The 144179-nt window shown below is 41.2% G+C and overlaps 2 protein-coding genes and 1 non-coding gene across 7 annotated transcripts in view; 2 read left to right on the top strand and 1 right to left on the bottom strand.

The window, feature by feature from the left end:
• Positions 1-60169: 60169 nt before the first annotated feature.
• Nup160 (nucleoporin 160) lies at positions 60170-115171 on the top strand. 3 transcript variants are annotated; one of them, XM_048428300.3, is made up of 36 exons: positions 60171-60321; positions 60573-60684; positions 65269-65479; positions 66447-66669; positions 68014-68092; positions 68895-69009; positions 70138-70296; positions 72665-72742; positions 73353-73450; positions 74478-74562; positions 77521-77589; positions 79610-79693; positions 79900-80070; positions 81436-81535; positions 81800-81965; positions 82660-82787; positions 83278-83438; positions 83802-83935; positions 85145-85215; positions 87735-87894; positions 88176-88245; positions 90181-90279; positions 93012-93131; positions 96589-96684; positions 96775-96869; positions 96965-97061; positions 97153-97258; positions 101496-101656; positions 102818-102878; positions 104104-104214; positions 104359-104482; positions 106025-106126; positions 108281-108422; positions 111010-111135; positions 112031-112135; positions 114226-115171. In XM_048428300.3, the coding sequence occupies exons 1-36, from the start codon at positions 60222-60224 to the stop codon at positions 114313-114315; spliced, it is 4209 nt and encodes a 1402-aa protein (XP_048284257.3). In that variant the 5' UTR covers positions 60171-60221; the 3' UTR covers positions 114316-115171. The 3 variants fall into 3 exon arrangements, with proteins under 3 accessions (XP_085552642.2, XP_048284257.3, XP_085552643.2); XM_085696516.2 differs by lacking the exon at positions 93012-93131 and having other exon boundaries at positions 60170-60321; XM_085696517.2 differs by lacking the exons at positions 60171-60321; positions 60573-60684; positions 65269-65479; ... (9 more) ...; positions 79900-80070; positions 81436-81535 and having other exon boundaries at positions 81852-81981.
• LOC125396508 (U6 spliceosomal RNA) lies at positions 109562-109668 on the bottom strand. Its single transcript, XR_007230820.1, has one exon. It is a non-coding gene; the product is annotated as a U6 spliceosomal RNA (small nuclear RNA).
• Positions 115172-126102: 10931 nt separating the features above from the next.
• Fnbp4 (formin binding protein 4) overlaps positions 126103-144179 on the top strand; it is a 34834-nt gene continuing 16757 nt past the window's right edge. For 2 of the 3 annotated variants that reach the window (XR_015004112.2, XR_015004113.2), the window contains exons 1-9: positions 126103-126371; positions 127403-127495; positions 129996-130132; positions 130288-130474; positions 131758-131905; positions 131996-132116; positions 135789-136130; positions 138046-138256; positions 143378-143499. Coding sequence is in view for 1 of the 3 variants with exons in the window: in XM_048428386.3 (XP_048284343.1) it covers positions 126155-126371; positions 127403-127495; positions 129996-130132; positions 130288-130474; positions 131758-131905; positions 131996-132116; positions 135789-136130; positions 138046-138256; positions 143378-143499 (1578 nt within the window). In the remaining 2 variants the exon portion in view is untranslated. The remainder of the gene's footprint in view (positions 126372-127402; positions 127496-129995; positions 130133-130287; positions 130475-131757; positions 131906-131995; positions 132117-135788; positions 136131-138045; positions 138257-143377; positions 143500-144179) is intronic. The other variant, XM_048428386.3, reaches the window with a different exon arrangement.

The following is a 144179-nucleotide window of genomic DNA, read 5'->3' as shown; positions in this document are numbered from 1 at the left end:
AGGACACTGTCAGTAGGACAAAAAGGCTGCCTTCTGACTGGGAGAAGATCTTCACCAACCCCTCATCAGACAAAGGTCTGATCTCCAAAATATACAAAGAACTCAAGAAACTAGGCACTAAAACTCTAATTAACCCAATTAAAAAATGGGGTACTGAACTTAACAGAGAATTCACAACAGATGAACTTCGAATGGCCAGAAGACACGTAAGGTCATGCTCAACCTCCTTAGCGATCAGGGAAATGCAAATCAAAACCACTTTGAGATACCATCTTACACCTGTCAGAATAGCTAAAGTCAAAAACACCAATGATAGCCTATGCTGGAGAGGATGTGGGGTGAGGAGAACACTCATCCATTGTTGGTGGGAATGCAAACTCGTGCAGCCACTGTGGAAATCAGTGTGGCGGTTTCTCAGGAAACTGGGAGTCAACCTCCCTCAGGACCCAGCAATACCACTCTTGGGAATATACCCTAAAGATTCCCTAACATACTACAAAAGCATTTGTTCAACTATGTTCATAGCTGCACTATTTGTAATAGCCAGAACATGGAAACAACCTAGGTGCCCCTCAATAGAAGAATGGTTAAAAAAGGTGTGGAACATATATACATTAGAGTTTTACTCGGCGGTTAAAAACAATGACATCTTGAATTTTGCATGCAAATGGATGGAAATAGAAAACGCTTTAATGAGTGAGGTAAGCCAGACCCAAAAAGAGGAACACGGTATGTATTCACTCATAAGTGGATTCTAACCATAATTAAAGGTCTTTGAGCCTATTATTCGTGATCCTAGAGAAGCTAAATAAGAAGATGAACCTGATGAAGATTATTTAGCTATCCACCAGGAGATCCTTCGTCTGGCGAAGGACGGCTATGCAGTCGGAGGCCCACATTGGAGCAACGGATTGAGCCCCCCCGAGGTCCGGAGGGGGAGCGGAAGGAGGAGGAACATGAAAGACGAAATCAGTACTGCGAGGGATGCTATCACCCACTGATACAAGGGAACGGATCTGATGAGAATTTACCAGGGCCAGTCGGACTGGGACTGAACGAGGACGTGATCTAGCCAGATTCTCGGAATTTGGCCGGATTCTCTGACTGTGGCTGGCCCGGGGTCTTTCTGAAAAGCCATTGACTATGACACTGGGACCTGTTTCCTCTGCATATGCTGGATTTTGGGGATCCAGTCTGTTTGGACGCTCGCCTTCCTGGACCTGGAGGGAGGGGGAGGGAGCTGGAGCTTCCCACAGGGCAGGAAACCCTGACTGCCCTGGGGAACGGAGGGGAAGGAGGGGGGGAGTGGGGGGAGTGGGAGGGTGTTGGGAGGGGGGCGGAAATGGAAACTTTTATAATTTAATAAAATTTACTAAAAAAAAAAAAATTTCATCTCTTTCTTCTTATTTACAGCACTTATTTTAAAACACTTTCATTGCATTATAATCACGTATAATATGATAATTTGCACATTAATTATGCAAACACGTTAATTATGCAAAAACGTAAGTCACAAACACCCATTTTTATCTTTTAAATTAAATTAATAAATTTTTTTTAAAAAATCATTGATTTGGAGCACTAAGTCATTTCTCCAGCCCCAGAGCTCAAAAATTTAGACAATAGTTGGGTGATGGTGGCACACACCTTTAATCCCAGCACTCAGGAGGCAGAGGCAGGTGGATCTCTGTGAGTTCAAAGCCAGCGTGATCTACAGAATAAGTTCCAGGACAGCCAGGTCTACACAAAGAAACCCTGTCTTGAGAAATCAAACAAACAAAAATATTAGACAATAGAAAGTGAATGATATACATAGGCAGTTTGTTAATAATCACGACAGTTCCAGGTGCAGGGCCAACCACTTCCTTCTGCTCTCTGTCATCAGTCCTGGTAACATCCCTGTGAGGTGAGCATGTATATTATCTCCATTTTATGAATGATAAAACTGAAACTTGAAGAATTCTGCCCAAGGCCACCATAGGAAGCAAATGAACACAGTCAACTGAGGTCAAATCCCTGCTTTATCCCTCCTTACCTCCAGTTAAAGGAACAGGACAGACAGAACCCATGGCTTATTGCATTGGGTATTGTCTGTGTGGCCATCCTCTCAGGCCTGCCTTAGTCACTGAGGACACAGCAGTGACCCCCAACCATGTCTCCACAGTAAAGAAGTAATCAAGTAAATAAATAAAGGAGACCACCAAGAAGTTGTAAAACAGTGTGTCGTGCTGGGTGCTGACAGCACTAGAGAGGTCTCTCTGAGGGATGACGTCTGGGCACTTAGCTAAATGACAGGAAACTTATTGGAAGCTGGACAGTAACATCCATAGAACAAACACCCAAACACAAGCAGAACTGGGTGAACCATAGACCAGAAGGGCTCAGTGGCAGCTGGGAAGCAGAAGAAAGCAGTGAGGGTGTGGACAGAGCCAGCCAGCTGTTCCTGCCTTAGCCTCAGGAATAGCTCTGCTGCCTCCACTGTGGGAAAGAAATGAAAACCTAGAAGGCCACCCAGGTAGCTCCTGACCAATCCTCCATCTACACCCTGACCACCCTGGAAGCGACTGCTCTTTCATCTTATCTTAATTAAAGTGTTGACGTTTGATGTCCCCAACTTCCTCCCACTGATACTGTGGTAGAGTCGGTCAGGTCATCAAGCCTCAGCCCTCCCTCTCCAAGTGCCCCAAGTCCCTCAGAGTGGTGCCCAAAGACAGGTTGATGGTCTGCAAAGATCCCAGTGTGTCTGCTCCCCACAAATCCCTGACTTTATCTTCTCTCCCTGACCTCCAACAGACACTGGCCTCCTTACTTCCCCAGCACTGAGAAGATGTAGATAGGTAGTCCTTAGCGCTCCTTGGCCTAACTAGCTAGTTGGTGAAGCTCCAGGTCAGTGAGAGACATGGTCGATAAAAAGACAGATACTACCTGAAGAATAGGACTAAGCATGGTTTCACACACCTGTTAGTCCCAGAACTCAGGAGGCAGGGGCAAGCAGATTTCTGTGAGTTCAAGGCCAGCACTGCCTACAGAGCAAGTTCCTGTACAGCCAGGCTACACAGAGAAACCCTGTCTCAAAAAAACAATAAAACAAGACTTACGATTGACTTCTCACCTCCCGTTCCAACCATACGTGTGCACATGCATCATTCTTTCTTTTAAATCTCCCTCTCTTTCCTTCCTTTTAACAGGATCTCACAAAGGAGTCCTAGCTCGAGGCTGGCCTCCAACCCACACACCTCTGCCCCAACACACCCAACTGCTGCGATTAAAGATGTGTACCACTATCCCCAGAAAAACATATTTTTCTTTAAACTTGTATTTCTAAAATATTAATGGATTCTCATGTAATTATCATAAAATTATATAATAGGCATTTCATACCCTTTTTTCAAAGAAAGACTGTGATGTATTTTATGCCTAACAGCACATGTCAGTTTGGAGTGCCCTCTGCTTCATATCTCTGAAGGATAGGGTGTGGGGTATAAGGAGCCCACACAGGGTCCATGGGCCCTGATGGAGGGATTGGTACCAAAACTCACAGCGGCAGCAGCAGCTCCAAGAAATGTGCCTCACTGCCTCCATCGCTAGTCTACATTGTCTTTGTGTGACTCCCTGAGGTGCTGGGGCTTCCTATTTCTTGAAAGTCTTTCCAGCACTGCTGGGTTTTCTGTGCTTAGGCAGGCCTCTGAACCCATTAGGCAAGTGAGTGTCTGCCTTCAGCCTCTTCCACCAAAGGGAAGAATTTGGGAGGCCAGCATCCTCCCTCCCAGCAGCCCCCAGGAATAGAATGTACTCAGTGAGTTCCTCTTCTCCAGAGAGAAAAAAAAATCCACACTCCATCCCAATCAACCCTCAGAGAGGGTAGGATCAAGCTGGAATTTTTGTTCAGTATTCTTTCCAGGAAGAAAAAACACTTCTAGAACAATGTTGGCTTCCTTCTCTTATAAGTTAAGGCAGCTGACTGGTTGGTTCCCAGGGTAAAGTTATTTGAATTCAGTTTGATTACTCATGAAGTAGTCTCTGAACATTCTGCCATCTGGTCTTGTTTAACATGTGCTTCTTGGTTCAGGCTTAGCCTGGGCCACCCCATCTTTAAGACTTGCCCAGTTCCTTTATCGCCTTCCCTGAAACCCCACAACTTCATTTTTATCTTTTCCTCCACCCCATCAGGCTCCATGGTGGTTTTTGATGATTTCCCTTTTGTTTAATCCTTCTAGTAAAATGGGACCCAAAATAGAAAATAAGACAGTGTCGACTTGAACATCACTTCTTGATGAAAGACAGATTCCCAACCAACATACTTAGGTTTCTAGTCAGGTGGTTCCTACACGGAGCCTTGAGACACTTCATGCATCTGAAGCACACAGCTGAGAGCTATGAAGAACAATGGTCGCTGCCCCTTCAGTTGAGCTGACACCACCATAGGCACCTACAGGACACAGTTTTTGAAGGCTGTGGGTCACTTGGAGGAAAGGAGAACTCTGAGTCCAGTCAGCTTGAGTCATATGTACCGAGGCCTCTAGACCACCCTGAGGATGCGCTTCTGAGGTCTGTCTTCAGGCAGTATGAAGGGCATGCCTGATGGAGGTCAGTGTAAAAAATGTTCACTTTTTTGTAGAAACAAAGAGAGTGGGTTGTGGGAGAGGAAGAGAGAATGCCTTTAAACAGCCTTGCCCCTAGAAAACTAAGGGCTGTGTATTAGGCAACCAACTAATAGGGGACAGAGTCTGAACTATCTTTAAACGACACAAAGCCATAGCAGGTGTGGTGCTGCCTGCCTTTTTTCTTAGCACTAGGGAGACAGGCAAGTGACTTTCTATGACTTCGAAGCTAGCCTGATCTACATAGGAAACTCCTGGACAGCCAAGGATACATAGTGAGACCCTGTCTCAAACAAACGGTAAATAAAATAAAATTCAAATGACTGAGTTTGTTTTGCCTCTTCTGGTACCGTCCCTCCACCCCACAAGGACAGCTTGGTCATTCCAAGAGATGACATGGCACCCCATATTCCACGACATGACCTCTACGTTTATCACTCTCTCAAATGCCTTGTTCGTTTACTTAGATTCTGCACCCCTGAAAAGACAGGACTAGAGGTGTCACTGTTGTGTCTCCAGTGTTAGCATAAAATGGGCATTGAATGCCCACCGCCAAATTTGCTGAATGTTAGTATGACCAAATGTACACAATCTGCTCTCAGAGGGACTGTTTAAAACTAGCTTTTGCTTTTAATTATATACAAATGTGTGCAAGTGCAGGCACACATGGGTATGTAAATGTGAATGTAAGTGCCGCTGTAAGAACCTAACTCTGGTCCTTTCAGAGGTTCTTAAATGAGAATGTGAGGTGGAACCTGACATGCTTGACTACATAAACTCTGGCACATTCGTGCACTCAGGATACTAAGCACATCTATAAAGACAGAACTCCTTGTGAAGCAATATAGGATGGCCCCCGGGATACAGTGGCTGGGGAGCGAGGTACAGAATAGGGCTGAGGCCACTGCCACTGCCCTAAAAGGATGAGGGAGAATACAGAAGAGGGAAGATGCACTCATATCTACTTTTACACAAACTATTTCTGCCGGGAGACAAACAAACAAACAAAAACTAGTTATTCTGAGTTCTTCCAGGATGGGAAGGAAGTTATTTAGGAATAAGGAAGAGGTCTTTTGTTTAAGACTATGTTGATTTTTTAAGATAATCACATCAACAATTCCTAATCACATCGACAACTCCTTATGAATATATTTTATTGAAGAAGTTGGCAAACGTAGTGGAGTTTCCACTGCGGCCTACAGGAAGTGTCAGCCAGTAACCCCTCCCATTCTCCTGCAGTCACCACCCTGGGTCACAGCTCTTCTCCAGGCCTTGGTCCTTCCTTCACGGATGAAGGCTGAGCTTGGTACCAGCTGCCTCTTTTGCTGAAAGTGTGTGTAAAGAACAGGTAAACAGTAGCCTGTGGTGGCAACAGAAACTCCCTCTATGCCAATGTGTCCTATAAACAGAACGAGAGAATATCATCATGTTTACCTTGTAGAGAGTTTTACAAAACAACTTCCCTGCTCCCTCCAACTACTAGATAAAATAAATTTGGCTCTGCTCTGCTCAATTGACTTCACTGGAAACCATAGCGCTTAAAGGAAATGTCTGAGAAAGTGGCAGCATTCTCCTCTGCGCCTGGTGTGCCTTGACTGTCTGCAAGAAGTATCCACCCGATACTGAAGGGAAGGATACCTCTGGGGAAGCTGCAGTGTCCGCAACAGTGCAGGGGTAGCTCAGGAATCTGAATAAATCTCCTGGCTGTGTGACCCAGGCAGGGGTGTGACCAAGACAAGGGTGTGACCCAGTCATTGAGGAGCTTTTGCACTTGGCTGAGTGCTCTGTTGTCTTGAAACTGTTGCTGACTTTTAAAAGGGGGGGCTCACACATTCATGTTGTATTGGGCTTTGAAAATTATGCGTTCAGCTGGGCAGTGGTGGCACATGCCTTTAATCCAAGCACTCTGGGAGGCAGAGGCAGGTGGATCTCTGAGTTTGAGACCAGCCTGATCTACAAGAGCTAGTTCCAGGATAGGCTCCAAAGCGACAGAGAAACACTGTCTCGAAAAGCCAAAAAAAAGAAAAAAAGAAAAAAGAAAAAGGAAAGAAAGAAAAAGAAAAGTAAAAGAAAATTATGCTTTCAGTACTCTAGGAATACTCCCAAATATTTTTGCCCACTACATGTCAATTAATTCATTGGTGGGAAAATCTGTAGAGCTTTCTCTTCACCATTCAGTGTCCAGTGTTTCTTATTTACTTGTGTTAGAGAGAGATGTGTGTGTGGTGGAGTACCACAGAGCAGATAGGGGTCAGAGGACAATTTCCAGGAGTTGGTTCTCTCCTTCTCCATGGGTTCTTGAACTCAAACTCAGGTTGCAGGTTAGTGTGGCAAGAGCCTTTACACATCGAGTCATCTCAGCCCCAAATTCAGTATTTCTGAATTTATCAGATTCAGATCCTTTCCCATGAAAAATGTTTTAGAAGAATTTAAAGGCTCAGACACTTGCACCTTTAGCCATATGCAAGCAGGTCACAGCTGAAGTTTAGAGGCCCGAGAATCTGGGACACAATCAGACACATATACCACTGTAGAGGATGGAAAAGACGGACATCAACTGCCCCTTCACCCCAGGCAGGCCCTTTTAGGGTTGGAAAGGGAGCTAAGCCGGTTGCTGGTCCTTGGGCTAAGATCGTCCTCTCTACCTAGAATGACTGAGTCACAGGTTGGAAGAAGTCTTCTAAAAAAGACATAGAAATGATGACTTTAATTTTGCAAATGTTTGTTCTTTCACTCGAGGAGATATTTATGGAGGGTTGAGGATGCAGTCATTAGGTGTAGAGTGCTTGCCTCGCATTCACGAAGCCCTGGGCCCAGGCACTAGCACCACATAAACTGGATTTATGAGCACACACATATCTGTAATCCCAGTGCTTGAGAGATGGAAGTAGAAGGATCTAAAGTTCAAAGTTATCTTCAGTTATATAACAAATGCAAGACCATCCTGGACTATATAAAGCTCAGTTTCAATTTTTTTACATTGATTTTATTAAGTTATACATTTTTCGCTGCTCCCCTCCCTTTCTCTCCCCTCCCTTTCTACCCTCTCCCATGGTCCCCATGCTCACAATTTACTCAGGAGATCTTGTCTTTTTCTACTTCCCATGTAGAGTAGATCCATGAATATCTCTCTTAGGGCCCTCATTGTTGTCTATGTTCTCTGTGATTGCAAATTGTAGGCTGGCGATGTGGGATTCCCCTCTGTATGCTGTGAATAGCACTCGTGAATAAAGAAACTGCCTTGGCCTGTTGATAGGGCAGAACTTAGGTAGGCAGGGAAAACTAAACTGAATGATGGGAGAAAGGAGGCAGAGTCAGGGAGAAGCTGACCAGAGACAGATGCTGGGAACTTTACCTGGTAAGCTACTGCCACGTGGCAATACAAAGATTAATGGAAATGGGTTAAATTAAGATGTAAGAGTTAGCTAATAAGTTAGAGCTAATGGGCCAAACAATTATTTAAATAATATGGTTTCTGTGTGATTATTTCGGGATTAAGCAAATGAGAACTAACTAACAAGCAGTCTCCTTACAATAGGCTGGTTTTCTTTGCTCTATGTCTAAAAGCCACTTATGAATGAGTACATATGATATTTGTCTTTCTGAGTCTGCATTATTTCACTCAATGTGATGCCTTCTAGATCCATCCATTTGCCCGTAAATTTCAAGATGTTAATTTTTCCCGCTGTGTAGTACTCCATTGTATAACTGTACAACATTTTCCTTATCCATTCTTTGGTCGAGGAGCATTTCGGTTGTTTCCAGGTTCAATTTTTTCCTTTTTCTTTTCTTTTTTCTTTTTCTTTTTATGAAGAGCTATGTATAGTATGTACACCTGTCGTCCCAACTGTTTGGGAGGCCAAAGTCACATGAAGTTTGAGCCACAGTTTGAAGTGTGGGTCACAGCAAAACCCCACAATGAATAAAAGAAACAGAATACAAGTGGAATTTGAAAGTACTGAGATACAGTAGAAAAATGGTTTTTCACCTTTGTAAAATGAGTAGAACGATGGGCTAGTCAATGAGCAAATGTACAAACATATGATAAATGTGAATTTTGGCAACTGTCATGGAGGGAACACAAAGACCACCAAGAAAGAGTAAGTGGCGGTCCAGAGAGGTGGCTCAGGGGTGAAAGTTCTTGCCAACTCAAATGTCAATTAATTCTTTGGTGGTGAAAAAGTTATGGGGTATTCTTTTCACGTTCACAATTTCAATGTTTCTTTGTGGGGGGTAAGCACTTGGTGTGGTAGGTATATGTGCTTGGGTGTCTTTGTTAGGATTTCTATTGCTGTGAAGAAACACCATGACCAAGACAATTCTGATAACATAAAACATTTAATTGAGTGGCTTACAGTTTCAGAGGTTCAGTCCCTTATTATCATGGTGGGACATTGCAGTGTTCGGGCAAACATGGTGCCAGAGAAGGAACTAAGAATTCTACATTTTGGTCTGTAGGCAACAGGAAGTCAACAGAATGTCTACCTGTGTGAAGCTTGAACCAAGGAGACCTCAAAGCCCACCCCACAGTGACACTCTTCCTCCAAAAAGGCCATACCCACTCCACCAAAGCACACCTTATAATAGTGTCAGTCATTCATTTGAGCTTATGGGGGCCAATTACAGACACACACAGTGTGACTGTACCACAGTGAAGATGTATATGAGTGTGTGATGTGCAAGGGGGCCGTTGCCACAAAGCGTGTGTAGGTCAGAGGATAACTTTCAGGACAATTGGCTCTCCCCTTCCATGCATGCATATACACACACACACACTCATGCATGCATGCACATGTGTGTGCACACATAGAATAAAATAAAAAGACTAACTAGGAGTGAAGTGATGAACTTCTAACTTGAAGAGATGATAGGAAGCTTTCTTTGATAATGTGTCCTTCTTCAGTCCAAACTTGAGCCATAAACAGAAAGAGATATATGAAGAATGAAGAAGAGTTGCCAGCTAGAATGATCGCCTAGGGAAGAACATCAGCATATTTCAGTGTACAGGAATGAGCTTGTTTGTAAACTGACTAGCGACTACTACTGGAGCAGCATGCAGTGAGAAGGCTGTGCCAGGGAGGTGGGCAGGGCTAGACCCACACTGGGGACTGTGGAGTCCATTCCAGATGTGCCCAGCGGCCTTTAAAGAGCTGTAAGAGGGTGACCATGACATCAGATGTGTATATGAGAAAGTTATCAACAGCTGTGCATACATTCTGGGATGCAGGGGGTAAAACTCCAGAGAGTGACTAAGAAGTTACTGAGTTAGGTAAAAGAAGATAGTCTCAGGTGGGTGGTAGCGTGGGAATGGGCCAAAATGGAACTGTGCTTTATAAGAGAACAGACAGGATTTGACAACACAGTGTGTGTGTTGGGGGTGGAGGTGGAGGGGACCAAATGGCTGCAGGTGATGTCTGTGTAATTTTAAACAATATAAAAAGATATGTTTTAGAGGTACAGACAAATCATGTGACTCATTCTAAAGGTTAACATAATGTAACTGTTTCACAGTGGATATTATTTCCACCACACACTAGAAGAGGAAGGGAAGGCTCTGTCCAAAGGTCCCTGGGGAGGACAGCATGATCAGCAAAGAGCAGAGCCTCGTTTCCTGCTCCCTCTTTCCCATGGGTCTTTTGCTAGGCTGAGAATCCAAGACAGATTCTCCTTGAGTGATGTGGAGTCATCAGTGATATCTGTTCTTCATCCTGATCACAGGGTCCTCAGTTTACCACCTAGGATGCCACTGCTCTGTATAATAACAAGATTTATTCATTTATGGACAAGATATCATGTGACCCAGACCAGCCTCCAACTCCCTTCATAGTCAAAGATAACCTTGAACCCTTCATCCTCCTGCCTCCACCTCTCAAGTGCTGGGGTTACAGGCATGTGCCTCCATGCTCAGATCTTTGCCTGGTAGCCAACTGAGCCACATCCTAGGCTGTAGTGGTGGGAGCGGCGGGCTGCGGCCCGGCTCCCAGCTAGCTTTACCCAAAATAATTACACGGAAACTGTATTCATTTTAAACACTGCTTGGCCCATTAGTTTCAGCCTCTTATTGGCTAACTCTCACATCTTGATTAACCCATTTCTAATAATCTGTGTAGCACCACGAGGTGGTGGCTTACCGGAAAGGATCTTAACTTGCGTCCTTCTTGGAGAGGAGAGCTATAGCGTCTAACTCATTACCCTTCTTCCCAGCATTCTGTTCTGTCTTCCCTGCCTACTTATGTTCTGACCTATCAGGCCAAGAAGTTTTCTTTATTAATTAACCAATGAAACAACAGATAGATAGAAGACCCACCTATATCACTAGGCCCTCAGGTTTAGGATGCTAACCTTTCTCAGGAGTAGTAAGTCCATGTGCCTCACGAGATTCGGAGTCAGGGTGTCCTGCACCAGTGGGCTCTCCACTCATCCAGCACTCAGCTCACACAGCACTTTCACATCCATTGCCTCATTTGAATCTCTCAATAACCTTTGAGACCAAAGACAGAGATTATCATGAGTTCCATTTCACAAAGTAGGTTCAGAGAGGTTAGGTGATTTACCCCAGTTGCATAGCAATAAAGGGGATCTGTAGCTAAATCAGGAATCTAGTGTCAAAATCAAGGCACTTTCTAGTAGATGACATTGCTCCATGGTAGCTATTGCCCATGTTCTGAAAAAGCTGCTTTCTTTTATATTGTGCAATATACAGGCACAGCCTGTGACATTGACAGGAAGCCACGGTCTTTTACAGAGTTGCCAGGCCCCAAAAAAGTTCCACCCCGTTTCTTTGTCACAAGGAAAAAGAAAAACAAGAGGCTTTGAAAAGAAGGGCATTTGGGGCAGTATTGGAACAGAACTCAAATCTCTTTCTTCTTCTTTTTTTTTTTACAAAAATATAGTTTTTTACAAAAAAGCATGCAAAGCTTTAAACAAAACAAAACAAATTGCAGCACATTCTGTCATTTTTTAAAACGACAATCACAGAAACAAGATACTGATATTTACAGTGTCTCACTGTGAACTTCCAACAGAACTGGACACTCATCATCCACAGCGTGATACTCATGGACATAAGCTCCTGGACTCATCATTCGCGGAGTGATACCCATTGTCATAAGCTCCCGGAATAACAGCTTGCACACATAAGGCATTTGCACCAAAGAAATCTGGGTTTTGTTTCAGCAGCCCCTGCATTCAAATGTATGAGTTCTAGTGTTAGCAATTGCCATTATTCCACAGAGATTACAAACATGAACCTGATATGGATCTGATGCCTCAAACAACCTTTCTCTTCAAAACGGCGCTGCACCATGGGCAATCTGACAATCTCGTTCCATTTCTCAAAAACGCAGGCCACACCATCAGGAGATCTACCCTCCATGGGCTATCTGTTAAGGATCTGAATAGGTCCCCTGACATGAGAATGAATTTTGTCATCCACCATTGTTACAAGGAGCAAGTCACTTGTTTGTCCCGGCCGCCAGGCTAGCTTACACCTGAAATAACCACACAGAAACTATATTAATTAAAACACTTCTTGGCCATTAGCTTTAACTTCTTATTGGCTAACTCTTACATATTAATTTAACCCATCTCCATTAATCTGTGTATCGCCATGTGGCAGTGACTTACCGGAGATGTTAACCAGCATCTATTTCCAGCGGAGGATCCATGGCTTCTCTGACTCTGCCCTTCTTCCTCCCAGTATTCAGTTCTGTTTTCTCCACCTACCTAAGTTCTGCCCTATCAAGTAGGCCAAGGCAGTTTCTTTATTCATTAACCAATGAAAGCAACACACAAACAGAAGGAACTCCTACACCACACCATGTGTGCTGCAGGAAGATTTACAGCTAGTAATTCAAACTCTAGTAGTAAGTGGGGCCAATAAAAATCTGTGACGTAATTTTTCAATTAGTGAATCCATTGTAGAGGATCTCATTTCCTCTGAGATGGTAGCCATAATCAGATAAAAGATTAGAAATCTTCTGCACATTGAAAGCATCATTAAATGGAGTGGAATCACCAATTTCACCCTTGTTAGCCAAGACCTTCCCTTGGAGACATTCAATCAAGGTACCAATGGTCATCTAAGAAGGGATAGCATGGAGGTTTATGATGATATCAGGAGTGAAGCCTTCACAGGTGAAAGGCTTGTTCTCTTGTCTATACTGAATACCACAAGTGCCTTTCTGACCATGTCGGCTAGAGAATTTGTCTCCAATCTGTGGAATTCTAATGGGGCATACCCTTATTTTCTAAAATCAGGGTATGCTCCAAATCTCTTTCTGCTTCACTCAAGGCCTCGCGAGTTCTGTCCTCCTCCATACTAAAAGATTAGCCCTTGCGTGAGTCAAGCTTTGTGAAATGGGAATAACCAAAATGTACCATGACAAGCTCAATAGAGGCCTGAGTCTCAGTAGTTTACACTGGTTCCAAGAAAAACCATGAACTGAGACCACCCAGGCACCACCCAGAAACAGACCATCCAAAGGAAATTCCTAATGTTCCAACCACTATAGACAGGATCACCTGCCAGCACACACCCATTGCTTTTCACCAGGACATCCTTAGGCAAATGGAAGCCAATCAGGAGTCTTGAACCTTAAAAATCCCTTACCCACACCTTTGCTACTATAAAAACCCAACTCTAACTGAGCTCAGGGCTCTCTGGTTATTCCAATATGTTGGACACATGGAGAGTCCGAGTTTGCAAACTTGTGTAGAATAAAGGCTTGTTGCTTTTATGTACAGGACTCAGTCTCCTGATTGGTTTTGGGGGGACTCTGTGATTTGGACATAACAATATTAACTACAGCTTTATGCTGTGACTTTCCATCCTAGATGATTAATTTGTAATGGTAAAACAGCACCCAAGGGACAGTAGCAGGCCACTGCAGGTGGTTTAGGACAGGGGCCGGTGGGAGAACACAGCCAGCCATCAGGGACAGCTGGTTCCACCACCCAAGGCCTCTGTAGGTCCCAGGCGGGTGGGAGGTGGCAGGTGAGAGACTGGTCCCATGAGGAGCTGCAGCAGGTGAGAGACAGAGATGGATAGGCATGCCATGCAGAAAAACTGGGTATTTACTTAGTGGGTTATTGAAGGGAAAGGGGAGAAGGGAGAAGAAGACAGAAGCAGAGTGAGAGAGAGAAAGAGAAACAGAGAGAGTGGAGGTGGAGAAGAGGAGAGGAGACCCTAACCACCTCTTCCAAAGAGAGAGAGAGCAGGCTGGAGCAGAAGGAAGATCCACTTGTCACAGCAAAAGTGGGGGAGTGGGTGGGACTTGTCTCTTAAAGGGATAGGACAGACAATTACATAATTTAAAACAGTAGAATATGAAGAAAGAAGATGCTTAAAATCTGTCTGTTACCCAGCATCACGGTGGCCCATACCTTTAATCTCAGGCAGAAGTAGGAAGACCTTAAAGGGTTATTACGAATTTCTCTAGTGGTTTAGAGCTGGGGATTTACGCTAAACAGACTACATTCTCACTCTCATTCTATTAAATACTGGTCATGTGACTCTTGGTTACATACTTCACTTCTTTCATGTGTGAGTGTGCGTGTGTGTGTGTGCACATGCATATATGTACTCACATGTATATGGAGGCTACGGGAGACAGCCACAATTTTTTTCTTTTTCTTTTCTTTTCTTTCTTTCTTTCTTTTTTTTTTTTTTTTTTGAGATACGGTCTCTCATTGGCCTGAGGCTTATCCAATAGGCCAGGCTGGCTAGCCAGAAAGCTTCAGGCCTATCTAGTTCTACCTTCCTAGTGCTGGGTTATAAGCACACACCTGTCTTTCGTTATTGTTGTTGTTGTTGATATGTGTCCTAGGGATCAAACTAAGGTCTCCTATATGCAAAGGAAGTACTTCACTGACTGAGTTGTCTCCCACTTCTGTGTATCTCAAGTTCTTCACCTGAAAAGCCCAGGCTAATAGCGTGTCTTTCGTGACTTAACCACAGAAATTAAATGAAGTAATGACTATAAAATTGCTAGCACATAATAAGCACATCATAAAATCTCAATAAACTTCAACTCTTAATGATTATGGGTGTGAAATTAGAGTGACTAAGTTTTGTTTACAAACACCAACTCTCCTCCACCTCATGCTGGCTGAGAACATGTTTCCTATTGTCTGGAGTACACACCTAGCCTGAGAGCACACAAAACAGAATCAAAGGCCTGTGCCTTAGGCCTGACACACCCTGTGAGTCCTTTATCATTGTTCATTCTCAGCTTTCCCATATTAACCTACATGTAGACAAGGCTACATGGGCTCTAGTTTACTGTTGGCTCCTGTTGTGTGGTATTTGTCCACTGTGTGAAGATGTGTTGCTGTGATTGATGCAATAAAAGGCTTAATGGTCAATAGATAGGCAAGAAAAAATAGGTGTAACTATCAGGGAGAGAAAGGAAAAGGAGGAGAAATCAAGGCTCAGAGAAAACACCCACGAGATATGGAAGGAGCTGGACATACAGAATGAAATAAAGGTGAAAAGCCACATGGTAGACTGTAGGTCAACATAAATGGGGTTAATTTAAGTTATAAGTGCTAATTAGCTTATTAATTAGAAAGACGAGCTTTCGTAATTAATAAGAAGTCTCTGGGGCTGGAGAGATGGCTCAGTGGTTAAGAGCATTGCCTGCTCTTCCAAAGGTCCTGAGTTCAATTCCCGGCAACCACATGGTGGCTCACAACCATCTGTAATGAGGTCTGGTGCCCTCTTCTGGCCTGCAGACATACACACATACAGAATATTGTATACATAATAAATAAATAAATATTTTTTAAAAAAAAGGAAGTCTCCATGTCTTTATTTGGGAACTGACTGGTGGGACAGAAAAAAACCTCATTACAGGTTCAAACAAGCTGAAATTCTCTCTTCCAAAGAGAAAGAGGAAGAGAAAAAGAAAGAGAAAGAGAAAGGCTGGAGCAGAAGGAAGATCCACTTGCCACAGCGAAGGGGAGGAGTGGGCAGAGCTTGTCTCTTAAAATCTGTCTGGAAGTCTGACTGTATTTTACAGTTCCTAGGTAACGTATGATGGCTCATGCCTATAATCTCAGTACTTAGGAGAACGGGGCAGAAGGCTCATGAGTTTTAGGCCAACCTGAGTCATATAGTAAGACTCTGTCTCCAAAACAAGAACTGGAACATAGCTGAATTGGTAGAGAGACTTAGTATGTAGTAGGCTCTGAGATTTATCCTGGTTCTGCCGAAACTGGGTATGGTAGTACACGTCTGTAATGCCAGCACTTGGGAAGATGAGTCATCAGGAGTTCAAGGTCATCTTTAGTCATGTTGGGAGTTCAAGGCCAGTGTGGGCTAGAGACCTTACTTGAAAGAAAATGTATAAAGGAAGGAAGAAGGGAGGGAGGGAAAGAAAGAGAAAGGAAGAGGGAGGGAAATGGAAGGAGGGAGGGAGAGAGGGTTTCCCTGACCAAAGGAAGCAGAAACTTCAATGCCTAGATGTAAACATAAATGTTTATTAAGGTCCGAGGAGGAGGATAAACATCTAACACTGGTGTTAGAGGGAGGCAAATCTTCCCCAAACAAACCTCCCTATAGATTGGTCCACTAGTCCCAGGACCTCCCTATCGTCTGGGCTGTACCCTCCTCTAGGAACCCATGTCTCCATTCCCCAGGTAGAGACTCACCCTCTCTGTTGCTCTAGTGCTTGCATCCCACTTGACTTGCATTGTGAACCCAGGCACTGTGGCAAAGAGCCTTCCCAAGGCTGAGTGGTCCCTAACTCTCAACAACAACAAGGAGACACTCACTCGCTATTGAGTTTAAAACCTGCACTTCTCAAAAGCTAGCAAGGCAATGAGTCATTCATTTTCACTTTCGCCTTTGGGTTCACAGGTACAGATGTGTCATTCGTCTCATGTTGAGGATGAAGCCTGTCTCTGAGCAAGTTCAACAAGCATTCTGCCCAGTGAGCTACATCTCCACACCTAAACTGGGAAGCTACAAATGAAGATCTGTACCAAGCACTCCAGTGGTGTCCTTTGGCAATTAGTGTCCAGCACATAGGGAGGCTAGAAGACCTCCTTTAATGCAGCATCACTCTGAACACTGAGCAAGCCACTTATGACCCCTGTCTCCCCTTTTCTCTGTTATAAAGAGAAGACATGAACGTAATGGAAGGAGGGAGTTGACTCTTCATATATGATATTCCCTAGACTGCAAAACACTGTTCAAGAGCTGGACAGAAGTCTAAAGCACTTCCCAAGCAAGATCCTGAATTCAAGCTTGTCCTTGCTACAAACCAAGTTGTAGCATGCATGATCTACCCTCAGCATGGCCCTGAGTTCTGCTAAGTAGGGAGGGTGGGTGATCTTAGTATCCTGTCTTTCTCCAGACCCCTGAGTTCATGAAGTGCAGACTAGAAAGAGAGGAGCAGAGCCATGAATTTGTCACCCTTTTATCTGAAGTAAGGCCATGAAAACTCAAACTGAAGAAGTGAGTCCTTGGGGGCCACACAGAAAGTACGCAACCCCAGGGCTCTGCTTTTATATTGTAAAAACTAATGGGTCCTCGGATTAACAAAAACAAGACAAAACAATAAAAAACAAACAACTTTTGGCCAGATCTACCATGGTAGATCAGAAGACCCCTCTCAGCCATGAAGAGGGCAGGAATGACTTGTCAAAACTAAACTTCCCTTTGGCAACCCTAATCCCTCCACAGCCAAACACACCTCCAATGTGTTTTCTCAGGCCCTCTGAGACAAAGGGCCCACCTGGCCTGGCCTTCTTGTTTCTTGCTCTACATCAGACACAGTTCACTTTTTATCAGTTTTACTTACAAAAACCTCTTTAGTTGCCCAACAAGAAAACCAGGCCAGAGTTATTTGAAGGTCAGGCTGGGACTAGTTTGAAGTGAAAACACAGTGGATGTGTGGGACCTCCGGCCACATGGAGACAGGGCAGGCAGGCCTGGCTTCTAAATGAGCCTAATTTTGATTGGATAGCTCTGGATAGAATATTTAACCTTCTGAACCTCATTTTCTCATATGCAAAGTAGAGATGCTCCCATTTGCCTCGTGGGGTGTGGGGAGTACACACACATCAGTAGCTCCAGGCCTGGAAGAAGGAATGTTGGTGATGTTTGTTTCCTGATGCTCAGTGTGTGGTGCTGTGTTAGATAGGAGTTAGAGATTCCTCTTTAGCTGGAGGTGAGCTGTGCTGCTACCATCATAGTTCATGATCTGGGGGAGGAGACACAGAGCTTCACCAGATATAGCTAATCCTATCTCTGACTGAAAATTTAATTTCCTAGCCGATGTATGGTAAGCTTAATGCCTTTACTGCACCATGAGACTGGTTTTGGAGGTTTCCTAGGAATTGTAAAATACTGTATTAGTATTTTATGCAATCAAATCCTCTTGCAACCTTGGGCAAGTCATTAAGCCGCTCTGAGCACCCCAGTTAGGCTTCCAGTAGTAAGCAGATGGTACACTCAAGCTTCCTAATTTGATCACAGGGCACACATAGGGCTTCTTACAAAGTGCACACACAAAAAAAGAGAGTTAAGTATCTCAGGATTTGGTGCCAAACTCCATGCTGACCTCAGGCCTTGAGAGAATAAAGGTGCAGCAGTGACTTCAGCAGAGATGTCACTGTGTAGAGTAGGACACCATGCAAGAGCTGTGGTCTTCAGAGCAGAGACACAGCCTGTCCCAGGTGTCATAGCAGGGAGGGAGTTGAGCAAATAATAGCCTTACTTCACTCTCCTCCTGCCTCTCATCTTCTTGGGCAGGGACCTTGGCCTAGCCTATTGGCACAGCTCACACAAGCCAGCCTCCCAGGACAGTGCAGGGTGGGAAGGGTAGAGAGCAGGTCTGAATAGGCAACTGACAGGTGTCCAACATTCCAGCCTTTTATATGCTTCACAACTAAAGGACGATGTTTGCCAAACAGATGTCTCTCTCGCTCTTGCAGATTCTCAGCACATTTTCCAAGTGTCATATGAGAGACAAAGGTAAGACTCTAGAAGGAAATCCCAGACCTCTGTTGGGGAGATTTTTAGCCTTTCTGATTAATCTGGAGCAAGGAGGTCCTGTACTTGAGAGGTGGGAGGATTTCTTGAGACCAGGAGTTTGAGACAAGCATGGGCAACATAGAGAGACCCCACTTCAAAAAACAAAAGGAAGTATAACTGGAAGTTTCTCTCCTGCCCATCAATTCCCAAATAATCACTCTGGGGCTTAATATTAATTTCAAATGTTTGACCAATGGCTCAGGGTTATTACTAGCTAGCCTTTACATTTAAATTGACCTATTTCTATTAATCTGTATATCATCATATGACCCGTGACTTACTGGTGGTACTCTGGCATATTATTCCTTAGGTGGCTGGATGACATCTCTCTGACTATACCCTTCTTCTCCCTGTATTTCTGCTTGACTTTCCCACCTGGTTCTATTCTGTCAGGCTATTGACAAAATCAGTTTCTTTATTAACCAATGATAATAAAACATATTCACAGCATACAGAAGGACATTCCACATCAAGGAAGTGGGGCAGAGGGAAAGAATATCCTATTCTACCTGCCCCAAATTTAAACTAGATTTTAGTATAGGACTCAAAGCTGTAGGCAAACCAGCCACAAGAGGAGTAATTCTGTGGTTTATCATATTTTAGTATTTTTCTCTTTTAATCAAAGTAAGTCAGGTGTATGACTCAAATGCTAAACAGATGTCTTTCTCATTGACTCCTGGAAAGCAACGTAGAGATCCCTGTAGGCCTTATCTTTAGAGATAATAAGCTTCATCCAAGAAGACTCTAGAGCAATCTAATTCTTTCTTGTGTCTTTTAGTTGACAGTCCATGTGGCTCCCAGGGGAGAAATCAAAGAGCTGAGTAATCCTGGACAGACGGGAGCTGTGTCCTATGACTGGGTGACACAAATAATATGCTTAGGAGAGAATGATGAGCAAGCTTCCCAGGTGCCTCAGCACCGTAGGCACATGACAGTGTCCCCTGCACAGCCGTGGTGTTTTGTCTGTAGCCTTAACACTTGCCTTAGCACATTAGTCATCCATGTGCTCACCCAGCTCTGGACACATCAATTACAGTGTTTCACACACACAGTGCCCTTGCTGAAGAGCACTTCCTTTCTTCAGCAGTAGAGTTTGGGTGCAATTTGTCCACTAATGGGTCACACACTTGGTCCTTCATGCAATGATCTTGAAGTAGTTGGGAGCATTAACAGGTTGAGCCTGGTATGAGCTCATTAGATCATTGGGAGCATTGTTCTCAGAAGAGCTTAAAGCTGGTCTAAAATAAGACAGTTCTCATAAAAACAGCTAATCTTAAAAAGAAGATGTCTGACTGCTGAGTTTCCCTGGCTTCCTGACTTACTGTATGACTTCCTGAGTGCTCCCACCACACCCTCTGGAATGAGTGGAGCTACAAAGACCTCGAAAGAACCAGTGCCATGCTGTTTGAACTTTCAACCTCCAAAACAGTAAAATGAATCTTTTTTTCTTCGTAAACACTCAGGCTCAGTTATTTTGTCATAGCAACAGAAAATAGATTATTCCCAACTGCTATGTGTATGAGGAAGTACTTAAATTCCAAAGCAAATCAGCATCATGAAAAACTGTGTATTAGTTATGAGCATGTCATAAAAATACAAAGTAGGAAGAATCTGCTTGTCAATAAGTCTAGAACCAGATGAACCTATGTATCAGACAGTATCTAGAAGATTGATGGGCATAGAGTCGACATGACAACTGGATGTATAACCAAAATAGTACCTGTGGAAAGGCAGCTGCCCCCAAGCAAGAAGCAAATAAGAAAAGAAGAAGGGAATTTAAAACATAGCTTTTATTTCTTGTTTTCAATCCATTTCCATGTGTTTTACCTTTAATTATTTACCTTGTATTTGTTACTCACTGGCAGGTTTTTCCCCCGTGAGATTGACAGATGAGAACTACAGTTCTAGGAAAAAGCTATGGCCTCCTTCTCTGTAGAGGGGAATGGGAACTACAGCTCTGGGAAGAAGCTATGGCCTCCCTCTCTGTGGGGTGGGGGAACGGGGATGGGACAGGGACTGTGTCTCAGAAAGGGGAAGTGGGGCAGGGAAATAGCCCCCAGGTTAAAAACACTTGCAGAGGTTTCAGACTCAGTTCCCAGCTCCCACATGGTGGCTCATAACCATGCAAAATCCCAGGGAATCCGATGCCACCCTCTGACCTCTTCAGATGCCAAACACCTAGCACGTGGTACACATACATAGGTAAAGACAAACACTCACATACATAAAATTAAGATAAATAAACCTAAAAACATTTTTAAAGAAAGGAAAGTGAGTTCAGTGTAGTGACACAGGCCTTTAATTCCAGCTGCTGGGAGGTAGAAGCAAGAAGAGGAAGAGGTCAGAATTACCCTTAAGTACATGAGGCTGGCTTATAGCCTGCCCCAGCTACATGCAACCCTGCCCCAACCCCCAGAAGGGAGAAGTGAGTGACTTATCCAGAATCACACAACTTTTTTAAAAATAGTAGAAAATCTCAACAGACTGATAGGTATCACATCACCCTTTCGAAGACATATTGTAGGACTCTAAATTCACCATGCCGTTTGCTGAGGTGTACCGGCTGTACTCAACACCACAGTCTTCAAAGTGTTAAAATGCTGGATCCTTACAATGCACCTCGGTATGCCTTTTGGCTGGGATTCAGCTAAGTAGCAGAACGTCTGCCTGGCATGGTTGAGGCAAAGAGATCTTTTACTTCTTGTCAGTGTCCCTGCTCATATTTTGCACTTACCCTTTGGGGTTATAAACTATTGGCCCAGAAGAGCTACCCAAGAACTTGAGTTGGTGTACATCCAGCCTTGCCTTCAGTGTGGGCTTCAGTAAATGACAAGGGCTTCCTCTAAAATTCTGAGTCCAGACTGTGGCTCCAGCTCAATTGGTAGCATGCTGGCTAGACAGGCCCTCTGATACTCAGCACTGCACAATATAGACACTGGGGAGCATGCCTTAATCCAACTACTTGAAAAGTGGAGGAGGCAGGAAGATTAGAAGTTCAAGGTCATACTAGGCTACATAGAAAAACTGAGGCCAGTCCAGGATACATAAAACCCTTCTTTTGTTTGGTTGGGTTTATTTTTTGTTTCTTTGTTTGTTTGTTGTTTGTTTTGTTTTGTTTTTTGAGACAGGTTTCTCTGTAGCTTTAAAGCCTGTCCTGGAACTTGCTCTGTAGACCAGGCTGGCCTTGAACTCACAGAGATCTGCCTGTCTCTGCCTCGCAAGGGCGCAAGTGCGCCAACACCACCTGGCCTGGCTTTTTTTTTTACAGCTTTATTTTAATTGTGTGAATGTTTTGCCTTTCTGTATGTCTGTTTGCCACATGCGTACCTCTGAAGGTCAGAAGAAGGCATCAGGTCCTCTGGTACAGGAGTCACGGGTGAGCCACTGTGTGGGTTCTGGGAAATCTGGGTCCTCTGCAGGAGCTCCATCTCATAGCCGCTGACCCATCTCTCCAGCCCCTCAGTTTTTTTTTAAAAAAAAATTGTGTTATATATTTTTCTCTGCTTCCCTTCTTCCCTCCCCTCTCCCCTTCTACTCTCTCTCCACACTTCCAATTTACCCAGGAGATCTTGTCTTTTTCTACTTCCCATGTAGATTAGATCCATGTAAGTCTCTCTTCGGGTCCTCTTTGTTATCTAGGTTCTCTAGGATTGTGGATTGTAGGCTGGTTTTCTTTGCTGTGTGTCTAAAAGCCTTTTATGAGTGAGTACATAGTATAATATTATAATCAGCATTTCTATTTTTTTTTTTTACACAGAGTCTTACTATGTAACTCTGGCTGGCCTGGAATGCAATATGTAGATCAGGCTGGCCTTTGAACTCAGATGTCTGCCTGCTTTTACCTCCCAAATGCTGGGATTACAGGCATACACCAACACACCTGTTTTTACCCTAGTCCTCATGCATGCTAAGCAAGCATTCTATCAACTGGGTTATATCTCCAACCCTATCATTTTTGCAAGTAAAATTTTGTTGGAACATAGCCACACTTGTTCATTTACATATTGTCTCTAGCTATTTTCGTAAAACAACAGCAAAGCTGAGTAACTCTGATAGATACCCAAAACCTATATCCTTTCTGGTCATTCATATTTTAAAATTGTTAACTTCAAGTCTATATAAACTTGGCATGCCTTCTTGATTGCTGTCTTTAGCAGGGGTAATAGGTCAATCTGAGATCAAGATCAGGGTTCAATCTGGGGCCATCAAACAGTGCAGTTCCAAAAGTTGTACCATGCCTAAGGCTTTTCTCCATCCTCTTGACTTCCAAGATTGTCATATGTCCCCACCTCTTTCATTAGGACTTAGAGACAAGCTCCAGAAGAGCATATGACTTCGTAGCCGGAAGAGGAAAGAATGCATAAACAAGGGCAGGATTTGTGAGAAACTGCCCTCGCTGACCCCATCCTGTATCTGTACCCTGTATGTGACATCTAACTCAAAAGGAGGCTGTTACAGCCCTATTCTCTCTGGAAACCAGAGATTTTCTTTTTATTTTGACTTTGTTTTGTTTTGTTTTTTTGATTTTCGAGACAGGGTTTCTTTATGTAGCCCTGACTGTCCTGGAACTCGTTCTGTAGACCAGGCTGGCCTCAAAGTCAGAGAGATCTGCCTGCCTCCAGAGAACTGGGATTAAAGGCATGTGCTACCACTACTCAGCACCAAAGAGATTTTTAGTAATACTGGGCCTGAATTTGAAACAAGCTCTTGCTCCTTTGTAGTCCCACAGGAAGATCAGGCAATACCCACATTTGAGTGTTGGAACAACCGGGTTTCTAATCACACCGTGCATGCTCTTCTGCCCACTCAGGCTGGATACTCACTTAGTACTCCTGCTCAATTTATAATATAAAGTATAATTTGTGTCCTGCTTGGTTCCATCAATGTGAGCAGAAGTCAGGTGTGAGGCCTCTAAGCAGATTGAGAGCCAGTGTATGGCTGGACTGCGGGTGCCCTTCCCCACTGCCATGAGGTCAGTGGCCCTCTGATAGGGGCTACTCCATCCCGAGGCTGTGTTCCTTAGTGACAACCCCCATGCTCTGCCTGGAAGCCTTGGCTCCAATTCTTTCAACACACTCATTGGAGTGGATCCTAAGCACTCTCTCTGTCTGCCGTCCACCCCTCTCTCATTTACTGCTCACAGTCCTGGAGTATGGAAAGTCCCTAACTGAAGTGTCAGCAGACCTAGAGTCTGCTCAGTCTTCTGTTCAAGATGACATTTTCTCATGGCACCTTTTCGCGTGGAAAGGCAGAGCCGCAATCTTCCACACCCTTCATAAGGTCACAAATTCCATTCATGAAAGACAAAGCTCTGACTTAGTCACTTCTCCAAAGGCTTCGTTTTAAAATAATAATCATTATCATCATCATCATCATCATCATCATCATCAATGAGTTCCACTATATTAACTTGACAGAATCCCAATATTCAAAACATTATAAAGTCACATTTCAACTCTCCTGATGAAAATAGTCTCCTTTTAAGTGTAACTATTTTAGGGGCTGGAGAGATTGTTAAGAGCACTGACTGCTCTTCCAGAGGTTGTGAGTTCAATTCCCAGCAACCACATGTTGGCTCACAACCATCTGTAATAAGATCTGGTGCCCTCTTCTGGCATGTGGACATACATGGAGGCAGAGTGTTGTACACATAATAAATAAATAAACCTTCTTTTAAAAAGTAACTATTTTTGGTATTGGCATAAGAACAAACAGTAGGACCAATGGAACCGAATAGAAGACCCGGACATCAATCCACACATCCTCGAACACCTGATCTTTGATTTAAAAAAAAAAATCAAGTGGAAAAAAGAAAGCATGTTTAACAAGTGCTGCTGGCATAACTGGATATCAACATGTAGAAGAATGAAAATAGACCCATATCTATCACCATACACAAAACTCAAGTCCAAATGGATCAAAGACCTCAACATAAAGCCAGCCACACTGAACTTCATAGAAGAGAAAGTGGGAAGTACACTTAAATGCATTGGAACAGGGAACCACTTCCTAAATAGAACCTCAGCAGCACAGATACTGAGAGAAACAATTAATAAATGGGACCTCCTGAAACTGAAAACCTTCTGTAAAGCAAAGGACACGGTCAACAAGACAAAACGACAGCCTACAGAATGGGAAAAGATCTTCACTAACCCCACATCAGATAGAGGTCTGATCTCCAAAATATACAAAGAACTCAAGAAATTAGGCACCAAAAGATCACATAATCCAATAAAAAAGTGGAGTACAGACCTAAACAGAGAACTCTCAACAGAGGAATCTAAAATGGCTGAAAGACACTTAAGGTAATGTTCAACATCCTTAACCATCAGAGAAATGCAAATCAAAACAACTCTGAGATTTCATCTTACACCTGTAAGAATGGCCAAAATCAAAAACACTGATGACAACTTATGCTGGAGAGGTTGTGGGGAAAAGGGAACACTTCTGCCTGGAGTGCAAGCTGGTACAACCCCTTCGGATGTCAGTGTGGTGATTTCTCAGAAAATTAGAAAACAACCTTCCTCAAGACCTAGTAATACCACTTTTGGGTATATATCCAAAGGATGCTCAATCTTGCCACAAGGACATGTGCTCAACTATGTTCATAGCAGCTTTGTTTGTCATAGCCAGAACCTGGAAACAACCTAAATGCCCCTCGACCAAAGAATGGATAAGGAAAATGTGGTACACTTAACACAATGGAGTACTACACAGCAGAAAAAAAAATAACGACATCTTGAGTTTTGCAAGAAAATGGATGGATCTAGAAAACATTATTTTGAGCGAGGTAGCCCAGACACAGAAAGACAATTATCACATGTACTCACTGATAGGTGGTTTTTAAACGTAAAGCAAAGAAAGCCAGCCTACAAACCACAATCCCAGAGAACTTAGACAACAATGAGGACACTAAGAGAGACTTACATAGATCTAATCTACATGGGAAGTAGCAAATAGAAAAAGACAAGATCTCCAGAGTAAATTGGAAGCATGGGGACCTTGGGGGAGGATTGAAATGGGGAAGGAAGAGGCAGTGAGGGGAGCAGAGAAAAATGTAGAGCTCAATAAATATCAATAAAAATAAATAAAGATTTAAATGAACACCCAGAAAAAAGTAACTATTTTAAATGTAATATTCCACAACTTGTATAATGCTTTTTTTAGAACTTCTTCATATTTTCATTTGTCTAGGATACACAAAAGAGGACTAGCAAACTGGCTCATCTATATCAAGCCCGGCACCCACAAAATGGACAGAGAAAATCAGTTCCTACATGTTGTTCTCTGATCTTCATGTTTGCTGTGGCAGACACATACACTAAATAAGTAAAAATATAATTTAATTTAAACAAAACCAGAAGAATCCCAAACTTCCTCTGACTTCCAAAAGCCCTGCTGTCTCAGTCAGATTCATCTGACCAATCAAATAGGTACGGCTCTGTCCTGACCACATCCCCAAGCTGACATAACTGGGTGTGACTTACTTCCTACAACCTTGTTCCACGCTATTGGTACACTTCAGAGGTTAATGGGGAGTCTCTGCTATCATTATGAAGGTCATCCCCTCCCCCCATCTCCCTCTTGGAAGAAAGTTTCAGACATGGAGCAACCTGAGAACACCAGGTATGCAGACATGCAGGTAAAACACCCATACACATAAAATAAAAGTAAATTAAAAATATTTTTTAAACACAAAGGAATTATAAAATAAATAAATAATATATAATTGATTATTTTTTTGTCTGCTGATAATAGGTTTCTCCACTGAGGCAGTAAACCAGATCAAGTCAAGTTGAAAAAGTTAAAGAACAGATTTAGCTGGGCAGCGGTGGCACACACTAGAGGCAGGCAGTATATCAGCTTTTACCTTGTGTATGCCTGGTGCCTTCAAAGTTCAGAAGAAGTCAGATGCCCTAAAGGTGGAGTTATGGATGATTGTGAACAGCCATGTGAGCACTGGAACTGAACCCAGGCCCTCCACAAGAGCAATAGAGCTATTAACCACTAAGCCATCTCCCCAGCCCCAGCTAATTGATAGTACATAATCACACATTTATTATAAGATACATATTATATAATTATGCATTACTTATTTGTAATAATTAGTATACTATTATTTGATATGACAGCGCTCTGTCACTGAACTGCATCACAGCCCTTATTTATATGTATGTAATTACCTGAATTAGCAATGATTTCTGAACTGCACCTCCCATTTCTGATGCTAGAGGTAGAAGTTACTGTACCTTTACACGAGCAGAAGCCCAGGGCCAGGTTCCCTCTGTGCTTCAGGCTGGCCTGTGGCAGTTTTCCCAGCTCAGACTCTGCAGTGCTGCGATGGCATGCTTATATAAACACTATTCATCTAATAAAGTTCAGAGATGAGAAAAGTTTCCTATTCAATATAGCAAACACTGTACAATCACCCACCCTTTATCAAAAGCACTAAACTGCTTTAATTCGGGTAGAGGGTGTTTGAGACAGGGTATCTCTATGTAGTCTCAGCTATCCTGGAACTTAGTATGTTGACTAGGCTGGCCTCAAATGCAGTGATCCTCTTGCCTCTGCCTCCCAAGAGCTGGGATGAAAGGCATGTGCCTTCACTCCCAGCCTCAAACTGCTTTTCTGGAATAGATGCCCAGATTTTTCCCACACTGTTATGAAGCCAGGCACAAACTGAGCCAGCAATAGCCTACCTGGAGCCATTGTTGTATTAGAAAAAGCATCCTTCTTTCTAATCATTAGAGGATATAATTAAAGACTTGCTGAGTCAGGTTGGGGTTTAGCCCCGTATACAACCATACTTACCCAACACACTTCTCTTTGTCCTGGGAACAACCTGTTCAATACTGGGTGTCAGTCCAGAGTGCATGAAAGAAAATATTAATCAGGTACAATTTCTAGCCATGAATAACTTAGCCAGACAAGGGAGGAAATACACAAAATGTAGATGGTATCACTTAAACATATATGATAAAGGTATGTTTCAGTGTTATAGGAAAGAAAGCATGAGAATGGGGTGTAATCAAATAGGAGGGAAGAGAACACCTTGAATCAGAAAGGGACAAGGAACCTGTGTCACTACCCACTGCTTCCTAAACCTTACAGGCTCATTAGAACCATTTGGGAGAACCAGAAAAATAACAGTCTCCTGTCCTTCATACTTCCATCAGGGGAGTCTGAGGTGGGCCTAGAAGTCTGTATGATAAGTTCATTGTGATGATCAGAGCTCGACTCAACAGAGCCCACTTTCTCTTGGTGAAATAGCCGTGCTCCGTGCTTTCTCCCTAGGATTAAAAGGACATGAAAGTCATGGTCACCAGAGCTGGCTGTGCTGGTGAACTTCCAAAAGACAAAAGCCTCCAGAGGCCTAAGATGGCAGACACAGCGAGGTGTAGCAGGCCAGGTGGAACAGGTGGGCGGCCTGGCCAGGGGAGTGAACTGAGAAGAGGAATCCTGATAACGAACCCTCAGAGCAAATCAGTCTGGTGTCTGTGATGTCCACATCCATGAAAGGACTTTTCCTGACTTCCTTTCTCTTTATTTACTTATGACTTTTTATTTGAGTGAATTAGGTAATGGGTTACAGTACTAAAAGGGGAATTCTAACATTTAGGCTTGTACAAAATGCATGAATGCGTGTACATGCAGCAGAGAGACCTACTGATTGTTCCCATCCATGAACGTGAACTGCAAGCCAACCAAACTGAAAGCCTTCTTTTGAATAGGTTAATAAAACCAACAAGGATAATTCAGAGAGAGAGAGAGAGAGAGAGAGAGAGAGAGAGAGGACACAAATTACTATCATCAGAAATGAAAGATAAGACATCATTACAGATCATCATTGATATTAAAGGGGTAATAAAATATTACAGGGCAGGTGGTACTCTAGCTATCCTGCCTGCTGCACCCTAGTGGTGTACTCCATAAATTATGAAATGAGAAAAGAAAGAGAGAAGAAAGAAAAGAAAGGTAGAGAGAGAAGAGAGAATAGAAAGAAGGAGAGAATGGTGAAGTAGGAGGATCTTGAGTTCCAAACTCCCCTAGAGGGGCTGAAGAGGTGATTCAGGGGTTAAGAGCACTTGTTGCTCTTGTAAAGACTTGGGTTCAGTTCCCAGGACCCATATGGTGGCTCACAACCATCCATAACTCCAACTCCAAGGGATATGACCTCTGAGGGTACACATACATGGTGTACATACATACAGGTCAAATATTCATGCATAAAATTTAGAAAGAAATCTTTTTGTGTGGGTTCAAGATAAAGATAAGAAAAGAAAAGCAGCTAAGCCACTAGAGAGCTCTTACATCTATGAAATCTTCAGACTGAAAAGAGAGAGCAAGTTCCTGTCTCATATTGCCTTATATTCCTCTCTAGTGCTGGGATTAAAGGTGTGCACCATCATCACCCAGCCTCTATGGCTAACTAGTGTGGCTGCTGGGGTTAAAGGTATGTGCATACAGACTGCCTGGTCTGTATGGATAACTATTGTGGTAGCTTTGCACTGTGATCTTTGGGCAAGCTTTATTTATTAAAACACAAATAAATATCACTATATTTCCCTTTTTTGTCTAAAATAAAAAGAAGACTATAACTAATATAAGAAAAACTATATACAATAAGTACAATAACTATATACAATACATACAGACAATAAGCACATCAACAATGTCTAGTCCATTTGCATTTGACAAATTCAGAGAAAATATTTCATTATCTATGGGTGACTGTCCAGGAAGTCAGCTGTTTCTGTCCTTTCTCACATTTTTTGGAAGTCACTTGCTTGCCCTTCCTGCTTACTCAGTTAATATTTCCTTCTTGGGTCTCTGAGGGAGTTAAAGACTAGATAGTTATAGCTTTCCTTGTTTACAAGACTCAGAAAAGAAATTCACTAAAGAAGTGTAAAATGTATAAGGTTGAGAAAATAAATCTGTTTTTGAAAAGCATGGACTACATTACCTTTAAAAAAAAGACTTCAGGGGTACCAATGTAAACAGCAATGTGGGGTTTCTGGTGGTGGTGGTGGTGGCCTGGTTTTTGGTTTTGGTTTTGGTTTTGGTTTTGGTTTTGGTTTTTGGAGACAGTGTTTCTCTGTGTAGCCCTGGTTGTACTGGAACCTGATTTGGAGACCAGGCTGGCCTCAAACTCACAGAGATCTGCCTGTATCTGCCTCCTGAGTACTTGGATTAAAGGTGTGTACCACCATACGTGGCTGGCAATGTGGGCTTTTAACATTTATTTATTTGTGTGTGTGTGAGTGTGTATGTGAGTGTGTGTGTGTGTGTGTTCGTGTGTGTGTGTGTGTGTGTGTGTGTGTGTGTTCGTGTGGGGGGGGCCTCCCTGGCCCAGCAGTGTGTTTTCATTTTCAGATGAAACACTTGAAAATATGTTTGTTCATTGCTGATATATAAATGCCTGACTTCCAAACATTAGCCTTGTATTCTTGCTATCATCACTTACTTAAGGATAGTCATATAGTTATTCTAACTCTCTTCTGCTAAGTGTTGTCTTCACATACACACCCCTTACTATTTGTCTGTCTGTCTGATTTGTTGTATTTGAGACAGGGTCTCATGTTGCCCAGACTGGTCTTGAACTTACTAGGTAGTCAAGAATGACCTCAACTCCTGAATCTCCCACCTCTACCTCCCAAGTGTTGGGATGCTGAACCTGAGCCACAGCATCCAGCAGAACAAAGTTTCCTAACTGGGGTTCATGGACTCTGTCAAGCACTCAAGTCTTCAAGAGGTGTACACACCTCTTAAAACTGTGTTACACTTGTGGGTGTGAGAAGATTATCTGCTTCATTAAAGCTCACAGAGATCCCCAGTGAAAACAGGTTTAAAAATAATTAATTTATTCCTTATCCAAAATAGGGCTGTTTTTAGATTCATCCCCTGATCAGGGAGAAAAGAAAGGAATGAGGCTGTTCCTAGCAGGAAATAATAATAACAGTAATACCTCAGTAATTATTTTTTCCTCTGTGTTGATTGAGACCAAGATCTGGCTTTGGTGAAAGAAAAAGAAAGGAAGGGAGGAAGGGAGGGAGGAAGGGAAGGGGGGAGGGAGGGAGGGAGAGAGGAGGAGACAGACAGAGACAGAGAGAGAGAGAGAGAGAGAGAGAGAGAGAGAGAGAGAGAGAGAGAGAGAGAGATCTAATGAATTGAACTGGGACTGAGAGGATGCATCTGTTTCCTGAGTCGGCCAGATCAAATGGGTATGTAGCAGGAACTGCCTGAGCTGAGCTGATCCCCTAGTTCAGAGAAAGATGACGGATCAGGCTCAAAAAAGTGGAGCAGACCAGGCAAGAGCAGAAACATGTGCTGCATTTGAAGTGATGCCAACAGGTTCTGTTATATTTTCCTCATTTCTTTTCAGTACAGGAAATATAAGCCAGAGTCTTACACACATGAGATTCTACCACTGGGCTACAATGATAGTGGATTTGGAGGGAGATTTCAGGGTCTTGCTGTATATATAGCCCAATCTGGCCTAAACTCATGATGCCCCTGCCTCAGGTTTCCAAGTACTATGATTATGGCCATTTGGGCTCTTCTCTTTTTAATAGTGGTGTTGTTTGAAACAGGGGACCATTATGTAGCCCATGCTAGCCTCAAGGTCACAGAGATCCTTCTACCTCTGCCTCCTGAGTCTTGGGATTAATGGCTTCTTCAGTTTTTTTAATGGGGTAGTGGTAACCATGAGCATGCATCACGCCTCTCTTTCTGCCATGACAGCCCAGGGGATCTAACTCAGTCAGGCTTAGCAGTAGACACCTTTACCTGCTCAGCAATCAGCCATTGGCCTCCTACATGAGTTTGTTTGTTTCTATGTCTGTGTGCAGTTATGTGCACATGTGTGCAGGTCCTCTGAGACCAGAGGTGGCATCAGATCCCTGGAGCTGAAGTTAGAGATGGCTGTGAGCACTAAACTGAAGTATGCTGAGCCATCCCATTTCCCATTACATTCCCATCTCTTTTTTATAATAAAAGGGTGGGAGAATAGGCACCACAAGTTAAAGGAATTGGGGTGTCAGATTAATGTAATGATCTGTTCTGTCTCTTTAAGAGACAAGCCACATCCACTCTCTCACTCTCCTCTTCTCCCCTTCTCCCTTCCCCCTCCATAACCCCTGAATAAATATTCAACCTCACTCTGCATGGTGTGCCTATCCATGTCTCTGTCTCTTACCTGCCGACGCATGTCTCCCTGCCCTGCACCAGCCACTGCTCGGGGACCTGCAGTCATCCCTGCCTGGGACTGGCTGCTCTTGGGGTCCACTGCCTGTCACCATATGGCCCACTGCCACTGCTTGGGGACCTGCAGCATTTCTGCTGCCTGCCGCCACCAGGGATCCTGCAGAATTTTTACACTTGGTTCTCCCTGAACCTTTGCATTTGCCATTCTCTCTCCTGAAAATACCCTTTCATCCCTCGTCACCAGCTATTGTCTCTGCAGTCCAATGGACACCCAAGGGAACTGTCTCCAAACTGGTAGGAAGAAGTTCATGTCCTTGAAATCTGTAAATGATGCTTTGCTCAGCTCTATTGTAGCATTCATTGAGACCATTCCACTCTAAGCCCCTGGACAGCGGGAACCACGGGTTTTATCAGGGACATGTTCTTCAACTAAGCATCTATGAATGAACAAATGCTCAGTTTCCTGCGGGTGCCTAAATGAGGGTCACAGAATGACAAGTCCTAGTAACAGAACTATCCTGTCTACCACCATCTCCCACCCTGTAGTAATATTTTATTTATAATTATTGTTTATAATTTTGGTTTATAATAAAGCTTGCCTGTAGATCAGAATGTAGAGCTAAGCCACAGAGGCCAGGGAGTGGTGGTATACACCTTTAATTCCAGGATTTGGGAAACAGAGGCAGAGGGATCTCTGTTAGTTCAAGGCCACCCTGGGCTACTCAAGATTGAATTTGTTTTAAAAATAATTAATTAATTAATTAATTTTTTAAAAAAACCAGACCTGGCACAAAGGTGATTCCAGCTCTTGGGATCCCATGCTTTTAATCTCAGTACTAGGGAGGTGGAGACAGAGTGATATGGCTGGGCAGAGGGAGGAATATAAGGCAGGAGGAGACAGGAGCTCCTTGCAGTCTGAAGTTTGATGGAGACATTTTCAATCTGAGGTTTGGTGAAGACAGACAGTTGCAGTCTGAAGATCGCTCCTGAAGTCAGAATACAAAGTCTGAGGAGGCAGTCTGAGGACAGAATCGCTCCTTTGGTCTGAGCATTGGTAGAAGTAAAAGAACTCTCTAGAGTCTGACTGTTCTGCTTCTCTGAGCTTCAGCATTAACCTCTATATCTGACTCTAGGATTTATTTATTAAGACCAATTGTAATTCGTACTACACCACTCCCTTGAAGATCCACACCTCAGCATCCAAGTGGAGGAAGGAGCCCCTTTCTTTCCATCATGTGATGAGTTCAAGATCAAACACAGGGTGTCAGACTTAGTATGAAATCAGGAATGTAAGATATGTCAATGATTATATGTAGATATAATGTTGAAATAATATCTTGGCCTTAATAAATCAAATATACTTCTAAAATCAATTTCATGTTTCTTTTTATTCTTTTTAGTGTGATTACTAGAAATTGTTGTTTCTTTTGTGTTTCCATTATGTTTTTATTGAACAGTGTTGCTCTAAATGTAACTTCCAGCCCCAAGGAAACACTTTGCAGCTGATGCCGGGGATCAGCAGATGGTTCAGCAGGTAAAGGTGCTTGCCAACTACCTGAGTTCTGTCCCCAGGCCGCAGCAAGTAGAGGAAGGAGAGGACTCACACCTGTCTTGTCCTCCAACCTCCACAGAAGCTGTGATACATACACACACGCTAATTCTCTCTCTCTCTCTCTCTCTCTCTCTCTCTCACACACACATTCTTTTTGTTGTTGTTGTTATTGTTGTTGTTTTGGATTTTTGTTTCGTTTTGTTTTTCAAGACAGGATTTCTCTGTGTATCTCTGGCTGCCCTAGAACTCACTCTGTAGACAAGGCTGGCCTCCAACTCACAGAGATCTGCCTGCCTCTCCCTCCCTGAGTGCTGGGATTAAAGACATGCACCACCACTGCCCAGCTTTAATTCTTATTTTTAGTTAATTAATTTATTTTTTAGAAAGATCTTTTTACATACCTATACCAGTTCCCACTCCCTCCCCTCCTCCCATTCTCCCCACCTTCCCCCAATCCTAGCCTCCTTCCACTCATCAGAGAGGGTAAGGCTTCCCATGGGGAGTCAACAAAGTCACTTTGAGGCAGGACTAAGCCTCCCCCCACCCCTTTTTCTTAGGCTGTGTGAAGTATCCCTACAAAAAGAATGGACTCCGAAAACCCAATTCAAGCACTAGGGATAAACCCTGGTCCTACTGCCAGTGACCTCTCAGACTGCCCAAGCCACACAACTGTTGCCCACATTCACAGAGCCTAGTTTGGTCCTATGCAGGTTCTGCCACTATTAGTCCAGAGTCAGTGACTTCTCACCAGCTCAGGTCAGGAGTTTCTGTGGGCATCCCCATCATGATCTTGACCTCTTTGCTCATATTATTGTTCCTCCCTCTCTTCAGCTAGTCTCCAGAAGCTCAACCCAGTGCTTCGCTGTGGATCTCTGCCTCTGCCTCCATCAGTTGCTGGATGAAGGTTCTAAGATGACAATTAAAGTAATCATCAATCTGATTACAAGGGAAAGCCAGTTCAGGCACCCTCTCCAAAAGTGGATGGAACTAGTGTAATGGTATGTCCTGTCCCTTTAAGAGACAAGCTCCACCCATTCCCTCCCCCATCTGCCAAGGCAAGCAGATCTTCCTTCACTGAAGCCAGCATGTCCTTTCTTTCCATCTCTCTCCTGAAGAGGCAGCTTCTGCCTCACTCCCTTCTCCCCACTTCTAACCTTCCCCCTCCTCCCTCTCCCTCTCCCTCTCTCTCTCTCTCTCTCTGCTCTCCCACTTTCCCCCCTTCTCTGTTTTCCCCTTCCCTTTCATAACCCACTAAATACATGTCCAGCCTCACTCTGCATGGTGTATGCCTATCCATCTCTGCCTCTTATCTGCCACGTGGCACCCTGCCTGGGATTCACTGCCCCTCGTGGCTTGCAGGCCCCTTGGGGAATGGTACTGTTTTATTTTTACCATAACAACTAGAAAAAAAAAAAAACATCCCGAGTGAGGTAACCCAGACCCAGAAAGACAAACACAGTATGTGCACACTCATAAGTGGATATTAGATGTAAAGCAAAGGATACCCAGTCTATAATCCATGAGAAACTGGTAACAAGGAGAACCCTAGAGAATGATACATGGAAACCCCTGGGAAGGGGAAATAGACAAGATCTTCTGAGAAAACTGGGAACATGGGAGGGGGAGAATGGAGGGTGGAAGGAGAGCAGGAGGGAAGAAGGGGAGGGCAGAGGAGACCATGAGGGAATGGGGTGATCAAGATCAGGGAAGGACAGTGAGGGAGAGCAAGGAAAGAGAGATCTTGATTGTGGGAGTCATTATGGGGCTAGGAAGAAACCTGGCACCAGGGAAATTTCCAGAAATCCACAAGGATGACACCAGCTAATCTCTTATTGAAGCAGCAGCCCCAGGCTCATCCCTACAGTGGGAAGCAGTACTCATCTGAATCTGGTTTCCTTAGAATTTGTACTTTTCTGTTTGGCACTCACCAGTCACTGTGGTCCTCTCTTTCCCAAATCATCTCCTTGAGCTAGCATTCACACAAGCCAATATGTGCCCTGCCATTAAACACCAACCTAGAACCAGATACCAGCCCCTGGGCCTCAGAACACACTTTGATTCTTCAAGTTACCTTCTGAGCTTTTCACCTTTTGTGTTCTTTCTGCCCTTGTTACTGAAACCTTGACAAAGGATATGAGCCTGTGCCCTGTCCTATCTCCGCTTTGCTTCCTTACCAGACTTAAGCCTCTCCATCAGGACCTGTGAAAACATAAATAATAAGTTCTGTGTATCATCACTCAGACATCTCCATAAATTAAAGTCCTATATGGAGCTAGGGATGTAATCCAATTGTTATAGATCTTACCTACCATAAACAGAGCCCTGGGTTTGTTCCCACCACTGTATAAACTGAGTGTGATGGTATATGCCTTTAATCCCAGCTCTTGGAAGGTAGAGGTAGGAGAATCAAAAAATCAAGACCATGTTCAGTTATATAAGAGTTAGTGGCAAGCCTAGGTTATATGAGGTTTCACCTCAGAAAAAGACAGCACACACGCTCGCACGCGCACACACACACACATACACACACACATACACACATGCATGCACACACACATACGGTATGACTAAGCTATGTCTATTTCTGAACTTCCTAGTCATAGGAATGAACGGGTTCCTTTTAAGACTCTAAACCAATCTGAGTTTCTATCATTTGTAGGGTACAGAATCTAGACTTATAGACAGATCCCCAAGGTCTACTGAAAGCTTGCATCTACATAAAGTGATGTTTTCATGTTAATCACACATATACCGAATGGTTTGAAAACACTTGCTGGGGACCAAAGGCAGTTCTTTAGCGGGTAGGATAAAATCATGATTAAACTTTGGATGCAGGAAAATCACTGCTGACAGTTGACTTGAAAGATGAACCAAGAAGGCAAGGGCTGAATGACAGGCCATTCCCAAGGCTTCCAGAGACTGCCAGTGTGCCCCACCCATGCCTAAGAACTGTGCCATTCCCAGGACATGGGCGTAGAAGGAAAAGGAAGGGATGTGGGCATGTACTGACGCCTCTGGCCTAAGAGGGTGGAATTTTGGGAAGGGGTGTGTTCTGAAAATAGGGAGGAAGTTGCCACCCCATTGGAAAGAATCTGCCACCCTGCCTTCCAGCTGAAATATCAGATAGAGACTGTTCTTCTCCAGGACAGGAGGGAACTGAAATGGCCAAAGAGATTTACTTTTTTCCTGAGGGATTGAATGAAAGAACATGATATTTTAGGCTCACAAAAGTAAAAAAGATAAGGGGAAAGTAGCAAGTTAAAAAGTTCATTGTGTGTTATCTCTGTTATTTTAGAATTAAATAATAAGTGTGGTGGGCTGGGGTCACAGTCCATGCCAGCCTCGTGAAGAACCCTTGCTTTAACCCTCTACCCTTGCACTTAGCACATTTGGCAGAGCTTTCCCTAGCAGTTTTCTCTACTCGGCCTGGCTAAGAGAACTGAAGAAACACTGAACCAAGCAAGGTTGTGTTCACTGCGAGTGGGGGGAATGATCTGCGACTAATGGAGTGCCGAGCGTGTGTGAGGTCCTTCACCCAACCCAACTACATGCATGCCTTTACAGAGAGAAAGAGGGGGGGGGAGGGAGAGAGGGAGAGATCTGAAACCCTTGAGACATCTAAAAATGTTACAAACTATCATAACGCCATCAAGAAGTCAGTAATGGTGGGAACAGTGAGAAGGAACTGCCCTGCCCTGGGGAATCTCTACTGCCCTTACAGCAGGACAATCCTTCCACAAAAGTGAGGTCATAGGTTTGTAAAAGGGCATGGGTGGGACCCTTGAGCTAAGACCCGTGCGGGTGAGGGACAAACATGACCAGGCAGATAGAATTAAGTGGGAAGTTTTATTGGGGGAAGGAAAGAGAAGAGAAAGAGAAGAACAGGAAAAGTTCTGCCTGCCCCTTCAGATGCACAGCAGGAAAGAGAGTGGGAGTGGATGGAGCTTGTCTCTTAAAGGGACCTTTGCACCCGCTTACTGACATAGCAGTCATAGGACCCTGGGCTGGCCAAGGTACTGACTGGGTTCATCCTGCCAGGAGACAGTGGCCAGCATAATGCCTGAATCCTAACAATAGGGCCTAGCAGAAACCTATTACTGCTGCTTTGTCAAATGAACATGTTATTAGACTGTCATGCAAATATTTATGTGTCTATGCTGCTTGCTTAGAGACCCCGCTCTCTACAGTAGGGACACACAGGCCTGGCTGTTCCATATGGGTTCTGGGAATCTGAACTCGGGACCTCTCGCTTGCTCAGCAAACATTTTACCACCTGAGCCATCTCCCTAACCTAACCTAGAACTCTTTCTGTTGTTGTTTTGGGTTTTGTTTTGTTTTGTTTTTTTAGACAAGGTCTCTCTGCTTATTCCTGCCTGGCCTCAAACTTCCAGAGATCTGCCTGTCTCTCTCTCCCCAGTGCTGGGATTGATGGCATCAGCCACCACATTCAGTTTCTGACATTGAACTCTTGATCCTGCTGTTTCCAACCTACAAATCCTGGGATCTGATGTGTTCCACCATGCCCAGTGAGTGTGATGCTGGCAATCAGAGCCCAGACAAGCTTTCTACTACTTGAGCTACATCTCCAGCCCCTGATCCATGTCTTATCTAAGCAAATCCTTAATTAACAGTCTTAACCTCTGTTTAAGACTTTCAACCAGTTTTCACTCAATCCTGGGACCTGCATGTTTTAGAAGGAGCTGTACAACCTAGCTCTAATTCCTTCTGTGCATCACTGGCACAGTGTATCAGTTAAATTAATATCATGTGCAGCCTTGAAGTCTGGTCAAACTGAGGGCCTTATTATAAGCAAGGTTTTCTACTCACTCTGCTCTTGAGGGTACAGTCCCTAGTCAGTCTTCATTACTTTGGGCCTTTGTTATAAAGAATACAACTCAGTGGTAGAGAATATGTTTAGCAATGTTCTGGTTCAACCCCGCCCTCTCAAGTAGACACACACACACACACACACATCCTCATTATCATATAGATCACGTGCAATTCCTGCTCCTCCCTGATTGGCAAATTCTGTCCCAAATTCTATGGTTACAGGATTATCCAAACAAAGCAACCATAACCTTCCTAATGGAACAAGAGCACCTCACCCTCCTGTTACACTCACCTTCTGTAGTCCCTTGCAGTTTCCTGAGTGCAGCCCCTCTGGCCCGGTGTGGCAGAATCCTTTAGGGCAAGCACAATAACCGGTAAACTGCTGCTCTCATTTGACCAGTAGCAGTTCTACTGCCTCGGCTCTCACTAGCCCAAGAGGGCAAGGAAATCAATCTCTCTCTCTCTCTCTCTCTCTCTCTCTCTCTCTCTCTCTCTCTCTCTCTCTCCAATAGGGTACACAGGGAGTAATTGAAATAAGTAGTTCAATTTCTTTTTAAATTTTACTTTATGTGCATGGATGTTTTGTTTACATATATTTTCTATGCACACCTTTAATGCCTTTAATACCCACACTAGGGAGGCAAAGGTTGATGGACATCTGTAGTTTGAGGCCAACCTGGTCTACATAATGAGTTCCAGGCCAGCCATAGCTATATAGTATCAGAAATAAACAAAAAGAATATTAATTTGTGCCAGGCAGTGGAGGCACATGCCTTTAATCCCAGCACTTGGGAGGCAGAGGAGGCAGGTGGATCTTTATGAGTTCGAGGCCAGCCTGGTCTACAAGAGCTAGTTCCAGGACAGGCTCCAAAAGCTACAGAGAAACCCTGTCTCGAAAAACAAAAAACAAACAAACCAAAAAAGAATATGAATTTGAGGAGCTAAGGAGTCCTAGAGTGGGAGAATTAGTCTTCCCCAGGGATGAGACTATGTTTAGCACTGATATCATAAACACACACGCAACACTAAATGGACTCAGTAGTATGTCTCTATTTATGAGTTTATATGAATAAATAACAATAAAAATTGAAGAGGCTATGAATTTGGGGGCCTTGGTAACTTAGAGGGAAGAAAGGGAAGAGTAGAAACAATGTGAGAGAGTGTGTGTGTGTGTGTGTGTGTTTGTGTGTGTGTGTGTGTGTGTAGAAGGGGGTTCTCTGTAACAGCTCTAGTGATCCTGGAGCTCACTCTGTAGACAAGGCTAGCTTTGAACAAGGAGATCCACCTGCCTATGCCTCACCAGCACTAGGATTAAAGGTGTGTGTCACTACCCCCCCCCCCAGCTATTTTAATTTAATATAACAAAGGCTCAAGATCTATATGGATTTGGGGACCTGAAAGATATCTCAGCAGTTCCTGGGAAAGGTCTGATTGTTTGATTGTTTCCCATATTGAACAGTTCACAGCCACCTGTAATACCAGCTCCAGAGGAATCCTACACCTCTGGCCTCCTTATGCACCTTCACACACAACACACACACACACACACACACACACATACACACACACACACACACACACACACACACGTCTAGGACTTGACAGAGCTCGGCTGAAAGTCCTACTTGGCCATTTGCTAGGTGTATTAAACCTTTTTACATATGTACTGGAGTCTTTAAAAATTATTTTATGTGCATTAGTAATCTGCCTGAATGTATGTATTTCATCATGTCAATGCTTGGTGCTCACAGATGTTGGAGTTATGGATGTTTGTGAACCACGTTGTGTGTGCTAGAAATAAACCTGGATAAAGAACCAGTGTTCTTAACCACTAACACTAACACATCTCTCCAGTCCCATACACCTATTTCTACAGATGTAAAATGAAGTTAATCACATAAACCATCTCAAAAGATTGTCAAGTATTTGGTGTTGAGACAATACGTGTTCCTTACTAGCATAGAACCCTTGGAGGTAAGAGTCAGTGAACAGTACACTTACTGTCTCTTTCCCAAGGAATCGTTGAGGGGCCTTACCCAAACACTCTGTAAGGATTAATAAACACTGGGTTCTGGGAAAGTCTGACAGTGAAAGATGTAAATATAGATACATGAAAAATAACCAGGTCCATATGTGCCTACATGTGTCATGTGTGACTCCCTTAAAGGATTGTTGCAAGAATCAAATTAAAGGAGTCGACATGTGCTGATCAATGGCACCGTGGCTAGCACACACGATCACAATATGAGTTATAATGCTCATCATATACATGATGGTGATGGTGTTCTTAAAGGTACCTGTGGGCATTTTCATCAGATTTGTCTTGCTATTGTGTTTGTGATTTTAAAAAAGTTTATGGCCACTAGTTACCAGACCTGACTATGAGATGTAACTGTAATGTTCTATCAAAAAATAATTCAAATTAAAAAAATCTTGCTTACATTAAGTATAGTATCATTTTTGGAGGATATATTTAACATCCCACTTCAGTTTTAACTAAGGTTTGAAATACTTATCATGTGGCCGATTGCTACTCAAGACTTTGTATCTGACACTGAGTAAGAATGCTTTTTTAAAATCATATTTTGTCTTTCAAACTATATTTAACTTTTAAGATTGAAAAAAATTGATGTGCATTTGTCCACATATGTGCATTGGTGCACATACATATGTGCATGTATGTAAAGGCCAGAGGCTGCCACCAAGTGTCTTCCTCAATTGTTTCTCCACTTTATGCCTTTTGTTTGTTTGTTGGTTGGTTGGTTGGTTGGTTGGCTGGTTGGTTGGTTGGTTGGTTTTTTGAGACAGGATTTCTCTGTATATCTTTGGAGCCTATCCTAGAGTTCACTCTGTAGACCAGGCTGGCCTTAGACTCACAGAGATTCGCCTGCCTCTGCCTCCTGAGTGCTGGGATTAAAGGCGTGCACCACCACCACCCAGCCACTTTGTGTTTTTGAAACAGGGTCTCCTCTAAAACTGAAGCCTACTGACTTGGCTTGACTAGCTGTCCAACAAGTTCTAGGGCCTTCCTATGTGCATTCTCAGCATTGAAATTTTAAGTTTACCCCACACACCTGTTTTTTATATGAGTGTTTAGGTTCTTATAAGTATGTAGAAAGTATTTTACTGACTGAGCCCAGTAACTCCAGCCCCAGAGGAAACTGAACCTCTTGTCAACACTGGCTCCTGCACTTACAACCCTTGTCTTTGCTTTTGTTTCGAGACAGGGTCTCACTCTATAGCCTAGGTTGCCTTGAATTCATGAACCTCCTGCATCTGCCTCCCAAGTGCTGAGATTTCAGGTGTGGACCATCATGCATGTCTGTTTGTTGAAATTTAATGTAAAATATCTTCAGATGACACTCTCAAGAAGGTTCATCATGCATGGTCACTGGAGTCTCATTTTTAACAACCACTAACCATGTGAAAGAGTCCGCCATGCATTTGTACAAAGAAACATGAGAAGTTTTGGAGAAGGCTCCTGATTAAGTTCTCTGTAGACTTTTCAGTTCAGAGTTAGGTGTAAACTGTGTGTGCTCTGGAAAGGAACGAGCTGGCCACTGGACAGCTAAGCTCTGTATTGTTCTGTGAACCCAGTTCCTGTTCCCCGAGGCTATTCCGGCTTGGACTGACCTTCTGAACTGGGTTTCTTTTCAGATGGGTGTATTTTTCCTTATTGCAAATTTCCTCCCATTCATCAGCAGAAATTATAGCCACTTTTCTGGGAGCTTATGACCCTGGTTTGGATGGCTTATGAACCTGCCTTCCAATAAATCCCTTTTCAGTTTCTTCATGTCACCGCTGCTCCTCCTGTGGAGCTGTTTCAGCCTTCTGTCACCATTTTCTGTTCTCTCCCACTGAGAACCACTTCCTTTGGGTCACTGTGTTCTCTCATGGGAAAAGCAAAACAAACAAAACAAAACAAACAAAAAAGCAGAGGTATTTGCTTTACCATTCATTAACAATTCCTGGTCACTGCTTTATTTTTCTGAACCATGGGGACTGCCATGGTGTCTCATACAATCCACACTGCAATGTAGGTAATTTTTGTTTCTTTGATCTGAGTCTCAAGAAGACCATGTTGATCTCGAACTCCTGATCTTCTGTTCTTCACGTCCTAAGTGTGGGGATTACAGGTATTCGTGAGCACACCCATATTTTAACATGGGTAATCTGTGGCAGGCCTCTTATAAATGAAACTGTCTGCTACCTTATACAAGTAATTTCTCTCTGGATTACCCTATCCACAATGTTTAATCACTCATTTATATTTTATCTAAGGTCAATTATATAGATGAAAACACTTGTAACAATCAATTAGACATAAAAAGCATGATGTAAAGTAGAAAAACAAGATTCAAGTTGGGTGTGGTGGTGCGTGCCTTTAGCCCCAGCACTACAGGCAAATCTACATGAGTCTGAGGTCAACCTGGTCTATAGAGAGAGTTCCAGGATAGCCCAGGCTACACAAAAAAACCCTATCTCAAAAACCCAAAATAAATAAATAAATAAGAAAAGAAGAAGGAGGAGGAGGAGGAGGAGGAGGAGGAGGAGGAGGAGAAGAAGAAGAAGAAGAAGAAGAAGAAGAAGAAGAAGAAGAAGAAGAAGAAGAAGAAGAAGAAGAAGAAGAAGAAGAAGAAGAAGAATTAAAATCAGGAAGTCCATGTCTAGAAGCCAGTTCAGAGTTCAGAGGATAGGGATGTTGCTCAGTTGGTAAAGTGCCTGCCCAGCATGCAGGAAGCCAAGGGTTTAACCCTTTGTGCCCCATAAAGCAGGCATGGTGGTGCATGTGTGATCCCAGCAGCACTCTAGAGATCGAGGTCATGGTATCAGAAGATCAAAGCCACACTGGATGTAATCCCAGACCTTGAAAGAAAAGCAGGAGGATCTCAAACTTGAGATCATTATGGCTACATACAGAATTCTATACCAGTTTGGGGCAATTTAACAAACTTTTTTTATCAAGCCTCAAGTAAGTGAGACAACTCAGCAGGCAAAAGCACTCACAAAACTTACAGCAAAAAGAGAGAACCAACTCCCAAAAGTTTTCCTCTGGATCCTAAAAGAGACACACACATGGATCTACACAGGAAGGAAAAAAGACAGTATCTCCTGAGTAAATTGGGATCATGGGAGTCACAAGAGAGGGTAGAAGGGGAGAGGGACAGAAAGAAGAGGAGCAGAGAAAAATGTATAGTCCAATAAAAATAATTTTTTTAAAAAAGCAAAATAACTGTAAAAAAAGTATATCATAGTGTACATCTGTAATTCCAGCATTTGGAAATAAACACAATAGGATCAAGTGTTTAGGGTGAGCCTGGGCTTTCATGGCAAGTGGGAGGCTAGCCTGTGTACCCGAGACCCATCATTGTAGTAAGAAGGCTGTTTGTTGGTTCCCAGCTGCTCAGCCCCAAAATAATCACACAGAAACTATATTATTTAAATCACTGCTTGACACGTTAGCTCTAGCTTCTTATTTGCTACCTCTTACATCTTAATTTAACCCATCTCCATTAATCTGTGCATCACCACAAGGTCATGGCCTACCAGCAAAGTTTCAGCACGTCTGTCTCTGGCAGCGGCTCCGTGGCTTCTCTCTGACTCTGCTTCCTTTCTCCCAGCATTCAGTTTAGTTTACCCTATGTAAGTTCTGCCCTATCAATAGGCCAAGGCAGTTAGTTGCTTTATTCACCAATGATATTCACAGTATACAGAGGGGAATCCCACATCACATCATGAAACAAACAAAGATACACTCATACAAAAACTTACATTTGGATTTTCTTAACAGGCAAAAATGTAAAGACTCAGAATGTCCACTAACTGGCTAGTGGATGAATGGTTGCCTGAGGAAGATGTGGACAGCACTTTAACTTTATGAAGGTTTAGGGGTTTTTATTTTGTTTTGTGTTTGTGTGTGTGTGTGTGTGGTGAAAATGTTCTAAAATTGATTGTAATAATGACTGTGCCATCCTTGGAATCTTCTAAAGAAAATTGACTCACACACTTTAGATGGGTAAATCACATATTATTTTAATTATACATCAATAAAACTTTAAAAATTCAAAAAAAATGTTGTTCTCTGATCTATATACACATGCATCCTGGAGCATGTGAATGCACACACATGCATACACACAAAATACACATTCAGTGGTAATAAATAACTTGTAAAAAACAAAAAGTCATTTTCAATGTGTCTCCATAGTAGTGAGTTTGCCTAGCATATATGACTTCCAGGGTTCAATGTCAAATAAAAGGTATGTAGTCCTTTGCCCTAAAAATCCTCTGGGCTCCACCTTGTCCATCCTCCCCCCAACCTAATGCCTGGATATTTTTTTAACCTAGAATGAAATTTAGTTTGAATGTGTTGAGCATTCTGACATGCCCTAGCAATGACAGCAGTGTTGGACATTAGATTTATTTTAACCACTATCAAATTTCACATCCTATCTTTTTCACAGAAACCTGATTGAGCTCCTTCCCATCATGGCCTCTCAGTTTAAATCCTATGATATAATCCATAAAATGGACACACTGTTTCCAACTAGAGTTTAAAAAAATTCATTTTAGCAGAGTAAGCAAATTTCTATCATTAAAACTTAGCTCTTGTGGCCATTATTTAACTGATTTGGGGGCTGGCAAGAAGGCTCAACAGGTAAAAGAACTGGTCACGCAAGATTGGCTGCCTGAGTTCAATCCCTGGAGTCCATTTAAAAATGAAAGGAAAGAACTGACTTCAAAAAGCTGTCTTTTTGTCTACACACGCACGCACGCGCGTGCACACACATGTTCATCTTAAGTTAACACAGGTCTCACTCGGAAGTGCAAACATGCGAGACATATATCTGCACATGAGTTCAACACTCCTGTAGTGTGCCTGCCATGCAGAGAAAACACTGTCTGAGTGTTTCTACACCTGGGAGAATGCAGCCCAGGAAAAGTTAGGGATCGGAGCAACAGCTGAGAAACATTTACAATGAGAAACTGAGCATCCCTCCCACTGTCAGGCAGTCGCTTCCTCTGGATCAGCTTTGGATCTGCACAGAACATCGTTACCAACAGGAGTCTAAAAGGCATGAGAGAAGTCATTTTCTCTAACTTCCTTCTAGCAGGTTAATCACTGAATTGGTTTCTTTCTTCCTTCCTTTCTTTCTTTTTTCTGAGACAGGGTTTCTCTGTAGTTTTGGAGCCTGTCCTGGAATTAGCTCTTATAGACCAGGCTGGTTTCGAACTCACAGAGATCCGCCTGCCTCTGCCTCCTGAGTGCTGGGATTAAAGGTGCATGCCACCACCACCACCAGCACTGAATTGGTTTCTAATAGAGTAAAAAAAAAATTAAGGGGGCTGGAGAGATGGCTCAGAGGTTAAGAAAACTGACTGTTCTTCCAGAGGTCTTGAGTTCAATTCCCAGCAACCACACGGTGGCTTACAATCATCTATAATGAGGTCTGATGCCCTCTTCTGGCATGTAGGCAGACATGGAAACTAACACCGTCTACAAAATAAATAAATATTTTTTAAAAATTAAGATAAATACTTCTTTAGAAACTAAAGTTTAGTTAAGCATGTATGTTTTTAAATTATGCCTTATTTATTGAGGGGGGCATATGCTCTTGTGTGCATGTGAAAGTCAAAGGACAACTTGGAGCTGGGTCTCCCCTTGCAGCACGTGGGTTCCAGGGATCAAACTCAGGTTTGTCAGAGGCAGGTGCCTTTCTCTATGAGCCACACTGGCTTTATTTTTTTTAAATAAAATTAAAAGATTTTCAATAGTATGATATCAATTTTAGAAATTTTAAAAAACAAACTGAGACTTTCAAAACTGAGTTACTAAAAATAGATCTGACCTTTGATATTTGCCTAATGAATCCTCCAGAGCAGAAAAGATTTCACTCACTGACGATACAGTGGGGTTAACTCATCTGCAGTTTTTCATTGAATTAGCTAAACTCTTCCAGATGGAGAACATTTGAAGCAGGATAGTGGTTCTGAGCGCCTGGCATTGTCACTAAGTACGACAACATATTACATGTGAAAAGAAGTGCTTTGTCTTCGCCCTCACCTGGAAATGAGGAAGTCAGCTTCTGGTAATATCATTTTTCTTAGGCCACTGAGAAAGATCTGTTTTCATTTTGTCCCGTTTTCAACAAGCACATATCTACTGCTCTCTCTTCCCCCTCAACAAGCACTGGAGATAAATTCAGGCAGATCCTGCCCTTATAGACCCTCAAAATGCCACAGAGGTTTTCTTCCGTGCATAGCATATAGCAGTGACTGTATCTGTTGGATCAATGGAGTAAATTATACAGTTATCTAAGGAGCTACATTCATAAAGCTCTGACTTTGGTCAGAGGGGAGCATGGGCCCTTCAGCTGGCACGGCAAGTTCTGCAAAGTTTACAGGCAGGAGTGAGTAAAAATTCCAGACACAGAAAACGGTGCTTACAAATATAGTATCGTATATTTAGACAAGAGCTAGGAATTTGGTGTAACTCCAGAGTGATGTGTATATTGAATGAGGCAGAAAGTGGTGAGGTCACAAAGATAGGGTGTGGGTTCATATGTGGGGACCCTAAAAGCCAACTAAGTGTGGGTTTGATCCTTTAGTATGTGGTCATGTTTGAGAGATAACATGAGCCATGGTATTAGAGGATGCATGGAAGGAGAAAAGGAAAAAGAAGAAAACGAAGGTGGAGTGTTCATTTGTGGCACACACTAGCTTAGATCCTCTCAATTTATAGCAAGCTTCACTTAATCCTGCACTGTTCCTGGTGGCTACACAATGTTGTCCTTGTTTTCAGAGTTGTGCAGTTGTCCTCATATTATACAGCTAATAATAGACAAGCTAAGATTTGAAACTAAAGGTACTAAAAACCTATTAGAGAACAAAAATACTACCTCACTTGTAAATTACTACAGAAAATACACAGTGGAAGATTGGAGAAAGTTCATGAGTGATCAAGGAAGGAAAAGCGAGCATGTACAAAGGGTTATTTTACAGCAAGGGAACTGCAACACAGGAAGTGGAAAGAATCATAGAAAACCACAACATGTTTTTTTAATGCAAAGCCCCAGGGAAGGGACAGACAGGACCTGGCTCTGCCTCTCACACAGGCATCCTTAGCATTTGGTATTACTCTACATTCTTCTTCCTTTTTGTTTTTAACTTTAAACAATTTCTTGAAAGTAACAAAGATCCAGCTCATGGTCTCGCAACTTTAATGCTCTAATCAGAAACAGATGGTGCCCAGTTTCCTAGAAACTGCAGAATTTTGAGGACTCACTTCACTCGGCCTCACACCACTGATTTCAGTTCCTGCACAGACAGTGACAGTGCTGCATAATGTGGTTGTTGGGCACCACATGGGTACATCTGTCCTCCTAGCCAGAGAATATTTTTCCAGGGTGGCGAGCTGGCTCAAAGAGCTCCATCCTTGGGAGCCACACACTGGAAGAAGAAAACCAATGCCCACAAGCTGTCCCAGCTCACACCTGTACTTGTATGCCGAGGTATACATATGCACACATGCCCACACACACAGAAATGAATTAATTTTCTTGAAATCCTCCATTTTAGTGTATTTCTTTCTCATTTCAAAAATAATTCCTAATCTGGGTATGGTGGCACATAACTTTAGTTCCAGCACTCAGGAGGCAGAGGCAGGGGACATCTGTGAGCTCAAGCCCAGCCTGGTCTACATAGCAAGTTCTACAATACCCAAAGTGATATAGTAAGACCAGAGTCTCAGAAATAAAAAACCCAATAACATTTTTAAAATATTCCTTTTTATTGTAAGAAAATTAAATATTGAACATCATTGGGATATAGATTAGTGTAGAAAACTATCAAGACTACACAAAGCCAGGAAAATTCAAGAAACTCCACTGACTTGAGGAGCCCAAGGATATGTATCTGGGTCCCACATGGTATCTTATACAGAATCCTGAAACAAAAAGGACCATCACGTTAAAAAGTAAGGAGATTCAGTGAGGTGGCTCAGTGGGAAAAAAAACACTGTTGCAAGCCTAACAACATGAATCCCTAGAAACCAAGGTAGAAGGAGAAAACTGACTCCTAGAAGCTGTCCTCTGACCTCCACGTGTGTGCACACGTGCTCACGCACACACACATGCGCACGCATACATACACACACAGTATGAAGGTCAGAAATAATGGTGAATGCTTGTAATCCTAGTATGCCAGAGGTAACTCAGGGCTAGCCTAGGCTATGCATAGTGAGACTGTAACTCGGGGTGGGGAGAATGAAAGACAGGGTAGTTTATGCCAACTTGACACAGCTAAAGTCATTTGAGAGGAAGGAACCCCAATTAAGAAACTGCCCCCACAAGGTCTAGCTGTAGCACAGTGCCATATGCAATTTTGTTTTCTTCAAGACAAGTTTTTTCTCTGTAGCCCTGATGTCCTGAAACTCGCTTTGTAGACCAAGCTTGAACTCAGAGATCTGCCTGCCTCTGTCTCCCAAGTGCTAGGATTAAAGTTGTGGGAGGCAAAGGCAAGTGGATCTTTGTGAGTTCACGGCTAGCCTGGTCTACACAGTGAGTTCCAGCACTGTCAGAAGTATATAGTGAGACCCTATCTCAAAAACAAGCACATAAACAAACAAGAAGATGTGACTATAGATAAGCCTATAGGGAACTTTACTAATTAGTGATTGATGGGGGAGGGCCCAGCCCAGTGTGGGAACCACCACCCCTGAGTTCTATAAGGAGAGCAGGTTGAGCAGGTTGTGGAGTAAGCAGCACTCCTCTCCATGGTCTCTACATCAACCCCTGCCTCCAGGATCCTGCCCTGTTTGAGTATCTGTCCTGACTTCCTTTGACATTGAATAATGATGATAAAGCATCAACCGAATAAATTCTTCTCCTCCCCAAGTTGCTTTTGGTCACAGTGTCTCTTTTTGTTTTTGTTGTCGTTGTTGTTTTGTTTTGGGGGGGGGGACGACAGGGTTTCTGTGTAACAATCCTGGTTGTCCTGGAACTCTTTTTGTAGACCAGGCTGGCCTAGAACTCACTCGCAAAGATCCACCTGCCTCTGCCTTCCTAGTGCTGGGATTATAGGTGCATGCCACTGTTAGGAATTTTTCCTAATGCGAGCTCTCTGCCGACGCAAATTCCCAATCAAGCCAAATTAAGAAATATCCAGGTTTAATGGGGGTTCTGCCCTCTTGGGTGGCCCCAAGGGGGAACCAGGAGGCCCTGAATGACAACGAGGAAGAAGGAAAAGGGACCATGTGATCCTCTTTTGGGAGTTCACTTAAATACTCTGTGGGAGTGGTCCTGACACCCCTACCAGGGAGGGGTTAGGACCTGGCATACTGGGATTTGGAGTCCAGACCAATACAACTCTTAGGCCTGGGGGCTGGGATAGATGTGAGGGGCTGGGGTCTACGCTCCCAACTTAACAGCCACCATGCCTGGTGGTCAAGGTGTTTCTACATAGCAATAGCAACCCTAACTAGTACTAGTACAGGGGTTTTAGAGACAAGGTCTTGCTATCTATGTAGCTCTGGTTAGCCTAAAACTCACTATTTAGACCAGGCTAGTCTCAAACTCAGAGATCTGCCTGCTTCTGCCTCCTTAGTTCTAGCATTAAAGATGTGATCTGCCACACAGCCTAAAGTATGCATTTTAGTTAATAGCATGTTAACAGTGTTTTATCAGTTGTGACAAATATTAATACAATCGGTTAACCTCTGAAAATTAAAGGTTTATTTACAAAACAAACACTGCATCCCTCTGATTGTTTCCTTAAAATAAAACTCCAAGAGCAAAATGGAAACTTTGGAAACGTTTTCTCCTCCAGAGATACTCATTTTTAAAGTAGTACTGTGATGTCACGACAGCAAGTAATGGGGAGTGAATATGAGCAATGTCCATTCTATACGTTTATAAAAAATATCACAGTGAGACCCGGTATTATATACAATTAGTGTACACTAAAAACGGAAGAAAGGAAGCAAACTGTTACAAATAGGCACCTGACTCTTTAAAGATAACTATCACCTATGCCTTCCTCGCAGCCTTGCCTCCTGGTTAACTCCTAAGGACATGAAGCTTGCTGCCTCATTTCACAGTCAAAGCAGCAGCTCAGAGTAGTGAAGCAATTTGTCCAAGGTCACGCTGCTTGTGAGCAGTGGGAAGGAGAACGTGCACTCCCAATGACTGCACACCTAATGAACCGACCTTGAGGTTGGTCAAGTGAAGTCACGTTTTCTGGCTTCTGGCAGTTAAAAATAGTGATCAACAACCAGATCTGAGTTTCTTATTTTCGGTAGGTAAACACATGTCCTATGGTTTGGACATGGTTGTAGGAAATTAGAGTGTGTGTGTGTGTATGTGTGTGTGTGTGTGTGTGTGTACATACATTAGTGTGTGTGTACATTAGCATTTGTGCTTTAGTTTATGTGCACCACATGTATGCATGAGCCCAAAGAGGCCAGAAGAGGGCACTGGCTCCCCTGGAACTGGAGATACAGGCAGTTCTGAGCTTCCATGTACATTCTGGGAACCAAACCTGGATCGTCTGCAAGAATAGTAAGTGAACTGAGCCATCTCTCTAGCCCCAGCTTCTTTTTTTAAGATTTATTATTTATTATGTATACATTGTTCTGTCTGTCTGTATGCTTGTTGGACATGAAGAGGGCACCAGATCTCATTACAGATGGTTGTGAGCCACCATGTGGTTGCTGGGAATTGAACTCAGGACCTCTGGAAGAGCAGTGCTCTTAACCTCTGAGCCATCTCTCCAGCACCCCCCCCCCAGTTTTTAAATATGTCTAAAGAATGGGTTCAGATCTAAGAATTCTTTGACCAAATACATGGACAAGGTCATTTACCCTTTCTGATCTCTTCCTTGCCAATCAGGAAAACTCAGAATGCATAGCAAGGCACAGTGGTACTTGCCTGTATTCCAGTATTCTGGAGGTAGAAGCAGGAGGATTCAGAGTCCAAGGTTATCTTAAGGTCATAACAACTTTGAGATCAGCCTGGGCTACATGGAGAAATGAAGCAGGAAGTGTAGAAAGCATGTCATATGAGAGAAAGGCATTTGATTGAGAACAAAGGGCGAACTTTCTACTAAGTAGTCTATCTTATCCCAAGAAAGTTCATTTCCTTGCTTATGTGGTCTCTAGACAAGGAAAATCCCAGACTTGGCATCAGTAAGGAAGAAGAGGGCAACAGAAAGGAAGGGAGAGAATTGTTAGACTTCTTGGCTAGGTTTCAGAAACAAATATTTGCTGAGCCTGGTATTGTCAGGCCAGCGTCAGTGCAAGCCCAAGAAGACAGACAAGGAACATTAGTGTTACTGACTTGGCTCCACACACTGTTACTCAGGAGAAACTGGTGCGTAAACAAGGCCCTGGAAGGGTCGAGAGAAACATAACAATCATTGGGTGTGGACTGTGCTTGCCTGCAGAAGCTTTGCCAGGCCTGAAATTGCAGTCATATAGTTCAGCTTACTGAGTCTCCAGACATTCTTGCAGGGACAACAAAGATTAGCTAAAACAAAACTAAAAGCCTGGGATTTAGGAAAGCTTTGGCCTCTGACCTCCAGCTTGAACCTTTTATCAGAGTCCCAAATCCTGCTCAGGACACTGAACACCAGGCCCTGCTGTATGAGAAAGTGACTGATTTAATTTGCCTGGTGACACTTTGGCACCTGCATAGAAATGAAACTTGGTGGTAAAATGAGGAAGAAGCAATGTTTCTATTTTTATGAGTTGAACCTTTTTGCTCTTTTGAAGGAATGAGCAGAGGGTTTGAAAGAACTTTTCAGAGCAGATGAGAGGAGAAAAATCACTACACAGATTGGGAAATATCTCCATTGACATTTACTGCCAGCATTATTTTTGTGGAGCAAGAAACAAAGGTATACCATGGCACAGAAGCAGAGAAATGGCATCCCTGAGGGTGCAGACAGGACAGGCTGGGAGCTCAGTTCAGTGATAACAGTTTAAATTACACCATTAAGCTATCTACACATCTTGCATCTTATTTATTTTTGTTTTTCCAAGACAGGGTTTCTCTGTGTAGCCCTAACTGTCCTGGAACTCATTCTATAGACCAGGCTGACTTCAAACACAGAGATCCACCTGCCTCTGCCTCCCAGGTGCTGGGATTAAAGGTGTGCCCCACCCCCACCCCCGGTTCACAACTTGATTCTTGTTGGCGCTTTCAATTCCTCTTTTAAGGGCTACTTTCAAGGACAGATGGTAAATGTGTTACAGTCACTGACACTCAGAGGGAAAGCACTCCCAAAACTCACAAGCAAGGTGAGCATAGGTGGAAAAGCTATATGGCTTCACTGGTAAAGACCATGTGTGGCATCTGTCTCCTACAAAGGGCAACTGGTCAAGCTTTCCTGTGTGTTCACTAATGAAATTGGGTCATTTCCTGATACACCAGAGCTGGCTTTAATGGGTAAAACCATCTCAGAAAACTCATTCTCCCCTGATTTTGTGGATTACATTATGTACCACATTTAAAACAACATGAACAAACAAAACCAGGGTCTTATTATGTAGACCAGGCTGTCCTATAACTCTATATGTAGACCAGGCTAGCCCTAAACTCACAGAGCACCACCTGTTTTTCCCTCTCAATGATAAAACTAAAGGTATGTGCCACCTTGTCCAGCCTATGTGAACTGTTTTTTTTAAATATACAAAATTAACATTCCAATATTCATCATCCCTTGGACCCTTTTAACTCTCAGAAGTTCTTTTCCCACTATTCTACCTTCATAAAATCATGTTCACTTTGGTTACTCTAAAAAAGTAAAATATAATAACATTAATTAATATGGAACAAAGTGCAACATGTTCAAATTTATGGAAATATATGAAAAACAGAAAGAAATCAGGCAAAGTCACAGAAACAGAAGTGAGAACACTGACATACTTCACTTCTCTCACAATTTCTCTCTCTCTCTCTCTCTCTTTTTTTTTCGAGACAGGGTTTCTCTGTGGCTTTGGAGCCTGTCCTGGAACTAGCTCATGTAGACCAGGCTAGCCTCGAACTCATAGAGATCCGCCTGCCTCTGCTTCCCAAGTGTTGGGATTAAAGGCGGGCTCCACAGTCGCCCGGCACAATTTCTCTTTTTAAAAGAAGCTCCCCTGCAATGTTATGTGCTAGGGTTTTCCTGGGGAGAACTGAAAAATTCTAGACTCTTTGTCAGAGCAATTATGTACATTTATGATGTCAGCCTGACTGCTCCACGACTTAACTTTCTAGTGACCACTACTCTTTAAGCAATGTCCTTCTGAACAGTGGTGACACATGCTTTTAGTCATAGCACTCAGGAGGCAGAAGCTGGTGCATCTCTGAGTTCAAGGCCAGCCTGTAGTGGTGGGAGCAGTGGGCTGTAGCCCGGCTCCCAGCTAGCTTTACCCGAAACAATTACATGGAAACTGTATTCACTTAAACACTGCTTGGCCCATTATCTGTAGCCTCTTATTGGCTAACTCTTACATATTGATCTAACCCATTTTTAATAATCTGTGTAGCACCACGAGGTGGTGGCTTACCAGGAGGATTCTAACCTACGGCTGTCTCGGAGAGGAGAGTCATGGCGTCTGCCTCACTGCCTTCTTCTTCCCAGCATTCTGTTCTGTCTACTCCACCTATCTAAGCTGCTGTCCTATCAAAAGTCAAGGCAGTTTCTTTATTAACCAATGAAAGTAACACATAGACAGTTAACCCTTCTCCATCACCAGCCTGGTCTACAGAGTGAATTCCAGGACAGCCAGAGTTATACAGAGAAACCCTGTCTTGGGAGGGAAGAAAAAGCAATGTTCTCCTAGCTCACCCCTGTGCAAACCTTATATAAAGATTTGATTATTTTTATATGCATGTGCCTTGGTGAATATTATGTGCACCACATGTGTATTATGTGCACCACATGTGTTCAGAAAATCTAAGAGGCCAGAAGAGGGCACTAGATCCCCTGGGACAGGAGGCAGTTCTGAGCCATCGTGTGGGTCCTGAGAAGCAACGCTGGCCTGTTGTCATGATGCTAAGGGCTGTTTTCTCCTCAGCCCTTCTAATATACTGAACTTTTGTCAAACACTTTACAAAGGTTTGGTTAAAAAAATTAAATAGGGTTTCATGTAACCCAGGCTGGCCTCAAACTCACTAGGTAGGCTGACTTTGAAGTCCCAAATTTGCCTTCCAAGTGATGTGGCCATCATACCCAGTGAAATAAAACTCTTCGCCAGTCAGGGCAGGGAGGGCCTAAGAGTCAAAGGCAAACAAGTTTCAGTGAATTTCAGGCCAACCTGGTCTACATAGTAAGTTCTAAGCCAGCCTTGGCTACATAGTGAAACCCTGTCTCAAAACAACAAAAAATAAAACCAAAAAACAACCAAATAGGCAAAAAGCTCACAACATAATAATAACAGTAACAACCATAACAAAATGCTGTTAATATCTGAGGGGAAGTGATCCTGAGTATTGCGAACCCAGGGCTTGTGCATGCTAAGCAAGCCTCCACCACTGAGTCATCATCACCTTAGTCCCTAAAATAATACTTTTTTTTTCATTTTGGACTCAGCAGTTAAGAGTATTGCCTTCTCTTTCCGATAATGCAGGTCTGATTCCCAGAACCCATATAACAGCTCACAAGAATCTGTAACTCCAGTTCTCTTCTGGCCTCTTTGGGCACTGCACACACATGGTACACAGACATGCATGCAGGCAAAACACTCATTTTGAAAATCACTATGAGACTGGAGAGATGGCTCTGCAGTTAAGAGCACTCACTTGAGTACTCACTCAAAGTCCTTGGGTTCCATTCTCAGCACCCATAAGACCTTTCGTAACTGCCTGTAACTCTAATTCTAATAGATCCAGTGCCTTCTTCTGGCCTCCTAAAGCACCAGGTAGACCTGTGGCCCATATGTACAATGCAGGTATTCACACAAATACACAACAATAAAAATAAATGAATCATTTAAAAGAATTATTATGGGGGGCTTAGCATAGCTCACATGGGGAGTCTGTAGGAGTCAGTCCTCTCCTTCCACCTCCACACGGATTCTGAAGGATAAACTCAGGTCATCAGGCATTTCTCTACCCTCCCACTCGCACCCAGTCCACCCTGCCCCATGATGGAATGTGACAGGCCCTGTCTTGCTATGATTTCATGAAAGCATCGACATGTTGTGTGTGTAGGAGGCAGCATTCTTACAGCACCCCTCCCCACTCTCCATCTCAAGCAACCCTAATCAAACTCAGTGGTCATATACAGAAAGACATGAGATATGAGAGGGACTGTTGGGAAGAAGGGAAGGCTTATCAGAAGACAGATAAAAGAAGGTGATGGGGATTAAAAGATCAAAATGTGTACATGTGTGAAATTGTCAAAGAATAACAAAACATTCTCTATGCTGTTCATCTCATATTAGAATAGTTTCTTCAGTGCTAAAGAAGTAATTGTTGCTCTTTCAGAATTCATTTCTCAGTGCCCACATCCGGCATCACAACCACACACACACACTTCTTAAAATTTCTTTTAAAAAAAGAATACTTGGGTCGGGCAGTGGTGGCACATGCCTTTAATTCCAGCACTTGGGAGGCAGAGGCAGGTGAATCTCTGTGAGTTCAAGACCAGTCTGGTCTACAGAGCTAGTTCTAGGACTGGCTCCAAAGCAATGTAGAGAAACTCTGTCTCAAAAAACCACAAAAAAGAATACTTGTAGTTGGGCATGGTGGCAGACATCTTTAACCCCAGCACTCAAGAGGCAGATGCAGAAAAATCTCTGTGAGTTCAAGACCAACTGATCTCCATAGTTCCAGGTCAGCCGAAATTACATATTACATAGTGAGACCCTATTATTAATAAATTATTTATTTATTTATTTATTTAAATTCAAAACTAGATACCTCTTAAAAGAATAAATAGCTTAAATAGGTACAGGATGTGATAAAGTTAAGCTTATCTTTCCTGAAAGACTTTTCTGAGACATTTCAATGATGATGAGTTCTGAAAAGCTTCAAAGACTTAGGTACGTAGCATTGACCTCAAGGATACTCCTTTCCAGCAGCAACTTGGACCATGGTTCTGTAGGCTATGTTATGGGGAACATGACTTTAGTGTCGTTTCCCCCACATATTCAAAATAGCTATCAGGTCACTCCCAACTACTCACAGAAAGAGTGATGATCCACGGACCTCTGCATGCACTCGGAACTGGAACCAAATCCAGCAGCCAAAAGACTCACACACACTTTTCATCTGCATTTATACTGCATGAGAACACGCCCAAAGTGGGCAGGTATCTTAAAGGCTATTGACTGAAGGAGCTCCTACAGCACCTCACCCTTTTTTCTAAATAGGAGAGTTCTAAGCCTAATACAAAACTATATACAATAAGAACAAATATCAACCATTGTCCAGGGAAAATAAGAGCCAAAAAGCATACATAAAAATTAGAATTATAACCAGCATAAACAATATCAAGCAAGAAATATGCCTAAATGTTTCAATTGTTATCCTATCCTAAGGAGTCTAAGTCTTATATTTAAAATGGCTTGGCTAAGTCATGAGAGGAAAGTAACTACAACTATCTAGTCTTCAACCCCACCAAAGACCTGAGAAGGGAAATAATATTACTTGAGTAAACAGGAGGTGCAACCAAGCAACTTCCAAAAGATGTAAAAATGACAGAGACAATCGGCTACCTGGCAATCACTCAATGTCTTATTTGCAGCATTGGGGCAACCAACTTTGGCTAAGGCCTAGAGTATCTGACAGACCATTTTCAGAGGCAGAACAATTTGAAAAACCATCTGATCTTGTCTTGGCAAGGTTTGGCAGTCTTTTTTCTTGTATCCTGCTTGTCCAGTCTGAACACCATGCATTTTGTCAGTGGTCGAGGCAGGGGCAGTTCTTTGCCCAAAGGCCAGTTTTGTCAAGAAGAAAACAAGCTCAAAGTGGAGTGTCTTCAGTGCCCAATATTCTCTCGGGAATAGATCAGTGTTGCCAGGATCAATCGTGTCTCACATCAACAGAATCCTAAGTTATTTATATGCCATATTCTATAGTTCTTTGAAGTGTTTGAAGATTAATTATCTATGTGCAATACAATCTCTATGCATCTAAAGAACCTGACTAGTCTAACTATAAGTATAACAAACATGGATGACTATTAACCTGTAATTCTTATTACCTATATAGCTTAAAGATTAAGGCTCCATATTAGACTATTAAACAATCTTTAAACAAATGTGCAGCAAATGAGGGCAATGACCTCAAAATGTAAACAATGTATAAGTATCTTGATTAGAGGTAGAAATGTATAGTGCAACATGATAAATATATTCTAAAATTGTACCAATATACAAAAGATCTTAAACAGAGGTATGTTGACAAAGATTTCTGTCCCGCTCAGTCCCGCAATCGTTCTGTCCCAAAGAAACACACAGAGGTCTACATTAATCATAAACTAGTTGGCCTATTAGCGCAGGCTTCTTATTAACTCTTATAACTTATATTAGCCCATAATTCTTATCTGTGTTAGCCACAAGGCTTGGTACCTTTTATCAGTGAAGCAGTCACATCTTGTGTCCTCTGCATCTGGATGACAACTGCAGACTGCACCTTTCCTCTTCCTAGAATTCTCTTGTTCTCATTGCCCTGCCTCTACTTCCTGCCTAGCAACTGACCAATCAGTGTTTTATTAAAGCAATACAACTGACAAATCTTTACAGGATACAAGACCATTGTCCCACAGCAGAGGTAGAAACATGCATGCAAACAATATGACAAAATAACTTTGCATAGATGTAAAAATATTGTAAACAGAAATAGGAGCATATTTGACATACCAAATACAATTTGAATTTGTATCAATATACAAGAATCTATACTAATATAAATTGTCTATAAATAATAGTTCATCTCACTATTACTCACTGTTATTATTAGTGTGAGTAAGCTCACACTAATCTCCCTATTATCCCAACCCATCCAAACTATATGAGGCCAACCTGGGATACATAAGAGACTGTTTCAAAAAAAAGAGAGAGGGTAGGAGACAGGGAGGAAGAAAGAGAGAGGGAGGAGGGAGAGAACGAGACAGCGCTAGAATGAAAGGGCTGAGGATATAGCTAGTTCAATGGTAGAGTGCTTGTGAAGTGCACATTAAACCCTGGGTTCAATCTTTAACACTGCATAGCTGGCTGTAGAACACAGGCCTGTAATTTCAGCACTTGAGGGTGGAAACAGGACCGTCAGAAGTTCAAGATCAGCTACTACTAAGTTGGAGGCTAGCCTAGCCAGGACCACAGAAACCATGTTTGTATTGGGGGAGGTGGCGGGGGGGGGGTGAAACTGAGGAAGGTGAGTCTAATAAGGGCTTTTTTATGGTAAAGAGAAATGACACATATTTGTATGTTTAGAGGAATAATTTGGTAAAAATGGAAAAGTTAAAGATACAAACAAGAATTGCTAAAATATTCATCAGGTGACCTAAAGTAGAAGTAGAAAGGGTGTCTCTCTATAATCAGGGACAGTTGGGGATCCAAGCTTGGATTCTCATGTTTAAATAGCAAGCTGCTATACCTCTCCCTAGTCACCTTTATTGTTTGTTTTTTGAGACAGGGTCTCTATAAAGCACTGGCTGTCCAGGAACTTACAAATTCACCTGCTTCAGCCTCCCAAGTATCTGGATTAAAGAGGGGGACCGTCACACTTGACTGATTTTTGTTGATTTGGGCCAGGGTTTTAGACAGCCTCAGGCTGTCTTGACACAGATTGAAAAGTGACCTAGAGAACTCCTGATCTAACTTGCTTCCCAAAGCTGATGCCCACACAAGCCCGGATGCTTGGATTTTCAGAGTAAACTAAGAGGAAGGTTGAGAAAGGTGTGGGCAGTTACAATCTCAAAAATGTTCTTTAAGGCAGTAAAATGGTCAAGGAAAATGTGATTGCTGGGGCAGAGTTATGGAACAGCCCACTGTTAGGATTCTGATGAAGTTGCCAAGGAACATGTTAAACTGTAAATTTGGATTTAGATAGTTTTATTTATTTACTCGTTCATTCACAGACAAAAAAAAAAAAAGAATCTCACTGTAGCCCCAGATGGTTGTGAATGAGCAATCCACTTGTCTCAACCTCCAGAGAGCTGAGAGGTCCCAGTGAAGAATAAGAAACAATTCTTTGGCCAGGCGGTGGTGGCACACGCCTTTAATCCCAGCACTCGGAGGCAGAGGCAGGCGGATCTCTGTGAGTTCGAGGCCAGCCTGGTCTACAGAGCTAGTTCCAAGACAGGCTCCAAAGCCAGAGAAACTCTGTCTCGAAAACCAAAAAAAAAAAAAAAAAAAAACTCCCCCCTCAAAAAAAAAAACAAAACCCACACACAATTATTTATTTGTACGCTTGATGTCGTTTTGATCACCTTAGGAGGCTGCCGCTTTAATGTTTAATTCAACACATCAGACCCGTGTCGGCCACGGTGGCAAGTGCCTGAAACACTAGCATTCAGGAGACGAGCCAGGAGGATCAGAAAAGAGAGCTGCTATTCCAAAATATGCATATATATGAAGGTGTGTTAAAATTTAAAAAAAAGTCTCGTAAAAAATTCAACATAAAAGCTCCCTCTTCCATTCACTTTTCTTCCGTCTTTCTGAACGTGGAAGAGACTGGGTGACTACTTCTACGCAATCAGACCGAGGGGAAAGGTGGCCGTGGTTTAGGACACAGGCCCCTTAGGGCTCTTCCCCAGCGCCCGCGCCAGTTTTTCAAAATGGAAACACATACAGCCCCGCCCCTGCTCGAGGCCGCCGGGAAAGGGCGCGCCTCGGTCGGCGCCGCTGACGGCTCCCAGAAGAAAACTCGCGGGTGACAGTCAGACTCGCGGTTCTCAGCCACTCAGACCCGCCGTGACTCTAGCTTTGCGCCACATCCCCGGAAGTGACGACAGCGACGCGACCCGCCCTTGTCCCGTCGGGCCTCGCGGCGACGGCGGGAAGATGGCGGCGGCGGGATCCCTGGAACGGAGTTTCGTGGAGCTGAGCGGAGCTGAACGCGAAAGGCCCAGGCACTTTCGGGAATTTACAGCCCGCGGCGTTGGTACGGAAAGGGCTTGGGGGAAGGGAGCCACTGCTTCCCTTCGGGCTCGTCAAGTACGACTTTGGCCTCCTTCCTGGTTTGTCCAAGTCCACATGTCCAAAGCCTGTGCATCACACCCTGATTTCTTTCTCCTTTTCTCACGTCCCGTTGTGTGCACAGTCAGTCCCTTGCACTCTGTTTCCTCAGCACTCCTCAGTGCCTGACATTCCCCAGAGAACCACGTGTGCGAGCCGACCACATTCATTTTTCAGGGACTGCAAATGCTGTGTTTGGAGCCGTGAAATACAGTGAGAGCGCGGGAGGCTTCTATTATGTGGAAAGTGGCAAGTTGTTCTCCGTCACCAGAAACAGGTTCATTCATTGGTGAGTGCTGCGTTTCCCTAAGCCCCTGGAAGGTAGGGTTGTTTGATGTATGAATATTCGTGCCTGTTCCAAATTACTACGTCCAGCAGAAATCTACTCATAGGAAAAGAGAATCACTGCCTTCAGTTCTTGTCATAATCGATTCTAGGAGAGTTATACTTCTAGCAGTTTAAAAACAAAGGAACGTAGCTGAGGAGATACAACATTGAACACCCATTTTAGACATATATTTATAGTGTCAATATAGTCTTTGTCAATATTGCTTCTGCCGATGAGATTGAACTTGTACGTTGTCATACATGGTGCTGAGTACTGGGAAATGGTGCAAAATATTGTAGCTATGTAAGGATAGAAATATAGTAGATACCACTTTTGTTGTGTCAGTTTCACACAAAAAACGACACTAAACTAATGATATAGGTATATAAATACAGATTTTCATGCTTGCCCCAGAAAGCTAATGGGATAATCAGGTGTTATTGACCGGGGAGGGAGGGTAGAAAATCACAGTTATATCCAAACAATCAAAAAAAAATTAGCTAGGTGTGGGCAAAGAGAGGTTCAGTCGGACCATGGAGGGTAATGGGCAAAACTTGAGAGCTGAGTTAGAGGGGAGGCCAGGGAACAAAGAATCTGAATATCAAAGAAAGACTGAAAGAAAAGGATGGATGCAGGAAGAAGGTGCCTGGAAAAGCCAAGATCAGTGTTTTAATGAAAGAGACTTGGTTTTGGAGGCAAGTATGTGGATAGGGTGGTAGGTAAGGTGATAGGGAGTTAGACTTCTGTACCTTGGATGAATCTTCTTATATCCTAGCATGGGTCTGGCCTCGTTTAAGCATAGATGTGTCTTTGTTTGTTTGTTTTTTTTTTGGTTGGTTGGTTGGTTTTTCGAGACAGGGTTTCTCTGTAGCTATGGAGCCTGTCCTGGAACTAGTTCTTGTAGATCAGGCTGACCTTGAACTCACAGAGATCCACCTGCCTCTGCCTCCCGAGTGCTGTGATTGAAGGCCACCCCTGCCCGGCTGTTAGGGTTTCTGTTACTGTGAAGAGACACCATGACCATGACAACTTTTATAAAGGAAAGCATTTAATTGGGGCTTGCTTTCAGGTTCGGAGGTTTAGTCCATTGTCATTATGGTAGGAAGCACGGTGGCATGCAGGCAGATGTGATGTTAAAGAGGTAGCTTAGAGAGTCCTACTTCTGGATCAGCAGGCCGCAGGAAAACAGTGAGCCTCTGGGCCTGGCTTGAGCTTTTGAAACCTCAAAGCCCACCCTGAGTGACACACCTCCAACAAGGCCATCCCTACCCCAAATATATATATTTGAATAATTATGTTTTATCATTTTTTTAGTTGCATGACCTTCTGTGGGTAATTTTTGTCCATTTTTATTTTATCCATCTTGAATTTTAAGAATATCAACACAAAATGCTCTTGATATTTTGGATTTTTTTAACTTTTTAAATATGATTTATTTATTCTTATGTTTTGTGCATTGGTGTTTTTCTTCCATGTCTGTTTAAGGATGTCAGATCCCTGAAATGGAGTTATAGATTGCAGTTGTGAGCTGCAATGTGGGTGCTGGAAATTGAACCCAGGTCTTGTGGAAGAGCAGCCAGTGCTCTTAACTGCTCAGCTGTCTCTCCAGCCCACCTCTTGGTGTTTTTTGTACTCTGCTTTAAGTTATTTCCTGCTAGGTTATCTGTCCCTCGGCAAAGATCAGTAGATTTTTTTTTTTAAGAACTTTTACTCTAAGAATAGAAAAGCCTAGATTCATTCATAGCATTTTTTTCTTTCCTCTATTGTGGGTAAAATCAGTCAGCTGAGTCAAAAATAGCACCACAATTTACATGTACCAAAGACAGCAGTCCCAGGAGTAAGAGCTGAATTTCAGTAAAAGGAGTCAAGGTGAGAAACTTTTAGGTGGCGTTCCTCCTGTCAAGGTAACAGTTATAATAAAGAAAGCTGCAGAGAACCACTTGAAAGAAGTGAAAATTGGAGAAGGAAAATGAAGAAAATTTATTTTAAATGATAAAGTTCAAAAGTACTTTATGAATAGGATATTGAAAATAATTTTTTTAGATTTAGAAAGTATGTGTATGAGTGTTTTGCCTGCATGCACTTATGTGCATCACGTACATACATGGTGCCCTTGGAGACCGGAAGAGGTTGTCTGGGTTCCTGGAACTGGAGTTACCATGTGAGTGCTGGGGATCAAACCTGGATCTTCTGAAAGAACAACTGGTGTTCTTAATCACTGAGCCATCCTTACAGCCCCCAATCTGTTAAACTTTTTGTGTCTGTGAGGAGTTGGTAGGTGGAGACAAGGTTGCACTGTGTATTCCCAGCTGGTATGGAGCTCACTATGTAGCCAAGCAGGCCTCTAATTTACAAAGATCTGTCTGCCTCTAACTCCAGAGTGCCACTATTAAAGGTATGTGCCATCATAAGCACTAGTGAGAACAATTTTAATAAAAGAATATATTTATCTGAAAGCAGCAGTGGGATAAAACTAAAGGCTGAAATTTAAGGAAGACTAAGTTGGTTGATTTGTATGTGTGTGTACGTGCTATATATAATTTAAATTTTAGTCTTGATTGTTGCTCATTTAATCATTCTGAAGTCAGTGTGCTCACAACAAGATGAGTAAAGGAGAAACCTTTGGCAGTCACTTAAGTATAACCTGGTGCTCCTAAGAAAAGGGCCCTAAAGTAGAAAAAGACAAGATTTCCTGAGGAAATTGAGAGCATGGGGATCACGGGAGAGGGTAGAAGGGGAGGGGAGCAGAGAAAAATATATAGCTCAAGAAAAGGAATGGGAAAAAAGGGGGCCCTAAGGATAAGGATAAAGTCAAAGAGCCATTGTCCGTCTGTATTTAAGGACTGGTTCCAGCACCTCTCTCTTCAGACACCTCAGTCTGCAAACAGTCTCCATGCTGTTAAACAGCACAGTATTGGCAGGTGATCTGCATGGCCACGCATACTTTAGTTCACTCTAGCCCACTTTCAATGCTTTATATGATGTTAATACTATGTAAATAATTGTTGTGCTGCATAGAGGGATGTTGAAAAGAGAATAGAGATACAAACACAGGTTTGGTTTGGTTTTCAATTTGTAGTTAGTTGAATTTGTGGGCATAGAACCTATGAATTTGCAGAGGCAACTAACTGGAATCTGAGGAGAAAGGTTTTATTTTAGTTCACAGTTTTAGAAGTTCGGGTCCAGAATTGATCTATTTTTGCCTTTGGTCCTGTGGCCTCACCCTTAAAAGGTCCTACCATATCTCAGTAGTGCCTTGAAGACTAAACCTTTAATACATAAGACTTTGGGAGACATTCAATTCTAAACTAGCATCATACATGTTGACATAGACTAGTGAGTATGTGCTACAGGTGTTTTAAAATGATAAGTAATTAGAAGGCAAAGGTAAGAAATACCTTGCAGAATTAGGTAAAGTGGCAACATCTGTGATGGGTACAAATGACAGCACAGGCAGTAGGGGTGGCTCCTGTATTATGATATGGATTTGAATAAAGCCCCCTTCTTCCCACTGCCACATGCTGTTTTCATCTGCATTTGTATCTTATCAGACAGTGTTTATTGAATGTCAGCTCTGATTCAAATACTTTTCTAAGTCTGCAGATATCCAAATACACATGACAGTTACCTCTGTACTTAAGGTGGTTATTACCATTTATTCAGAAACTCTCATTGAAGCATAGTAGGAAGTTGGACTGACGTAATGGTGTAGAAACCAACCTTGGTAGGCTCAACATGCAGTTATTTTTATATTTTTAAAAATATTAAATACTAACTGGGCAGTGGTAGTGCACGCCTTTAATCCCAGCACTCCGGAGGCAGAGGCAGGCGGATCTCTGTGAGTTCGAGACCAGCCTGGTCTACAAGAGCTAGTTCCAGAACAGACTCCAAAGCTACAGAGAAACCCTATCTTGAAAAAAACAAACAAATAAATAAGTAAATATTAAATACTGACCCTTATAAAACAAGAGCAAAACTCATAAAATTGCTATTTTTTAATATGTTGAAAAGTAATAGAAAAGGAAAATGTGCTTATTTGGTGCTATAGTGTACGTGGATACCTCATTCTTCTACAAGTGATGGGTGGGATTAATTTTTATATAGCAGAATTTATCTTAAGTAGGGGCTTAGGAAATGGATGTATATTTAATATTACCATAATGAGATTTAGATTTTGTTGTACTGTTGTGTTTTATAAGTTTATATAATATGTTCTTAAATGAAAAAGTGGTCTAAACCACACATGGTGCACTCCTTTAATCCCAGCTCTCAAGAGACAGAGGCAGGTAGATCTCTGTGAGTTTGAGGCCAGCCTGGTCCTGGTCTATGTAGTGAGTTTCATGGCAGGGCTATGTAGAGAGACCCTGGAGAGGGGTTGGGGGGTGGGGAGAGAAGGAGAGAAGAAAAGGGATCCAAATTGGATTGTCTAATCTTTTTCAAATTTGGAGAGTTCATTTAGACACGATTATTATGAGTTTTAGTGCAGCAGTCATTGAGAAAGGGAAATTTTAATTAATCTCTCTCTCTCTCTCTCTCTTTAAACAGGAAGACTTCTGGGGATACATTGGAGCTGGTGGAGGAATCACTGGACATAAATTTGTTGAATAATGCAGTTCGTCTAAAATTCCAAAATTGCAGCCTCTTACCCAGTGGGGTTCATGTCTCTGAAACTCAGAATCATGTGATAATCTTAATATTAACCAATCAGACAGTGCATAGATTAATTTTACCACACCCTTCCCGTATGTACAGAAGTGTAAGTTGATTGTTATGTGCAATAACTTGTTTCCCATATTATGCTAGCTATCACAGATTTAGGACTGGAGTGATATTCTTTGAAATGGAAAAAAAAATTGGATTCCTTGTTAACCAAACATACTTTATAGTTATGGTTTGAAATAGTTAAACTTGGGGATGGTATTCAGTCATAGAGTGCTGGCCTCACATGAACAAAGCCCTGGGTTCCATCCTCATAAATCGAATTTGTGCCTATAATCCCACTACTTAGGAGACGGAAACAGAAAGGTCAGAAGTTCAGGGTCATCATGGAGTTCAAGGCCAATTTGGGCTTCATAAGACCCTGTCTCAACAACATAAAGATCAGACATTTTAACCGGGCAGAGGTGGTGCACGCCTTTAATCCCAGCACTCAGGAGGTAGAGTAAGGCAGATCTCTAAGTTTAAGGCCTAGTTCTAGGACAAGCTCCAAAGCTACAGAAAAAAAAAAAAAAAAAGTTCAGACATTTTAAGTTGATAAACTAGTTTACTTATACATCTATAATTCCAGAAACAGGGAGGCTGAGGTAGAGGATTTCAAGTCTCAGAGCAATGTCAGCTGTACAGAAGTTCACAGCCAACCTGGGCCACATAGTGGCAGTCTGGCTGGCAGGGAGGGAGAAGGCCTTTATCTCATGCTCAACATTTTTTTTTTAAGATTTGTTTTTATGTGTATGAGTGTGAGCCTGAATAAATACACCACTTGCATGCAGTGCCTGTAGGAGCCAGAGGGCAGCACATCCCCTGAAACTGCAGTTATAGGCAGTTGTGAGCCGCTATGTGAGTGCTGAGAACAAAACCCAGGTCCTCTCTAAGAGCCACAGCTGCTCTTAACCACTGAGCCATCCATCTAACCCATCAACATCTTTTTTAATAAACACTCTTAGTAATTGAGAGGAACTAAACAAAATTCAGGTTATTTCAAAACAGATTCTTTTTCATTACAGGAGCTGGTAACTGAAAGTCAGATGCAGTCAATATTTACTGACATTGGAAAAGTTGATTTCAGAGATCCTTGCAACTATCAGTTAATTCCAACAGTACCTGGACTGTCCCCAAATTCTACCACCTCTGCAGCCTGGCTTAGCAGTGATGGGGAGGCTCTTTTTGCTCTACCATCTGCTGCTGGCGGCATCTTTGTTCTTAAACTACCTCCTTATGACATACCTGGTAAGGATGGGAATGGAGCATGATTTTATCTTTCATCATCAATGGTGACATTAAAACATAGACATTCAGTCCCATCCATTGTCAGTGCAAGGGTTAAGTCTGTATTGTTCCTGCCTTCATTGTTGCTTGTTTGCTTCCTGCTGTTATACATTTATTCAGTGGATGAGGAACTAGAAGAAGGAATACTGGGTATAGGAAAACAAATTGTGTGTGTGTGTGTGTGTGTGTGTATCCCTATTCTGAGTTCAACAGTAGACATGAATTACTATTCCTGCCCTCATACTGAAAAGTATTGTGTTTACAAAGAATGAATTTTGGGACCAAATTGACAACTGATCCCTGTTTGAAGTCACCACTGTTTTTTGCCTGCAATATTGGATTAAAGTCCTAAATGTATCCAGATCTGCCCTCCCATTTCAGGAACTTCTCAGGGAGATTGATATATTAAACATTGGTTAGGGGACTAGAGAGATGGGTCAACAGTTAAAACACTGGCTGCTCTTTCAAAGGACCAGGGTTCTATTCCAAGCACTCATACCAGCTCATAACTTCAGTTCCATGGGATCTGATGTCCTTTTCTGGACTTTTAGGGCATCAGGCATGCAAGTGGTGTGTGTGTGTGTATGTGTGCAGGCAAAACACACGTACACATAAGTAAATTAGCAAACAAAATAATTCTACTGAAGTGTTGATAATGATCTGAATAAACCCAGTCTCCATACATTGGCTCACATTGAGTACCCCAGTGCTATCTCTCACCTCATCTTTTCATTCTTCTCCCCTCACCCTCTATACCAGCTATATGCCTTTTTCAGTTTCTTAAAGACATGAGGCATATTCCTAACTTGGAATTCCCTACCAATGTTTTTAGTTCATGATTCTGTCTCCTCAATGAAGCCTTCCTTGACCAACCCTTTGAAAATGCCATCTTCCCTCCACAATACCAGCAATACTTAATTTCCTTTTCACTATTAATTTAACTTCCTACTTTTCTCATCCTCCAACAGTAGAATGTTAAGTTTCATCAGGGCAATTGTTTGTTTACCACTAAATCTCCAATACCTAGAACTACTGCTGCATGAAAAGTACCCAGTGATTAAGAAAATATGAAGTGATTCTATTGAGTGGAAGAATGGACTCCTATCTGTAAATGGCAAGACATTTTTCCTAAGAATATATAAAAGATGATCTGGTACTAATTTAAAGTATTTTAGGTGTGATATATGTAGAAAAGTACATTTAAGAACCTTGTGAGTGTAAAAATGTAGAAGTCTGTTATGTATTATAAAGACCTCCTTGATTCTGTTAAGTTATAATTAGGAGGTTCCTTGGGTATCGTTGCAGGGGTAGCATCAGTTGTGGAACTGAAACAGAGTTCAGTGATGCAGCGATTGCTCACAGGCTGGATGCCTACAGCTATAAGGTAAGTTGTACCCTGCAGGAAATCAAAGGGGTCAGTCAGATTGTAATCCTCGTGTTATTCTGTTGTACTGAGTTTAGGAGTGCATAGCATGACTCCTGCCTGAGGAAAGCCGCACTCTAGAGTCTGTCTTATTTGCAGTCCTGTACTTTGACACCATACTTCACTGTTTTCACAATGTCCAATTCCATGCTGTGCCCAGATTTGAGTTGGACTGCTAAGGTAGAGTGCACAAGATGTTCCTGCAGGTAACAAGCACTTGCTGCAGAGCCTGACATCCTAACAAGTCTTATGTCGGGTCCCACATGGTGGAGGGAAGAAACTCAGCTACTACATTATCCACTGACCTTCACACGTGAACCCTGGTGTTCATTCTCATTCTCTCTCTCTTTCTCTCTCTCTCTCTCACACACACACACCGAGTTAAAAATGTACTTTTAAAAAAGACCTAATAAACCTGATGTGTTCATGCACAACTTTAATCTTAGCATTCAGGAGGCATATGCAGATAGATCTCTGTGAATTATATAATGAGACTCTGTCTCAAAAAAAAGGAAGCTTTTGACTATTGGGCTAAACCAATATGAAATTAATTGCTTTTTATAATAGTAGAACCTACTTGATTTTATGATAATAATTGGTATAAAGTACATAGAAATGTATTTGTCTTATGCCAGCATGTAAATTCTTGTTCTTTCTGCTAAGAATACCCATTATAGTTTTATTTTACCTCTTGAATCACAAATTCTCATGATATGCTTATTTGCAGTAGTTAAAAAATCTAAAACCTGTCCTTTGTTTTTAGGGGTGATCAGGGGCCTTCAGATCGTGCCCTCAGTCTTGCTGTTCATTGTGTTGAACACGATGCTTTCCTTTTTGCCCTGTGTCAGGATCATAAACTACGGATGTGGTCCTATAAGGTAAATACTGCATTTATGGTTGGCTAAGTTAAAGTGTGAGTGTGAAATGTGGAAGAGTTGAAATCTATCCTACTGCTCATTTAAAGATGATCAGATCATTTGGTTTGGAAATTTTTATATACTTTCAGATCTTGACAGTTTGAATCAACATCCTTTTCTGTACATTTCCCTATTCTTATTTTTTTACTTTGATAATTTGAGCCCGATATGAGAGTTTAAAAGGTAATAGAAGATAGTCTTAGTGCTAGAGAGATGACTTAGCAGTTAAGAGCACTGGCTGCTCTTCTAGGGGACCTGGGTTTAATTCCCAGTACCGATATTGCAGCTCACAACTGTTCCAGGGGATCTGACACCCTCAGACACACATGCAAGCAAAACACCAATAAATATAAAATAAAAATAAATTTTAAAAAGATAAAGTCTTTACTTAAGGACAATGGTTGTTTCAAAAATCTTTCTTAGATTTATTTTATGTGCATTACTGTTTTGCTTATTTGCAATATGTACGATTAATGTATGCTTGGTGCCTGCGGACATCAGAAGAGGTGTCAGGTCCCCTGGAACTGGTGTTACAGGTGGTTTTAGTCCCCACAATTGTGTTACTAAAATCCATGCTAGGGGAGAAGAGATGGCCCTGGCTAACACTGGTTAACAGTACTGACAGCTCTTCCAGAGAGTTGGGATTCAATTCCCAGCACTTATGCGGTGATTTGCAACTGTATCTCCATTTCCAGAGTTCAGACACCTGATCTCCAAAGGCACCAGAGACATAAGTAGTACATAGATGTACGTGGAGGCAAAACATCCATACACATAAAAGTTTTAAAAACATCTTTTTAAATGCATGTTGATAAGACAGTTTTCAAGATAAAAAAAAGGAAGGCTGGTAATTTTGTTTTGTTTTGAGGCAGGGTTTCACATCGTAGTCCTAGCTGGCCTGGAACTTGCTGTGGTAGACCCGGCTGGCTTGAACTCACAAAGATCTGCCTGCCTCTGCCTCCTTTTGGGATTAAAGATGTGTATGTGCCTCTTTGCCAGGCCCCTCAGAATCATTTTCTTTAAAGGTAAGGGATGTATTTCTAGTCTCACTGTTCTAGAACATCACCTATTAACTCTTCTCTTGGGCAGGACCAAATGTGCCTGATGGTGGCTGACATGCTGGAATATGTCCCTGTGAACAAAGACCTTCGACTCACTGCAGGAACGGGACATAAATTACGACTTGCATATTCACCGTCCATGGGGCTCTACCTAGGAATATATATGCATGCCCCAAAACGAGGACAGGTATGAAGAAATAAGGCGTGTGTCAAGGTATTCTCTGTGGATTGCTTGAGGGAAATGTCAGGCCCATTGAGCCCACTGTGTCAAATGCTGAGTTGTTCAAGGGTGATTGATTGGGTTTTGTGCTGATATATGAATTAGAAAATTGTGGAAGGGTGGTAAGGATTAAAGGGAAGTCTAAAGGAAAGTTAACCAAAACTAAACAAATTTGAAAGCAAATATGAAAATATAGGTGAAAAAAATGAAATTGCTAAAAAGGAATATAGATGTTAGTAAGTACTTATGGAGAAATTAATGTTTTCAAATAATATTGTTCACCAACCTTACACTGCTGTTGTGAGGCATACAGGGTGTATATAATTGTGTAATCAAATAATAAATAACCACTTTGGGTATTTGTGTTTGGCTTAGTGTTGTGCCTTATATGTGAATATACTAATAGTAGCAACACTTGGGAAGGCTTACTGTAATCCTACTAGAGAAAGGATGTGTCTTCCTTGCTTATTGCAACTCTGATTCCCTATGCTAGGTTTCTGTCCTGCTTGTCTTCACAATTCTTTGTTGGACTCTGTATCCTCTCCCTGTTTGGGCCCTGAGACCCTGACACCTGTTCCCCACAGTGGAATTCTCATAACAGGACTGATAAGATGGCTCAGTGAGTAACGGTGCTTGCCTTCAAGCCTGACAGCCTGAGCTAGATCCCCAAGGCACATATGGTAGGAGAGAAACTCCTTAAAGTTGTCCTCTGGCCCCCACACAAGTGATGGAGCGCATGTTAAAACATACATAAATGCTAAATCAATAAATAAAATGTAATGAAAACTTAAATAGGCCTAGTGTTGTGGTACATATCTAAATCCCAATATTCAGAAGACTGAAGCAGGATTATTGTTGTTTGGAGGCCACACTAAGGGATATCATAAGACTGTCTCAAAAGAAAAATTTGGGGAAAAAATGGAATAAATTCATTCTTTTTCACAAGTCTTTTGAGAAATTCTGTACTCAGTCAGCATTTCCTGGATTTTTGTTGTTTTGTTTGAGCTACTTAGTATGCATATGCATAATGATAGAAATATAGCAGAGAAAAATTATAAAATGTATTTTACTATAACAGATACCACAGTGATGAATTGATGAACTTTTTTTCAAAAGATCCTGTTAGGTGAGGGCAATGACAAGATGGTACAGGTGTTTGCTGCCAGACCTGAACTCACACGGTAGAAACAGCAATGCACAGACTCACGTACACGTACATAGACAGACAAACACACATATAATAAATAAATATAAAAAATATGTTTTCATCATCCTGTGAATAGTTGCCTTCCTGCAGTCTAAGGCACAGGTCATCACATTGTCAGTGCACAGTGAATTCTCTGAATTGTTAAAAATACAATTCATAAGTATCCTGTGCTTTAATTCCTTCGGTTTTGTTTGTCTTTTCCTCTAGTGTAAGGGATTGAACCCAAGACCTTACACACTTAAGGCAGTGACTCTACCACTGAGTTAAACCTAGCCTTCAACAGTCATTTAAGAAAAGCATTTTTGTATACTTAATATATAATTATACGTAATATTTATGTTTTGTATATTATATATTTTAAATTTATATGTATGAGCACGTGCACTATAGGAACCTGTGAAGGCTAAAAGAGGGTATTGGATCGTCCTGGACCTGGAGTTATTGGCAATTGTAAGCCACCATGTGAATCCTGGGAACCAAATCTAAGGTCATCTGCAAGAGCACTAAATGTTCTGAAATGCTGAGCCGCCTTCCCAGGCCCATCAAATGTCATGTTTCTATCTGAAAGTTTTAGTTTTAGAAATAGTGTTTTGTTGTTGTTGTTTGCAGTGTGAGATTTGTCTTATTTTTGTTTTCTTGCGCACACGAGGCAAGTGCGCTACAGCTGAGTCCTATTCCTAATCCTGGTGGTGGATTTGAACACGTAAACATGAATTATCTTCTAATTTTAAAGGAAGTGTGTGGGTGCATGCAAACATGCAATTAGGCACTCACATTGGCACTGAGGGTCAAACCTAGGGTTTCACATTAGTAGTTTCTAAAGTAGTTGTAGACTCAGTGGTAGTTGCAGTGGAAGAAAGGATAAAAATTGAGAGGGAAGTTGTTTGATGGGAATAAAGTTTTAATTTTGCAAGATGAAGAGTCATGTATACTGGTAGTGCAGCAATATCAATGTATTTAAACTGCATACTTGAAAATGGTTAAGATGGAAATTTTTTAAGCTATAGTTTAGTTAAATATGGTGGCATACACCTGTATTTGCAGCATCCAGAGGTAGGAGAATTGTGAATTCTTAGAGTAGCATGTTGATTGTATGGAGTGATGAACTATTAACTTGTGTTTCAACAGTTCTGCATTTTCCAGTTGGTGAGCACTGAGAATAATCGCTATAGTTTAGATCACATTTCTTCACTGTTCACGTCTCAGGTAGGTTGCACCATCCTGTACATTTCACACAAGCACAATACAAAGTGTTGATTACCTCAGAATCATAGCTGCTTGTGAGTATGAGGCTAGAGGCTCATTTGAACACAGGCATTCCAGACCAGCATAGCAATATAGGGAGACTGTCTCAAAAGGCTTGAACTGTTTTTAAGATTATATTAAACCAGGTGGTGGTGGCACACGCCTTTAATCCCAGCACTCAGGAGGCGAAGGCAGGCGGATTTCCATCAGTTTGAGGTCAACATGGTCTACAGAGGGAATTCCAGGACAGGCACCAAAGCTACAGAGAAACCCTGTCTCAGGGGGTGGGGGGGAGGGATTGTGGGGAGGTTATATTAAAATATTTCATGTGTAGACAGTTGAAAGCCCACCATGTGGGTACTAGGAATTGAGCCACGGTCTTCTGGGAAAGCAGCCAGCACTCTGAACCAGAGCTATCTCTCCAACCCCTCTTCACATATAGAAACAAAAAGTTTAAGTTGGGATTTATCAAGTTCATATGCCACGTTGTGCTTTTATATATTTCTCTATTGTCAATACAAACCTAGTCCCTGCTCTTTTTTCTTTCTTATTTTCCCCCATTTGTTCCTAGGAGACACTGGTCGATTTTGCCTTAACCTCAACGGATATCTGGGCCCTGTGGCACGATGCTGAGAACCAAACAATTGTCAAATATATCAACTTTGAACAGTATGGACTATTTAATCTTTGTCTTCTTGCTTAACCATAGGCAGAGCCACACTGAGATGAGACTTTTTCGTCTATAACTGTGTAATTTAATTTGAAGGATTCTGATCTTGATAATTTTCTAAAGTGCCACCTTTTATATTTTTTACCTTTTGATTTTAGAGCAAATAAATACATGTAGGGTTGGGTTAAGATAAAATACCATATTTCTTAGGGGACTAGTATGAACCCAAAATACTTCTAATCTGGAAGCTTACTGCTAATACCATGTTCCTTATACCCACAACTTAGCAAAGACATTGAAATTCCTATTTATTCTCAATTTCCTTAAGATAAGATCAGGGATAAAATGAACTAGGGTGGTTCTTTGGAACTGTCTTATACAGGAAAACAGCTATTTTTAGGTTTATATTTCAGATTTTAAATTGAGGGTGTTGCCTGTTTAAGATAGAACACCTGAGTTTGGATCCCCAACACCCCTCTAAACCAGTCATAGCAGTGCACACTTAAAAGCCAAAAGCCCTTGCTCGTAAGGCAAAGCTTAGTGGACAGCTTAGTCTAGCTAAATCGGTGAATTGTGGATCCACTGGGTGCCCTGTTGCAAAATAATAAGGTCGGGGCTAGTGAGGCATCTCGGTAAATACGAGGGCTTGCTGCGGGAGCCACACAGTCCCAGATGGAAAGAGAGACTAGAAAGGTTCTTTGACCTCTGCGCATCTACTGTGGCACCAGTGTGCATGCTTTTACCACATTATTATCATCATCATAAGTAAAACATAAGGTGGAGAACAATTGAGAAATATATTTGGCACTGAACTCTGACCTCCACAAAGACATGCACATCTGTGCACCTGCTCATGCACACATACACACACACAAAGATAGTAAGAACACATCTATAAGAACTGTACTTAGTAATAGAATTAAGTATTGATTAGTTACAGGGGTTCACTGATGAGGCTTTCCCTACTCAGATACTGCCAAAGTGTATTGCTATGGTTTGGTAAAGTTTTGGATTTTTTTCTTATAGCAATGTTGCAGGTCAGTGGAATCCAGTTTTTATGCAGCCTCTGCCAGAAGAAGAAATTGTCATCAGAGATGACCAAGACCCCAGAGTAAGTTTGTAAACTGTTAACTGTCAGCTAATTTGTACAGACTGAAATGAGAAGGCAAATGCACTGGCTTGTGTAGTTGAGATGTTCAGCGTCTGCTTTCAGACAGGGCTGGCATGGTGCTTTCAGGACTCCATCTCTTGGTTTTTCAAGACAGGGTTTCTCTATAGCTTTGGAGCCTGTCCTGGAACTAGCTTTTGTAGACCAGGCTGACCTTGAACTCACAGAAATCACCTGCCTCTGCCTCCCGAGTGGTGGGATTAAAGGCATGCCCCACCACCGCCCAGCAGGACTTCATCTCTTTATTCTGCTTCTTCCTTGCTGTTTTTGTTCTTAGATAATACCTCTTCCCCTGATAGGGTCTACATTCTGTGTGGTTAGCTGCCCCGTGATGAACTGGCCTGGCCTGAGTGATGTGTTAATTCCTAATGTGTTCACTGTCCAGAATAGAATGTTCTGGGCTAGCATGACACATATGTACATGGTGCAGATAGGGAGGTCAGAAGACAATTTTCTGTAATCATTTCTCTCCTTCCACCGTAGGGGACCCAATGTTCAAACTGAGATCATCAGGCTTGGTGGCAAGTGCCTTTACATTGTTAACTGCTGACCCATTTCAATGGCTGAGAATTTTTAATTTTCTTCTTTAGATTATTTTATTTGATGTATATGAGAATTTTGCTTGTCTCTATGTGCACCCTGTGCTTGACTGGTGTGCTGCCCACAGAGTTCTAGGTTCCTGAACTAGAGTTATGGATGGATGACATACCGCCCCTCCCCCAAATAAATACACAGAGACTTATTCTTACTTATGAATGCCCAGCCTTAGCTTGCCTTGTTTCTAGCCAGCTTTTCTTAACTTTATACCTTTAATCTTTTGCTTCTGGGCTTTTACCTTTCTCTATTCTGTATACTTCTCTTTCCTTCTTACTCCATGACTGGCTGGGTGTCTGGCCACTGGTGTCTACCTCTCCTTTCTCTCTTTTCTCTTTGATTTATTCTCCCTGCCTGCCTGCCCTGCCTATCTCTCTACTGCCTAGCTGTTGGTCATTCAGCTCTTTATTAGACCAATCAGCTGTTTTAGGCAGGCAGAGTAACACAGCTTCACAAAGTTAAACAAATGCAGTGTAGAAGAATGCAACACATCTTTGCATCATTAAACAGATATTTCACAGCATATATGAATGTAAAGCATCTTAAAATAATATTCCATAACTGTGGTCAGCTGCTATGTGGATACTGAGAACCAAAGCTGGGTCCTCTACAAGAGCAACAAGTGAGCCATCTCTCTAGCCCCAAACCTGTTTGTTTGTTTGTTTTTGTTGTTTTTTGTTGTTGTTGTTTTGACAGGGTCTCTGACACCTTGGTTGTCCTGTAGGCTGACTTTGAACTCACAGAGGTTGGCCTGCCTCTGCCTCCCAAGTGCTGGAATTAAAGGCGTGCACCACCACTCTCCACCACATCTCCAAATATTTTAATTGATGTAGTAATTATGCACACTTGTGAAGTGTAGCATGATAATGATACATATAAGTGATGTGTAATGGTCAATTATAATAATTAGTATTTGTATCTGTTTAAATATTTTGTGGAATTCAGATAAATTCTGACGAGTATAGTTTACTGACCAAGTACATGCACCAGACCTGGGTTCAGTTCCTAGCATCAGGGGATTTAAAGTTTATAAAGATATATGCAATGAAGAAAATTTGAAAAGGTAAAGCAATAAAACATAACAGACCAGTGTCCTCGTTTTTCAAGGATATATCTTCAGGATAAATGAAAGAAGTTTCTAATTGATGCCTTAGTGTTCAATGAGCTTAATGATTGTGGACTGAAATGACGAGGATATGCATTTCAGAAACCCCACTTTAAGTATCAGAAATGTTGGGGACTGGAGAGATGGCTCAGCGGTTAAGAGCATCGCCTGCTCTTCCAAAGGTCCTGAGTTCAATTCCCAGCAACCACATGGTGGCTCACAACCATTTGAAATGAGATCTGATGCCCTCTTCTGGCCTGCAGGCAGACACACAGACAAGAATATTGTATACATAATAAATAAATAAATATTTTTTTAAAAAAGTATCAGAAATGTTAATCTGGAGAGTTCATTAGTAATGGTTAGTGATTATTTCAGTTAACAAATACTGGGTTTGGGGCTTTGTTTAAAGCCAAAGTCTCATACTAACCATTAGTAGGCTTTTGTTCCATTGTGTCCATTTTATTACTCATCAGAAAGCTCAACAGATGGGCTGGAGAAACGTCTGCTCCTCCAGAGGACCCGGTTCAGTTCCTAGCACTAACATGGTAGCTTACAATCATCTGTAACTCCAGTTCCAAAGGATCTGGCACCCTCACACAGACATACATGCAGATAAAACACCAATGCACGTAGAAATAAAAAGAAACAGCAGCTCAGCAGAAGAAAGGACTCTGTAATGGTCAGTCAGGATCCTTAGAAGCAAATCTAACCCATGAGCCTTATCAAAATAATGAGGCAGCATGGAAGTTTTCTATTATAGTCTATATTCCTTGTGTAAGTGTTTTCTGTATATTTTCTCTTATTTACAGTACCTATTGTCAGTTTCTTTTATATGCGAGTCCTTGTGGAAATGGGATGAAAATCAGTTTATTTTAACTGCTCTTTTACCAATGCACATCATCAGCAGTCTGAGTCCACCCTTTGCATTTAAGATTGACAACTGATACCTTGTTTTTCAGTGTACCCAACAGAGTGCTGTATGAATGCATACCATTCAGAATAGCCTGTCATCGAGACCTCAGAAGCATTGCAGTCTTCACTTACACTGAAAGCATGTAACTGCAGTATAGCTTGCTGCTCAAGTACAGTTCATATAGTAGAGATTCACACATTGGAGTCAGTGTGACCAACTTGCTTTGTATTTTTCCCAATTTCATCTTTTTCAGAATGATATAGCTTTTGTTTTAATGTTCTAATAGGAAATGTATTTGCGAAGCCTGTTTACACCAGGACGATTCATAAATGCAGCTTTATCTAAAGCTTTACAGGTAAGCAAGCAAATAGCTAATGTTTTAATACTTAAACTGTTTCTGAGTATATATACATATAGTCTCTTGTAAATACTATTGTAATTTGCTTTAAAATTATTTTCACAAAATAAGACTTGTGACTGAGAGGTAGGAGTAGGAAACATTTTCCCAGTAACTAAGGGAGCTTGTCAGAGTCCAGATTGTGTGTAACATCTTCCCAATAACTAAGGGAGCATGTCAGAGTTCAGATTGTGTGTCAACACAATTGTAAAAAGAAACTGGCATAAACTGCCATAATAATCTTCAGACTTGACAGAGATTTAAAGGTTGGTTTTTAGGTTAGTTACAATTGATTATATGTTGTTTGTACCCTTATTTTAGTACAGTGAGGGTTCAAGTTCAGGGTTCAGAGTATAGAATACTCAAAATATTTTCTCTTCAAGCCAGGTACAATCTCAAGATACAGGAGGATCATGAATGAGAGGCAGCCTGTCTGTATTGCATAATGAAACTGCCTCAGAATTACATTTTATTTTTATAGTCATGACTTAAAAGATGTTTTCTATTTTTACAAAACATGGTTTTTCCTTGTTATTTGTTGGTGTTGTTTTTGAGGAAGAATTTGAACTTCTACTTTCACCTCCCAATAACTAGGATTCTGTGGGTTTTAAGACAGTCTGACTGTATAGCTTAAGACTAAACTCATACTCTCCATGTAGCCCAGTTTGGTCTTTAACTTTGGTCTTCCTGCCTCAGTCTCTGAAGTGCTAGAATTACAGAGTGACAGTTTCCAGGCCCTTGGCTTTACTTCAGTAGATACATTCTCTCTGATAAAACTACAGAATGATATGATCACTTCTGAATAAAATAGTCTCGTTTCTTCTCATCACCATTTTTTCATTGTTTATAATAACTAGTTGGGCTGTTTTGGGTTTGGTTTTGTTTGATGGATTTTTTTTTTTTGTTTGGCTTTGTTTGGACTTTTTTTTTTTTTTTTTTTTTTTGGTTGGTTAGTTTTTCAAGACAGGGTTTCTTTGTGGAGTTGTGGAGCCCTGACTATCCTACAACTCCCTGTGTAGACCAGGCTGGCCTCAAACTCAGAGATTTGTCTGCCTGTGCCTCTGAGTGCTAGGCTTTAAAGGCATGCACCACCACACCCGGCAATAATAATTAGTTGTGTGAAAATACTTCTCATAGTATATAGTATACAGTTAAGATACAAAAGCATAATTAATGCATTTATTAATTCCTATGAGAAGAATCTTTCCTAGTAGAGTGATCACCATTATCACTGGTCAAGTTTTCTTTTCTATATAATCTTAGGCTGTGGGTCTTTGACATCACATACACCTTTCTTTCCAAATAGGCAATAGTTATTTTGATTGTTTTGTTTTTTGTTGTTTTTGTTGTTGTTATTTTTTTTTATTTTGAGACAGGGTTTCTCTGTAATAGCCCTGGCTGTTCTGGGACTCACTTTGTAAAGGAGGCTGGTTTCAAAGTCACAGAGATCCTCCTGCCTCTTCCTCCCAAGTGCTGGGATTAAAGGTGTGCACCACTACTGTCAGGCTAGTTGTTTTTATTTTAATTGATTTTTTTTAAAGATATTTATTTACTTATTATATATACAATATTCTGTCTGTGTATATGCCTGCAGCCCAGAAGAGGGCACCAGGCCTCATTACAGATGGTTGTGATCCACCATGTGGTTGACCGGGAATTGAACTCAGGACCTTTGGAAGAGCAGGCAATGCTCTTAACCACTGAGCCATCTCTCCAGCCCCTTTAATTGAATTTTTTGAATGATGTACATCATTATGATTCTTTCAGACTCAGATTTCTAAAGATTATTCTGGATTAAGCTTCAATTGCTATTCTGTTAAAAATTGTTTTTGCAATATTAGAGGAGGAATAGGAGGAGGAGACTCCTGGCAGTCCTGATATTGCTGTGCAGTTGAATATTGCCTTAGTGCCTTTTAGTTGAGACTTCCTTTAATTTGGATACTGTATGATATTCTGAAATAATTTCTTTTAACTTTAGATTTTCTGCCGGGGAACTGAGAGAAACTTGGATCTTTCGTGGAGTGAACTTAAAAAAGAAATTACTTTAGCTGTTGAAAATGAGGTGAGATGTGGATAAGGGTAGGATTAACAATGTTGTCTGTCTGATAGAACTGTCAGACTTGATCATTTTTATCGTAATAGTAGAAAGATAAGGCTCAATCCTTATCATTAGGAAATTTGATAAGTATTTACATATCCCTTGGGATTTAATGCATAAGAAATTTTGTAGAGAAAACCCCAGAAAGTTAATTTTTCTTTCTTTGTCAGCTCCAAGGAAGTGTAACAGAATATGAATTCTCCCAGGATGAATTTCGTACTTTGCAACAGGAATTCTGGTGCAAGTTCTATGCCTGCTGTCTCCAGTATCAGGAAGCCCTCTCTCACCCTCTTGCTCTACATTTGAATCCTCTCACAAACATGGTGTGTCTTCTGAAGAAAGTAAGCAAGCTGAAGCATTCAGAGCACCTCTGCATAGTTCAATGAGTCTTCTAAATGTTACTGTGGTACATGGTGCCATTTTTAGGACTTTATGTTTTTTAGTCACTTACCTAAATTTATAATCCATTTGAACTTAATCTTCTGCATCATTATTGGTACTTTGAATTTTTTATCTTATTTGTTTACTTTTATATTTATGGTCTTTCAAATTTAAAATAACAGTTACGAAAATAGTGTGATGGCTCATGCTTGCAAATCCTACCATTTAGAAGAGTAAATGGAGGACTGGAGAGTTGGTTCAGAGGTTAAGAGCACTGGCTGCTCTTCCAGAGGACCTGAGTTCAATTCCCAGCAACCACATGGTGGCTCACAGCCATCTATAATGAGATCTGGTGCCACCTTCTGGCATGTAAGCATACATGGAAGGAATGTTGTATACATAATAAATAAATAAATCTTTTAAAAAAAAAAAAGAAGAGTAAATGGAACACCACAAGTTCCAACTGAAGAAGCTGGAGTGAGACCCTGCTTCAACAACCAAACCAGATGATAATGATAACACAACAACAACAAATAGTGACAACACAAGAATTTCTCTATTTTCATCACCCATACTCATCACTTATTAGCTTCCATTTTGGTGGGTGGATTGGTTGGTTTGTTGGTAGATGGGTTATTGCTAGGGATTGAATCCAAGCCCATTCATGCTAACAAGCATACATAATGCCACTGAACTATATCCCCAACCCCTTTGCTTCTGCTTGCTTTCTTGCTTAGCCTGCCTTCCTTCATTTCTTTCTTTCTTCCTTCTCTCTCTTTTTTCTCCTCTTCCTCCTTCTTCCTCTTTATCTTCTCCCCCTCCTTTTTCCCCCTGAAACACTGATGCCTTGATATCTGTAAATATTTCAGCATATATCCCCTCTCAACAGGGGGCTTGCTAGTCAGTCATTCTAGCCTAATTTATGATTTTCAGACCAGTGAGAAACCTGTCTCAAAGGAGATGGACTGCATTCCTGAGAATGACAGCCAAGGTTATCCTGTAGATACACACATGCACCCCCAGTCAACCAAACATATACATACAAATACGCAGACACACATGTGAACATGAAAACTTAGCTTGCTCTATTGTTCTGGTTTGCTGAGAATCAGACCTGAGGCCTGCATGTATTAGGTAAGCCATCCACCACTAAGTTACATCTCCTAGCCACTTCCAATTTGTAAAAAATGACATGGAATTATTTATAAATATTAAGTACAATATGATTTGTTGTCTATATGATACATTATAGATTATGAGTTATTTTACATGTGCTACTTTTTGGATTATTAAAACAATAATAATTGAAGGCTTTCTACTTTCAGGGATACCTGTCTTTCCTGGTGCCATCTTCCTTAGTAGATCATTTATATCTCCTGCCTGATGAGCACCTTTTGACAGAGGATGAGACAACCATATCGGATGGTAATAATAATTGCTCTGTCTATAGTTGATCCCCTTCCTATATGAACTTTATGTTTTATGTCAAATGGCCACAAAAACCATTAATTACCACTGCCATCTGTCTTGATGAATTTACCTCACTGAAGATATTTTAAGCTCGAGAGGCTTAAACACCTATGTTATAGAATTAGTGATACTTCTTTTAATATATTATAATATATACTATATTATATAGAGAGACTGTCATGGCTTCAGACATCAATGTTAACATTCTCTTACTCCTAGATGCAGATGTGGCTCGGGATGTCATATGTCTTATAAAATGCCTCCGGATGATTGGAGAGTCAGTTACCATGGATATGGCAGTCTTGATGGAAACCAGTTGTTATAACTTACAGTCTCCAGAAAAGGCTGCAGAGCACATATTAGAAGATTTGATCACTATTGATGTGTAAGGAGAATTTAGGGTAAAGTGCATTTCCTAATGGAATTTAGCAGTATTTATTATCACAAATTTTTTTTTTAATATGTAGTCAAGTATATGAAAGGTCTTAGTTTAATGTTAAAGTGATTGTTCTTGAGTCTACATAGGTCTTTTTGTGTGTGTGGTGCTGGGGAGGAACCTGCCTTCTGCATTCTAGGCAAGTGCTCTACCACTAAACTACATCCACAGCACCCGTTTTATTTGTTATAGGGGGCAAAGTTAGCGTATTTATTCAGATTTGAAAACAAACTCATAAAATATACTTCTGTTACCCCTCAATTGAACTGGATATTCTTTTTGGGGGCCTTTTTGTTGGTTTGGTTTATTTTGTTTTGTTTTTTGAGGCAGGCTTTCCCTGTGTAGTTTTGGAGCCTGTCCTGGAACTCGCTCTGTAGACCAGGCTGGCCTCGAACTCACAGAGATCTGCCTGTCTGCTGGGATTAAAGGTGTGTACCACCACCACCGCCCAGATTCTCTCTCTCTCTCTCTCTCTCTCTCTCTCTGGTTGAACTGAATATTCTAAAAATATATTTTTCCCTTGTGCTCTTGAGTATCTTGCGCCAAAATGATTGTCTCCACTACTACTTTACTGTGGATAGGACACATATAACCTGTCTTAAATGTTGTCAGTAATAATAGGAATTTTCTAATTGTCCTGTAGAGAAAATGTGATGGAAGACATTTGTAGTAAGCTGCAAGAGATCAGAAACCCTGTCCATGCCATTGGACTTCTTATACGGGAAATGGATTATGAGACAGAAGTAGAGATGGAAAAGGGATTTGATCCAGGTAAACAGCAAAACAAGTGTGCTTTACAAAAAACAGTGATATGGGGGCTGGAGGGGATGACTTACTGGTTAAGAGCATGTACTGTTCTAGAAGAACTGAGTTCACCTCCCAACACCCACATCAGCTAACTTGAAGCCAATTCTAGGGGATCTGAGTCTCTGGTCTGTGGGCACCTGCACTCATGTGCACATACCCACATAGAGATAGACACACATATGCATAGTTTTAAAAATAGTAATAATAAAATTTTAAGTGATATATTAATTTCATTTTTCTTTTTTTAATTTTATTTTACATTTATTTTGTGTCTGTGCATGTAAGTGTATGCCATGGTGCACATACAGAGGTCAGAAGACAAAACTTGTGGGCAGTCAGCTTTTTCCTACTACATGGGTCCCTGGGAATGAACTCAGCTTATCAGACTTGGCAGCGGATTCCTTTACCTGTTGAGCTATCTTACCACCCTTTAACTCCACTTTTTATGTTACAGCTCAGCCTTTGAATGTTCGAATGAATCTTTACCAGCTCTGTGGTAGTAGCACAGCAGGCTATATTGTGTGCAGAGGTGTGTATAAAATTGCCAGCACCCGTTTCCTGATCTGCCGAGACCTATTGATCTTACAGCAGCTTTTAACAAGACTAGGAGATGCAGTAAGTACTACTTGTGGAAAAACTTGTAAACTATCAAACCCAGGAGAGCTGGAGACTTGTCTCTATTCAGTGCTTTCTATTCTGGGTGCAGCCTTCCAGGGGTTCTACAGACACCAGGTGACAAGGCTATGAAGAAAAGCCTATCGCCAAAAAAAAAAAAAAAAAAAGCCCAAAGGAAAAGGAATGAAACTGGCTTGCTGTTCAGTATATTTGTCTGCTTTGACTATTACTGTTCAGCGAGGTGCTTTGCCAGCTGCTACCCAAAAGTGCAGCGTGTGACTCCCTTCACAGTGCTGCTCCCATAACTGCGCTCTACCTCTCCTGAGCTCAGGACCTACCCTCCTAACAGCTTTTCTGTTCCAGGTGATCCTAGGAGCTGGTCAGCTCTTTCAGGCTCAGCAAGACTTGCTGCACCGCACAGCTCCCCTGCTCTTGTCCTACTACCTCATTAAGTGGGCAAGTCAGTGCTTGGCAACTGATGTTCCAGTTGACACACTGTGAGTGTCGTTATCTTTCATTTCATTTTATTTTAGAATAAAGACATGCTTAAAATAGGTTGTGGGTCTTGTTTGTTTGCTGTGGTGCTGGGAATTGAACTATGGGACTTTTAAAAGCATTTATTGCAGAAACAATTTGCCTTTAAGAATCAAAAGCTGGGGCTGGAGAGATGGCTGAGTGCTCTTCAGAGGACAGGGGTTCAATGCCCAGCACCTACATGGTGGCTCACTACTGTCAATAATTAACATTTTTATATACTCCATTTTTTAATGGTTGAGGATAATTGTTCAGAAAGTGATGTTATTTTATATATGTATTTATGCATGTATATGTGTATATACTTATGCATACATACACTCAATAAAGTTTGTGTATAATATGGAGAAAAGTTTTATTGATGGCAAAATAAGATAAAACAGGAGGAGTTAAACCATACACAAAGTGGTTGTTGGAATTGGACTGAACTTTATATACAAAGAAAGGAAAATCCAATGACTACAGTGTTCTCCTGTTCCTTTCCCTGTTGTTCTGATGAAATAGCTGACAAATGTGTCTCCAGTTCACAGTTGAAGGGTAAAGGCCTCTATGACTACAGGTGTGTGTAGCAGCTGGTCACATATACGTTTAGGAAGCACAGCAGAAAACAATGAACATACATTAGTGCCCTTTCTCCACGACGTACAGTCTAGGACTCCCTGCCTAGGGAATGGTCTTCCCACATCAACTACACACTCCAGAAAAACCCCTTGGACATTCTCTGGGGATTGCCATAGATGATCATTTACGGGTATGCCTGAGTGTTTGCCTCCCAGATGACTAGATTCTGTCGAGTTGACAATTTATACTGCCGTTAGTCTGTGAGCTCTGTCTCACAAATTACTCTTTGAATAGTCCTTAAATGATATATATATATTTTTAAGCTTTTAATGGAGGTTTTGGGGGTTTTGGTGGATTTTTTGCTTGTTTGGGTTTTGGTGGGGTTTTTTGTTTGTTTTTGTTTGTTTTTGGAGACATGGTTTCTCTGTGTCCTAGCTGTCCTGGAACTAGCTCTTGTAGACCAGGCTGGCCTCGAACTCACAAAGATCTCCCTGCCTCTGCCTCCTGAGTACGGGGACTTAAGGTATCTACCACTTGACTATTAATTTAATCAACAATATAAAATAAAGGAGAGATATAATGTTTAACAGTATTTATTTGTTTTCTCATAGGGAATCTAATCTGCAACATTTGTCAGTACTGAAATTAACTGATTCTTGTGCCTTAATGGCAAATAAATTGGGTAAGGAATAGACTATCTGTATATTTACTTTTAATTTGGGTGTTTATTGTACATTTTTTTTAAATGTTCTTTTGTCACCTTTGTTGTAGAAATGAACCTGTTCTTTGCTTTTTCTAATTTTTTTCTCTTTTTTTTAATTGATATTTATTGAGCTCTACATTTTTCTTTGCTCCCCTCCCTACCTCTCTCCTCCCCGCTTCAAGCCTCCCCCAAGGTCCCCATACTCCCAATTTACTCAGGAGATCTTGTCTTTTTGTATTTTCTACTTCCCATGTAAATTATATATATGTAATTCTTTCTTAGTGTTCTCATTGTTGTCTAAGTTCTCTGGGATTGTGGTTTGTAGGCTGGCTTTCTTTGCTTTATGTTTAAAAACCACCTATCAGTGAGTACATGTGATAATTGTCTTTCTGTGTCTGGGTTACCTCACTCAAAATAATGTTTTCTAGCTCCATCCATTTTCCTGCAAAATTCAAGATGTCGTTATTTTTTTTCTGCTGTGTAGTACTCCATTGTGTAAATGTGCCACATTTTCCTTATCCATTCTTCAATCAAGGGGCATTTAGGTTGTTTCCAGGTTCTGGCTATGACAAACAAAGCTGCTATGAACATAGCTGAGCACATGTCCTTGTGGCACGATTGAGCATCCTTTGGATATATACCCAAAAGTGGTATAACTGGGTCTTGAGAAAGGCTGTTTTTGAATTTTCTGAGAAATCGCCACACTAACATGCAAAGGGACTGTACCAACTTGCAGCAATGCAGAAGTGTTCCCTTTTCCCCACAACCTCTCGAGCATAAGTTGTCATCAGTGTTTTTGATCTTGGCCATTTTTACAGGTTTTTTTACATTTTTACAGAATCTCAGAGTTGTTTTGATTTGCATTTCTCTGATGACTAAGGATGTTGAACATTTTCTTAAGTGTCTTTCAACCATTTTAGATTCCTCTGTTTAGAATTCTCTGTTTGTGTCTGTACTCCACTTTTTTTATTTGATTATGTGATCTTTTGGTGTCCAATTTCTTGAGTTCTTTTTGTATTTTGGAGATCAGACCTCTATCAGATGTGTGGTTGGTGAAGCTCTTTTCCCATTCTGTAGGCTGTCATTTTGTCTTGTTGACCATGTCCTTTGCTTTACAGAAGCTCTTCAGTTTCAGGAGGTCCCATTTATTAATTGTTGCTCTCAATGTTTGTGCTGCTGGGGTTCTATTTAGGAAGTGGTTCCCTGTGCCAATGTGTTCAAGTGTACTTCCCGTTTTCTCTTCTATGAGGACCAGTGTGGCTGGCTTTATCTTGAGGTCTTCGATCTATTTGGACTTGAGTTTTGTGTATGGTGATAGATATGGGTCTATTTTCATTCTTCTACATGTTGATATCTAGTTATGCCATCACCATTTGTTAAATATGCTTTCTTTTTTCCATTTGATATTTTTTGCTTCTTTATCAAATATCAGGTGCTCGAAGGTGTGTGGGTTGATATCCGGGTCTTTCTATTCAGTTCTATTGGTCCTCCTGTCTGTTCTTATGCCAATTCCAGGCTGTTTTGAGTACGGTAGCTCTGTAGTAGAGTTTGAAGTCGGGGATTGTGATACCTCCAGAAGTTCTTTTATTGCATAGGATTGTTTTGGCTATCCTAGGTTTTTTGCTTTTCCAAATGTAGTTGATTACCATTCTCTCAAGGTCTTTGAAGAATTTTGCCCTGATTTTGATGGGCTGTTCTTTGCTTTTATGCATGAGCAACCTGTGGCCTGAGACCTGTGGTTATGGCAAGGCATCTAGTGGTCCCAGACCAGATGTAAATGAGGGCTGTTGTAGGTGTGCGTGTGGCACAAACACTATTAGGGAGATAGCAAGAGAAACCTTGCTGAGAATCATGCTCTTGCCTTTAGTGGTTTTTTTTGTTTGTTTGTTTGTTTGTTTTGTTTTTTTGCTTTTTATGATTTTTGGTTTTTCAGTACAGGGTTTCTCTATATAGTCTGGCTGCCCTGGAACTCACTCTAGCCTGGACTCAGAGATCCACCTGCCTCTGCCTCCCTAGTGCTGGGGTTATAGATGTGCACCACCACCACTGGGCGCCTTTCGTATTTCTTACATTGCTGTTTGTCCATTGTGTTTTGATACTCCAATGATTAATTCAAGAAAATCATTTTAAAATTTTACTGAGTTATAAATTAACTAAGTGGCTTTTATAATCTTATCTCAATCAACAATATTTAAAGGGCTTCAGTACTGTTATAAAGGATTTGTTTGAGCTCATGTGGACTATTTGGAACTATATTTTAAAAGGTTTCTAGACAAATTAATTATAGTGAGATCATGAAATTCCTTACGTGGCTTTTCCATTGCATTTGTGTAGCGTGACGCAGTTTGCAAGCTACTATTATTGAAATTGCTACTTATGATACCCATGATGCATTGTCTGCTTTAAAATGATCACTGCCTTTTGTTACTGGCATAAAATGAATTAATATGATCTTGATTAAAAGTTGATATTATAATTCAAGTCTTTTTTTTTTTAAGTGTCTAGTCCTCAGACAATTATGGAGTTATTCTTCCAAGAAGTTGCAAGAAAACATATTATATCTCATCTCTTCTCTCAACCAAAAGCTCCTTTGAGTCAAACTGAATTGAACTGGCCTGAAATGATTACTGCAATTACCAGTTATTTGTTGCAGCTTTTGTATCCTTTTGCTTGAAAGCCTGGTGACAAGTCTCAATTGTCCCTACAGCATTTATTCTACTCACATAATAACATTTTCTTTTCTTTCTCAGTGCTGGGGATCAAATCCAGAGTAGCACATACTAGACAAGTGTTTTAAGACATAGCTATACCTCAAGCCCTAGGACTTTTCTAGTTTTTCTTTTTAAACTATTTCATTTACTCTTCTGAGTTTGATGCCCATTAATATGTATATTTTGAATTTTACTCAAACGGGGGAAATTCCTTAATACAGTAACTAGATGGCCTAGCAATCCTGGTTGTCTCTTTCTAGAATGTTTGATGGGAAATTGCCAGTATGTACAATTGCAGGTGAGTTTTGTTGAAGATTTCTTACCATTCTTATAAAGTAGGTCATTGATAGATTATAGATTATTTATTTGTGAATGTTAACTGCATTTTAATTATACTGATAGCAAGAACTACAAAAATTAACTTTGATTATGCCAAGATGTGTTCCAGTGGACATGAATTCATATTCTCTCTCTCTCTCTCTCTCTCTCTCTCTCTCTCTCTCTCTCTCTCTCTCTCTCTCTCTCTCTGTGCAGTCGCAGTCCCAGGTATTGAAACCACTACTTTGGATATGTTAAGAAAGAGCTCTACTGCAGAGCCTAGTGGCACGTGCTTTAACCCCAGCACTAGGGGGCAGAGGCAGGTAGAGCTCTGTGAGTTTGAGGCCAGCCTGGACTACATAGTGAGTTGCAGACCACCCAGAGCTACAAAGTGAGACCTTATCTCAAATGCAAACGAAGAAAAAGAAAAACTCTGCCACTGAGCTATATCCCTGGACTCTAGGAGCATGACTAAAGCAAACAGAATTCGTGTGGGAGTCAGGATTTAGAAGTCACTTATGCTGTTATAAAGTACAAATGACATCTCTCACAAGGATGAGTTTTATGACCTAGAAGTAATGAATAAGGTTTTAAGGGGAAAGGGTCTGTGATAATAAAACATAAAGTCTGGAAGATACAGGGTAGCTCATCAGACAGAAAAAGATCATGAGGTTATAAAACTACATCCATTCCCAGCATTCCAGGAAGAAGAGATAAGCATCTAGTCCACTGAAGAGATGAGCTTTGTGTTTAACTTTTCTTCTCCAGTGCTTATCTTTGTGCACAAGGCCTTCTATGCCCTCTACATCCTTGCACGTGTGTCTCTATAGCATGTCCTTGTCTTGTGCTCATGGACATCAGAAGGCATTGAATCCCCTCAAACTAGAGTTAACAGATGGTTTTTGAACTACCATGGGGGTGGTTGGAACTGAACATAGGTCCTATACAAGAGCAACAAGTGTTCTTAACCACTGAGCCATCTCTCTGGTCATTTTGTTTTTAATTCTTTTCTGTAAACAGTAGTTCACAGAGCCATAGCCATGTAGCCTAAGTCTCCTTACTTTTCTGAACTACTCAGAAAAACATGCTTTTCCCCCTAAATATTCAAAGCATGTTTCCCTATCATTTGGACATCACTTTTTCTCCAAAGCTTTCCTCCTTCCATAGTCAGCCTCCGTGCCAGCTTAACTCAAACATCATGACTTTCTGTTTGTCTTTCCATCTTCCTCCTCTAGGCAGCCGCCTGCCCCAGAATTTTTCTTTTAAACCAAAACAAAATTATCTTCAAATCCAAAAAGAAAACTTTTCAATTCTTACTAGGTTCTCTTTATAATGAAACAAACCATTTACATATAAATCCTTTATTGTACGGTACTCACTGAATGAGGGAGCACCAAAAATTGTGAGATTTCTTAGACATGAAGTGTATAAAATTACTTCTGTGTTTCTGGACTCCTTGACCAGAAGTTGGAGTGAGGGAGTACCACTGTGGTGCCCAGGCTGGTCTCAAACTCTTTTGGTTTTTCAAGACAGGGTTTCTCTGTGTAATGGCCTTAGCTGTCCTGGAACTAGCTCTTGCGGACCAGGCTGACTTAACTCACAGAGATCCATTTGCCTTGGCCTCCCAAGTGCTAGGATTAAAGCCATGCACCACCACCACCCAGCTTGGCCTCATACTCTTGACTGCAAGTGATCTTCCTGTCCCTGACTTTGATTAGTGTGATTATATGCATGTGCCACTATCCTATGGTGTCTAGCTTTATATAAAAAGTAATAATTGGATTCATTTTTAATCTCTGGGCATTTCAGAAATAGAGCCTTCTACTGAAGACTCATTTTCCTCTGAAGAAGTTAGAATTGACAGTTCTTAAGTGTTGCTTATTTTCTAAGCAGAAAGTTCTTTTATACCTTTTAGGATTATATTCAACTGTTGAATCCCTGGTGTCAAGTCAATGTTGGATCCTGTCGATTTATGCTGGGACGTTGTTACCTGGTTACAGGAGAAGTACAGAAGGTAAATGACAGTGGAGTAGTGAACAGACTAGTGCAAGGAAGACACTTGACTTCCCTCTAACTGTGGTACAGGAGGCAGGAGGCACAGAGTCTTGTAGGAAGGTTAAAGAACACGATTTGTGTGTCAGGATTGGTCAGGTACTTGTACTTTTTAAATTAGTGCAGGGAAGTAAGAAAAAAACGTTAAAATTTGTCTGTCCCAGTCTTTAGGAATTAGTGATGCATTTTTTCTTTATTGTAGAAGGGTCGGAATTTTATGGGGTTGGGGAAATTAAGCTGCCATAGGAAGCTGGTTCTTTTGAAACTGGCGTGTTGTGATTGGCTAGGAGTGTGCGTCATTAGTTACTATGCTTTTGATTCTCTGGCAGGTTATTTTGGCCAATTTTGCTTATTCATTGGGAATGTGCATGCTCTTGCTTGTGCTTGCATTAATGCCCTGCCTCAGAGGTGCACATAGAGGTCTGAGGTATCAGATCCCCCTGGACCTGGAGTTACAGTGGTTCTGAGTTGCCTTGTGTGGATGTATGAACTGAAGTTCGGGCCTTTGCAAGTGTGGATGTATGAACTGAAGTTCGGGCCTTTGCAAAAGCAGCACTAGTGATGCATTTTTTAAAAGCTGAATTTACTTAAAGATTCACATAGTTGGAGCTAATAGATGTGTCAGGAATAAAGAGTTCAGACTGTCCTTCCACAGGATCCAGGTTTAATTCCCAGTCCATGTCCCAGCCCACAGCCAAGTGTCACTCCAGCACAGACGTACATGCAGGCAAAATATCCATACATAATAAAGTTTAAGGAAAGATTGACCTAGTGAACAATCATATACCTGTCACATTCTGTAGTTGGTAACATGTTGCTGTCGTTGCCTTATTACTAATTTATCAGATAAAAACATAAAGATATATTTTTTGAAATTTTTTAAAAACCCAAATAGACATCTAATTAAAGTTTACATGTATGTGTGAGATACTAGCAATCAAATCCAGATCCTAACATGCTAGATCAGTTTCACTGAGCTATGGAACAATTCCACCTTTGTTTATTAACTAATAGGAATTTATTCCCTCAAAATGTAAGATCAAGGTATTGATAGAATTGGCTTAATTCTGATGACATCCCCCCTTTTTTTCTTTTCTTTTTTTTCTTTAATGATTTATTTATATTTACTTTATGTGCATTGGTGTTCTACCTATATGTTTGTGTGTGTGACTGGAGTTACAGACAGTTGTGAGTGGCCATGTGGGTACTGGGAATTGAACCTGGAGCCTCTGGAAGAGCAGACAATAATCTTAACTGCTGGGTCTTCAGCTTCCCCAATTTTTGTTTATTGTTTATTTGGTTTTTTTCAAGACAGGGTTTCTCTGTGTAGCCCTGACTGTCCTAGAACTTGCTCTGTAAACCAAGCTGGCCTCAAACTCACAGAGATCCACCTGCCTCTGCCTCTCAAGTGCTGGAATTAAAGGCGTGTGCTACCACATTTGGGTTTAAGGTTGGCTTTGAACTTGTTGTCCTGATGCTTTAGCATCCCAGTGTTGGAATTACAGCCAGCTACTCTATTACGTGTTTCGCATGTCTGCATTTTGTTTTAAGACAGGATTTCACTATGTAGCTGTGACTAGCCTAGAACACACTGTGTAGACCAGACTGACCTTGAACTCACAGCACGTTCCTGAGTGCTGGGAGTGTGAGCCACCGTGCCTGACACCTATTTGCTTTTTTGTTTGGTCTGTGGTTTTTGAGACAGGATCTCACCCCAGCTGACCTTGAACTCACAAAAATACACCTGCCTCTACCTCCTGAGTGCTGAAACTTGTTATCACATCTGGAAACACGTTTGCTTTGTAATTTAAGGTGCTGAAGAGATGGCTCAATGGTTAAGAATACTTGTTGGATTGTAAAGGAGCCAAGTTAAATTCCCAGGTTATACACGATGGCTCATGATCAGTGTAACTCTAGTTCCAGGGAATCTGAAATCCCTTTCTAATGCACACAAGTGATATACATATGTGCAGGCAAAATATAAATCTTTATATAATAATGACATTTGAAAAAATGAGAGAGGAAAAGGCAAGGTAGCTTATTAGTGGTAAGAGCACTTGCTGCCAATCCTGAACCTGAGTTCAGTCCCCAGAGCCCACATAGTGGAAGGAAAGAACCATTTCCTGAAAGTTGTCTCTGACCTCTGTGTGTGTGCTGTGGCACATGTGCACACAAAGTACATGGGAAAAATGGGAAAATTTTAAGAAATATATGAAATGATTTCTCAAAATTTAGGTTTGGCAGCCAGGGATAGTACCTTTAATCCCAGCACTTGGAAGGTACAGGTAGGCAAATCTCTGAGTTTGAGACCAGCCTGGTTTACATAATGAGTTCCAATACCGCTTGGGCTACAGATAGAGACCCTGTCTCAAAAAAAAAAAAATAAATAAATAAGGCAAAGAACATTTAGATTTGACAGAAAATGTGAATATACTATAGGCTTTCTTAAGGAATTTTGTTTCTGTTTTAGCTTTTTGTAGTACATGCACCCTGATCTATAGCAACTAGAATTGGAATAAACTATTGGTTGAAACAGGGTCTCATTATGTACCCCAAGGTGACTTCACCTGAAAAGATCTTTCTGCTCCTGCCTCAAGACTGTTGAGGTTAGAGATGTGTCCCACTATGTCTAACCTTTGAACAATCTCTTGTAAGCCACTTTGTATTTTTTTTTTTTATCCTTTATCTCTTCAGGCTCTGGAATGTTTCTGTCAGGCAGCATCTGAAGTAGGCAAAGAAGAATTCTTAGATCGTTTGATCCGCTCAGAGGATGGGGAGATTGTGTCAACTCCCAAACTGCAGTATTATACTAAGGTACAGTGTCATGGTCTGGTCCTTCTCAGATTGCTCTGTACAGAGTGCAGCTGAATTGTTCCTAGAATGTTCAAGTGAAAACAAGCAGACACGTGGAGAAACCGTAGGTTTCTCTCATGGAAGGAACCACTGTGTTTGGCAGCACAGGTTTTAACTGGTGCTCTGTCGGTCCATTTGTCACTCAGTCTGAGGGTAGGCTTCTTGGAAGAGTCAAGTACCCAGCTAGGGATGGTCTAAGGTAGTGAATGGCACCTTCACCTGTGACTGTTCAGTAGGTTATGTCCATGACCAAATAGATTTACCCATGTTATTGCTTCATGTGAAGAAAACTGTTCTTCACATGTGCTTTTTATTTATTTTTTGTTTGTTTTTGAGACAGGGTTTCTCTGTAGCTTTGGAGCCTGTCCTGGAACTAGCTCTTGTAGACCAGGCTGGCCTCGAACTCACAGAGATCTGCCTGCATCCCAAGTGCTGGGATAAAATTTAGGTGTGCACCACCGCCGCCTGGCTATCTTTTCTTAATATAGAGATTTATTTTTATTTATGTGTCTCTGTGTGTGACAGTATATCATATGTGTGGGTGCTCTTAAAGGCTGGAAAAGGAAGTCTGTTCCCCTGGTGCTGGAGTTACAAGTGGTTTTGAACTGCTATAACCAGACTGAGTTTCTAGAAGAGCAGGAAGCTCTCTTAACCCCTAAGCCATATCTCTAGTTCCTCCACCATAATTTTGAGGCAGGATCTCTCACTGAACCTGGAGCCGGCCATCTTGGCTTATCGGTGAGAGCAGGACCAGCTCTCCCACCTGCCACAGTGTGTGTGTGTGTCTGTGTGAGAGTGAGTGTAATTCTCTCCCTTGTCCATGCCACTACATGGCAGATGAGTATCAGTGTCACTTTAAATGGAAAATCCTACACAGGATTTCAAGTGAGAATCTCAGCCAGATCATAGAGGGCTGGGGAGATGACCCACTCACCAATAAAGCAGTTGGCTGTTCAAGTATGAGAACTTGAATCTGGATCCCCAACACTCATACAAAAGGTAGGGAGGGCATGGCAATGCGTAACAGTAAGTCCAGTAGTGGGAGGCCAAAAAAGGTAGATACTGGTGGGAGACGAAGTTTAATGGCCAGCCAATCAAGCTGTATTATCTTGTCTACTTTTTGTCTCTGGATTTTTCCCGTTCTCTTACTTCTGTAATTCTTAGTCTTACTATGTGGATTGTTGTGTAGCTGGGTGGCTGACCCCTGATGTTCTCCTCTCTGGCTACTTCTCCAATCCCTTTCTCCCAGTTCTGTCCTTCTAGATATTCTCTGTGCCTGCCAGCACTGCCTATCTTTTTTCACAGGCATTCTAGACAGGCAAAGTATCACAGCTTTACAGAATTAAACAAAGGCAACACACCTTAAAATAATATTCCCAACACAGCAGACCATGCACCAAGCCTATTCAGCACAGTAGAGCTGGCCCTGGTGTGAGTGCAGATGAACCAGCCTAAGGGCATGAGAGCACGAGAACTGCCCCTGTCCCTTGCTGCCTACTGGATTGGGTGAGCGAGTCAGGGCAGTGCTGGAAAGCTCATCCTGGTGTTGAGGATAGGGAGAGCTGCCTTACTGACCAACCTAGCTACCATACAGGCCCAAAACCAGGGCTGTGAGTTGGCGTACCCCATATTCACCCACTTTGAACTGCTGGAGCACAAAGGGCAAGTTCTGAAAGTCCAAAGCTACAAGATCTCCATGACGCAGGGCAACAGAATACCCAAGAGGAGTCCCAAAGAGGGCCCGATATCGACAATGTAGCAGAAGCCAGAGGCCTCGAGCCAGACCAGTGACTCATTGCAGTGGACACTTGCAAATAAAGATATATAGGCTAGAGGGCTTACTGTGTGACTCACTGTGTCACATTGCAGCTTCCACGATGATACTTTTTTTTTTTCTGTCTTTTAAGTTTTATTTTGGAGGTAGAGATCAAAGGACGTAGAATGAATACCAAGGGATGGGGAGATGAATGGGATCAGGATGCAGGATATGAAATCCATAAAGTATCAATAAAAAGTAGGGGGGGGAAGAAAATTTTGAATTTCAGATTTTTAGTTTAGGGATGATCAACCTGTGGTAAAATTGTAGTTATTCTTTCAAAATCATTTCCTTGACTCTTAAGTGGGAAAGAGACTAGGTGTGTGTGTGTGTGTGTGTGTGTGTGTGTGTGTGTGTGTGTGTGTAGTGATGTTGCTAAATATTTGATAGAAGCAAAGCAGATCAAGGAGATAGCTGAAGAAATGTTACCTTGTTATTAAACTATCTTGGAAACTGTAGTGGTAAAGCCTGTAGTTTGAATGTGGGAATTTGAATACCAAGACTGAGTAAACTTGGACATGTTATCCTTTACTGATAGTCTGTAAAGTCTTCTTCCATCGCCAGGAGAGCACCATAGAGGCTTCGGTAATCAGTGTGATTTTTGTACTCTCAGCTTACTGGATGCAAATGTAAGGATGCAGACATTTCCATGTCTTTGGAAACTTTTCATTACTTCATCACACCTGTCCTTAGGGAAAGAACAAACATTCCTGCCTATGGTCTCAGTATTTGGGAGACTAAGACATAAGGATTACTTGAGTTGAGGAGTTCCATTCAATCTGGTAATATAATGAAGCCCTGCCTATTAAATAAATAAGTAAATAAATAAATAAGGAGACCAAAAGCCCTGTATGACCTACTATTCATTAATAGTGGTTCTTAGATGTTCTGTATAGAATGTTAGAATTATCTCTTAAATTTCACCTGTTTCAGCCTAACAAAATTAATCTATAGCTAGGGCCTATTGTTGTAGTAACATTTTCTGGTAAAACAAATGGATTTTATGCTGAGCTGTGTTTGGATGGGTTGGTTAGTTGACTGGTTGGGTTTTGGTGTAGCATCTCATGTAGCCCAGACTGGCTGAACTCACTGTCGCTTTTCCTCTTACCTTCACATCCCAAACCTGGGATTATAGATATGCACTGTAATGCCCAGCTCAGCTGAAAAATCTTAAATATTATCCAAATTATACTGTCCGTCTTGGCACCTCACCCTGTGATGCTAGTTAACTGACCAGGCCCTCAAACACACTGTCTCTGCAAGGTCTCTGCCACGGAGCCACACTTCATTTCCTTAGTCAGCATCTTATTTCATCATGATCTCGCCTAAATATCTTTTCTGAGTAACTTAGAACCATTGGAGTTCTATTGTCAGGTGGATTTTTTTTTTAATCTGTGTGCTTCTGTGTATGTGAATGCCAGTGCCCAAGGAGGCTGGGGGTCTCCCCAGACTAAAGTAATGGACAGATACGCACTATCAGATGTGAGTGCTGGGAGTTGAACTTAGTTAGGTATACTGCCAGAGCTAACATGCTCTGAACTGCTGGGCTCTCTTTGAGACCCCAGTCACATGAATTTTAACACAGATTCCTTAACTTTGTAGGTTTTAAGTCTACTGGGTGTTGTTGGATTGCCTGAACTGATTATTCAGCTGGCTACGTCAGCAATTACTGAAACCGGTGATGACTGGAAAAGTCAGGTACAAACTAACTAAGTTTGATTGTTTAATTTAAGATTTATTATCGATATGATATTTTAATTTCTGATGCTCTTTTGATATTTGACTCAGGCTATTTTAAGGACATGCATTTTCAAGCATCATTTGGACTTGGGTCACAATAGCCAAGCATATGAGGCCTTAACCCAAATTCCTGATTCCAGCAGGTAATCAATCTCCTTGTCATCTTTAGAGAAGACAGTTTACCAGCCCTGTTTAACTCACTAAGACAGTTTGCCCTCATCTCCTTCTCTCATTCCAGTCAGCTGGACTGTTTGCGACAACTGGTGGTAGTTCTTTGTGAGCGCTCCCAATTGCAGGACCTTGTAGCGTTTCCCTATGTGAATCTGCATAATGAGGTAATTAATTTGTCACTTTTGTCAAGTAACAAGTCTTTTGATTGCCATGATTATTATTAACTTCAAGATCTTATTGCTCATTTTTTGATAGGTGGTAGGAATAATTGAATCACGTGCTAGAGCTGTGGACCTTATGACTCACAATTACTATGAACTTCTCTATGCTTTTCACATCTACCGCCACAATTACCGAAAAGGTGAGCAACTAAACCAGAACCTAGGTGTTAAGCAACTTTATGAGTTTAGTCGTATTTCCAAAGACATTGTATATTGGACATGTATTTTAATTATATTTAAGTACAAAACTAGTGTCGACCTTTTGATGATTATCTAGTAACACTGGGAAAATATATACTTGTCCAGTAACATTGAAAAAATGGGGCTGGAGAGATGGCTCATGTTGAGAGTGTTGAGAACCCAGAGGACCTGGGTTCAATTCCCAGCACCCACATGACAAGCCACAACTATTTGTAACTCCAAAATCTGACACACTCACACAGACATACAAGGCAGATAAAAAAAAAGCAAATGAAATAAAAATAAATTTTTAAGAAATCGTGTCATGTTTAAAAGAATTGATTGTGTGTGTGTTCCCATTCTAGAACATTTTCAAGTGATTTCCAGTGAGCTGGTACTCTATACATTTTCTTCTGATTGTGAAGGGAATATTGGCATTCTCAAACTAAAAGCACTTTGTGCTCCTTCGTGTTTAGCTCCTGTGCTCTTTCACATTTGACTGTCTCCCTTTTAAATTTTGTTTCTTAAACACTTAACTGCTTAAATATTCTTAAGTCATCTGAATAGAATATATAGTCTTCCCTGTTATTAGTTGTTAAATTATCATGTCCCTTCAGTGTTATTCAAATTCTTTTAAAAGAGATGACAATTTGATGTTTAGAAGTACAATTAAATGACAGCTGGATGGTGGTAGCAATAGGAGGCAGAGGCAGGCAGATCTCTGTGAGTTCAAGGCCAGCCTAGTCTACAGATTGAATTCCAGGACAACAAAGGCTACATAAACACAGAGAAACCCTGTCTCGAAAAACCAAATTAAAATTAAATAAATAATTAAATGGAAAACTTGACTTTAATCCCAGAACTCCAGAGGCAAGTGAATCTCTGTGAATTGGAGGTCTGTGTGGTCTACATAAGGCACTTCAGGCCAGCCAATAATAAATAATGAAACTTTGTCTCAAAAAAAAGAAGTAAATAAATAGCCCGCTGGTAGTGGCACACGCTTTTAATCCCAGGGCTCTGGAAGCAGAGGCAGGTGGATCTCTGTGAGTTTGAGGCCAGCTTGGTTTATAAGAGCTAGTTCCAGGACAGCTATGGCTGATACACAGAGAAACCCTGCCTCGAAAAAAATAAATAAATAAATAAACAAAGAAGCAAAAAAGTTATCAAATGAATACGCATTGTAATGTATGTATACCTTTAATCCCAGCACTTGGAAGGTTGAGGAATCGGGATCATAAGTTCATGGATAGTCTGTGTTGGATAAACTTTTTGTCAAAAATTTTTTTAGGGTTGACTTAATAAAACTTATTAGAGATATAGACCTGGATATAACTCAGTTGTTTGTGTGTTTGCCTAGCATGCAGCAAGCTCTGAGTTATTGATTAGTACCACATAAAGGAAGAATGGTGGTACACACCACACCTAGTACCTAGGAGTTTGAGGCATGAAGATCAAAAGTTCTAGGTCATTCTTGGACCAGTGCTACATAAGACCAAGTCTAAAAATAGAGTTGGAAAGTGTAGAGGGGGCAGGGGGAATCTAGATTAGAGATGAAATATATGAGATGATCTGAGTGTGGTGGTGCATACCTTTAATCCCAGCAGAGACCAGCCTGGTCTACATAGCGAGTTCCAGGTTAACCAGTGCTATTACATAGTGAGATCCTATCTCAAATAATAATTTTAGAGGAGATGTGAGGATATATAGTTCAGTGGCAGATCATTTGCCTAGCATGTTTAATACCCTAGGCTCAGTTCTCAAAACTGAAGACAAAAAATCATTTGATAAAATGAGATCTTAGTAATCTAAATTTCGACCATCAAGATGGCTTAGCAGGTAAAGGTGCTTGCTGCCTGGTGACCTGATTTTGAGTCTCATAGACCACTTCTATTTGCTGATCACGTTAAAAGTAAGTTACAGATGTCATAACTCTTTTTTTCTTTTTTTTTCTTTATCTTTTTATTTATTAAAAATTTGCACCTCCTCCCTGCCTCCCTATAACTCTTAATATATAAATACTGCAGATGACTATGGGCATTCTCCTTTTTTAAGTAGCTCTTAGAACTCTGTAGACCAAGTTGACCTTGAACTCAGATCCACCTGCTTTTGCCTCCGAAATGCTGGTATTAAAGGCATGACTGACACCACTTGGTGTTCTCTCTCTCTCTCTCTCTCTCTCTCTCTCTCTCTCTCTCCACACTCTGGCTGTCCTGGAACTCACTAAATAGATCAGGCTGGCCTCAAACTCACAGAGATCCACCTGTCTCTGTCTCCTGAGTGCTGGGTTTAAAGGTGTGCACCACCACTGCAGGCAACATCTGCTTATACCAACAAAAATTAAAATGAGGGCTAAAGAATTAGCTCAGCAGTTAAAAACACTTGCTGCACAATCATACGGACCAGAATTCAGTTACCAAATGCACAGAATACTAGGTGATGGACAGACATACATATAAGCAAATATCCTACATTAAACAACTAAAAATGAACCACTAAATGGTAAATTTTCTGCCATGTACATTTTATCACTTTTTTAAAAGGACTACAGGGTCCTGGAGAGATTATATATATTATATATTATAATTATATAATATATGCATGCATATACATATATAGACTATACACTCACACATATAGAAAGCTTATACTTTGCTATACATTTTTGAAAGGTAGAGGTGGTTGTTAGTTGCCCATTGTGAGTGATGGGAATTGAGCTCAAGGCCTCTGCAACAATAACACAAGCTCTTACCCCTGAGCCAGCTCTTTTGAGTAGGGTTTTTAAATTATTTTCTTCTTTGTTGTACATATGTTAGGAGAGACTTGTGGGTCAGAGGCCAGTTCACAGAGTTGGTTCTCTCCTCTGACCATGTGGGTTCCAGGGATCAAATGCAGGTTGTCCAGTTTAGCATTAAATGCCTTTATTTACTGAGCTATCTCACCAGCCCCATGTTGGCAGTTTTTACTATTGTTTTTGTCTTTGTTTTCTTTTTCGTATTGGAGCTCAATCTCAGAGGCCCAAGCATTTAGGCTCTGTGACTAAACTACTTCTAGCCCCCCCCCCCCCCCCCCGCTTTCTTGTTTAGCCAGGTGAACTGTTCAGAGGTAGCTAGACATTCCAAGTGTTATATGCCCACTCTCCAAACACTCTTTTCCTCCTAAAAAACTGAAGGTCTGTGCCACTGTTTCTTCTGCACTCTCCATCTCTAACATGCGCTATTCCGGTTGCCTTCTCAGAATTTGACTACTGCAATCTGCAGTACTTGTTTTTGGAACTGGCTTGTTTGAATTAGCTTGACTTTTGGGTTCATCCGTGCAGCTACATGTGTTAGAATTTCCTTTTTATTTTCCTTTTTAAGATTGAATTATATGGTTCAGTGGTAGAAAACTTGCTTAGCGTGTATGGAGGCTCTGGGTTTGATTACTAGCACCACTACACCCCCCCAAAAATATTATAGGTGTATCAAAAAAATATATTTTATTTTTCCATCTATCAGTGGATACATGAATCACTTCTGCATTTTGGCTGTTGTAAATAATTCTTCAGTATAGTCTCTTCAAAGTCTTGCTTTCAAAAAGCCAAAAATGGGGGCCTGGGAGCGAGCTTTACAGTCAGTAAAGCACATGGTGAGTGGGCATAGGACCTGGGTTAGATCCAGAACCATCTGAAAAGCTGGGCATGGATTTGTGTGCTCTTGTCATTCTATCATGGAGGCAGATGGTGTTTCCTAGGGCTCCATGGCCAGCTAGCTTAGACTAAGTAGGTAACTCAGACCAGTGAGAAACCCTGTCTTAAAACAAAAACAAAATAGATGTTTCCTGCAGAACAACACCCAAGTTTGTCCTCTAGCCTTCACATACACTCACAAACATACACAGAGACACACACAAAAAAATATAGCCAGACATGGTGGTATTTACCTGTAATTCATCAATTGGGACATAAATGCAGGATTAACAACTCAGTGTCATCTTTAGCTGCAAAGTGAATTCAAGGCCAACCAGGGCTCATAGACGCTATATTTTTTACATTCCCTGAAAAGGTGCCACAGGGGTTGTACTTGATGTTTTCACCAGTAGTTTTTGTGTGTGACTTTACGTTACACACAGTGTTTCCTCAAATCTTAGTATCTCATGTGTAACAGATTCTTTTTGTATCTGTAAAGAAACATTTCTGTCTAATTTACTCTTGTCTCATAGCTGGTACAGTGATGTTTGAATATGGTATGCGCCTTGGCAGAGAAGTTCGAACTCTCCGTGGACTCGAGAAGCAAGGCAACTGTTACCTGGCTGCTATTAACTGTTTACGCCTTATTCGTCCAGAGTATGCATGGATCGTTCAGCCATCTTCTGGGGCAGTGGTATGAAAACTTTTCTTTGTAGTATTTTTGAATCATTGGGTTTTTGGTTTGGGGTTTGTTTTTTTGTTTTTTGTTTTGTTTTTTTAAGTTTCATTTTGCTTCATTTAATTTTTTTAAAAGATTTATTTATTTATTATGTATACAACATTCTGCCTCCATGTATACCTGCAGGGCAGAAGAGGACACCAGATCTCATTGCAGATGGTTGTGAGCCACCATGTGGTTGCTGGGAATTGAACTCAGGACCTCTGGAAGAGCAGCCAGTGCTCTTAATCACTGAGCCATCTCTCCAACCCCTCGCTTCATTTAATTTAAAATGTCTGCTAAAGGTGCTGGTCATGGTGGCACATACCTACAATACCAGCACGCAGGAAATAGAGACAAGAAGGACTAGGACTTCAAAGATAGCCTCAGCCACATATTGAATTTAAGGCCAGCTAGCCTCGTCTGCATGAGACCCTGCCTCAAAGACATGCTTATTACATGATAGGTGCTTTTAAATTCAATCTTGTTTATTAATAGTTAGCATTTGAGAAGGCAGATATAGTTTTTCTGATCCTGCTGATAGTTATTTGTGTTACTAGGCTATTGCCCAAAGTTACCACCAATGATAGAACTATGGCGCTGGTGAAAAGCATGTAGTTTATATACAGATCAAATCTATGACCTTGGTCTAAATAACAGGTAGTAGATAAGTGAGTCCTTGATAATCAGCTCCATTTTGTTGTATGATGGTTTCAGTATCCCTGTACCAGGTATGATGGTGCACACCTTTAATCCCAGCACTTGGGAAGCAGAAGCAGCTAGACTCTGTGGCTTTGAGGTTTGGATTTACATAGCAGGTTCCAGGACAGTCTAAGCTATGTAGTGAGGCCCTACCATAAAAAAAAATTAAAAAAAAAACAAATAAAATTCTCTTGAGAATTTAGGCATGAATGCTTTAGTAGTTTATGCTATAAAAATAAAATATTGTCTTTTAGGTAGGCAGAGGTGGTACAGACAGCACTTTAATCCCAGGAGGTGAGACAGGTGGATCTTTGTGAGTTCTAGGACAGCCAAGACTACTGTATAACAGAGAGACCTTGTCTCAACTACCCCCCGCCTCCCCCTCAAAAAAAAGGAACTATCTTTTGCAGCTAAGTCACTGTTTTTTGTTTTCAGTCTGATCGCCCTGGCGCATCTCCCAAGAGGAATCATGATGGCGAGTGCACAGCTGCCCCAAGTGAGTCAGGGATTTCTCATCTTTGGACAGTAGCTATTGTTATAGTTTAGGAGACATATGGATTAAGGATGTGTGTGTGTGTTACAGTAATTAGATTACAGACAGCTGATAGCATATATACTAGTAGTACTACACATAGTCAGTACATATGGTCAAATTACATTGTTTTGTTTTAGTTTCAACTTTCTAATCTGTTAAAGGTTGTCTTAAGAAGCCTTTGAAAATACAATACTGTCATATAAAGAAATGAAACTTACTTTTAAGTATTTTGGGAATCTCTGTGGCCTAACCTGGCGGTGGTGGCGCACACCTTTACTCCCAGCACTCAGCAGGCAGATCTCTGAATTTGAGGCCAGCCTGGTCTACAGAGTGAGTTCCAGGAAAGGACCCAAACCTACAGAAAAACCCTGTCTCGAGGAAAAACAAAACAAAACAAAGCAAGTTCCAGGACAACTAAGGCTACACAGAGAAACCTTGACTCGGGGCTAGGGAAGTGTTTCTCTTTAGGTTTAGAATATAACTCAGTGTATGTCTGCTGTGTAGGCATGAGGGCCTCAATTCAGATCCCCTAACCCACATATGCATGAAAAAGAGACAGAAAAATATTGGAGCTAATTTGACCCAATTGGGAGTTTCTAGGTTCAATGAAAGAAAGAGTCTCAAAAAATAAGGTAGAGCTAGGTATGGTGACCCATGTCTAATCCTAGTTCTTGGACAGCGGCAGATGTATCTCTGGGTTTGAAGGCAGCCTGGTCTATATAACAAGTTCTAGGCTAGCCAAGGCTATGTAGTCAGACCTGTCTCAAGGGGGAGTGGGGGCGTGTAGAAAGTGTTTGTGTTGGTTATTGTGTTTTAAGTTATCTCAGTATCAAATATCTTCATCAGGGTCCTTTATAAACAGCTCATGGCCTTTCCCAAAGAAAGAGTTTGGACTCCAGTTTTAATCCCGCCTTTCTCACTTAGGTAGTTGTAACAGCTAAGTTGAGTTTTTGAAACACTAACTACTCCCCAAGTGCAAGTTTTATTTCTGATCATTTTGTTTGACTCAACTGTGTGTATAAATAAAGGGACGTTGCTTAATTTTTACTGAATCCTCTGTTTTCTTCATTTCTTCCTCTATTCCTTGGAGAATTAAACCTTGTCCCACTCTCGCCCTCAAAAATAACAAGTCCATTTAATAGATACTTCTTTATACTTTTGGTAATAAAATTTATTTGGTTTTTAGGCAATCGACAAATTGAGATTCTGGAATTGGAAGATCTGGAAAAAGAATGTTCTTTAGCTCGAATTCGCCTTACGTTGGCTCGGCATGATCCATCAGCGATTGCCATTGCAGGTAGGAATTAACTTCTAACCAACCAGTACCAATGACACAGGACCAGGCAGTGGTGTTATTCAGATATTTGTAAATAATCAAAGCTTTTTGTCTCATTTGTGTATACTCTTAGGTGCACTAACTAGCTATATTCCATTTCCACAGGAAGTTCATCAGCGAAGGAGATGGTCACTCTTTTGGTTCAGGCTGGCCTCTTTGACACTGCCATATCACTGTGTCAGACTTTTAAGCTTCCCTTAACACCAGTCTTTGAGGGGCTAGCTTTTAAGTAAGTAAAAATTGACTTTTAATAGCTTTAATGTCTCTGGAAAGCAGTGGCACACGCCTTTAATCCCAGTACTTGGGAAGCAGAGGCAGGTGGATCTCTGAGTTCGAGGCCAGCCTAGTCTACAGAATGAGTTCCAGAACAGGCTCCAAGGCTATGCAGAGAAACTCTCTCAAAAAACAACCAAAAGTCTATAATTTTCTAATCAGAAATTCTGTCTTATTATTTAGTGTGATACAATAATCAGATGCTGCTAAACCATTGTAAAGAGGTGCTCTGGTTTATGCAGGAATTTTTTAAATTGATAACTAATAATTTTATTTTAAACATAATCTTTATCAGGAGTAGTGGACAGGTAAAGGCAGGAGAATCGAGTTCAAGGCTAGCCTCAGCTATATAGACCATGTCTCAAAAACAGACCAAACATCTTGATTTTTAAGCTTTCTTGGAAAGACACTGAGTTAGATAATGATAATAGTGTTGGTTCTAGATGAGGCGTGTCCTCTTTCCAGGCCTTTGGGATCGCTTTTGGCGCTTGTAGTCATTTTTGAAAACGTTCTTGTTTGTCCTCTTTCTCGCGTGTGTAAGGATAGCTTGGGACATTGTTCTCTTGAACTTTCACCTTAATTTTGAGACAGGATCTCACTGACATCTGGGACTGGCCCAATAGGCTAGGTTGATGGGCCAGTGAACTTAGGAGTGCTCCTGTTTCTACCTCCCCAACAATGGGATTACTGTCATGCCACCATGCCCAGCTTTTTATTTGGTTGCTGGGGATCAAACTTGTGTCCTACACTTGCGTAACAAGTACTTTATCCTCTCAGCCGCTCAGCTATCCCTAAAAAGTCATTATGAGCTGAGGGTTTAGCATAGTGATAACACTTCCTAGCTTGTGCAGGGTCCTTCCTAAGTTCTGCTCCTAGCACTTGTTTTTTGAGACAGGGTTTCTCTCCATATAACCCTGGCTGGCCTAAAAGTCATAGATACTCCAGCCTTCTAAGTGCTGGTATTACAGACAACTTTTTATTGAACTTGTAGCTACTCGTTTGTGAAACATTCTAATTTGGGAAACTGGAGAAATAGCTCGAAGGATGAGGTGCTTGGCCTCCACATGTACCAGGCTTGCAAATGGTGAACAGACATACCTGAGGCAAAACACCCATATATATACAATATATATATTGTGTGTATATATATATATATTGTGTGTATATATATATATTGTATATATATAATAAAGAATTTCTTATTGAAACATTCTAATTGAGATAGGGACTATGTAGCCAAGGCTGGCTGAAAATCTCAGCGATCTACCTTCCTCTGTCTCCCAAGTGCTGGGGTTGAAGGTATACAAATGTCTCTTGACAACTAATAGGCATGTGGGTCATTCAGCTGTGTGACTTTTAGAAGGAGAAGAAGCCAATGTACTAGTAATGAACTAAGTGATAGGCCAGAGCTAAAGTTGACTTATCTGCCTAGATGTAGTAGCAAAATTAAGTGGCACTTCAATGGTTAGTTACCACTGTTGGACCATTTTCACTGCAGGTGCATCACATTGCAGTTTGGAGGAGAAGCAGCACAAGCAGAAGCCTGGGCCTGGTTAGCAGCCAATCAGCTGTCTTCCGTCATCACTACTAAAGAGTCCAGGTATCCTGGTGTTCCTCTAGGCCTGATAGATTCACCTTTTGCAAAGCTATAGCACTCTTTCCTTGAATAGATAGCATTTAGAATTTTTCTTTTCAAGACAGGGTACACTGATCTGTGTATCAGTCCCGGCTGTCCTGAAACTCATTTTGTAATCCAGGCTGGCCTCAAACTCACTGAGATCCACTTGCCTTTGCCTCTTAAGTCCTGGGATTAAAGGCATGCACCCCCACCGCTTGCCTTAATTTGAGGTGTCTTATTGTTGTTTTTAAATATGATCTTACTATGTAGCCCACATTTTTCTCAGATTTTCGGTTCTCCTGCCTCACCTTCCTGAGTGATGGGATTGTTTACACTCATGCAATGTCATACCTGTCTTTATTTATATGGGGTGTGTGTGTGTGTGTGTTTGTGTATTTTCAAGTTACAGGAAGTTGTAACCATGTAATACTGATGCTGGGAATCAAATGTGGGTTTTCTGGAGAAGCATCTGAGCTAGCCCTCCAGCCTTCCGCTAAGTTTTTATAGAATCTGGAAGTTAGTTTGGAGAGATGACTCAGTGGTTAAGAGTACATGTTACAGCCAGACATGGCATACACTTTTAATCCCAGAACTAGGGAGAGAGAGGCAAGCTGTTCTCTGTGAGTTTGAAGTTGGCCTGGTCTACGTAATGAGTTCCATTACAGCCAGAGCTAGGTAGAAACCCTGTCTCAAACTTAATTAATCAATTAATTAATTAATTAAAAGGGGGCTTATTGCTCTTGCAAGACTCAAGTTTGACTCCTAGCACCCACATCAGCCAACTCACAACAGTCATAAGTCTTTTTAAAAATTAAAAATACTGAGTATGGTAGAACTTTGTTTTAATCCCAGCACTTAGGAAGCAGGGATAGGTGGCAGTCTGTGAGTTTGGGGCCAACCTAGTCTACATTAACAAGTTCTATAACAGCCAGAGCTACTTGATAGAGAGACCCTGTTTCAAAATAAAAAATAAAAGCTGGAAGTTTATAATTAGGCTGACAGTTATAATTAAGACTATGATGTATTATCTATGAGATATCTCTCCGTATCCCCTTCCTCAAAAGCAGAGGGACCTTTTAGCTTAGTGTGGAATAGATAGCCTAGGTTCACAGCTACTTTCAAGGCTGGGGCAAGAATATCACTCATAACCACAAAATTAAGGCCAGCCTGGGCAATATAACAAGACTATTTCTCAAAGGGAAAAACAAAACAAAACAAAACAAAAAACCCACAGCCTTGGGACTGAAGAGATCACTTCGTTTTTTAAGAGCACTCACTGTTCTTCCAAGGGACCTGGGTTTAATTTCCAGCACCCACATGGCAGCTCACAACTTCTTGTAACTCTGGTTCCAGGGATCCAACACCCCCTTCTGGGTATTGCATGCATGTGATACACATAAAGGCGAAAAACAAGAATTTTTTTTAAAAAAATGAATCTATTGCTTGGTCAGTTTGGGAGATCAATACTAATAATGTGAACCAATTTCTTTTTTTTTTTCTAAATCCTAGAACAAGGGAATTAAATTGTATGTAGTTCATAAGAGAAAAATAAATCTTAACTCATTTGATTTCTTTTTTAAATGTTTTTGGGGCTGGAGAAATGGCTCAGCAGTTAAGAGCACTGGCTGCTCTTCCAGCGGACCTAGGTTCAGTTCCCAGCACCTACATGTCAGTTCACAACTGTAACTCTAGTTTTTATTACCTCATCTAATTTCTTGTTATCATTTAGCTGTATTACCAACTTATTTGTTAACTGGAGAGATGACTTAGCAGTTAAGAGCACATACTTACTGCTCTTGCAGAGGACCCTAATTTGATTCCCTGGTACCTACATTGTAGAAAAGAGAGTCAACTCTTAAAAGTTGTTCTGTAACTTCCAGATGGATGGTATGGCGTATGAATTCCCTACCCTCCCCTCCCCCCCACACACACACACTAAACTAAGTGTAAACTTACAATTTTTTTTTAATGTGAAACAGCTTCAGTGTGTCTGCTCACACCTATAATCACTGCACTCAGAAGGCAGATAGTAGGCTCTTAAGATCAACCTGGTATATGTAGTAAGATCTCCCATCTCTAATAGTTAATTAATAGAAAAGGAATCTGAACTCCTTTGTCCTTTTTACTTTTTTCAAGTGCTACAGATGAAGCATGGAGGTTATTGTCAACTTACTTGGAAAGATACAGAGTCCAAAATAACTTGTATCATCATTGTGTGATTAACAAGTTGTTGTCTCATGGAGTCCCTCTGCCTAACTGGCTTATAAACAGTTACAAGGTATGTGATATTGAAGTAGGGTGATAATTTGAGAAAATGTTCTGATTCACAACTCAGTTGTGGTGGCAGTACTTGGGAGATGGAGGCAGCCATTGCTACATAATGAGTTCAGGGTCTGCCTAGGCTAAATGAGACACTGACAGAAAGGTGGAAGAGGGGAATAGAGAGAATTCACTGATTTATATTTATATCTCAATCACAACTAACAGGACTAAAATAATTCTACGCAGAGTAATGGGAAATTAAGTAAGCCTTCTAGCAATTAAGTACTAGGAATTTAGATTTAAAGTTTCCTGGGTTAATAATTAGATTAATATCTACTTCTGTACTTACTAAACAGTGAGCTTATAATTAGAGTAATGAGTAGCATATTATTAGATATGGTACAGTGTCTACTGTTGTTGCTACAACAGTGTTTTTTAGAATCAGGATTATATATTGGTCTATTGTCTGTTCACATGAAGAAGTACCTGGGCAGGCTAGCTTTATAGAGAAAGATGGGGTTTCTTTGCTCACAGTTTTATAAGCTAAACATGAAGAACACATGGCTCATTGTTGTGGCCATCAGTGAGTACTGTGTTATATCATAGCAGATTGCACTGTGATGGGAATGCATGGGAGAATAATATGGTCATGTCATCAGACAGGAAGCCAGAGAACCATTCAGCTTTGAGAACTAGTTTAATCTCTTCAGAGAGGACAGTGCCCTCCTCCATGTAAACATCCTCCACTTGGTCCTACTTCTCAAAGGTTCCTTTCTCTCCAGTGCTATCACATTGGGGGGCTAGACCTCCAACATAGGAATCCACATCTGAACTATACAAAAATCATCTATAGCAAAATGGCTTGAATGGTATCTTCTTTAAAATGTAGATTCCTGGGTCTCATGTAAGATTACCTGGGGCAAGATAACAGAACTCCACATTTTGACAAGCTTATGTATGTATGTATGTATGTATGTATGTATGTATGTATGTATTTGAGGCAGGGTTCTGCTGTAGTTCTGGCTGGCCTAGAATTTACTGTAAACTGGGCTGGTCTTGAATTTACTATGTAAACCAGACTAGGTTCAAATTCCACTAGCCTCCCCCTCCAACTATTAAAGTGTGCAGCACCAAATCAAGTTTTTGTTGTTGTTGTTTTAGTGTATAAGTTTCATGAGTTCATGTGCTGTTCTTGTATAGGAGCCATGCCAATCTTCTCTTTATCATTCCAATTTTAGCATTTATGCTGCTGAGGCAAGCATTTCTGATCTGCTTAGGATGTACACTTGAGTGTGAAGATAATAATCTGAAGCACTTTTATAGAGGTTTTTTGTTTGTCAAAAGAACAACCAAATTATAGTGTTAGGCATTTGTAATTACAGAACTTGGAGAAGACTGGGTTCAACGCCAGCCTGGGTTACATAGCAAGACCCTGTCTCAAAAAAATCGAAACAGTTTACCTAGCATACAAGAAGTGCTGAACTTAATCCGTAGCACTGCATAAACTGGATGTGGTGGTATACATACGGGGTCAGAAGTTCAAGATCATGAAACCCTGCCTAAAAAAAAAAGAGAGAGAGAGGAAAGTAGAGAAAATTAGCTAAAAGAAGAGTAAAATTGAGATTATATCAGAACAAAGAAAGTATCTTCATTATAATAAAGTATCCATTGACTGAGTAAAGCATCCTTACTGTAATAAAGTATCCATTGAGTAAAACATGGTTACAGTAATAGAATTCAGCATCCTCACTGTAATAGAGTATCCATTGAGTGCACATAATCCCTGTAATAGAGTACAGTATCTTCACTATAATGGAATACAGAAGATCTTGCTGGTGGTGCCCACCTTTAATCCCAGTACTCAGGAGGCAGAGGCAGGTGGATCTCTGAGTTCAAGACCAGCCTGGTCTACAGAGGGAGTTCCAGGACAGCCAGGGCTATACAGAGAAACCTTGACTTGGGTGATAGTGGGGAAGTGGTACAATATCCTCATGTAATAAAGCATACTTACTGTTCATAAGTGAGGCTGTTTATCTTTCTATCACTTGATTTACATAAAACACAAATTTAAAACTGGTGGTACTTTTGCATTTCATCATTTCTAAGAATTGGTGTATATATCCTGTCACTTTAGTGCTCAGCATTTCTGGGAAGACATGTTGACATTACTAATGTAAAATTGAAATAGGGACAAGTTAAAACGTGTCTTGGATCACAAAACAGAAGAGAAAAGCCATTCAACAGATGGAGCTTTACTGTATGCCTGGAGGTAACTGGGCTCTTGGGGAGTTTACAAATCTAAAGAACAGATTAAACCCAGGCGCTCATAAGTAACCTTTTTTTAATTGTGTGTTGTTTGTTTTGAGGCAGGACTATATAGCCCTGCTTACCTAGATGTTTCTTATAAGTTAAAATACAACTATATTGAAAATATTAAATGGAAAACCTGTTATTTGTTGATGCACAGAAACAATGTATGTTTCCGTGGTACATTTAGGGGTGTGAGCATTTGGTTTCTTGCATATTTTCTAAAACATTCTAGAACGCAGCACTATTCTATTTCAACTGGGAGTAGACATGCTTATAATTGTTGCTTTTTACAGAAAGTTGATGCTGCTGAGTTGCTTCGTCTGTACCTGAACTATGACCTTTTAGAAGAAGCTGTAGATTTGGTCTCCGAATATGTGGATGCTGTATTAGGGAAAGGACATCAGTACTTTGGAATTGAGGTAGATGCATATGAATGTTTCCTTTTGATTGTGTATTACCGCGCTAAGTAATAGGTAAGGGAGTATTTAAAATAAATTGATATAAAGTATATAGTTATATAGTGAAATATTGATACTCTAGGGATCTCTAGTTTCTTTTCTTCTTTTTTAAGGTTTATTTTTAGCCAGGTGTGGTTGCTCACTCCTTTAATCCCAGCTTTTGGGAGGCAGAGTCAGGCAGATCTCTGTGAGTTCGAGACCAACCTGATCTACAGATTTCCAGGACAATCAGAGAAACCTTAAAAATAAAAAGGAGGGAAGGAAGAGAAAAAGGATTTATTTTTAATCATGTGTATGCACCACCTGCCTGTGAGTGTCTGAGAAGGCCAGAGGCTTCTCTGAAGCTAGAGTCACAGGCCTAGATAAGAATTCTGGGAATCAAATTCAGATCCTCTGAACATATAATGCACTCTTTTTTTTTGGCATTTTTGAGATATGATCTCTGTATTATGTAGCTCTGGTTGTCCTGGAACTCTTTGAGATCAGATGAGTGATAGTGCAAAGTATTAATATATTAGCTTAACTGAAAGAAAAGGGAGAGATCCATGTATGTGTGTTATGTACATGTAATTCCTTTTTCTTATTACACTTATTGTGTGTGCACACACACGTATGCCACACTGCACATGGTGGTCAGAGAACAACTTGGGGGATTCATGTCTTTCTTTCCACTATGTGATCCAAGAATTGAAATCAGTAACTTAGGCTTGGTGGCAAGTGCCTTTACCATCTTATGAGCCCCATACAATTTCTTAATGGTGGGGCAGGTGGGTTAAAATGTTTCATGTATAGAATCCTGCAAAAGCAACTACTTAGAAGAAATGATGTTATGTTAATAATAGACATTTTCTTTCAGTTCCCACTGTCTGCAACAGCCCCAATGGTATGGCTCCCATACTCCTCTATTGATCAGCTTCTCCAGGCTCTTGGAGAAAACAGTGCCAACAGTCACAACATTGTAGTAAGTAAATCTCTGAGTTATCTTCACCAAAGTTCTAATGGCAGGCATATCCTAAGGCATGATTATCGATTCTCTAGAAAAGAGGGGACAAAAGCCACTTATTGCCCATAATATATTGTACCTCACTCCCTTTCTAAATAAAAAAATCTAAACAACCATTTCAGAAGTTTTAAGAAGGAATTATCTAGGCTTCAGTTACATAGAGATAATGACCTACAGTTCTTTCTTAAAAGGTGCTTAGCAGGGCAGTTCTACAGGATGAATAGTGCTTGAATGCAGTGCTATCACTGTATTCAATTTAACTTTCAGTATCCTGCGTGATATCTGTAAATGACAATGTGTTCTGGAACCCATACTTGCTACAACTTACCCTAAAAGGTAAATAAATACATAAAATAGTAGTATTTGCTTTCTTGATCTTATAAAAATGACTTTTTTGTTTGCTAAAGTGTCTTCCCAACCCTATCAATCAGAACTCACAAGATACGGTTGCAAACAACGTGATAACAGTAGCACACACCTATAGACCTAGCTACTTGATCTTAGGAGTTTAGGGTCATCCCAGGTACATAGAAAATTGGCATCTTAACAAAACTGAGTGAAAGGCTATAGGAGTATGAGTTCCTTGCTTTTTTGTTGCACTCCCCTTTTGTTTTTGAATGTGTTAGGTGTATGCTCCAGCTGCTCCCAAACTCGTGATTTTCTAGCCTCAGCTTCCCAACTACTATGTAGGCATGTGCCACCATACCAAGACCTGACCTAGTTTCTTGGGGTTGGGGGGGGGTTTGTTTGTTTATTTATTTGTTTGTTTTGTTTTGTTTGGGGGAGTTGTTTGGTTTTTTCCAAACAGGATTTCTGTGTGTAACAACAGCACTGGCAGTTCTGGAACTTGCTCTGGCTAGGCTGGCATCAAACTCAACAGAGATCTACCTATCTTTGCCTCCCAAGGGCTGGGATTAAAGGTGTGTGCCACTGTTAACAGGCCTAAATTGTTTTTATGGTGTTAATTAAGCAGGAAGAAGATAAGGTAGCCCTGAAAGTTAGTTACTATCAGTTGGATCTATCAATTTAAAATAATTCAGTAAATGTTTGTCCTGTATTTTACTAAGGAGCTAATGAACCAGTTAAATCAGATGTAATGGGGGCTAGAGAGATGGCTCAGCAGTTAAGAGCACTGGCTGCTTTTCCAGAGGTCCTGAGTTATATTCCCAGCAACCACATGGTGGCTCACAGCCATCTGTAATGAGGTTTGCAGCCAGAACGCTGTATGCATAGTAAATAAATAAATAAATCTTTTAAAAAGTCAGGTGTGAGGTCTCATTCCAGGAAAAGACCTAGTAATTCTTTTAATAAAAACAGTCCCAGCACTTGGGAGGCAGAGACAGGTGGATCTCCGAGGACAACCTTGTCGACAGAATGAGTTCTGGGACAGCCAGATCTTTGTGAGATCCTGACTCAAAAAAGGGAGAAAAATAAAGTAAAATACACTGATGTGGCCTATTGTGGTAGAACACAATGGTAGGATATGGTGAAGCAGAGGCAGAGGATCACAGTTTGAGGTCACATCTTCATAAGAAGGCATTGTGGTGTACAACTTTCATCCCAGGGGGTATGTGTGAGCATTAGGACTAGCTTGGTCTACATAGTGAGATCTAGGCCAGCCAGGCCTGTGTACTGAGACCTTGTCTCAAAACAGAACAACAAAAAAACTGGTGAGCTAGCACTTGGGAGGAAAAAGCAGGATACGCAATACCTTGTCTCATAAATGAATGAATACATACATATACAGACACATGGAAACCGCATACAAACATATATAGTGGTGTAACTAAATTGGAGATGTTGCCCAGTAGTAGAGCTATTGCCTCGTGTGCATAAGGGTTTGAGTTGTACAAACACAAAAATGTGATTCATTACAAAAATAGGAATGTTAGTTACATCTAACAGGGAAAGACCAATTCTGACTGTAGCATCACAGAACAAACTTCTGCGCTGAGTGGAAGTAAAGCACCTAACGTCTCTAATAGGTATACTCTAGTCTTCACTCTTCAGGCTATTCTGTATAATGACTTCCTTCCTTTCCCTTACAGCTGTCCCAGAAAATTCTTGACAAACTAGAAGACTACCAGCAAAAAGTTGACAAGGCAACACGGGATTTATTATACCGTCGGGACTTGTGATCTGGATAGCTCTACTCAGCCTTTGTAACCGATTGGTGCCTCTTAGGGCTTAGGACTACTCCACAGAACCCTGTGCTCAAGGCCAGTTTTTATAACTATGAATCATTTGTATGGCACTTTGAATCTGAATTCTGCACAGGATAAGAGAACTGGAGAGTCAGGACCAACCCCACGGTTGCTGGTGGTGCTATCACGGTTTCTGGTTTTCAACCTTCCTCTCCCACAGCTGCTTTTGTATATGATTCTCAAGCTTTTTCAGAGTTTATATTTTTTTAAGCTACTGAAGACATCCTTTATCTGCAAATGAAAACTGACCTTCACTTTCCATTATACATGATGGTTGTTGGCTTGTTATAACTGGCCACCAATAGTCACTGGATATCTTTTAATTTTTCCTTATCAGTTTTTGTATTTCAGTGGGATTGTTTTGGTCCAGAATTAACATGTATTTTCTGTATTGCAAAGGCTAGTGGTTTTTGCATACTCTTTTCATTATTTATTGTAGAGTTTTTCATATGATCATCAATAAAGTATTAAGTAATTTGCCTAAATTAATTATAAATTATGACCAGCTTTTTAAGGAAAATATATTTTGAGTCTCACTCTAAGCTAATGTTGAGTAAATATCAGAAAAAATTATTGTCCATCATCTATGAAAGAAACAGATTTTCATTTTCAAAATGTATTAGTTTATGTGACTTATAATAATCAAGCTGAACTTGATCATACAGTTAGTCTGATAATATTTTGGAGCAAAATAGAATTTTACTGGTCAGAATTAGAAACATTCATGCATACAAACTTTGGGAAAGGTTAAAAATAATAATAATAAAATATCATTTTATTTTATTCTGTATATTAAGATTTATCTTTCTCTTTTATTTTTTGAGACAGGGTTTCTCTGTAGCTTTGGAGCCTGTCCTGGAGCTAGCTCTTATAGACCAACCTGGCCTTGAACTCACAGAGATCTGCCTGCCTCTGCCTCCTGAGTACTGGGATTAATGGAATTAAAGGCGTGCACCACCACAGCCTGGCTGAGATTTATCTTTCAAGGAAACCATTTCTATACTACTTGTGTGCATGAATGCCCTTTGACTTTCTGGATTTTCATAAGCCTTTAGAATTTATACTAATCAACAACCTATTTATATTACATCGTTTTTAGCTCTATAATACTTAATATGAGATTTTAGGGATTGGCCCTTTCCCTCCCAGCTTTCTAAGCTTGAGGCTTTCCACTACAATATGGAAATATACACACATATTCAGCCATGATCATCTAATCATAGTCTGAGAAATATCAAGCCCTGCTGTGGCCATGTCTGAGCAGCAAGGAGGATGTTAGTGCTGTATCAAGATCTTTTTGGGTCTGGTTGCTGGTCCAGGCAGCGGCTTCCACAGAAGCAGCTCTTGTAGCACTGACCAACTTTTCTTTGCTAACCCCTTGTCAAAGCCAGCCAGGTCTTTCTTCCATTTGTTTCCACCTGCCTCACTCAATTTGCATCCACTTTGGGCCTGTGCTTATATTTACTACACCCTGTGATAGTTTCATAGTCCATACTAATATGACCATTTCTTGTTTTTTCCTACTCTGGTGATTTTTCTGTCACAAAGTATTGTTTTAAAAGTTACCTGAGGGGCTGGAGAAATGGCTCAGTGATTAGCCAGGCTTGCTGCTCTTCCCCATGTTGGGCAGCTCACAACTACCTGAAGTACCAGCTCCAGGGACTCTGACTCCAGCATCTGTACTCCACTGACACCGCACTTCTGCACATTCCCATACATAAACATAATTACATGTGATAAAACATATTGGTTTTTTTTTTAATATTTATTTATTTATTATGTATACAATATTTTGTGTGTATGTCTGCAGACCAGAAGAGGGCACCAGACCTCATTACAGATGGTTGTGAGCCGCCATGTGGTTGCTGGGAATTGAACTCAGGAACTTTGGAAGAGCAGGCAATGCTCTTAACCACTGAGCCATCTCTCCAGCCCAAACATATTGGGTTTTTAAAGGTTCTTTTGTGCTAGGAGTGAGCTTCAGTGGTAGAACATTTGCTTAGCAAGCCCAAGGCCCTCAGTCCCCAGCACTTACTGCAATGGCTGCAACAGGTGCCCTTTTTGGCAGTACTGGATTTGGTAGGCCTGGGTGCCAAGCCCCGTGTTTGATCCCAAACACCACAAAGGGGGAAGGAAAAAGATAATATCACTGAGTTTTCACATGATAATTTTTAGTGAGTATGTTACTATTATTATTGTAACTATGTAAAATTTGCTTTACAACACTTTTTTAGAATTTTTTTTTTCTCTGCCAGTCCTTCTCACTGAGTTCTAGCTACTTAAGAACTCTTGGGGTCTGCTGGTCAAAGTGGTGCACACCTTTAATTCTAGCACTCACACTCGAGACAGGAACAAGCAAATCTCTCTGAGTCTGAGGCCAGCCTGGTCTACATAGTTCTAGGACAGTCAGGGCTATATAAAGAGAGCCTGTCTCGAAAAAAGAAGAACCCTTGAAGTCAGTTGTCACCAGTTCAGTACCTGCCTTGTCTCTATTCTGACTCCCTGTGGTTAGCTGCTTAGTGTTTCTCAAACACTGTTTCCTAAAACTTTACCGAGCATGTAGGGGTCAGCAAATGTCAAAAAGTAGGTTTGGAGAGATGGCCCAACTGTTAAAGAGTATTTTCTGCTCTTCCGGGGGACCAGAGTTCAATTCCCAGCACCATCACCCTCAACAGTCAGCTTTTAACTCCAGCTCTAGGGAATCTAAAGCCTCCTGAAGTACCTGTCCACATAATGACAGAGGCAGAGGCAGGCAGGTCTCTGTTCCAGGAAAGCCAGAGCTATTAAAGATTCTTTTTTTTTTTCATTTCCCCCAACATAGGGTTTCATGTATCCCACACCAGCCTTGAATTCAATGTAGCCAAAGATGATGTTGAATTTCTGATACTCTTGCCTCTGCCTCTGAAGTACTAGGGTTAGACATAAACCACAGCGTCAGAATCTAACCCTGGTCTCTATGTATACCTGTCAAGCACTCTACCAACTGAACTGTATCCCAAGCTCCAACTCCAATTTGAAGACATTGGTTTCTGGGGAGGAAGAGTGGCATCAAGCAGATTGGCAGAATCTCCTCTCCAGCCCATTGCAAATACTAATACTCCTCTCAAATGAATATGGATGGGATTTATTTATATGTAATTAGCAAAAAGAAAAGTCTGTCAATGAACACAGTGTAGATAAGAGGATCAAGGTGGCTTACCTCAATCTGGTACAGTTTCCATTAGCACATAGTTTTATATTATAGAAATTTATGGTTTTAAATTTATGAGTGTTTTGCCTAAATGTATTATTGTTCACCATGTGTGTTCCTGGTGACCATGGGGCCAGAGCAGGGAGGGGCATCAGTACCCGTGGGACTGGAGTTACAGATGGTGGTAAGCTACTATATGTATGCTGGGAATCAAACCTGGGTCCTCAGCAAGAGTTTATTTTTATTTGTTTTGGTTTTTTGTTTGTTTGCTTGCTTGCTTTTTAATCACTGAGCTTCATCATAGAAACTCCTAAAGTTTCCTTTCATCTATGCTATTCTTCCCAATCACGGTACCTAAAAACATAGATGTTCCTGTGTTCCTGGGCTCTTCGCACATACCCGAGAATTAGAGACTTGGATGCAAATAACTCACCATTAACCTTTCATTGTGTCTACTCAGAACTCAATAAGTAAAAGGCCAATTTATTGTTCAAATGACCTATGGGCTAAATATAGGTATTTCTTTCAATAAACCAGGCTTCGTGGTTTAAATGAACTTCCATAAAACATGTAAAGTCAAATAATGTGGTATTAGGAGTAAGCTGATCTTTGTCCTTCGTTCTTAGTACAGAACTTCAAAACCTTTGGAATTTCCTGAGCTATGGGAATTTGCTTAATAAGCTGAATATTGGTAAGTTCCTAACTAGCTTCCAAAATGGAACTGCTCACCAGAAAGCAACCACAAGATTTAAGGGTTAGCACTTTGAACCAGCCCAACTTTCTAGTAGAAATAAGATCTGGGGCCAGTCTTGTGGCCAGCAATTTTGGCAATCAAGGTCCTTTAAAAAATTAACAAATGGAACTTCCCACATGGAGACTGATACTCTGGTTACACAGGAAGGCTGGGCAGAAGCCCTTGCCTTCCCCTGCATCTCACCCTATTTACTATCCTTATACTAACTCTATAGTAGTAATAAGTCTAGAGTTCTTCTGAGCTCTGAGAGTGGTATTAGTGAGAGCCAGTCAAGTGCAGGTGTTCCTGAAATCGGAACCCTATGGAGTCTGGTTCTAATTCCAGGTGGCCAGAATTGAGTTGTACCAAAGACTACCCACTTTGAGGTGAAACAATAAATATATTACATTTAGCTAAATCAATACAGCCATGAAATTTCATCCTACCTTACTGAATTGGCTCTTTTGTGAATTGTCCACAGAGTTAATTGCCTTTGCCAGTGAATTCCAAAAGGCAAAGCTCTTAAATAGGTTCAGGAAGCTTAGCTCTCAAAATTACCAAATAGTAAAGACCACCTACCAAGTGAGTACAACTAAATATATTTGAAAATATTTAAAGATGATACAGGTGTGAGAGATAGATGAATAGTTAAGATCCTGTAATGCAGTTGGGGGTGGTGGCACTTGTCTTTAATCCCAGCACTTTGTGGGCAGATGCAGGTAGACCTCTGAATTCAAGGCCAGTCTGGTCTACAAAGTGAGATCCAAGACAGCCCGGACTACGACCTAGCACCCACAACGGGTTACTTTTTTTTTTAAATTATTTATTTATTATGTATACAATATTCTCTCTGTGTGTATGTCTGCAGGCCAGAAGAAGGCACCAAACCTCATTACAGATGGCTGTGAGCCACCATGTGGTTGCCGGGAATTGAACTCAGGACCTTTGGAAGAGCAGGCAATGCTCTTAACCACTGAGCCATCTCTCCAGCCCCCCACAACGGGTTACTAACAAGGGCCTATAATTCTAGAGTTTAGTGACTCTAGACTCCAAGGGCACTTGCGCACACACACACACACACACACACTGAAAAGTAGAAAAAAACTAGAGGCAGTGTATGTTTATTCAAATGATGTTCAAAACTTTCATTTGTCAATTGTCAAATGTTTTTAGTTTTTAAAATTAGCATACAGGGTAGTAAGATTCATTTCCTTACATTTTGTTAACCCTTTCCCATCATCTCTTCCCCAAACCTGAGTCCCTTTCCTCCCTATTTTGCTTTCATGTCACATATATTCTACTAGCCTCTTCCTACTGCCTTCAGACCTCTTTGTCCTTCCATGGTTCCCTTTTAGTGTCATGACCTACACATAGACACATACATTAATTGACATGTATAAAAACTAAAGTCTGGGATCCGCAGAAGAGAGGAAATGTAGTTTTTCTTTCTGAGTCTGGGTTAAGTCACTCTAATAATTCCCAGTTCCATCTGTTTTCCTCCAATTGTCATGATTTGGTTTTTCCTTTGTGTTTGCTTGTTTATTTGTTTGTTTTTATTTTGTTTTTTGTTTTTCAAGACAGGGTTACTCTGTAGCCCTGGCTGTCCTGGAGCTTGCTCTGTAGATCAGGCTGATCTTGAACTCAAGAGAGCCATCTGCCTCTGCCTCCCGAGTGCTGGAATTAAAGGCATGTGCCACCATCGCCCAAGAATTTGATTTTTCTTTATAGCTGAATCCATTGTGTATATGTACCACATTTATTTAATGCATTCATGTGCTGATGGACATCTAGGCTGATTCCATTTCCTAGTTTATGCAAATCCCCTTGTTTATGTGAATAGTTTCTGAGAAGACTTTCTCAGCAGTTCTCCACTGGAAATAATCACAAGAACTGACAAATAGGATTACATGAAGTCAAAGAGCACACAGCAAAGTAAACTTCTCTCAACAGAGAGAAGAAACAGCCTATAGAATCGGGGGGTCTTTGCCAGTTATACTAAAGGAGGGGAGTTAATATCTAGAATAAATGCAGAACTGGAAAAGTTAACCGCCCCCCCCAAAAAAATCTTCCAAACAATAAATGGGCTAATGAACTGAGCAAGACAGTCCTCAAATTTCCAATAAATGTTTTTAAAGTGATCAACATTCTTAGCCATCAGGGAAATACAAAAGTATTTGAGATTCAATCTCACTCTATTTAGAATGGCTGGCATCAAGAAAATAAATGCCAACAAATGCCGGTGAAGATATAAAAAAGGGAAACCCTTATTCACTGTTGATGGGAATGCAAAATTGTGCAGTCATTGCAAAAATCAATATAGTTTCTCAAAGTTAAAAATAGAAGGAAGATAGAGAAGCAGGTAAAGAGATCATTCCATACCTGCAGACCTGAGTCTGGAAGGAAAGAAGCTCTTACACGTTGTTCCCTTGTGAAATCCCCACTCCCACCCCTTATTCTCAAAGGGACAAGAAGGAATCTCCTAGCAGAATGTTTTAAAAATAGAAACCCAGACTAGCTTGTTCCCAGGAAGATAGTGGTCTTCCCCTCCCACTTGAGAAATTAAGCCCAGCCACCTGGTATAGGCTGATAAAGATGGCCTGACTCAGGAACAGGGTGGCCTTGCTCTAAGAACAAAGAATTAACTGACAGCAAAAGACCTTGCACCTGTGCCAAAGCAGCTTCAAAAAGCCTCTTTGTAATTTCACCTTTAAAAGTCTACCCTGCAGAGGAGCTAGAATTCCTTTCTACCTCACTGCAGTAGGGGTTAGAAATGGGTTCCAAACTAGTTTGTATTATGCTAAATAAACCTTGCTTTATCAATTTCAGTCTTGACCTCTCTGGGGGTCGTAATCTGGGGACAACACTCTGACAGCGTAACCCCATCAATCAATCAGTCAGTCAACCAATCAATGTTTCTTTTTGTTAGTAGGACTAGTGATGGTTCAGCAGGTAAAGGTGTCTGCTGCCAAGTCTAATGATGTGTCTTCAGTCTTGGCACCACACGACAGAAAAGGAGGACCAAGTTGTTCTCTGGCACACACGCGTTTTTTTTTGTTTTGTTTTGTTTTGTTTTTTCTTTTACACAGGGTTTCACTGTGTATTCCCAGCTGGCCTGGAACTTGCTAAGTAGACCAGGCTGACGTTAAACTCTAGGGAACCACCTGTCTCTATCTTCCAATGTAATAACATTTTTTTTTTTGGTTTTTTTGTTTTGTTTTTTGAGACAGGGTTTCCCTGTGTAACAGTCCTAGCTATCCTGGAACTAGCTCTTGTAGATGAGCCTGGCCTCTAACTCACAGGAATTTACCTGCCTCTGCCTCCCAAGTGCTGGGATTAAAGGCGTGCGCCACCACCACCCAGCTAATGTAATACATTTTTTAAAAAAGATTTTTGCTCCAAAGCTACAGAGAAACCCTGTCTTGAAAAACCAAAAAAAAAAAAAAAAAAAAAAAGATTTCCACTATACAGCTACCATATTCTACTGCCATTCTTCCCAAGAAATAAATCAGACAATTATTAACAACTTCAAAATAGTTAACTTTTTCTTATGTTATTTTTTTCCACAAATCTTAGGACACTTTAAATATTCATATTCTTCATCCATAGGTTAAAAAAACAGAAAACGGGCTGGGCAATGGTGGCAGGTAGGTGGATCTCTGTGAATTTGAGACCAGCCTGGTCTACAAAGCAAGTTCAGGACAGGCTCCATAGCTACTGAGAAACCCTGTCTCAAAAAACAAAAAAAAGAAAGAAAGAAAAGAAAACAATCTTTTTTCAAGTTTGTATATATTTCTTCATTCATGTATGACATATGTTGAATGCCTCTTATGTTCCAGAAAGTATGTTTTATAAACATGGGAAACAAACGAATTTTTAAAAATCAAGTTATTGTTCTTGTGCATTTTGTATTTTACAACCAATTAGTGGGTGCATGCAAAATTCAGACATTTACTCTGTAAGGTTATGAAAATCAAATACAATTCTACATTCAAAGTGACTAGCTAGTAACACATAACACACAGTATAAATCATAGTAAATAATGTTCCTTTATTTTTTGAGACAATTTCTCTGTAGTTTTGGAGCCTATCCTGGGATTAGTTCTTGTAGACCAGGCTGACCTCGAACTCACAGAGATCTGCCTCCCGAGTGCTGGGATTAAAGGCATGTGCCACTCCCACCACCCAGCATAATATTAGATATTTTTAGTGTGCTTGGGTAGGAACCTAATTAGTTTCTGTGGTTATAAAAATGTATCCCACCATTTTTTTTTAAAACTTTATTGTATGTGTGTTGGTGTGAAGGTACCAGATCCCCTGGAACTGGAGTTGCAAACAGCTGCAACTGTGAGCCATGTAAGTGCTTGGAATTGAACCCATGTCCTCTGGAAGAACAGTCAGTGCTCTTAACCACTAAGTCATCTCTCCAGCTGCCAGTTATTTTTTAAAGAGGAAGATGGGTATCCACATTACTGTCACCGCCAAAAAGAGCCTTAACAGTGAGGCCGAAATACTCAATGTTCAGAAAGGTCTTGTCTGCACTGAACCTAGGGGGAATGAATTTTGTCATGTGTTACAGTAGTTACTGCAAAGGATGGATTTAAGGTGAGAAATGGATGGGAAGTTGAGTCAAAGAACATCTTCAGAAAGGATAAATGTCTGATAGAGGAGTCACAGTTCTCTGTTCTTATGATTAATGTTAGACTTTTATTCAGCTGAAAGACTTCTACTTAAGGGGCTGGAGAGATGGCTCAGAGGTTAATAGCATTGCCTGCTCTTCCAAAGGTCCTGAGTTCAATTCCCAGCAATCACATGGTGGCTCACAACCATTTGTAATGGGGTCTGGTGCCCTCTTCTGGCCTGCAGGCAAACACAAGACAGAATATTGTATACATAATAAATAAATAAATATTTAGGGAAAAAAGACTTGTACTTAAACAGATCAAAAATTTAGTAGGCTTCCTATTTCACTTGTAACTCTACGATGACTATCATAAACCTTCACGGACTCAGTTTTCTGATTGTAGTCTGTTATTACCATATCCACATTTGTCATGCCTCTGATAAATGTCTCCATTTGGCCTCTGCCACTCCAGGATCTATTTTTATTTTTTAGCTTTTCAAGTGAGACACTATCGCCACTATAATGTCTGACCTATAATGTCAAGAAAGCTCTTCAGAAATGCTGGGGCCTGGTGAAAGGTATGGCTTCTCAACTTTGCTAGTGTAAGTAGGTTTTTAGAATTTTTTATTTTATGTATATGTACTTCACCTGTGTGTATATATGTGCATCACATGCATATTTGGTGCCAGAGGCCAGAAGAGGGTAACAGATCCCCAGGAATTGCGGTACAGACAGTTGTGAGCCACCATGTGGGTACTGGGAATTGAAACTGAGTCCTCTGGACAGACGGTCATTCAATGCTCCTAACTACTGAGCCATCTCTCTAGCCCGGGGTTTTGTTGTTTCTGTTTCTAAACAGGGTCTTACTATGTATCCATGGCTGTACTGGAACTCAGAGATCTGCCTGCCTCTGCCTCTCAAGTGCTTCGACATTCAGTCTATAATTCTGCATCTTTACTACCCATTTCCATACATCTTTCCCAGATTTCTGCTTATACTATTATTTTACTAATGTGTTGTTGTTATTGTTATCTTTAAGACAATAACTCACTCTGTCAGATTGATATTGTATTATGCATAACTGGCTAGACTCACTTGTAGTGATCCTCCTGCCTCAGTCCACTGAGATAATAGATATGAACCAGAATATTCTGCTAGTACTATTAGAATACTTCAGTAGCTCTCCTGTGGTACAGTGCACTGCCTTATAGACCACATTTATACCTCACTTTATAGGCCTGCTCACATTAGTTATAGGTCTAGAAGGAGGTTGGCATGAGTCCTGAAAAATCAGCATTATTTTGCTAGGCAACTATCTCTGGGGAGAACTTTAATGGCTCAAGATGTCACCTGTGTCTAGGGATGGGGAGGTCACTTCTGCAGGCAAACAAGATGCAGAATTTAAAGAGCTCAATATCCCCAGTCTCCTCAAGATTTTTTTCTCTAGCTATAAATGGAGGATTTGGGAGTGGAACAGAAAGGAGTGTTTACAGAAGATAAGTAAGATGAAGAGGGGTTTCTGTAGCCCACACAAATAGTTTGACTCCCCCCCCCCCTCGATATTTTTTCGAGACTGAGTTTCTCTGTAGTTTTTGGAACCTGTCCTGGAACTAGCTCTTTTAGACCAGGCTGGCCTTGGACTCACAGAGATCTACCTGTCTCTACCTCCCGCGTTCTGGGATTAAAGGATCACGGCCCCAGCTAATTTGACCGTTTTCAAGGTCCACTCATTTTCCCTACTAATTGAAGAGTCCAAGAATAAGAAAATGGAGATGTAAACATAAAGAAATATAAAGTTGTAAGTCTGGGAGAAGATCAGACCGTCCGCAGCTTGAGGACTGACTATTAACAGTGGGCTATTTCGCTTCACAATTCATAGCTCTATTTACAAGGCTGGAGCTTCTCTCTGCAAACTGAGAGTAGTGTCCTGGCCATCCTTGATAAACCACAGATATGGGCTGAGTTAACTTTTAGGAGACAGAGATACTGACCTCTGGATTAGGCACTGTCTCTGTTATGGGAAACTGGTGCTATCAAAGGGAAGGCATAGGGCTCCAGTATACACTGCCTGGAGGTACCAGGAGAGACAGTGGATTAATACAGGCACTGGTTTGACTAATGAACTCGGCTAATGGAGGTTGTAAAGGCAATCTGTATCTGAGATTTACCCGGAGATAATGTGAAAAGCTTTCAGCTATCTTCTAAGTTCCCGGCCTAAGAATCAATTATTCTAATTTATTAACCCTCTGACATTACTAGCAGTCTCCTTTTCTAACTAATTGCTAAGGACATTCTTTCTTGCAATTAGTGACTTTTGATGTAATCTCCTCTGAAACATATTTCATGATAGCTGCCTAGTTACCCATTGACCTTAGAACCCCTTCCCGCTTAGGGTCTTCGTTGGGGGCAAGATTGTAAAAATTCCTTTGTTCAGACCTAATGCTTGGTGCCCCTACTATAAAAAGATGGGTTCGGAAATCTACCTTTTGCCACAGCCTAATAAATACCATCTCTGGCTGTCGTCTCAACTAGTTGATACGCTTCTATGCCCTGCGGTGTGTGCTTTTTCTTAATTTTATTTTTAAGTTTGCTTCGAGTTTTCCAGGAATCTGGTTTCTGGTATAAAGTTTGCTTCTGGTTTATTAGACTTTGGTGGTCTGTCCCCATCTTTGCGCGACCCCCCCCCCCCAACATCGTATTTGCGTTTTTAAGAGTCTACAGGGATATAAACACCCAGCATTATAACTATTGTTTAATACTATACCCAAAAGAAGCCACAAGAATCAATGGAACCTTCAGAAGGGTGAAATGCATCTTTACTTTCCTAAATGACAAACAGCTGAAAATAGCCACAAGATGGCGAACAAAGCATTAAAGAAAACACTCGGTTAACAGCGCATGTGCAAAACCTAATCTCCTTGAGGAACTCGCACTAAACGTGGGCCTTTCCGCACTATTGGCCCTTTGCCATTGGCTACCCGTCCTTCTCTAGTCAAAACAGCCAATCGCCTTTTCCCTGAACAAAGTCCACCCTTGCGTGAACGGGGCGGAGCGTCCGGAGAGGCGCCCTGGCTCAGGGCGCATGCGCGAGGTTAGCGCACCGCGCCGGTTAGAAGCGGATCTCCTTGGGAGGCGGTGCCGTGGTCCATGAATATTGATTACGCACCGCGGCCCCGTGCGCCCGCCCCTCCAGACTGCCGACGCTCGGCTGCTCGCGCTCGGGCTCGCGATGGGGAAGAAGTCCCGGGCAGTACCCGGCCGCAGGCCTATCCTGCAGCTCTCTCCCCCGGGTCCTCGGAGCAGCACGCCGGGCCGGGATCCCGACCCGGATCCGGATCCCGAGACTGACTCGACGACGGTGGCGACCATCCAGTCAGCCCCGGCGGCGGCCGCGACGTCGCCCGCGGTGCCTGCCACCGCTGCCCCGGAGGATTCGCCTTCGGAAGGTAAGTGCGCGCGGGGTACCCCTGCCTTTATTTGGGACGTCTGGAACTCGAGCCCGGGGCTTGAGGCCTAGGCCTCCGTGGTGCCTTTTCGGACTCTGTGGGGAAGACTAACCCTGGCGCCTCGGCAGCCGGAGACCGGGAGTCTGAGAGACAGTGACCGTGGACACTGGGCGGCGCAAGGCCCGGCCGCGGCTCATCTGAGGCGCCATTGTGGGTGCAGGGGTTTCTCCCGGGAATCTGTGCAATCCACGAAGGTCTGGTACCCCAAATATCTCCCAATGACCCCCTCGGATCTTGTTAACGCAAAGGGTGAAGGACAATTTCCACGTGCGAGCCTTGAAGCGGTTGAGCCTAGCCTTCTCTGCATGTGTCACACTTGGTTTCGGTTTTGTTGAAATTAAGACAGCCACCTTTTTTCTTTATGCTAGACAAAGCATCGGTACCCACAGATTCGTAGGAAAGTAACAAAACCTGGACATTTACCTGGAACTGTATTTGGCTTAAGAGTAACAGTTAATACATGGAGTGGATGCTGGAGAAGCGGGACCATTATCAAGTGTTAAGAAATCACGTTAAGCCGAGCGGTGGTGACACACACCTTTAATCCCGTCACTCGGGAGGCAGAGGCAGGCGGATCTCTGTGAGTTTGAGGCCAGCCTGGTCTACAAGAGCTAGCTCCAGGACAGGCTTCAAAGCTTCAAAGAAACCTGTCTCGAAAAATGAAGGGGAAAAAAGAAATCATGTTAATAGGAAGAACATAATGTGTGGAAACCTGCAGGTTTATTTACGCATTTTAATTTTTAAATTTTGCAGGTGCCATTATATAATATTCACGTTATTGCTGTCGATGTCACTAAATGAGTGGAAGATTCTAGATCATTGTTTCATTACCTAATTTGGACTATTGATGCGCGCTGGTTTTATAAGTTGATGAAATACAGGCCTGAAAGGTCAAATTTTGATTTTTACTTCTTGTGTTTTCTCTGATCCACTGACTGACTCCCGTTTCATTTTGTTCATTTCCAATACAGATGAACAGGAAGTGGTGGTGGAGGTTCCCAAAGCTGTTCCGAATCCTCCAAAACCAGTCATGACCACCAGACCCACAGCCGTGAAGGCAACAGGTACAGGGTTTTGTTGTTCTTTACCTCTTCCCTAAAGTATTTTAAGTTAAAATTGATTGTGTGCCTGGATTGTCTGTTGGATGGTTAAGTGTTGCTAATTTACTATTTCTCATAAAAAGTAAAGTTTTTCTGGGGTTGGGATTGTCTGGTGGATGGTTAAGTTAGTATTTCTCATAAAAAGTAGTAAAGTTTTTCTGGGCATGGGGTTGTGTTATCAGTGATAGATTAGCAGCCAGGCGGTGGGCACGCCTTAGTCCCAGCACTCAGGAAGCAGAGGCAGGCAGATCTCTGTGAGTTCACGGCCAGCCCGGGCTACAAAGCCAGTTTCACAACAGGCTCCAACGCTACACAGAGAAACCCTGTCTCAGAAATTAAAAAAAAATAAAAAGGCTTTCTGTGTGCAAACTTTAAGTAACATGAAAGTTAATTTTTTTAATATTTATTTATTTATTATGTGTACAATATTCTGCCTGTGTGTATGCCTGCAGGCCAGAAGAGGGCTCCAGACCCCTTTACAGATGGTTTGAACCACCATGTGGTTGCTGGGAATTGAACTCAGGACCTTTGGAAGAACAGGCAATGTTCTTAACCTCTGAGCCATCTCTCCAGCCCCGAAAGTTAATTTTTGTTATTTTTTTATTTATTTACTGCTATGCCTTAAATCCTGTGCACACACAGGCACACAAGATTGCATGCTTCTATGACTTTACCATCTAACTTATTTATTTTTTAAGTCAGAGTGTCTCAAGTGAACCTGACCCTTAACTATTGAGCTAGACTGGCTGGACAGAGACCTCCTCCCCCACTTGCCTGTATGTACCGCTGTACTTCACCCCCAGCACAGTGCTCAACCAGCTCCATGGTCCAAGAGCTCTCAGAGCAAGTCCTTAAGCATCTTACAAACTGAGCCATCTCCCACTAGTTTTTTGGGTATTTGATGTTCTTTAGAGTCACCAGCTATTCCTTATTTTTCATTTTGGTCCTTTATTTGGTTGTGGTTTTTGTTGTTTTCCAGACAGTGATTCATGGTCCAAGATGGCCAAGAACCTATACTGCTGAGGCTCGTGTTTAACTATTGACAGCCCCTGTCTTGACCTCCCAAAGTCCTCTGGTTACAGTTGTGCATCACCACACCACTCATTTTCAAACTGCCTTGACTGGTACCAGTCAAATATTTGTGAAGCTGAAAACCCCTGTTTAAGTCTCCCGCACTCCAGGCACTTCTAGCCCCACTCTCCTGTGGCGTTTGCGGCAATGGTCACTTTGGCAAACCTGAGTTCTATCAACAGTCTAACTCTCACTCTGAGACTCCAGAACAGTCGATGGGCTGAAACTTGATCAGCTGTGAAATGGGTCTACTGTAGTCCTAAGTTACTTCGGTATTAAACTTTACACATATACTTAAATTTTGCGTGCGCGCATGCGCAAGTGTGTATGTATGTATGTGTGTGTATATGTATATGTGTTGTTAGAATTGAATCCAGGGTCTCTTACTTGCTAAGTACATATTTTTTCAACTAAACTGTAATCCTAGTCCTAATTTAGTGATTATTCTGATTTTAAAATTAAGTTCTAATTTGTAAATAAACAAAATGTTAACTCTTTGATTAAACCATGTGGCTGGGAGATTAAAAACATTGGCTGCTCTTCTGAAGGATTTGGGTTTGATTTCTAGTACACACATAGTGGCATAAAATTGTCTGGAACTCAGGCTGGGTGGTGGTGGTGCGCTCCTTTCATCCTAGTACTCAGGAGGCAGAGGTAGGCAGATCTACATGAGTTTGAGGCCAGCCCAGTCTCCAAGATCTAGTTCCAGGATAGTCTCAAATAGTTTAAAAAAACAAAAAACAAGAAAAAAAGTCTGAAATTCCAGTTCTAGGGGGTACAATATCTTCTGTGAGGACACCAGGCATGCCAAATATCAAGTATGGACATGTTGCCAAAATGTTTGTGCACACAATAAAATAATAGAAAGAAATTTAAAAAAAAAAAGTGTGGTTTGGCTCTGGGTGTCACTTAGCAAAGACATGAGGACCAGAGTTGCAATCTGCAGAACCTTTGTAAAAATTGGATGCATGTAGCATCTTGCCTGTAATTCCAGTGAGGAGATGGGTTCCTTAGAGCTGGCTGGGTAACAAGCTCCAGGTTTAATAGGAGACTCCACTATGGGGCCTCCATGCACATGTGCATATCACACATAATAAATTAAAAGAAAAACAATGAAGTCTTTTGTTTTTCTAGAAGGTTTCTTTGTAACACCCTAACTCAAGGCTGGCCTTGAACTCACAACAGAGTTCTAGAGATCCGCCTGCCTCTGCCTCCGCGCCTCCCAAGTGCTGGGTTTAAGGCAGGTGCTACCACCACCTGACTTACTTATTTTTTTTCTTTTGATGTACTATTAATTGCTAATACATCTCTCCAGCCCTGTGTATTTATTTTCTTAAATATTTCATAGACTATATTGGAGTTGGTGTTACTAATGTTTTCCCTTTATCTGTAGGGGGTCTGTGCTTGCTTGGTGCTTATGCTGACAGTGATGATGATGAGAGTGATATTTCTGAAAAAACAGCACAATCCAAAGAGGCCAATGGAAACCAGTCAACTGACATTGATAGTACATTGGCAAACTTTCTTGCGGTTAGTGATGCTTTTGTTTACATGTTTGTTTGTTTGTTTTGAAATAGTACTTTTGCTGCCCTGGCTGGTCTGGAACTTGCAGCTGTCATCCTACTTCTGCCTCCCAAGGGCTAGGAGGCACCATGCCCAGTCATTTATTGCTATTTTTATTATAGGAGATTGATGCCATAACAGCTCCTCAGCCTGCAACTTCTGTGGTAGCTTCTGTTCCCCCTCCAACTCCACCTCGACCAGAACCAAAGGAAGCAGCAACACCTGCCCTTTCTTCCACCTCATCAAATGGAACAGACTCAACCCAGACACCAGGGTGGCATTATGATACTCAGTGTTCACTGGCAGGAGGTGAGTGTGGTCCTTGTTTCAAGATGACTTGAATGTAATCCTCACTGGTATGTTAGTGAAGCCAGGTCTTTAGCTCTAGGATTCAATGTTCTGTCCTTTTAATATAGTATTTGAAAGTTAGTAGATAGGATGATGACCTATACCAGTTGAGTAATAAAAGCCATTGTGGTTTTGTTGTTGTTGTTGTTGTTGTTGTTGTTTTAATGTATACAATATTCTGTCTCTGTGTCTGCCTGCAGGCCAGAAGAGGGCATCAGACCTCATTACAGATGGTTGTGAGCCACCATGTGGTTGCTGGGAATTGAACTCCGGACTTTTAGAAAAGCAGGCAATGCTCTTAACCACTGAGCCATCTCTCCAGCCCAAGCCATTGTTTGGAAATTTTTTTTTAAATATTTATTTATTTATTTATTATGTATACAATATTCTGTCTGTGTGTATGCCTGAAGGCCAGAAGAGGGCACCAAACCCCATTACAGATGGTTGTGAGCCACCATGTGGTTGCTGGGAATTGAACTCAGGACCTTTGGAAGAGCAGGCAATGCTCCTAACCTCTGAGCCATCTCTCCAGCCCAAGCCATTGTTTGGAAATTTTTGAGGGTTCAGAATTCATTTTTTTGAGTATCAGACAGTTTTTAATTTGTTTAATGTGATTTTTATTTTGATGGAGGATTTGGGTCAGGGATTCTCTGTCTAACAGCTCTGGTTATCCTGGAACTTCCTCTGTAAACCAGGATTCTTTGAACTCACAGAGATCTGCCTGCTTCTGCCTCTCGAGTGGCTGGATTAAAAACATGCACCACCGTGTCCGGCTGTGAATAAATTTTGTTTTTGGTTTTTTTGTTTGTTTGTTTGTTTGTTTTTGTTTTTCGAGACAGGGTTTCTCTGTAACTTTTGGAGCCTGTTCTAGAACTAGCTCTTATAAACCAGGCTGGCCCCAAACTCACAGAGATCTGCCTGCCTCTGTCTCCCGAGTGCTGGGATTAAAGGCATGCGCCGCCACCACCTGACCTGTGAATAAATTTTTATTGAAAAAATAATTCTTATAGAGGAGTTGTTTACAGGGAACATTTAGTAATGTCTAAAGATATATATTGGGTATCGCAATGCAGAGAGATTTTTCTTTAGTGGTATACTCTAGGGATATTGTTAAACTCTGCAACTCAGATTTGAGAACCCTATGTTAAGTTGTCATGGTTTAACAGCTATCTTAGGATAGAAGTCAGGATTCTGTGTTTGTGTGTGTGTGTATTATACTTGAAATATGTTTTGTTTTCTTATAGTTGAAATTGAGATGGGAGATTGGCAAGAAGTCTGGGATGAGAACACAGGTTGCTATTATTATTGGAACACACAAACAAACGAAGTAACTTGGGAGTTACCCCAATATCTTGCCACACAGGTGCAGGGATTACAGCATTACCAGCCCAAGTAAGTCTAAACCTGAAGAAGAAATTACTTAGGAGAAAATAGTTACTGTGGGTATTTACCTTTTGTTTTTCTTGACATTCCCATCCCCAGTTCTGCAACAGGTACTGAAGCTGGTTTTATGGTAAACACAGACACCTATACAAAAGAGAAAACTGTTTCTGTTTCCAGTAATAAAAGTGGACCAGTCATAGCCAAACGAGAAGTTAAAAAGGTTAGTATTATAAATACTGCATTCAGTAATTTTCTAATCTAAGAACTTAGTATGATAGTAGTTCACAGCACAAGTGTTCTTAATTTTACCTAATCTGTTTCTGTGTGTTAGATAAGGTTTATAGAAATTGCTAACCATTTTAGTGACTCAGATTTAGTGCTATGAAAACTACTTACGCCATCTAAAGGGACATGGGAATGCTATTATATATATTATACTGATAAATTGTCATGTTTTGTTTGTGCTTTTTGAGAAGCTGACTCTGGAGTTGGGTTCCCACACCATCTCAGACCAATGTGTGTGTTTTGGTGTCCTTTAAAAGCCTATATGTTCTATGGCAAACTGGACCCCTAATTTTAACAGTGAAAAGGACAAATAAGCCACTAAGGGTATTAAAAACATGGGCTCTTGCCGGGCAGTGGTGGTGCACGCCTTTAATCCCAGCACTCGGGAGGCAGAGGCAGGTGGATCTCTGTGAGTTCCAGGACAATCACCAAAAACTACAGAGAAACCCTGTCTCGAAAAGCCCCCCCCCCCCAAAAAAAAAAATTGGGTTCTTAAGAACAGCTAGAAGGTAACCCTTCTTTGTTTGTTTGTTTTTGTCTTTTCAACCCTGCTCATCCTGGAACTTGCTCTGTAGACCAGGCTGCCCTCAAACTCAGATCCACCTGCCTCTGCCTCTCAGTGCTGGGATTAAAGGCGCAGTATCAAATAGTAGCCCTTTTTGTTTGTTTTGTTTTCAAGACTGGGTGGGTTTCTCTGTAGCTTTGGAGCCTGTCTGGGAACTCTGTGAATCATGCTGGCCTTGAACTCAGATCTGTCTGACCTTGCCTCCCAATTGCTGGGATTAAAGGTGTGTGCCACCACCCAGCTACAGTAGCCCATTCCAAGCAGAGGTTTACCCTTCATAAAAATTGCCTGCAGTAGGAACAGGAGGTTGGAAATTCAGCCATGGGAAGCTCCTCCAAGGATAGAAGTCTCAGTTGGGAACTCCAACTGAAGTTTCCCCATTAGTTTCTGCTAGATCAGTGGTTCTCACCCTGAGAGTCACAGGCAGATATCCAACATATCATATATTAACATTTCATTTTATAACAGTAGCAAAATTACAATTATGAAGTTATAATGGACATTTTATGGTTGGTGGTCACCACAACATAATGAACTGTATTAAAAGGTTGCAGTATTAGTGGAGTTGAGAACCACTGTGCTAGATGGTTATAAGCTGATTTGGTGTTACCCCTGTTTGCTCTCAATCAGACAACTCCAGTTGACTCTCCTGGGTGTAAACTTCTGTTTGATGGTGTTTTATTATCTTTCTGATGCTTCTGTCTTTCTTTGCTATTCCTTTACTTGCTTATATACTTAAACTGATTTATTAGAAACTGAAAGCATGGCTATTGTAGACCACTCTTAGACTGTATAGAACAACAACCAAGATTTCCATCTGAACTTGAGAAGGAGGTTTTCTTCTCATTTTAGGTTTCCTTTTAAGAGCCACTTCCCACCCCCAGGATTAGATATATCTAAAATAAAAAGATATGTCAGGTGTGGGGACATTTACCTGCAATCCCAGTGTGTAGGTGGTAGTTGCAGGAAGAACTCAAGCATAGCAAACCTGAGTTATAGCAAGATGAGCTTGTGGGGTGGAGAGTAAAGGGGAGTCATTACTTTAAAAATTCAAAACTCTAGTTGCTGAAGAGCTCAGCAGGAACCCATATTACTCTTCCAGCACCCACATCAGGAGGCTCATAATCGCCAAAACTCCAGCTCTGGGGGAAATCAGACTCTGCTGGCCTCTGTAGATACCTACATTTACATACACATACGCAAACAAAATAATTTTTTAAAGATTTATTTATTATGTGTAATGTTCTGCTCGTTTGTATGCCTGCAGGCCAGAAAAGGGAATCAGTTCTCATTACAGATGGCTGTGAGCCACCATGTGGTTGCTGGGAATTGAACTCAGAACCTTTGGAAGAGCAGGCAATGCTCTTAACCACTGAGCCATCTTTCCAGCCCCCAATTAAAATAAAATTTAAGAAAAATTATAAACAACTTAGATTGAGTAGTCCTTTCCAAAATATTTCAGATTGGGGTTTTTAGGTTTTGGAGTAATTGAATTTATATAAGCATACCTTGTGCATAGGCCCATAGCATGAACTTAAAAATCATTTATAGTTCATATGCATATAGCATGATAATTTCATATAATTTTTTGACATTTATTTATGGGGGGTGGCAGAGTGTAGGTCAGAGGACAACCTGCTAGTATCTGGTAGCATTATAGTTCTTGTCTACCATGTAGGCTTGGTTAGACAGACTCAGTCATCAAACTTGGTTGGAGTTTTGAGACAGCATCTCTGCAGCCTTATTGGCTTGGAATTAAGTTGGGCTTGAATTCACAGAGATCTAGCACTCAGGCAGAGGCGGGTGGGATTAAAGGTGTGCCCTGCCACACTTTTTAGAAAGTGTCTTTATCCACTGAAACCTCTCTTCTAGGCTTTCATATAATAGACTCGCATTATTTATTTATTTATTTGAGACAGGATCTCACTATGTAGAGCAGGCTAATGTCAAACTAATAGATTCCCCCTGCCCCTGCCTCACAAATGCTGAGATTAAAGGAGTCTACCACTATATCCAGCCTTACCTATAATATTTATTTAGTTATTTTTTGAGATGGGCTTTAGAAGCAAATGAATTGTGCATTGAATTACAATTTATTTTGATTTTTCTGAGTGATACACACCACCTTCCATCCCTACCCACCCCAGTACTTAGGATCAGATTAGGTATCATGTGTTAAATTGTATTCCTAATCCCCAAAGTACAAACTTCAAAGACAGCCTTTGCTATATATCAAATTTGAGTCCAGTCTGGGTTACATGAGACCCCATCCCCAATTTTCTATTTTTATCGTTTTGTGATCTGTACATTTCTAGGACGGTTAATTATTCCAATAGATAAAATAGATTTTTGTTTGTTTTTATTTCGAGACAGGGTCTCTCTGTGTATCCATGGCTGTCCTGGAACTCGTTCTGTAGACTAAACAGGCCTCGAACTTGATATCTGCCTATATCTGTCTACTAAATGCTGGGTCTAAAGGTTTGCACCACCACCATCATCTGGTCACTTTAAACATATTAATGAAGCAATTTTGTTTTGAGATTATATAGTAGTCAGGGCTGCCATTAAGTATGCATTATGAAGGGTAAATTCTATATTTCTTTTCCTCTTGTCTCCCAGATTAGATGGCATTTAAGCATGCACCTTCAATGCCCAGCTTAAGCACATATTTTATTTTAGAAACTTTATTTTCCTCTTCAGTTCCCTTTGAAGCATGAGCTTTTTTCATCTTGCAGAAGAAGAAGGTGAAGATTTATGTAGTCATATGTTAACAAAATGCTGATGTCATGGCTGTCTCTGCTTCCTACTAGCTTCCCTTCGATATCCAGAGACAATAGATTGTATATAGTTAGTAGATTGTATATAGTTCAACTACTGCCTTCCTCAAGCAGTGTTTCCTTCGTGTGCGTGTAGTGTGTACTAATATGTTGGGTATGGCTGTTTTGTGCGTATCCAGTAATTAAGAAGCTAGTTAATACAAATAATTGAATATTCCAAGGGATTATTTTGAGAGTTGTGAGTCAATGCTTTTATTCTATATAGGAAGTGAATGAAGGTGTTCAAGCTCTGTCCAACAGCGAGGAGGAAAGGAAAGGGGTGGCAGCAGCATTGCTTGCTCCCTTGCTGCCTGAAGGAGTGAAAGAGGAAGAAGAAAGATGGAGAAGAAAAGTCATTTGTAAAGAAGCAGACCCCGTGTCAGAGGTTAAGGAAACAAGCACAACAGCAGAGGAAATGGGAACTGTCATGAAGCCCCAGGAAGTCACCCTGGACAGCTTAGAAGACCCTTCTCAGGAGGATCTTTGCAGTGTTGTTCAGTCTGGAGAAAGTGAGGACGAAGAAGAGCAAGATACCCTTGAGCTGGAGCTAGCTTTGGAAAGGAAAAAAGTAAGGTTTTTGAATATTTTTAAAATATAGTTAACTTTTCTCTTTGCCATGGCAAAGTGTCTGACATAAGCATCTTAAGGAAAAAAGGATGTATTTTGGATGACAGCTGAGGGTACAGCCCATCCCAATGTGTGGCAGTGATGAGCTTGGCCCTACCGGCACTCTACCTTGAGGATTGTGTATTTCCATAGTCAGAAAGTGAAGATGAATGCTGGTGCTCAGCTGGCTGCTTTTCCCATTTTTTTGTTCATTCTGGGACCCCCAGCTCATGGCATAATGCTGCCACAATAAAATTCTCATGAAAGCCTTTCTTACTAATATACTCATAAATGAGTCTCCTATGTTATTCTAGAACCATTCAAGTGGGCAATGGTGATTAATCATCTCTGATTTAGGGGATTTACTTCCCCTTATTACTGTTGTACTCGGGTTGTTATGCTCAATTTACAACCATTATTGGAACTTGTGTTATTTTTGAAGATTTTTATATGTGTGTGTGTGTATGTAAGAGAGAGAGAGAGAGAGAGGGAGAGAGTATTTTGTGTACATTGATGCATGCCTAGTGCCTGCAGAGGTCAGAGGAAAGACATCAGATCCCAGGAACTACAGTTATAGATGATAGTGAACTACCATGTGCATGCTGGGAACTAAACCCAGTTCTTTTGCAAGTGCAACAGTTGCTCATAACAACTGAACCATCTCTCCAGTTCCCTAAGTGTTTTCTAATCTAAATGAAGTACAGAATTGTTGTTTTGGTTTCTAGTGCTGCTCTTGCTAGTTGTCAAACAGTAAGTAGGTCTTGTGAGATAATATTGAAGGATAGAGGTGGGGTGGCTTCAAACTTGTGACCTTCCTGCCTAGCCCACCCACCCAGTTCTTTTTTTCCCCTCTCCTCTTAGGGGATAGTCTTCGGCTTTGTCTTTAAAAGTCACATGAAGCAGGATTTTTTATTTTATTTTTTTTTAATTTTTAAATTTATGTGTATGAGTGCTTTATCATACACAACTTTATGCCAGAAGAGGGCTTCAGATCGCACTATAGGTGGTTGTGAGGTAACGTATAATTGCTGGGAATTGAATTTAGGGCCACTAGAAGAGCAGCCAGTGCTCTTAACTGCTGTATCATCTCTCCAGCTCCAAAGCTTGACATGGGTCAGTAACAATAACCTGAAGCTTTCCCTGTTTGAAGGTTTGAATCTGTGGAGACCAGCTAATAAAACTATCTCCATTATGTGTTGTGTGCATGTCAGAAGGTTTGTGTTTGTGACACATATCAAAGTTTGTCACTGTAATTAATTATGAATGAACATTTATTTATTCAATTTTTGTGTTTTTTTGAGACGGTTTCTCTGTGTAGCCCAAGCTGGCCTTGAATTCACAAAGGTTTGCCTACTGTTGCCTCAAGTGCTGGGATTAAAAGCATGTGACACTACTGCCCAGCTTTTTTGTTATTTTTTTGTCCCCTCACCCCTAAGCTGAGGGGCAAACCCAGGACCTTGCATTTGCTAGGCTCTATACCACTGAGCTAAATCCCCAACCCCATAAATGAACATTTACTAATAACAGAGGAATATATGGAACATAATTTTGAGCTGTGAAAGAAAGTGGTTAAAAATGCTGCTGCTTCTCAAGTTTTTTTAAATTATACATACAGTGTTCTATCTGCATGTATGCCTACAGGCCAGAAGAGGGCACAAGATCTCATTACAGATGGCTGTGAGCCACCATGTGGTTGCTGGGAATTGAAGTCAGGACCTTTGGAAGAACAGCCAGTGGTCTTAACTTCTGAGTCATCTCTCCAGCCCAAAAGTTTTAAACTTAAAAACCAGTTATGACCATTGTTCTTAGTACTTGCAGTATTTAACTGTTGATAAGTAGTTAATATCATGCTAATTTTATTAACACATTCTTTGTAGGCAGAGTTACGAGCCTTGGAAGAAGGAGATGGTAGTATGTCAGGGTCTAGTCCACGTTCTGATATCAGCCAGCCAGCATCTCAGGATGGACTGCGTAGGCTTACATCTAAAAGAGGAAAATGGAAGATGTTTGTTCGAGCTACCAGTCCAGAATCCACCAGCCGAAGTTCTAGTAAAACTGGACAAGAGACTCCAGAAAATGGAGAAACTGGTAATTTGTGCTTCCCATAAACTAATTCTTTCCCCATCCCTCTCTCTTGGAAACCTCATTACCACTAAGCTTTACATCCCTAGAGCACAGTAAACTGTAGAGTACTGGGTAGGGTGATAAGCCTTCTCTGGTTTTCTTCTTACACAATAGCGGGGAGATGGTGTTCTTAGTATTTGAAATTCTGTAAATGAAGCTTTCTTGTCCATCTCTTGCTTGTTTGTTTTTCTTGTAGACATGTACAAATTTGAGAGGTTGACATCAGTCAGGTCCTGTATTTCTTTTTTTTCTGTTTTTTTTTTAAATATTTATTTATTATATATACAATGTTTTTGTCTGTGTATGTCTGCAGGCCAGAAGAGGGCACCAGATCTCATTACAGATGGTTGTGAGCCACCATGTGGTTGCTGGGAACTGAACTCAGGACCCTTGGAAGAGCAGGCAATGCTCTTAACCACTGAGCCATCTCTCCAGCCCAGGTCCTGTATTTCTTACAGAGTTGGGATTACTACTTTTTTCCACAGCAGGAAATAAGATTGTCCCAGCCTTTTGGTTTCTTTTCTTTGTCTTTTATTGTGCGTGTGTGCCCTGGCATGTGTAGATGAAAGGACAACTTTGAGGAGTCGATTTTCTTCTACCTTTCCATGGACTCTTAAGGACTGATGCATGTCATCCAGCTCATACAGTAGTAAGCTCTCACTGAACCACACTTGCCCCTGTTTTATTGCTTGCCACAAAATTGCCCTAACTTGTGTGTAAGACATGAATATTCCTTTGCTTACTACTGCTAGGAGAACATCAAAGGTCTACTCCTAGCAAGCCCAGTCTACATCTTGGTTCTGTTCTTTGTAAAAGTTACCCTCTTTATTAAGGGTAGGTTGACAACCAGATTCTGTCACAGGATTCAAGTTGTCTCCATTCTGGGTATGGTAGAAGAGCTCTATTTCAATTCCCAGTTAATCAGGGAACTCCAAATAAAGCTAATGTTTTAATTTACATTTGACTCTAATTTTGTGTTGGAAAATTAGGAGTAAGATTTGAGCACCAAACCTTTCTTCACAAGACACTTTACCACAAGACACTTCTTGTCAGTTCTAGCTAAAATGCTACCTAATAATACAAGTAATATATGTTGTTGGTTTTGTTGTTATTGTTGTGTTGTTTTTTGTTTTTTTGAGACAGCAGATAAAACCACTAAGGATGACAATCTGTGTTTGATTCCCAGGACCTGAGTGGTGGGAGGAGTGAGAAAGGAAGTCTTAAAAGTTGTGCTCTGACCTCCACATATGACCCTAACATGCACACATCTACACTCATATGCCACACCTGCACAATAAATAAATGTAATTTTTTTTAAAAAGAATCTGGAGCTGGGTGGTGGTGTGGTGGTACATGCCTTAAACAGTGCGCAGGTGACAAAGGCAGGTGAATCTCTTGAGTTCGATCAAGGACAGCCTGATGTACAGAATGAGTTCCAGGATAGTCAGGGTTATTCCAAGAAACCCTTTCCCAAAAAACAAAATACAAACAAAAAAATCTGGATGGGATGACACCTGCCTTTAATCTTAGCACTTGAAAGACAAGCAGGCAACCAGATCTCTTGAATTCCAAACCAGCCAGGGCCACACTGTGTAGCCTGTTTTGTTTTGTTTTTTCCAGCAAATAAAGAATTCTGGTTTCCTATCCCTGCTATACATTTTGTCTTTTTTATGTACATATACTCTTCCAGACCGTTTGCCTTTTTTTGTTTTTATTTTTTATAGATTTATTTTATGTATTTGAGTGCTCTGTTGACTTTTTGCTAGAAGAGTGCTTCAGATCCCACTATAAATGGTTACAAACCATCATGTGGTTGCTGGGAATTGAACTCAGGAACTCTGGAAGAACAGCCAGTGCTCTTAAGTAGTGAGTCATCTCTCCATCCCGCTTGTTGTTTTAGACCACCTGGTATCTGTCAAAATGGTAGGATGGATAATAAGTTGTACATTTTTATGATGGAATTCTATGCAGCAGTGCAGAAATGAATGACTTGTGATTATGGGTAACAACATAGGAATTTTTGTGGTAGTGTTGAACAAAAAGCAACATGGAAAAGTCACGTTCTGGTCTATATTGAAAGCCAGAAAATAGGCAAAAACTTGATGAAACTAAGGAATAACACCATCAAAATAGAGATTGTCTATAGAAGGTTGTAGGTAGGAAGGTTGAAGACAGGTACAGGGATCCAGATGAAGCCAAATTGTAGTTTCTTTGTTCTTTCTGTTGCTCGCACCATATTACATGTATTTGTCAAGGTGTTCAACAATATATATTACTCTAATAAACATGCTACTACATGTATCTTTATGCACATTTTAGTGTTACTACAGATAATTTTTTTTAATTATTTTTGTTTTATGTAATTGGTACATGAACGCCTGTGAGAGGGTATCAGAAGCCCTGGAACTGGAGTTACAGGCAGTTGTGAGCTGCCATGTGGGTGCTGGGAATTGAACCTGGATCCTCTGGTCAAGAGCAGTCAGTGTTCTTAACTAACTACTGAGCCACCTCTCCAGTCCCTACAGATAGATTCTTAGTTATTTATATCTTGGGAGTGTGTGTTTTGCTTTTCAGCTTTTATTTGAAAAGATTTTTAAACATAATTTTAGTATTTTTTTTTTCATTTTGATTTTTCAACACAGGGTTTCTCTGTGTAACAGCCCTAGCTATCCTGGAACTAGCTCTTGTAGACCAGGCTGGCCTTGAACTCACAGAAATCTGCCTGCCTCTGCCTCCCGAGTGTTGGGATTAAAGGTGTGCACCTGGCTTGATTTTGTTTTTTATACAGAATATAAATATTTTCTTAATTAATCTTCCTTGTGAAAGGAACTATAGGCCAAAAGGAAGATAATGTTCTGCATACAAGTATACCTTCATGTGCAATATATATGGTGGCGTGCCCCTGCATATAAATTAGGACCAAGGGATGGCATCAGACATTAATGGAGGAATAGAAATATTCTAGTCAGTCAGATTCAAGAGCAAACATGACACAAAAGTTGCAAATAAGACCAAGTCAGCAACTTTAATTAGGACACTGCAGGTTTTATAGGGCAGCTTCTGAGACTACAGCGTGCACACGTACACAGCAAGGAAGAGCTAGTTAGAGGCTGGATAAGGAAGTTTTCACTAAATCATATTAACTTCTTATCAACTGCCAAAACAAAACAAATAAATGGGAGCATGTGAATGAGTTTTGGTACACTCAAGGCATATTATAGCAGTGTTAATTGGTACAAATGAATCATTAGTAGTCTTGTTTTCTTGCCAAATTCAGGTATGTTTTATTTTGGGGAGGAGGTCGTATAGTTTTTATTTATTTACTCCTGTACAAACATTAAGACAACATGCATTCTGTGGTAGAGGATGGTAGTGATGTTTATATTGATGACATTGTTGTCCAATATTCCATCGTTTGCTGCAAAAATGCTTTTCTAGAGATCGGGGAACTACAGCCTCACTCTCTCTAATTGACTTCTAACATAGCTTTCAGCTTGATGATAGGAAGGTTAGTCCTGACCCTCAGAGGTCTGGTGAAGTGTGGGCTGCTCACACCAATCTTGAGGAAGTTGCTGGATGCCCTGTAAGCATTCAGGTTCTGTGCCTTGGTGATAGCCCACTACAGTCTTTTCAGCCACCTGCCTTAGGGTCTTAGTGTTCACACCTGTATAACTTAAGTTTTTGTTTAATTGCTCTATAGAATCTTCCAGTTAGAATTACAATGATACTTAAAATTGCTTTTTGACCTGCCACTAGATAGACTTCTAAAATATGATTTTTATAAGTTAATAAGTCAGACTAATAGATTTTATTTCGGATCATTTAAAAATGTAGAAAAAACAAGGACTAGCAAGATGACTCAGTGGGTAAAGGCATTTACTGCCCAACAATGCAGTCATGACTTGAGTTCAATCCCTAGGACCCATATAAATGTAGGAGATGACCACCTTCACAAAGTTGTTCTCTAATGTCCACGTGTGCACAGTGGCATAACAATATACATAGAATATTATTTTAATTATCACTTAAAAGTCTAAGGGGTATCATCTGTTTCTGTAATTCTGACAATTAGGATGCAGAGGTTTTAGGACCATAAGTTTCAGGATAGACAGGGCTACCAAGTAAGATCATATTCTAACTTTCATTTTGTTATCTTAGAGTTTGTAAACTGTCTTGCTTTGTATCCCTGTCTAGCCTAGAGCTCCCTGTGTAGTTTTTGGTGGTGTTGAATTAATTTTTCTTGCCTTCACCTCTCAAGTGTTGGGATCATGGGTGCTTACTACCATGTCAGTTGTGAGGCCCAATAGTGGGAGAGAAGGGGTCTTGGCCAGGTTGCCTCTGCTGGCCCAACATCTCCTCTGCTGTCATCTAGAATAGCTGGGACTATTGGTATAGACAACTATATGAATCTTGATGGTCTATAGTTCTTATAGTTCTTAGCCACTTTAGGAAGGTAATGGGGTGAGTTTTTGGTGGTGGTGTTTTTTTGTTGTGTTTTTTTGGTTTTTTGTTTTGTTTTGTTTTGTTTTTTTGAAAAGGGGGTTCTTTATGGCTGTCTGTTCTGGTACTTAACTGTTTAGACCAGGTTGGCCTTGAACCCTTGAACTCAAAGAGTTTCTCCTGCCTCTGTCTAAGTGCTGGAGCTAAAGACCTGTACCACCATGACTGGCAGTGATGACTTGTTATGTTGTCCAGACTGGCCTGAAACTCAGGATCCTTCTATCCATTCCAGGATACTAACAGGCATGACCTGTGCTTGGCAGCTGAAGGTAATGCTGCTCAAGTTTTCCTATTCCACCCAATTTGGTAAAGAATCCTGTGTATTCCTAGTTTGATATCTAGCTTTTGTAAGAAATGGAAGAAAGATGGTAAAGACAAAGGGAAAGCAGAAACTCTAAGGTAAACAAGGTAGTAGAACGATGAGACTTCGTGGTCGCCTTTCCAGAAAAGGTACGTTTGGTGCTGATGGACGAGTTCTTAGAATTTCAATAAAGCAGGCAAGAGAGGTGCAAAGAGAAAAAAATATGTTTTGGAGCTCTCAGTTGTCTGTGTTGGTTTAATTTCATGGTGTTTTTGTTTTTGTAGCAATTGGTGCTGAAAATTCCGAAAAAATAGATGAAAATTTGGACAAGGAGGCAGAAGAAGAGTCTTCTGAGAAGATAAAAGTCCAAATAGCACCTAAAGTAGAAGAAGAGCAGGATTTGAAAGTACGGGAATTTGTGATCCTAACTGGGGAGGTGGAGATGGAGAAGGCTGGCCTGAGACTTGGGATACTCCTGCTTCAGTATCCCAAATGCTGGGATTACAGGTTCAGCCATCAGACTGTTACTAACTTCTGTTAGCAAATCATAAACTTTATTGTGTCCAAAACTAAAATTCTCATTCAGTTAGAATAAAAGATTTTATTTAAGGCTGGAATAAGAATGATGCTGAGAAGTTGTATGAAAATTGTAAATACTTTCATTGAAATTAATCCTTTGCTGGAAAGAAATACAGGCTTCTCTGATTTACAAGTACTAAAAAGAGGAAAGATTTAATTCTTACGTGAAATGCTTGTCTTTAGGCCGGGTGGTGGTAGCGCATGCCTTTAATCCCAGCACTTGGGAGGCAGAGGCAGGCGGATCTCTGTGAGTTTGAGGCCAACCTGGTCTACAAAGTGAGTTTCAGGTCAGGCACCAAAGGTACACAGAGAAACCCTGTCTCAAAAAACCAAAAAAGAAAAGAAGGAAAGAAGAAATGCTTGTCTTTAAAGAAGGCACATTTGTTTCCAGTTGCATTTGTAGCCTCATGAGATTCTTTACTATCCCACAGGGATTTATAACCAGGGCCACATCTAGATATGCCCAAATCTGAGCTGTTTGAGTCTTAATTTGTAAATAACTGAATG

This window comes from Myodes glareolus, chromosome 10 (genome assembly GCF_982192425.1).
Source record: "Myodes glareolus chromosome 10, mMyoGla1.1, whole genome shotgun sequence".
In the NCBI taxonomy this organism is placed as follows: Eukaryota; Metazoa; Chordata; class Mammalia; order Rodentia; family Cricetidae; genus Myodes; species Myodes glareolus.
This window is presented reverse-complemented; position numbering and strand designations above follow the sequence as displayed.

Coding starts and splice junctions, on each gene's coding strand:
- Nup160 (XM_048428300.3), top strand. CDS start 60,222: ATGGCGGCGGCGGGATCCCTGGAACGGAGTTTCGTGGAGCTGAGCGGA. Junction 96,685..96,774: donor GTGATGACTGGAAAAGTCAG/GTACAAACTAAC, acceptor TATTTGACTCAG/GCTATTTTAAGGACATGCAT. Junction 101,657..102,817: donor AGCCATCTTCTGGGGCAGTG/GTATGAAAACTT, acceptor TTTTGTTTTCAG/TCTGATCGCCCTGGCGCATC.